This window comes from Hypanus sabinus, chromosome 6 (genome assembly GCF_030144855.1).
Source record: "Hypanus sabinus isolate sHypSab1 chromosome 6, sHypSab1.hap1, whole genome shotgun sequence".
Classification (NCBI taxonomy): domain Eukaryota; kingdom Metazoa; phylum Chordata; class Chondrichthyes; order Myliobatiformes; family Dasyatidae; genus Hypanus; species Hypanus sabinus.
In genome coordinates, this window is record NC_082711.1 from 115617564 (window position 1) to 115761742 (window position 144179).

General features: G+C 40.1%; 1 protein-coding gene across 2 annotated transcripts; it reads right to left on the bottom strand.

The window, feature by feature from the left end:
* Positions 1 to 5793: 5793 nt before the first annotated feature.
* On the bottom strand, positions 5794 to 115739 carry csde1 (cold shock domain containing E1, RNA-binding). 2 transcript variants are annotated; one of them, XM_059972782.1, is made up of 20 exons: positions 115609 to 115739; positions 106192 to 106540; positions 91297 to 91495; positions 88006 to 88115; positions 83507 to 83605; positions 74686 to 74783; positions 69883 to 69964; positions 68753 to 68881; positions 67657 to 67782; positions 65819 to 66031; positions 65430 to 65570; positions 63518 to 63682; positions 48412 to 48519; positions 45166 to 45341; positions 33244 to 33356; positions 25409 to 25528; positions 24089 to 24267; positions 19896 to 20059; positions 11472 to 11604; positions 5794 to 6787 (listed from the first exon to the last, which is right to left on the bottom strand). In XM_059972782.1, exons 3-20 carry the CDS (start codon positions 91493 to 91495, stop codon positions 6740 to 6742), a joined length of 2403 nt encoding a protein of 800 aa, XP_059828765.1. In that variant the 5' UTR covers positions 106192 to 106540; positions 115609 to 115739; the 3' UTR covers positions 5794 to 6739. The 2 variants fall into 2 exon arrangements, with proteins under 2 accessions (XP_059828765.1, XP_059828767.1); XM_059972784.1 differs by lacking the exon at positions 83507 to 83605 and having other exon boundaries at positions 115609 to 115738.
* Positions 115740 to 144179: the final 28440 nt, after the last annotated feature.

Below are 144179 nucleotides of genomic sequence, written 5' to 3' on the forward strand. Positions count from 1 at the left end.
CAGACACAGTTTAAAGAGGGTGATCACACAGCTTCCACAGAAATCAATCCCGGACGAGCCCCCACAATGTAACCCCCTGGGTCGCCTCAGGCTCGCTCAGCTCGTTCTCGTCTAGGGGGAGCAGCCTTCGGCCCCGCCAAACTGGGTAATCAGCTGGTGTGGATGCTGTGTGATGTCCCTGCCTCGCCCAAAAACAGACAGTACACCATAAGCGATTAAATGAGTACAATTTATAAAGGTTACTATAACTAAGTGATTAATAACGATACAGTATATATGAAGAGAAAATTAAAGAAAAGGCACCAAACTTATCAAAGTCCAAACCACTTCGTGCACAACCGTTGGAGCTCAATTACTGATGTCTTCTGGCCACCATTCGATCCCCTCCGAACTCCTCGACTTGCAGCTCAGGACCCTCCGAACTCCTCGACTCTCCAAACAGCTCAGGACCCTCCGAGTGGTCAACCAAGCACATCTAGCTTCATCCCCCCCCCCCCGGAGAATCTCCCGGCCTCGGACCCCCCTTTGGGGTCCGATCCTCACCCAGCTTAGAGCATTGTGTCCTCTCTCTCGACCCCCTCGCGCCGATCTGCCCAAAAGCCCGTCAACAAAAGCTTACAGACTCAGAAGAAAGAACATTAATCCCCATTTGGTTTACAAAGGAATACCATTCACATTATCAGTAAATTAGCATTCCTGCTAGTTAACAAAAAGAAGAAACCCTCTTTACACAAGTAATCTCATGTAACTTTATCTTGTCCTGAGTTTTGACAGCATCAACTCCTCACATTGTCACAATTGTTCTGAGGATGGGATTGTTGCTTTTAATTAACACAGCAGTGATGTGGTAGTTATTGTCATGTTACTTTAAGAATTGTGTGCAATTCCCATTTAGACTGCAGTTCTGGACACACTTGTATCTTCTAGGTTGCGAAGGGAACATGACTTCCCCGTATTTTCTTGTGGCTTTTTTCAGAGTGGACAGAAATGAATGGAACAACACAGGATTGACCATTTTGGAAGGAAAGAAAAAAAATAGCAAGGGAGTCTATAGTAAGCTATCAGGAAAGGAACAATGTTACAGTTTCTTCCTGGGGAACTGTATACAACATTAGGGAAAATATGCTTTAGTTAGAGAAGGCACCAGTGAATCTACATTTGGAGCACCATGTACAGTTTTGGTCTCCTTATTTAAGGATAATTTCAAAATAATTTAGAAAAATTATTTTTCTATTATGGGCTAATATTTGAAATAGCACTTAAAAAGGTCGATCAGTCTAGACTAGAATCCATAAGAATTTTGAAATGAAAAGTGGCTTGAATGAACAGCAAGAGGAGGACTTCTCTTGTGGGGATTCTGGAACCGGGGGCTAACAGGATTAAGGCAAAAATTCCCTTTTTTTTTGAGACATTAACTTCTTTCTCAAACAGATGATGCAAATAAAGTCCTTGAATCTACACAATGATTCTAGTCCATCAACCTACCACATTGACTCGCTCCAGTTCAAGGTTTTCTTCCTGGTAAATGCCATGTCTAAATGGAGAGTCCCTGTGTATTGCATGACACCATGATATTCCAGGACAGGCAAATGAGGAAGATGGTTCACAATCAGTACAGTAATTGTATAACGGTGCTCCAGGAAATGGAGTTCATGAAAGTTGCCAGACAATTATGTAACCTGCCCAGTCACATTTCTGAATGTTCTCTCTAGCACCTATATGGCTATTTTTGAAGAGGAAGTGTGAGATTGACGAGTAAGATTCTAGGCCAATGGACAATGCTGATAAGGTTAATGATGAAGTACAATCTGAGTCATTTCACTGTACTAGTGTAACAATGGATGGAAATAAGTTGGTATTTACAATGAGAGCTACTCATCACTGGGTTTTTACATGGACTGGTGATCCACTGTGCCCAGTCTGTGGCAAACAGCTTTACAGATATAGCAATGGCTCCAGCAAAATTGAACAGATACCCAACTACAAGTTGCAGCCATTTGGCACATAAAAGTGCTGATTAGTTTATACAGCTATCTGATTCTCAAACAAGAGTAAAACTTTTGTTAAAGTCACAGTCAGTAAAAAGTTTCAGGAAGCAAGTTATTTAGTAGCAGAACTTATTACCCAAAAAAGGAAAGTCACAGTTGTTGAGAACCTAATTAACACTAGCATATAAGATTATAGTGGGCAAAATGCTAGGACAAAATGCAGTATGAGAAATTGAAAAGGTTTCACATTCAAGCAGTACAGTAAGTCAACATATTGATGACATCACCTGATGGTTTTGAGGGAAATTAAAAAACATTCTCTATCCAGGTTGATGAGTCAACAGATTTCACCAATAAATGTCATTGCAGTATTTATAAGATTTGTAAACAGTGAAATTAAAGAAAAAAATTTCTGCTGCAAAGAGCTGCCTGAAACAAGCAAAGGCCAAGATATATTTAACATTTTGTCTTCATCTCTGGAAACAAGAAGTGTCTTGGAGGAACTGTGTTGGCATCTGCACTGATGGTCCCCCATCAATGAGAGGTTTAATTTCCCTAGTTTAGAAAAGAAAATCCTGATGCTGTCACAATACCGCTTTCTTTGCAGGGAGATGCCAATGTCAATAACTCACATGAAGCATTTCTGGATGATGCTACAATAATGGCTAACTTTATTAAACAAGGACCAGTTCACTCGAGAACGTTTAAAAACCTAGACAAAGAGCACGACACATATAGAAATCTGGTGGCTGAACAAGGTTAAGAGTTCTCAACAGGGTGTTTGAGCTGCAAGGCAAATTACAGTAGTTTCAAGAAAATAAGCCTACTTAGACATTTTTCATCATATGAACCCATTGAAACAACACTCTGCAAGGCCCTGGAAAAAATGTTTTGACTTCAAGTGACAAGATTCTTGGATTTAAAAGAAAATTGAATCTTTGGAAAAATCTTGAAATGTTCCCACTACTGCTTGGGCTTAAGAGCGAGGAAGAATATCAGAAAGTCTCAAATCTCATTGAAACCACCTGGAAGAACTGCTGAACAAAACTGCACAGAATTTTTCCTCCTTTCAACACAAGTGTATGACTGGGTGTGGGCCCCTTTCTCTGAATCTTTTACTCAAAGTTCTCTAAGAACTTGACTTAGAGGAAAGGAAGGACTTTGTGAGCTGCAGTCTGATCATGCACTCAAGATTTACTGATCTAACCCTGGACAAATTTTGGATTTCTGTAAAAGAATATCCTGCCTTTCACAGGAAAGCAATGCTGCAGTTTTCAATTTCTTACATGGGTGAGCAAACTTCTTAACAAGCATCAAGAGGAAGGATAGAAATAGTCTCATTTCAATTGAAAGCAAAATCTATGAGAGCTTGTCTTAAGTTCATCCCACAATTTAGTATTTGTGCAACAAAAACAAGCTCTGGCTTCACATGCTGGACTTATATTTCAACCTGATCATAGTAAGAGAATGCTTTTTTGAAGTCTTGTATAAAATTGTGCCTTAGGCTTTTTTAAAAATTCATATTGCTTTGATTTCTAGTTTTAAAAATTTTACTATTCAACATTGTCAATAAATTTTCATCTTGTAAATAACATTAAACAATCTTTATTTAAATTAAATCTACAGGGCCAACTTCAAGAAAAATTAAATCCCATTTTGATTTGAACCAGTTAGTTAACAAATTGTTTGCCTTGTGAGATTTAATTTAAGGGAAAATAAATTAATTTTAAGCTCAGCTTAACTACCCGTTTTTTCAAGAAAGGTTGGCTAAAAATTCATTCACTGCTCAAAAGAACATTGACAATTTTTGGATTATTTTATCTACAACTTACTGATCACATTAAAGTACCATGTATTAAAGTAGATACAATTTTTTCGCACAGTGTTTCTCTTGGACTTGAAAACCATTTCAAGGGTTCCTCCTGGCTAAAAAGGTTGAGAAAGGCTCCATATTTACCCAAACAAGCCAATGACTAGCTTTACTACTCATTTCTCCAGCTTTGTTACCCTCATTCCAGTAAAATCTCTGCCTCAGTTTCTCTAAAATTGCTATAGTTCATCTTCACTTGCATGAATCCAAGAGCTAAAAATGTGTTCTGTCTTGCAAAGAATGTAGTTCCAGATCTGGTTCAACAAAGCCTCATCATACCTGTATGTTTCTCTCTAAAGCTAGCAATTACTTTCAACATTTGGTTGCCACTCTGCAGCTTTCACAGTTACAACTTTCCCCAGCGTTTAATTTGGATCATGTGCTTTCCACTTACAGTTGAAATTACCAAAATATCACAGTGCAAAGCTTGGACATAAAGCTTGTGCTCCCTGGACATAAAAAAATGGCAGGTTGCATGTGTGCAGTGGCAGTTCTAATTTGCGTGTCTGCCGTCTCTAATTGTTCACTGCTTGTCAGGCTGCATATTAAAGAGAAAATAAACGGCTAGATTTCAGACCCAACCTAGTGTTTAGTCTCCAGCACAAACTCATTACTTGCCTTACAACTTCCTATCTCCCTGGCAACTGCCCAAATCAACCCTGGTGTATCATCTTGGTGTGGGCAGATGAAGTTTTGTCTATAAAATCTACTCCAACAAATACTTCCTCCTCCAACATACCAAGCCTTTCTTCCTCAGCTCCCTTGCCACAAAACCTCTCATCCACATTCTTTTTACTGTGTTCTTTCGACAAATCCTGTCCCACTAACTTGAGTTACCCTGAATTACTCCCCATACTCCAACTTGTGATTTGTGCAGCTCACCAACCACCTTAACTTGCTAACATAGTGACTTCCAACTTCACACTTCTTTTGTAAAAGATTTTCAAAACCTATTCTTTCCTCAAATTTCTGACCAAGTACTACAGGATAGGGAATGTCATTTTGATTGGCTAAAGATAAGAGTCCAGTGATGGGACAAATGAGAATATCTCTGGAATTCTTTCCCTGTCAAACTTCCCTTGCAATTTAAACTTTTGTTCACTCACATTGCCCTCAAGCAGTTTGCTGTCGAATTTTGTTTTGTTCCTGTGAAGTATTTGTCTTAAAGGCATCAAATAAAATGCAAACTGTTGAAGGGTTGAGTCCTGTGTGGTGGCCAACTTCTGTATTATTAAGTGTTTCATGATAACACTATTTGTTACCCCATTCCGTATCAGTTAAAATCACCCGTGTGCATACATCTACCAATGCTTCTGGACACATCATCAGTGATGTTCCTGGAATCATCGGGTGTTTCGGGTCTTTCAACATCATACACCCTTCTCCAGGTGACCCAGCCGGGGCTGATCAGACCCCAGCTTGTGTCCAGATGGTTAGCTACACACGTCTCCATGGCTCCCCTCTTGAGGCACAGCCACCTTGAGGTCCTCTCTGCTGCATCGGTGGTACTGCGGATGGCTCCCTCTCTCCCTCGATGCCCAAATTGCTGCAGGGTCTGGCTAAGGAACGGGCTGCGAATCACCATTCAGCTGCGATGCTGACCATGACTGTTGTCATGGCTTGCAGCTTCCTATTGACCCCTCGCTTCGCCGTCACCTCCAGAATTTGGTTGACATCTTCGTCAAACTGTTTCCACAGTGATGTCATGTTAGCTGGAGGCCATTTGATCCACCTCCTGTTAGAATTGACGTTAGGGTGGTGACAAAATATGACCTCTTTCCAGGATTTTATTGATAATCTTTAGTTTCAGCTGTCAGCTGTTGCTCAGTTTAATAGTAACAAGGACAGAACCTACACTAAATCAACCAAGTCGTATAACCAAATTGAATGATGTACAGTGATCCATGCAGACAAGATTCACTCAAGATTTCAAAATTTATGGTAAAACTTTTTATTCTAGTTTTTTTTCATGACCATTAACAGAGACACAGGAGAAAGGCAGGTGTTGTTTTCCCTTCTTGCAAGAACAAAACCTTCTCCAGTTTAGACAACCGCAAACTGTGAGCAGAGGCAAAACAGAAACAGGACCCTGCCTCTGTCCCACATCAACATCAATTAAATTCCTGATCTTATTTGGTATAGGAACACCGACCAGTTTTTTTGATTACTAATGCTTGATATCAACTAGTCTCCCTGTTTCTATGCAAAAGGCATATATATACAGTACCAACAATTAACATTTCCACATTGATGCATTAATATACTTTAAAAAAATTCAGCCACTTCCTTTTCCATTCGGCATTACACAGGGTGCCTTTTGTGGGGAAATAACAGTGATATTTGTGTTTTTTTTCCTTTAGGCACAAATCTGTTAGTTTCTGGGATTGGGAAAATGTGTTCCAAGGCTGCAGAGCTCTACAGCATCAACAAAGTTGTACTGAAAGGGTTAATGAAAGCCAGCATTCATGGCACTCAAGTTTCAGTTGTATAGCTTTCTTCACAGATTTCTCTCCTTACTAACAAAAGGCAAGTAAACTTAAATTTCAAATTAGCATTGATGTGATGCTTTTTGATTTTAAATCAAGCTCTATAAGGTTGTGAAACTAAGGCTTCCTGCTCATTCATTGCCCCGAGCCTGTGCATTACCATTTTTTTTGTTTTTTTTTTGTTTTTGCTTCATTTTGTACTTTTTTTAAGCTTTTGATAAAAGCACAGACAAGTGGTAGAACTGTAGTTTTGCTTGAAAGTAGATAAATTGTGTTCCATTTCCATTTTGGACGAGGGAACACAGAGGGTGGTGGAGGCAGATAACCTTGCGTAAACCCTCCCCTCCCCAAAGATACTGCATTGGGTAATGTGCTTGCTGGGGGAAGAAAAGAAATCAATCTATCACTCCGGCTTGACGAATCTTTCTTTCCACAGTAAATCCCTGCAAAATAAAAAAAACACAAAATGGTTAATTTCCTCAAAGGTGCCACTGAAAAACTGGATCAGTTGACAAACATGGACTTTAGAATTATTAAAAAAAATTGGTTAGACTGCCAAAATGGCCGGAAATCAGTATAATAAAACACAGGAGCCCAAGTCTTTGTACTGTAACTGCTAATTCTAGGCAAATCTGGAAGATTTTTTAGCCTTCATTTGCAAGTCAAACAAGTAACTGTTAAAAACAACACAAAGGGGGAGGGAAGGCAGATTTGCAAGTACTCAACTCCATTCGATTCAGAAATAGCAGAAGGGCTCACAGCCCATTCTCTCCCCCATTCAACTTTTTTCAACAGGTGGCAAACTGAACGTCACAAATCAACATATCTTCATTCCAGATGTCACCAGCAGGCCACTGAGGGGAACAGCATAATCCTAAACTCCCAAAAGCTCAACAGACAGAAACCAGAAATCTCAATTTTACAAAGAAAATACTTCCACGAATAAACAACTGTACCATTCCTACTACATGTCCAGCCAAAAATTAGCACCGACATTGTCAAACTCACAGTTCCACATCAAACACAAATTATTTACGGGCCTGATACGTGGGCTGAATTTTGGTTCTTCAGAACTATGAACTTACTCTTTAACAGAAAACACAAAACCCATGGGAGGATGCACGATGCTCACTAAATACAGCTCAAGTTTCATTTCCCCATGATCGGGCTCCCAACTGCTCAGATTTAACCGGGGTGAATAACCAGGAGGACAGAAAATATATCAGTGCATTTGTAGTCCACAGCACTGCACATCTGCGTCTCCATTCATTGCCTTTATTGGATATTGGAGTAACACTCCTACTGCAGCAGCTTGAGAAATCAAGACAATACCCAGGAAAGAGAAAGTGACAGAATTGATCAATAGCACATAAGGTAGCAGTAAATATAGTCACACACAAAAATATAATATAGCCCAAGTCCCTGAGAGTCACGTCCTGTAGACTGGTAGTGCCTGCCTGATGTAGGCAATCAGCCCGTCTTCCACTGGGCAAACACTGGAGAGCAGCAGCGATGGGAGGGGCCTGTCCTAACTAGCACAAACAATGCACCACACCACTGCACTGTCTGCCCTCCTGGTCAGCTGCCACAGTGACCCCGTAGCACATGGCCCAGTCCGCACTACAACCGAGGCCACGTAGCTCCCCTGCTGGTCTCAACAATAAACCAGGGAACAGGTCTTGCAATCACAAGTAAAGCTTTTAAGACAATCCTCGCCGTTAAGATTGCATACCGACTCAGCCACCTTTCTGTAGCAGGCAGCAACACCTAGCACCCCAACAAGCAACAAGCTGATGGGCTGACCCTGCAGTACTTGGAAGTTCTTAATGTCCAACAGTGTCTTGTGACTGTAAAAGAGAGGCTGTTGCATCTGAATGCGTCGCCATCTTAGATCTGAAGATCAAATGCAAATCTTCAAATTCAATATGTCTGTACATTATTAATATACTAATGACCAAATTTTAAAAATTAAGGTAAACAATGGACTCAACTGAACCTCCCCTCCAGTTTGCCACATTATGCAAATCCATAACAACTTCACTGCCTACTTTCATCCCAAAAACAATTGCTATTAAATCCAATAAAATTAAATTCCATGTGTCCTGTCCTCATTTAAACAATACATTCCTAAATTTATTTTCCACTAAATTTATTACAATTCACTGTAAGGATATTGGGTCAGCAAGCCTGTAAATCTTGATCCTTTTTAAAGATAGTATAAATATAAAACCAACAGGGTTGTTGAAAAGACAGCCTGAGTCCGAGGCCATTTTCTAATGCTTCCATTACCTGGGATACATTTCGGTCAGGACTGGTGAGATCTATCCACTTTAAGTTACTGGTCCCTTAATATTTGCACTCCATATTTTATAGACAATATGTGCAGGAGTAGGCCGTTCAGCCCTTTGAACCAGCACTGCCATTCAATGTGATCATGGCTGATCATCCGCAATCAGTAACTCGTTCCTGCCTTCTCCCCTTATCCCTCGACTCCACTATCTTTAAGAGCTCTATCCAACTCCTTCTTGAAAGCATCCAGGGAATTGGCCTCCACTGCCTTCTGAGGCAGATCATTCCGTAGATCCACAACTCTCTGGGTGAAAAAGTTTTCCCTCAACTCTGTTCTAAATGGCCTACTCCTTATTCTTAAACTGTGGCCTCTGGTTCTGGACTCCAACATTGGGAACATGTTTCCTGCCTCTAGCGTGTCCAATCCCTTAATAATCTTGTTTGTTTCAATCAGATCCCCTCTTCTAAATTCCAGTGTATACAAGCCCAGTTGCTCCAATCTTTCAACATACGACAGTCCCGCCATCCGGGGAATCAACCTCGTGAGCCTACGCTGCACTCCCTCAATAGCAAGACTGTCCTTCCTCAAATTTGGAGACCAAAACTGAACACAATACTCCAGGTGTGGTCTCACCAGGGCCCTGTACAACTGCAGAAGGACCTCTTTGCTCCTACACTCAACTCCCCTTATTATGGCCAACATGCCATTAGCTTTCTTCACTACTTTCTTACCTGCATGCTTACAGTGACTGATGAACAAGGACACCTAGATCTTGTTGTACTTCCCCTTTTCCTAACTTGACACCATTCAGATAGTAATCTGCCTTCCTGTTCTTGCCACCAAAGTGGATAACCTCACATTTATCCACATTCAACTGCATCTGCCCACTCACCCAATCTGTCCAAGTCACCCTGCATTCTCCTAACATCATTCCTCATATTTCACACTGCCACCCAGCTTTGTGTCATCTGCAAATTTGCTAATGTTACTTTTAATCCCTTCATCTAAATCATTAACGTATATTGTAAATAGCTGTGGTCCCAGCACTGAGTCTTGTGGTACCCCACTAGTCACTGCCTGCCATTCTGGAAAGGACCCGTTAATCCCTACTGTTTCCTGTCTGCCAACCAATCTTCTGTCCATGTTAGTACCCTACTCCCAATACCATGTGCTCTAATTTTGCCCACTAATCTCCTATTTGGGACCTTACCAAAGGCTTTCTGGAAGTCCAGATACACTACATCCACTGGCTCTTTTTTCCTCTTTGGAATGAACTGATCCTGCACCTTCTGTATTATTCCCAGAAATACCTGCCATTGTTGTTCCACTGTCATCCCTGTGAGGGTATCCTTCCAATCAACTTTGGCTAGTTCCTCCCTCATGGCTCCATAGTGCCCTTTGTTCAACTGTAATACTGACACTTCTGATTTTCCCTTCTCCCTCTCAGATTGTAGATTAAAACTTATCATGTAATGGTCACTGCCTCCTAATGGCTCCTTTACCTCCAGTTCCCTTATCAAATACTGTTCATTACACAACACTAGATACAGAATTGCCTTCTCCCTGGTAGGCTCCAGTACAAGCTGCTCTAAGAATCCATCTCGGAAGCACTCCACAAACTCCCTTTCTTGGGGTCCAGTATCAGCCTGACTTTCCCAGTCTACCTGCATGTTGAAATCCCTCACTACAACTGTAGCATTACCTTTGCGACATGCTAATTTTAAAAGCACATTTAGCAAGCAACCTGACCAACTTCAACGATTGCCTTTATAGTGGCGGTGAGAAGTATCCCTGACTTCTGCCACACTACACGTCCCTAACTACAGCACACACAAAATGCTGGTGGAACACAGCAGGCCAGGCAGCATCCGTAGGGAGAAGCGCTGTCGATGTTTCGGGCTGAGACCCTTCATCAGGACTAACCGAAAGGGAAGATAGTAAGAGATTTGAAAGTAGTGGGGGGAGGGGGAAATGCAAAATGATAGGAGAAGACCGGAGGGGGTGGGATGAAGCTAAGAGCTTGGCTTGGCGAAAGTGATACAGAGCCGGAGAAGGGAAAGGATCATGGGACGGGAGGCCTTGGGAGAAAGGGGGGGGGGAGGGGGGGGAGAAGAGAGAGAACACCAGAGGGAGATGTAGAACAGGCAAACAATTAAATATGTCAGGGATGGGGTAAGAAGGGGCATTAACGGAAGTTAGAGAAGTCAATGTTCATGCCATCTGGTTGGAGGCTACCCAGCTGGTACATAAGGTATTGTTCCTCCAACCTGAATTTGGATTCATTTTGATAATAGAGGAGGCCATGGATAGACACATCAGAATGGGAATGGGACGTGGAATTAAAATGTGTGGCCACTGGGAGATCCTGCTTTCCCTGGCGGACTGAGCATAGGTGTACTGCGAAACGGTCTCCCAGTCTGCGTCGGGTCTCACCAATATATAAAAAGCCACACTAGGAGCACCGGACGCAGTATACCATTCATAAACTTTTCTTTCTTGTTGGTGTGAACGTGCATGTATATAGATTTGGTAGCTTACACGTTGTATAACCCTTTCTGTTGTGGGGTAAATACCTTTAGCACTACTACTCTAAGATTTCCACCATGCAGCTTCAGCAAGTTATCAGATAAATCCTTAGATCCTTAACCCAAAAAATGCAGTACTGTTTTGAAAAGCGTGTTATCTTCACATTTTAAAAGTACGATTGACTTCTGTACTCTGCCAAATGTTCATGAACAAGTTGGTTAGGAACCTTCATTTGCAATGCTGAGATGATGTTAGGGAGAGGCAGAGTATAATCACCAGCAATAAAACGTGGGATGACTTTCAGCATTTACCTTGCTGTTATCAGGTCCCTTTGGCTGGCGAAGTACAACTAATTTTGGAGCACTTGCGTCATCCAAGGTGATGCTCTTCAGACGATGTACTAAACGATCAGGACGTGGAGCTGCCACAGGCCTGGGACCTTCACTAAAAGGGAGAAAGACACACTGTGAGGAATCTGCATTACCAGAATTCACAACTATGATAACATACATAGGTTATAGGTATATTCTGGCAATAAAGCGTAGAACCATTAGGTCAGAATTCTTCTTACTAAACTTAGATTAGCCGATTTATTTGGAGAAAAGATAGATAAAATAAACAGTAGATAAAGCAACCTTTAATAACTAATACAGTACTGGAGAAAGGAATTAAGAGGGATTTGAACTTGTGTTCTAACTCAGGAACTGATATTCTCCATTAAGGGAAATTACTGAATTCGGCAGATTCAAAGAGAGTAAAAAAGTGTGCATCTTGAATTGCTCTCATTGCATTGATGGTAAACAATCAAACAACCATTCAGAACACTGGCAAACACTTGATAAAGTTAGGACTGAAAGGTTACCATAAATCAATGGGAAAGTAAAATGCAGAGGTGAGATTACAGCCATTATTACAGTCTGCTGCTTGGAAATTCCAATGATTCAGTGCCTGGGTCCTATTTCCCAAACAATTGCACTCACCAGGATCTTGGCTCCCCCGCTCCTTTTGAACTCTTTCTGCCTACTCCTGCCCCAACTGAACTCATGTCCAAATACCTCAACTCCATTTTATCCTCTTTTGATTCAGTCCCTGCCTACCTATATCCATGACACATCACAAGCTCTCAATCTGCTCAAAAGCTTTGAATTTCCTGACCCTGACTGCCTCATTTCCAGTCCCTAAACGCTTTATTCCTCATCAAGAAGGCCTTAAAGGTCTCCATTTCCTTCTTGACAGTAGACCTGACCAGTTCCCCTCCACTACCATCACATTGTATCTGGCGGAACTGATCCTCACCCTCAATAATTTCTTCTAGATCCTCCTACTTTCCCCAAACTCAAGAGATAGGGCATGGCAACGCTCATGGGCCCAGCAACACCAGCCTTTTTGTTGACTCTATGGAACAGTCTACATTCCAAACTTTCCCTAGTAATGCTCCCCAACACTTTCTGTGCTACACTGACATTTGCACTGATTCTACTTCCTGCACTCATGCAAGCTTGTCAATTTTATCAACTTTGCTTCCAATTTCTAGCCTTCCCTTAAATTCACTTGGTCCACTTGCTTCCCTTTCTCAATCTGCTTCCACCTCTGGGGATAAACTGCCTACCAATATTTTTATACACCTACCAATTTCCATGGTTATCTTGACTAACTTTGTCCACCACATTGGATCCCAAGATGAAACTTTCCATTCCAGGACAGATATCCTTTCTTTAATGAATGGGGTTTCCCTTCCTCAGATACCCACCCTTGCACCACCTTCTCACTGACGGACAGGCATACTTTATTGATCCCGAGGGCTGCTTGTTCCTTTTGTCCTCCCCTTCACTCCATGAGCCTCTGCATACAACACATCATTCTCCACAATTTCCGCCATCTTCAACAGGACCCTTCCACCAAACATTTTTATCTCTTTTTTAAGATCACTCCTTCTATGATTCACTTGTCCAGTCAACTCTCCCTACTAATATCCTTCCTGGCACTTATCCCTGCAAGTAGAAAAGCTACAACTGCCCATTCAGGGACGTAAACAGTCTTTACAGATGAGGCAACACTTCCCCTGCAAATGCGTTACTCCTGATGTGGTCTTCTCTACATTAGTGAAACCTGACGCAGATTGCAGAAGTGCTTTGTTCAGCATCTTTTCTACATTTGCAAGGATTTCTTGGTGGCCAAGTATTTCAATCTCAATTGCCACCCCCATTCAGACATGCCTGTCCAAGACCACCTCTTCTGCCATGAAGAGGCCACTCACAGGTTGGAGGAGCAATACCTCATATTTCGCCACGATGACCTCCAAACTGATGGCATGAACATTGATTTCTCCAACTTCCAGTAATTTCCCTACTCTGACAACCCCCTTTTTTCTTTCACCTGGCTACCACCTCTCCCCGGTGCCCTCCTCCCTCCACCTCTCCCAAGGTTGACTCCTTTCCGATACCTTGTCTATCCCTTTACCTTTTCCACCAATCACCTCCCAGCTTCTTACTTCATCCCCCACCTGGCCTCACTTACCACTCACTCCTTCCCCAACATTATTGTAGAACCCCCCCCTCCTTCTCCAACTCTGATGAAGCGTCTGAGCTTGAAATGTTGACCGTTTCCATAGATGTAACTGAAAGGCATTCTGTTTAAATGCTTCAGATATTCTCTTGTTGCACCCCCCCACCTACATCAAGCGTATTTGAAAAAACAGGGTTCATTAAGTGACTTGGTGGGGAGGTAGTTTTAAAATCCAGAAGGATGGCATCAGACAATTTGTCAAACAGGTATAAGGTTCTTGCAGCCTATGCAGATGAAAGGAAACACTTCAGGGTGAAGGAGCAGCATCATCTAAAGAGAACCACTAAAGATAGGCAAATTAAAAGGAAGCAAAGTAGAGTGGACAATGGATTTAAGGAATTGATTCATTTCTCAGTAGCCATGAACTACGAAGGTCATGCTGCCACACTGGTGAGAAGTGATATCTCACTGGAGCCAGAGGAGACCTTGTGGTTCTCAAAGGAATTAACAAGCGAATTAAGTGGCCTGTACAATACAGGGAGAAAAGCAGAATCCATTTAATTAGACATGATTCATTGGAATTGGAAATAGACCCATCAGTATTCCAGCAAAATAACTGGGGCTGTAGAGGCCATTTCCAGGTAATAATCAAGTTTGTCTGAAATTTAGAAAGGTATGCAGCAGCCACTCAATAAGGTAACCACAATATTGTGATAAATTGGCACTAAAATACTCACAAAACTAACAACAATGACCAAGTGGAGAGAAGAAACTAGTTCTACCACCAACATAGGTAGGCATGTTGGACTTTGGAATTTAATGTTATGGGAGCTTGTTTATCTTACAAGCATCAATAAATTGGCCATGTGTTACCAGCAAAAGCTGGGGTACAAGTGTGGTGGGGGGGGGGGGGGGGAGAGAAAAGAAGGGGCAAGGTGGGGATGAGTTCTATTGATAAGAGCTTAGAAAGTTAAGGGAAGCAAAATATCAGTGTGCAGGGTGGCAAAAATGGGTCAAAATGAGCCCAACAGGAAGGCATGAAAGTAATCTTACTAGGCAATTAACTAACTATTTTAAGATACTGAGCTTTACTTTGAGGTGGGCAGAATGGAGAAGGAAGATGTGATTGTGAGGCTGGAGACAAAGGCTTTTGTCAGCAAACAAATGGAGCTAATATGAGTAGATCACAAAAAATTGCAGAATTAATGGAAGTTGTAAATAGTTCCCTGACAGCAGTGGTAATACAAGGCCTGGCACTATTCAGGAGATTACTGCATTTAACAATGGTAATAACCAGAGAACCAAAATTTATACATTACTGGGCTGACCAAATGAGCATAACCTAGGCTTTGCTGGACTAAGTTTTTTAAAAATTAATGAGGAACCAAGGAGAAAAAGAGCTTATTTAGAATAACTTGATGATTGGGTACTTGAAGGGTCTTTAAAGCAGCAACTGCAATATCAAAATTAATTTTAAATCAGAAACGAGTTAGTTCAATCTGAAACCAAGACAAAGGTACATGCTGGTAATGGTACTTTGGCCAACTACATTGAGTTATTGCCAACAAAACAAAAATCAGAAACTTGAGAAATTGGAAAAGTTTAGATTTCAAGGAGGGCAAACACATGGACAAAGGGAAGTAAATAAAAACAGAAGAAATTAAAAGCCAATTGCAATAATCAATAATTATTGCAAAACAGAGCAGTAAAAGTTAACATACATCTCAAATGGCAATATTTGTACAAGAAATAAATAGCAGAGGCATCAAATCTTCATGGAAGGTACAGTAAACCCAGAATACTGAATCAAGAGCTCAAATACTAGAAAACAAATATTGCAGAAATTATTGGGATTGAAAGGTAATTGAAAGCAATGAGGTCCTGAAAAGAGAATTTAGAGAATTAGGTAGAAAGCTGAGAAGCAGGACCTCCTGAGTAGTAATTTCTAAATTGCTGCGTGTACCATGTGCCAGTGAGGGTAGAAACAGGATGATCTGGCAGATAAACTTGTGGTTGAGAAGCTGATGTAAGGGGCAGGGATTCAGGATCTTGGATAATTGGGATCTCCTCTAGGGGAGGTATGACCCATTTCAAAAGCGACAGGTTGCACCTGAACCCAAGGGCCACCAATATTCTCACAGGCAGGTTTGTTAGAGCTGTTGGGGAAGGTTTAAACTAATTTGGCAGGGGGGTGGAACTGGAGTGAAGGACAATGTAAAAAAGTGAAGATAACATGCAGTCAGATTGTTAGGAAGGGCAAGCAGGTCATCAGACTTAGTTGCAGCCAACACGTTGAGTATCATGCAGAATCAGAAAGGATAGCAACAATAGTACTCGAGGTGTTGTATCTAAATGCACATAGTATAATAAATAAGGTTGTTGCAATATTACAGATTGCCAGGTATGATGTTGTGGCCATCACTGAATTGGGGCTGAAGGATGGTTATAGCTGGGAGCTGAATGTCCAAGGTTACACATTGTATTAAGGAGATAGGATGGTAAACAGAGGGGATGGTATAGTTCTACTGGTAAAGAATGGCATCAAATCTGTAGAAAGATATGACGTAAGATCGGAAGATGTTGATTCCTTGTGGGTTGAGTTACGGAATTGCAAGGGTAAAATGACATTGATGGCAGTTATATACAGGCCTTCCAACAGGGGCTGGGAGGTGGACCACAGGTTACAACAGGAAATAGAAAAGAGTGTCAAAAGGGCAACGTTATGGTAGTCCCGCGAGTGAGCTTGTTGAATACCTAAGAGATAGCTTAGAGCAGTTTGTCATTGAGCCTACTAGGGGATCAGCTATACTGAAGGGTGTTATGTAATGAACTGGAGGTGATTAGGGAGCTTAAGGTAAAAGAATCTTCAGGAACCAGTGATGACAATGTGACTGGGTTCAACTTGAAATTTGATGGGGAGAAAGTAAAGTCTGATGTAGCAATATTTCAGTGGAGTAAGGGAAATTACAGTGGTATGAGAGAGGAGTTGGCCAAAGTAAATTGGAAGGAGCTGCTGGCAGGGATGTCAGCAGAGCAGCAACGGTGTGCATTTCTGGGAAAAATGAGGAAGGTGCAAGACATGTGTATTCCAAAAAAGAAGAAATACTCAAATGGTAAAATAGCACAATCATGGCTGACAAGTCAAAGCAATTGTAAACGCAAAAGAAAGGGCAAACAACAAAGCAAAAATTGGACAGAGGATTAGGAAACTTTTAAAAACCTAGAGAGCAACTTAAAATATCATTAGAAGGGAAAAGATGAAACATGAAAGCAAGCTAGCAAATAATATCAAAGTGGATAGTAAAAGTATTTCCAAGTATGCTAAAGATAAAAATGAGAGTGGATACAGGACTGCTAGAAAATGAGGCAGGAGAAATAATAATGGGGGACAAGGAGATGGCTGATGAACTAAATGAATATTTTGCATGTCTTCGCTGTGTGAAGGAAGAGAAGTTGTTGCAGTTATTGTTATAAAAGAGAAGATGCTTAAAATGCTGTAAGACCCAAACCTACGTAAGTCACCTGGACCACAGGAACTGTACTCTAGGGTTCCAAAAGAGGTAGCACTAGAAATTGTGGTGCCATTAGAAGTTATCTTTCAAAAATCATTACACTCTGCAATTTTCCAGTCCTCTGGCACCATGCCAAATGTCACTCCATTCTAAGAAAGGAGGAAGGCAGCAGAAAGGAAATTATAGACCAGTTAGCCTGACCTCAGTGGATGGGAGTCAATGTTTAAGGATAAGGTGATGGAGTACTCGGTGACACAGGACAAGATAGGACAAAGTCAGCATGGTTTCCTTCAGGGAAAATCCTGCTTGATGAACCTGCTGGAATTCTTTGGGGAGATTATAAGTAGAATAGATAAAGTGGATGGAGTGGATGTCATATATTTGGACTTTCAGAAGGCTTTTGACAAAGTGCCACCAGGTTGGTTACCAAGTTAGAGCCCATGGTATTACAGGAAATTTACTAACATGGTTAGAGCATTGGCTGATTAGTAGGAGGCAGCAAGTGGGAATAAAAGGATCCTTTTCTAGTTGGCTGCCAGTGACTAATGGTGTTCTGCAGGGGTCGGTGTTGGGATCACTTTTTATGCTGTATATAATTTTAGATGATGGAATAGATGGTTTTCATGACAGGTTTGCAGATGAGATGAAGATTGGTAGAGGGGCAGGTAGTGTTGAAGAAACAGGTAGGATGCAGAAGTACTTAAGACAGATTAGGAGAATGGGCAGGAAAGTAGCAACTAAAATACAATGTTGGAAAATGCATGGTCATGCACTTTGGTGGTACAAATAAATGTGTGGACTATTTTCTAAACGGGGAGAAAATCCAAAAATCTGAGATACAAAGGGATTTGGAAGTCCCTGTGCAGAACACCCTAAAGGTTAACTTGCAGGTTGAGTCAGTGGTGAGGAAGGCAAATGCCATGTTAGCATTCATTTCTAGAGATCTGGGATACAAGAGTAGGGATGTGATGCTGAGGCTTTAAGGCACTGGTGAGGCCTCACCTTGAGTATTATGAACAGTTTAGGGCCCCTCATCTTAGAAAAGATGTGCTGGCATTGGAGAGGGTCCAGAGGTTCACAAGGATGATACCGAGAATGAAAGGGTTATCATATGAGGGACATTTGATGGCTTTGGGGCTTTGGGTTTGTGCTCACTGCAATTCAGAAGGATGGGGGTGGGGGGGGGGGGAAATCGCATTGAAACTTTTGAATGTTGAAAGGTAGATGTGGAAAGGACGTTTCCCATGGTGGGAGAGTCTAGGAGTCTAGGACAAGAGGCCACTGCCTCAAGATAGAGGGGTGCACTTCAAAACAGATGTGGAGGAATTTCTTTAGACAAAGGGTGGTGAATTTATGGAATTTGTTGCTATATGCAGCTGTGGAGGCCAGGTTGTTGAGTGTATTAAGGCAGAGATTGATAGGTTCTTGATTGGACATGGCATCAAAGGTTACAGGAAGAAGGCCGGGAACTGGGGTGGAGAAGAAGAAAGCAAAAAAAAGGATCAGCCATAATTGAATGGCGGAGCAGACTTGATGGGCCAGATGGCCTAATTCTGCTCCTATGTCGTATGGTAATTGAATCCTAGAAATTGACTCAAATCCTAGAATTTAAAGAAGCAGCTGCAGAGATTGTGGATGTTCAGTAAGCTCTTATTTGGTAAGTGTCCACTATTGTCATGAAGCTAGTAAATATTTGAGAAATGTCAGATGCTAGCATGCAGACACAAGGGATCCACTTAGGAAGGCTAGTAAGCTTCTATTTCTTCAGCACCCAACTGCCAAGAAATACTTCAAATGTCATTAAAGAATCCAGAACAGTGAATAAATTGCACTACTAAATCACATTTGGAATTAAGCCATTTCAGTTTAAGTGGTAACATAATATTGCTTTTATGAAAACGTACTCAGTGAATTTCAAGCGGTATGCAAAATAGTTGTAAGCAAACTAAGATATCTTACAATTATAACACAAGAACAGTTCAGCTGTGGTTTTTGATCAGTAGCAACACTTTTTTACATGACTGGCGTCAATATAGAATTAAAGTATAAACAAAATTGTTACTTCAAGGGATAAGGTGGCAAAGTTTAACGACTTAAGTTTTATACACAGCATACTAAAGGCAATGTACATTATTTTTTGAACAATCAGCATGATCTTCAGAATGTCACTGATATACCCCATGGATGGTTTGCACACATCTTCCAAAACTCCAGCTCTCGCAGATGAGGAGATAGCAATCATAATCCTGCTACTCAGGAAAGAAGCTCTTTAAATCTCCAAACAGGGAAGCATAGCCACATTCAACATCTGAATTACTGATCTTGCTCCAAGGATCTTGAATGAAATGAGACAAATCTCGATCCAATTGCCTCAGCACAAACTGATGTGAAAATTGCTGCCAGGAGGAGACAGCAGAAATGTGCAAAAACAGCAAGGTGTCCTTGCAATGTTGAGCCAGTTTATACACACAAGGGTTAGACAGATGTGCATTACAACAGACATGTTTGAGTTCATTGAGAGTTAAAACTGGATTTGATCCAGCACTGCAGAATGCCAAAACAGATTGTGAAAAACAATGCAAATGTAACTTGGTATTGAATTAAAATTACAAATGTATGTCATTTAAATCCTTAAAGGACAAACTACTGTAACACACCACCTGCAAAGAACATTTAGCAATATTTGATAACAATAATTTGGATTTACCAGATGCTTACCTGACACGGAATACATTGCAGGCACTACACTTTCCTGTACGCTGATTTAAGATGACAGAAAATTCAACTTCATCTCCAGGCTGCAACTCCACACCATCCAACACCTCATTCACACGGAAGAACAGCTTTTTACCATCACCAACTTCATAGTTAATGAATCCAAACTGGGAAAACACAAGTCACAATCATGTTCACTTCCCAAGTATTCACATGCTTAAACAACCAATTACAAAGTAAACAAACTCCAATTCAGATTCCCATGCTTGAGTAATTTTTTTTCTGTAAAAGTTTTTAGCAAAATATTGAAACCAAAAAGTACAAAAACATGGGAGTAAAAAACTGCAAGAGGCACCCAACCGTTTCCCTTCACTGTGATAAAAATGGTTATTGGAATTTCATAATTTGTGTTTTAAATGAAGTATTACATGCAAGGACAGGTTAGTATCAATTGCTATAATAGGGTGAAAGGCATCAGAAGATGGGTACTTGCTGATTGAATGGGACCGAGTAAAAGACTTGCCATTGTAGCAGCAGTACAGGCTGGAAGGCTACAATGAGCTAAAACAAATGTTGTATTGTTTCTCAAATCTGCATCACAACCAAAGGTCACAGAGGTTAAAGTAGGATGGTGAATTAAAAAGGTATGCAACTGCAGAAAATCTCACTAGAGAATGCAAAACAGACATAGCAACTGAGAGTGTGGATTGGAGTCCGTGCAAGAGGAACTGTCACTAGTTGTTGACTAGAGCAAGACCAGGAAATTAGAAACTCCAATTCATGAACCTGTGGTGAATATGTGGATCTCATTGTCTCAGACATCTGTGGAGGGCAAGTCACTGGGCTTATTTAGAGCAGTGATTGATAGGTTCTTGATTAGTCAGAGTGTCAAAGGTTATGGGGAGAAGGCAGGAGAATGAGAATCGGGTTGAGAGGTATAATACATCAGCTGTGACAGACCCAATGTGCTGAACTGTCAAAGCCTGCTCCTGTCTTGTGGTCTTCAGATGCCACTCACCGTGGAAGTGAGGATGGAATCAAGGTAGGAAGAAATGAGTTTACTATGGTGAGAGCATGCTGAAACAGTGAATTAATTTTAACAGTCCTACTCGTGGATTTGGAGATGGTAGGAAAGATGAGAGGGGATGAGGATGCATCCTTGATGTTTCTTCTGCCGGTGCAATGTTCAATGCTTCCTATGTATTGCTTTCCCCTTTACAAGATCAATTTGCTCAGCGTACCTGCCAATTTGCTTCCCCATTTTGCTTTTATGGAAGGAAGCAAACTTAAAAGTCAAGTCACTCATCGCCCAAGATATGTTTTTGTGTAGCAATTCCTTCAACTGATTCACAAGATAAAAAAATACTGCATATTTGGCACATTTTCAAGGAAATTATTAACATGCATCTTAATTAGTCAATTTTATCCTCGGACATGGTAATAGAAATTAACACTTTTACTTAACATTACACTTAAAAAGTTTAGGATTTGCTGACTGTCAGTGGGAATACAAATTCAGCAAAAGGTTCCTTTAATTTTCTGTGCTTGTTGGACAGGGAGGTGATGGAGCCAAGTTAGCAGTGCATGGACCTATTAGCACAGTTGGTGAAACCTGCACCCCTCAATACACCCTTAACAAAAATCCAGTGCAATAATCCCATGGAAACTATTCCTGCAGGGCTACACAGGATACTTTTGAGCAGCTCTTGTTAAAGTCTGATCTGTTTTTATTTTGTACGATTTATATTTTCTACAGTAAAAAGTCCCAAATGTCTTGCACTTTTCCATTGGGTCAGTAACTCTTAAGTAAAGATGTGCTGGCATTGGATTGGGTCCAGAGGCAGCTTTCAAGAATGATTGCAGGAATGAAAGTTAACTCTTGAGAAGCATTTGACGGTTCTAGGCCTGTATGTATCATTGGAGTTTAGAGGAAAGGTGGGTGGGGGGGGGGGGGGGAGAGAGAAGAGAAGAGGAAGAGAAATCTCATTAAAACTCATAGAAAATTGAAAAGTCAATTGAAAGGATAGAGAGAGGAAGTTTCAGACCAGCGGGTTTAGCCTCTGAATACAATGCTGTCCATTTAGAACAGATGAGTAAGTTCTTTAGGCAGAGGGTGTTCAATCTATGGAAGTGGCTGTGGAGGTGAAGTCACTGTATATTTTTAGAGTAGAGTTTGATAGGCCCTTGATTAGTTAGGGAATCAAAGGTTACTGGGTTGAGAATAGGCTTGAGGGGAATAATAGATCAGCCATGATGGAATGGCAGGGCAGACTAGAGGGGTTGAATAGTTAATTCTTCTATGTCTTAAGGATAGAATTCATACACACTTGGAAAAGCATGGCCTAAATACGGACGATCAGAATGGTTGTACTGGGGGGTATTGAGCTCCGACATGACGAAGTTGACTGACATAGACAGGACAGTGGTTGATGTCTTTGTGGATTTTAAGGCATTTGGGCAAGGTTCCTCTTTGTAGGCTGGTCCTGAATATTAAGATGCACTAGATCCATGGTAACTCAGGAGTTTAGGCTCAGAACTGGATTGCTTACAGAACACAAATGATAGTGGTGGGTGTCATTCTGGTTAGAGGTCTGTAACTAGTGGTGCTCTGCGGTGATCAGTGCTGGAGCCTCTTCCTTGGGATGTATATACATGACCTGGATGAAAATGTAAATGGACAGGATATTAAATTTGCAAATGAGAAAGATTGGTGGAGGTGGTTGACAAAGCATAGGGATCAGTTGGACATTGGCAAATTGGTGTTTAAATCAAATCCATTAGACATTGCTTGTTGGTTCAGTACCACATTACTACAACCAGCCTCGTCAACAAACTTCAGTACTCTAAAAAGTTGAGAACCCCTCAAGCAGCTCCCCAAACTATCAAGTCAGATCAAGTTAACATGTATTAAAGATTAGGATCAAGCAACAAACTCTCTATTGGTAAATGTGCATCAATAAAGTGTTCAACTGGTACAAATGTCCTTTTCTACAAAAATCAGAATATTCACTCAATATGGCCAGATATCTTATTCAAGTTGACATAACAACCTGTCCATACAATTTAAATCCCAGAGCAGGGATATACCTCTGTTCTTTTTGCACTAAGCATCTCGCAGAAACTTCCATCCCAAGCTACGCAGGAGATTAGTAACTCTCATCTACAAGGTGAAGATCACAACACTTTACACAAAACAAACCAGCAAATCCTACATCTGTTGTCATCCTTAAAAACTTGTACTTACATTGCACAACAATTAAAAGTCCAATATCAATGCCACATTTATGCAATAAAAGGCCACTCAAAATCCACTTCTGAACAAGCAGCTATGCCAGACTAACAAGCTTCACTCAACACTCGGAAAGATACTTGAATCATGGGTATGACCAATTCATTAGCTCATGGCCAATGCACTGCTGAATCAAATGTAAATGCAAGCAATATTTGGATAAATAATAAAACACTTATAATAACTGCACTCAAAAATCCCAGCAACAGACTGCCAATTTCCCACCTTCCATTCACTCAAGATTCTAGTCACCATGGCAACTGAATTACCAGATATGTCAACTGGAGACATGAAAGAACACGTTTATAAAAACTTTGCCACTATCACAAGTCACTCAGTTATACTCCACAAATGTTTATCTGGACAATTAGGTTTTTATTTTTACCACTAGATAACAAACAGCCATTCAACAATGGGTTATTAAGTGACAGCCTTTTATGCAATCTCAGCATTTTTAAGGATCTTGGCCTATTTTATCTATTGGCCTCAATACTTTCCTCCACCTTCTCTCCCAAAACTCGACCTAACTCTGTCTGGACACAATAAATTTCCTGTCAGTTCTATTTAACTACAAATATTAGATTGTACTAAATTAGCACCAAAGAAATTAGTCACACCAACTGTTAAAAATGAACATTTATTTTTAAATGCATATGGAGATTTCCACACCTTGTGTAATTTATTGCTGCCCTTCAGGCAACTGTGCACTTGCCCACACAAACTATTCAGGAAGTTGTTGGCCTGTCCACACCTCATCAAATAAAAAAGCACAAGTTTAAGTTGCTCTAATCGTCTGCTATTGTGGCAGAGTCTCACTGACAAACACAGGTACATATACCTGATGTAAATACAACAGATGTCAGAAATTTGACTGCCCGAGTGAAATAAACCAAACATTAATTCTCACCTGGTCTTTTACACAGTCCACGGTGCCTTTTCGCAAAGGTGTGGCATTGTAGGCCAACTTTTGTCCTGTTTGAGCCACAGTGCATAGCTGGAACTTGATAGTTTCTCCCTTCTGAAGACAATCTGTTTTGTTTGCCAAACTGATTATGCCAAAAGGATATACTTCACCTTTCATAGTCCCTGCAAAAGTACATTCATAAATAACGAGTATAAATATGACAATTTGTTGCATATCTTTATTAATATTTGTGAAAAATTCCTTGATTTTGCTGGTTCACTGTGCTTAGCTAGCTATGGTGAAGGAAAACAAAAAAGTGTAGGCATAGTTGAAGAGCAGACTTGAAGCCAGAAGTGACTGGTGCATTATGGCTACGGATGTTTAAAAAAAATGCCCTTTGCTTTTGAATGATTCTCTACATAAAATGGAAACACTGAGGGAACAGATGAGGGCTTTAGTTTACATTGAAAAATCACTGCATAGACTTGCATGTAACAAATAGCACAGCAAGACAACATTTTCAGGTTTGAAGATCAGAAAATTGAATGTGCAGCAAAAACAAACTGAAAATAACTAAACATTAATATTCTTTAGCTTTTGAATACAAAGTAGGATTAAAGAACAGAATATCTAATTGAGAAACTCTCATGAGAAGAATACCAAACTAATTTAGGTGTTTAGCCTGATTAATTTCTCAAACTGAGAAATCAGAATTTTGGAAGTTTTAATAGCAACTTGAGGAAAAAATGCTTTAGTACTGTAAACAAACACCCAATTGAAGTGGCAACCAAGTTTGTTAAGAGGTGCATTTAAAAGCAAATTGTAAAGGAATACAGGGAGATTGAGTTTAAGCACATGAAGTCACAAGCCATCAGTGGTGGTGGGGGGAAGAGGAACAAAACAGGATAATCAACTAAACTTTGGAAAAAGGGCCAGGGCTGGGAAATATTACAGGTGAAAATTAAAGTCCAGAAAAGTTTTAAACATTGAAAGTTATGAGGGGATCTGGGAACCAAATGCTAACGCAAGTTGTTAAAACTGGAGTGAAAGCTGCAAACTACTTGATGCAGGAGTATTTAAAGAAACTGAAGTTTGCACAATAAAAGATAGCTGGCTGACTAGGAACAAAACATGGATGATATTTTAAACAGTTGTTATACACTAGAGCTAGCAGTTTGAGTCTCTTCCCCCTCCACCGCATTATCATTAGTCTTGCATTCCCACCCATATCCACAATTATATGAAATGCTCATAACCTTCTTAAACACTCAAAGGATAGATTCAGCAATTTTGAAATAATGTAGCCACACAAGAAATATTCACCTTCCTCTGTAATCTCAACAAGTCCCTGATACTCTGCCTGCTGTGGATCGACACTGCGCAATGGCCTCAACACTTTCCCAGTGTAGACTGTTGGATAGACTTCATCACTGGGACCATTTACTGCAAGTAGAAAACATTTCAAAATGGAGAACGTAATAAATTGTCACAACCACCATTGAAATTGTAACAGCTGGCAGCAGAAAGAACCACTCACAGCAATATGAATTTCCCCAGATACACTTCCTCAGTTTCGAAACATGCCACACCAGTCAGACATGACAGATGCAAGGGTTCTGCAAACTTGCCACGATACTTTCAACTAAGATAAATCAAGGATACTGCGTCTATTCTTGCAGTTAATACTAATCAAGGTTAACATTTGGCATCCTAAAATGATTTTAAGACAGTGTCTTTTTGTCAGACTAAATCACTATCGAGAATGAGATAAAACCGTGAAATAACAAAACAATTTTTAAAAGTAAATGAGATTCCAATACTGCATCTCATTTCTGTAGATTAGCACTAACGAATCTTTCTACTTTCAAAACATCAAACATTGGAACTCCAAGAACACTCCAATTATGCATTAGGAATTGCAGACTTCATCTTGTAAAGGGAACTTATATAGGTTCCCAAATTTACTTGACAGCAGAAACTATTTGCTTCAAAGTTTCTAGTGCTTTAATTAAAAACTTCAATAAGCAAAACTCATCTCTGATGGTTCTGTGCAAAACATCTACCTTCTCTTTATATGAATTGTTACAAGGATAGATTGTGCCTGAATGCACTGTTTATACAAATTTCATTGAATGTTAACAGGCTACATGAACAAAGCAATCATGGAGACAACTTTTTTGTCAATCATCTTGAAAGTTTTATTGTTGATTTAACAAAGAAGGCAAGATACCAGCTATACCTCATCAGGAGTTTGAAGAGATTTGGTATGTCAACAAGTACACTCAAAAACCTCTATAGATGTACTGTGGAGAGCATTCTGACAGGCTGCATCACTGTCTGGTATTTTGGGGGGGGGGGGGAAATGCTACTGCACCGGACTGAAAGAAGTTGGCTCCATCTTGGATATGAGCCCACAAAGTACCTAGGAAATGCCCTTTTCTCACTATCACCATTAGGGAGGACGTACAGATGCCTGAAGGCACACACTCAGCAATTCAGGAAGAGCTTCTTTCTCTCTGCCATCCATTTCCTAAATGGACATTGAATCCATGAACACCACCTCACTTTTTAAATATGTAGTATTTCTGGTTTTTTTGCACAATTTTTGATCTATTCAATATACGTACAGTGTAATTGATTTACTTATTTATTATGTTTTTTTTCCTTCTACAGGCAATCCCCAAGTTAAAAACGTCCGACTTATGGACAACTCGTACTTATGAACGGAAAGAGAATGCTGTCTTCCATTTTAAGTCATCGTTAACACTGTGTTGAGTGTGTAACTTTGTACTCGACTTTGTATTTTTCTTAGCTAGATTCACCCTGACCACCCCCCCCCCTTTTCCAGTCAGCACCACCCCCACTTGTCCCATTTAACCTTTCTCAGTGCGGTTGGACTTTAGGACCCGGAGCAGCACAAGACCCACTGCCCGCAGCTGCTGCTGTACTTTTTTTTAATTAAGTGGGATCATGAACAATAGCCAGATCAGAAATGCTGATCAAGTCAACTAGTTCCTAAAGAGAACTCTGATAGGCCAATCAGACAATTCACTGCTGCTCAGCAATAGAACAAAATCTGCAGTTTTCTGTTCCATTGACGGAAAACGATCGCGATTGAAAATAAAGTGGAAATAATAAAGCATTTGGAAAGAGGTGAAACACCAGTCATTGGAAAAGTGTTAGGCTATAGTTAGTCAATGATCGGAACTTTAAAGGTTACAGGTAAAGGATAAAGTGAGAATAATGGAGCATGTGAAAGGCCCTGTGCCGATGAAATCTACAATTACCACTAAGCAACGCAGTGGTTTAATTATTGAAATACATACATTTCTTAAGTGTCTTAAATGTATAGAAAAGTTAAATATATACTATATACTAAGACAAATGTTTGACTAACTGACTTTAAATATACTGGATGTACCTGTTCCGACTTATGTACAAACCCGATTTAAAGACGGACTCAGGAACGGAACTTGTTCGTAACCCGGGGACTGTCTGTATATTATGTATTGCATTGAACTGCTGCTAAGTTAGCAAATTTCACATCACATGATGGTGATAATAAACCCGATATTGATTCTGCTGTTCCTTCATAATTTTTTTTTACTCTTAATGCCAAAAAAAACACTAACTTTTGAAAAACTCAGAACACGAAAGAGCCATCTATTTAGCATTTCCTACCGTGAAAACAAAGGAAACAAAAGCTTTGATAACTCTCAGCTGCTCCAAATACAAATTTCAATCAAATTCTCACAATTTTAAAAACATTTAGTCCCCAAGGACTAAGATGCACAAGTAGCGTCATAATCACCATACTGTGATCCTCAGTGAACCAAGTTAGACATTGAGACATTTGCACTTGAATGTTACAATCACTGATTGCAGGGCTTCCGTTTTGTTCAGGGAACGCCTAACATGTAAAGCACAAGTATTGTTCCTATACTTGCCCAAGGATATATGGTGTATCGGAAAGGTAGTTTAGTCAGCAGAGTGAGTGGTGTGGCCCTGTGTACAAGAAATAATATTAAATCATTAGAAAGGGATGACATAGGATCAGAAGGTGTGGAGTCGCTATGGGTTGAATTAAGAAATGGCAAGGGTAAAAGGACTCTAATGACAGTTATATACAGCCTCCAAATAGCAGCTGGGATGTGGATGACAAATTACAGCAGGAGACAGAAAAGGTGTGCCAGAATGGCAATGTCACGATAATCATTGGGGTTTTAAAATGAAAGTGGATTGGGAAAACCAGGCCAGTACTAGACCTCAAGAGAGAATTTGTAGAATGGCTTTTTAGAACAGCTTATTGTTGAGCCCACTAGGGGATCTGCTATGCAATGATCTGGAGATGAGAGATTAAGGTTAAGGAACCCTTGGGAAGCAATGATCACAATATGATTGAGTTCACTTTGAAATTTGAGAAGGAGAAACTAAATTCAATGTGTCAGCATTTCAATGGAATAACAGAAATTACAATGGTATGAGGGGGGAACTGGCCAAGTTTGACTGGAAAGGGGCACTAGCAGGAAGGACAGCAGAGCAGCAATGGCTGGAGTTCCTGCAAAAAAATGAGGGAAGTGCAAGACAGATATATTCCAAATAAGAAACTTTTGAACGGAAGAAGGACACTACCATGGCTGACAAGTGAAATCAGAGCCAAAGTAAAAGCAAAAGAGGGGGCATAGAAGGAAGCTAAAGCTAGTGGGAAGATAAGAGGATTGGGAAGCTTTTAAAAACTTGCAGAAGGATACTAAGAAGGTCATTAGGAAGGAAAAGATGAATTATGAAAAGAAGCTGGCGACTAATATCAAAGAAGATACTAAAACCTTTTTAAAGTATATAAAGGGTAAAAGAGTTGTGGATAGATATAGGACGAATATAAAATGACACCAGAGATATTGTATGAGAGATGCAGAGATGGCAGAGGAACTGAATGTGCATTCTGCATCAGTCTTCACAGTGGAAGACATCTACAGTATACATTCAAGAGAGTCAGGGAAGTGAAGTATGTGCAATGAAAATTACGATTGAGAAGGTGCTCAGGAAGCTTAGTCTGAGGGTGGATAAATCTCCTGGACCTGATGGAAAGCACCCTTGGGTTCTGAAGAAAGTAGCTGGAGAGATTGAGGTGGCATTAACAATGATCTTTCAAGAATCGATAGATTCTTGCATTGTGCCAGATTACTGGAAAATTGCAAATGTTACTCTGCTATTGAAGGGTGGGAGGCAACAGAAAGGAAACTATAGACCTGTTATCCTGACATCAGTGGTTGGGAAGTTGTTTGAATCGCTCATTAGGGATGAGATTACATAGTACCTGACAAGATAGACCAAATACAGCATGGTTTCCTGAAAGGAAAATCCTGCAATTTTTTGAGGAAATTACAAGCATGGTAGACAAAGGAGATGCAGTAGGTGTGGTGTACTTGGATTTTCAGAAGGCCTTTGACAAGGTGCTGCACATGAGGTTGCTTAGCAAGGTAAGACCCAATGGAATTACAGGGAAGTTACTAGTGTGGGTGGAGCATTGACTGATTGGCAGAAAACAGACAGTGGGAATAAAGGGATCCTATTCTGGCTGGCTGCTGATTACTAGTGGAGTTCCACAGGGGTCGGTGTTGGGATGTATGATGTATGACAATGATTTGGACTATGGGATTAATGGATTTGAGGCTGGATTTGAGGCTAAATTTGCTGATGATACTGTTACGTACTCGTGACACTTGACAGTGGAGCCCTTGTCATGTGACTGGGGTTGAAGCTGTACTGGACTTGAGGTGATGGTCTTGTGATGGTGGAATGACGTCATTTTCCCGGCAGTAGAGATCATGTGACGGTTTTTTTTTTAAACAGGTTATAAAAGGTAGACCCCACCCTGTGAGGAGGGGCAGTTCGTGGCTGGATTTGCCAGGTTGACTTCATGCCACTGCGTGTTTGAAGTGATGACGCAGTTTAGCTGAAGGATGAAGTTTTTATTTAATGCTAAAGTTTAAAAGGTCATTGCCAGCAGGTTCTTTATGATTCTGTTAGTTCGAAATTAGTGGAGAGTTAAAGATCGAGGAGAAACGCTTTCTACGGTGAAACGGGGGCAACCTTTTTTTGATCCTTATTCGGAAGGATTTCGTTGACTATCTTCGTGTTAATCCCTAGGTTTAACTAGAAAGGATTGAAGGTAGTGGAGAAGGAAAGGTCAGTGCCTTTAAGCCGTTCTGTTTCGTAAATTCTTCGTGGGAAGTTCGACGTCGGGGATCGAAGCAAGTGACGTGAAAGAGAACCTAAATCGTCCTATAAAGTCTCTCCTTTTAAATGGACTGTGAGCATATCGAACTTTTGGCAATACCACTTTTAAGAACTGTTTTGGAATATCACTTTAAGAACTGTTTGGGCTGCCGCTCAGCAGCTGTTTCCGGTTATGGTAGTGTTTGTTTACTTTTGGGGGGTTTGTTTTCTGTGTTTAATAAACGTGTTGTTTGTTATAAGAAACCCTTGCCGAACTCATATATTTATTGTTGCCTGAATACGTAACAATACAAAGATAGGTGGAGGAGTGGGTAGTGTTGAGGAAACAGATAGCCTGCAAAGAGACTTAGATAGTTTAGGGGAATGGGCAAAGAAGTAGAAAATGAAATACACTGTTGGGAAGTGTATGGTCATGCACTTTGGTGGAAGAAATAAATGGGTAGACTATTATTTTGACGGGGAGAGAATTCAAAATGCAGAGATGAAAAGGGACTTGAGAGTCCTTGTGCAGGATACCCTAAAGTTAAAGTTTAACCTCCAGGTTGAGTCAGTGGTGAAGGCGGTGAATGCATAGTTAGCATTCAGTTCTAGAGGTATAGAATATAAGAGCAGGGATGTGATGTTGAGGCTCTATAAGGCACTCATGAGACCACACTTGGGAGTATTGCGTGCCGTTTTGGGCTCCTTCTTTTAGAAAGCATATACTGACATTGCAGAAGGTTCAGAGAAGATTCATGAGAATGATTCCAGAATGTCTGACAGCTCTTGGGCTGTATTCCCCGAGTTCAGGAGAATGAGGGGGGGAAATCTCAGACACATTACAAATGTTAATAGGCCTAAACAGATTAGATATGGCAAAGTTATTTCCCATGGTAGGGGAGTCTAGGACAAGAGGGCATGACTTCAGGATTGAAGGCTGTCCATTTAGAACAGAGATGCGGAAAAATTACATTAAAGGGTGGTGAATCAGTGGAATTTGTTGCCACGAGTGGCAGTGGAGGCCAAGTCATTGGTTTATTTAAGGCAGAGATAGATAGGTTCTTGATTAGCCAGGGCATCAAAGGGTATGGGGAGAAGGCAGGGGAGTGGGGATGACCGGAAGAATTGGATCAGACTATGATTGAATGGAGGAGCCGACTCAAATGGGCCAAATGGCCTACTTCTGCTCTTATATCTTATGGTCTTATCTGACAAGAAAGTTCCTCAAAGTCAGGAGGCAATTGGTGAACTATTCATAGCATAGCCCATATAAATTTACATTACAGTCAAAGTACTTAAAATGTTCCATTGAAGGATTTTCCAAAGAAGTTAGTACAACTACATGCCAGAACCTTCAATACAAAGATCCCAGTTTCAAGCTACTTCAAGAACTTGATTTCTTTTTAATATCTTTGCTTATTCATGTTTTAAAGCTCAAAATCTTGATTCTACTACATTTTCCTGAAGATTAACAGATCTCTCCTAAACCTTGACCTTCCTAACATCATACTACAATACATTTCATTTAATCGAACTATCTCAATTTGGAAGATCTCCCCTCAGTCCTTAATGTAAAGACTACAGGAAATCTTGAGAAGTCAAATCTTTCAGTTGTGTTGTTTAATGACTAGCACCACGCTCATTACACTGTCCCTATTTATCCTTCTAACCCAATTGCACATTTAAAACTGTTGTAGTGAACCACATAGTTCACACATTTTACTTGTATGTCTCAAAAAACAAAGATTCTATAGCTTTACCAGCTCAATTTCCCCTCATCTTTTATATGTCCACATAACACCACCAAAATACACATTTTAAAAGGAAAGAATGGATGAATCTCCCTACTGCATGACAAAGCAGGATTGAACACTTGGCCATAATAGCCTGTTTGGTGGAATCTGACAACCATGACTTGAGGGAGATTACTGTTCAGTTTACCAAATTTCCCATAAAAAAAGGAAAAATTTCAATGAAACAAAAATAAATTGCAGATGCCAGAAACCCATAATTGACATGAAAAATACTCCTCAGATCAGACAGCATCCATGGCAGGAGAGAGATTCAATGGAACTGAGGTGCAGGGTGGGTTGGGGGAGGGAAACTGATAGGGCAAGTACAGCTTTGCAATTGGATAAATAATAGTAATGTATAGAGAGCAGAAACAAAATGCATCAACATTTCAAATGGATGAGCTATAGGAAAACTAGCCAGGCAATTCTGGTACAACCTGTAAGATTCAATGCACTGGGTTATAGAGTTCTGAGCTCAGTCTGACATCACTGACGCCATACAGAAAAAGCCACTGGATGCAAAGGCAAAGATTACAAGGATAGAACATGTAATGTTGATTTTTAGTTGAACAATGGCTATTTTAAAAATCTGAATGCAGCAAAAGGAAATGTGGATTGATTTTGGTAATGAAAACAGTAATCAGAATGTTTATTTTTTAAACTACTTTACTTGTCAGGTATAAATACAACTTTCTGATCAATACACCCAAAATATTTCCTAAAATGAAAATTTGAATATTATTTTTTAAATGGATTTAGACTAACAATGGTAAAATAAAGCATAGTTTTTAAAAGCAAGCACAATAACAGAAGATAACCAGGTCACTGATTATAGATTTTATGTATACTTTACTGTTTATGGTTCTACTGGTTTTGGGTATTAACACGAGTGTAGTTGAGATAGAAACATGAACAACTTCAAGATATAACTGGCCCGCAGATCACCTAATTGAATCTAGTTGTGACAGGTTTTGAATACAGAGAAGTAGGCCATGGAAACAAATCTGATTAGGTCAATTTTGGCCAAATTTTAAGCACTCAAAGCATATAGCTAATTAAGTCTTATTAAAATTGCTTCCTGACAAGCAATGAAATTTTATCCAACCATATTTAACCAAAAAGTGATGACATTTATCTGTTTCTTACCTGCTGTAATCTTGGCAACTTTTTCAGCACTCACTTTGTTTCCTTTCCCCTTTGACAAACTGTATTCTACAATGTCTCCAACTTCCAACTCATCAACATCACCCGAGAACTCACTAGGGATTGGAACATCAATGTACATAATGTTAGAAAAACGACAGCAATACCCAAGTGTTGAAATGGATACAACATAGACATCTATACCCATTTTGGGCCAAGACCAATATATCAATATAGTCAAATACTGCCCACAAGAATGAATTAAGCCAGCTGGCTTAAAAAACATTTAAATCATCCCACAATACTTGTATCCATGTTTACATGAACAAATGGTTATACACTGGTCTTAAAGTGACCATTACCTATCTACACTATTTTCAAAACTGCTGGTTAGAACTGACAGACAAACACTAAAATAAGCCGATTCAGAGGCAACTGAGAACACTAATCACTGTCAAAGTGCTTTCTAGGTTGTGCGCTGAGCCATTACAATTCAGACATACATTTCCTGTTTTATATACAACTATCCAGATCTATGGATTAAAAACAACAGCATTCCAAAAATTTCTTAGACTAATGCAAGAACATGCATCTTACTATATCATGCAGCCAAAAATTATTGCTGTATAGAGATTACTGAAGACAACATGCAGAAACATTTCCCCACGACAAACTGGCTAAAATAGCGAAAGAACAATGCAGTATAAACAGGGAAGAAAGTCACGATGTGATATTCTACTTCACTTACAATAATTTAGTTTGTAAAATTTTGTTGTTTGAACTGGAGTTCGGTGTTGGCAACTCAAATGAATCAACAGATGGGACAACCGAATTGAAAACCACCACGCTACCAGAGGTGCCATTGTAGTGTGACAGTTAGCAGGTTAATTGGTCAATGTAAATTGTCCTGTGATTAGGCAAGGATTAATAGGTGGGTTGCTGGGCTGCACAGCTCATTGAGCCAGAAGGCCTTGTCCCTTTCTGCATCTCTGAATAAAATTTAAAAAATAAGAGGCAGTATCTACTAGTAGATAGCCACTAGTATCGCTATGCTAGCAGCATCACAATGTTCAGTATGAAATAACTGGGCAGAAAACAACTTTGCAAATGTTGCTCAAGCACCAATGGAAAAACTTGCTACATCAGACACAGAGTGTCTCTCCCTCCACACCATCCCATCACACACTCCCGGGGTCAGACGCAGAGTGAATCTCCCTCCACACCATCCCATCACACACTCCCGGGGTCAGACGCAGAGTGAAACTCGCTCCACACTGTCCCATCACACAATCCTGGGATCAGACACAGAGTGTCTCTCCCTCCACACCATCCCATCACACACTCCCGGGGTCAGACGCAGAGTGAAACTCGCTCCACACTGTCCCATCACACAATCCCGGGATCAGACACAGAGTGAATCTCCCTCCACACCGTCCCATCACACACTCCCGGGGTCAGACACAGAGTGAATCTCCCTCCACACCGTCCATCACATACTCTCCGGGTCAGTCGCAGAGTGAAACTCGCTCCACACCGTCCCATCACACAATCCCGGGATCAGACGCAGAGTGAATTATTCAGTCCCCACAAATATTTTCACATTTTACTCTTCTGAAATTTAAAATATATTGAAGTAAAATTTTTTTGCACTAATGTACAATGGTGCAATACTGTGGATCACCTTACCAAGCCACCCAATTTGTTGATGTGGAAAACTGGAGGATCATCTTAATAATACCCCCTAAAGGATCTACAGTATGGCAGATTTTCAACAGACCAAACCAGGATGAAGACAAAAGAGCATTAAAGGCAAATCAGGGAAATAGAGAAGCTCATCTCAAAAGCACTTGATAGAGGCTACTGTGACACCAACAGTCACTGAGTGAACTGCAGAAGTCAGTGGCTGCAACTGGAGATGAAGTTCTTGCACAAAAAAGGCTAGATACTTTACTGATCCCAAAAGAAATTACACTGTCACAGTAGCATTACAAGTGCACAGATATACACATATTGGAAGGGAGGAATAAAAAATAAGTTACCTTAAAAATAAGATGTCAAGATTTACAAGTCAAAGATTAAAGATCTAAAAGACTTCCAGTTCACACTGATAAGATGGTGTTGCAGTTACTGTTTTATACAGTAACGGTGCAAATCCCATTGCCCAGATAGGAATGATGATAGTATTGCACACTGTCTGCAGCAGCAAGGTGTGGTAAATGGAGCTCTGGGAAACAGAGGTTAATAACAGTCATCAATTCCCTAGCTTTTGGCTGATTCATTATAGGGCCTAACGGCCAAGGGTAAAAATGACGGAGCAGTGTAGTTGTCTTAAGCCTATTACTGCAAGTGCTCCCCTGTTCAGCCAGGGTGGGATGCAGAGGGTGAGAAACATTATCCAGAACTGCTAGGATTTTCTGAAGGGTCCTTTGTTCTGCCACAGCCTCCACTATGTCAAGTCTTCTATAATAACAGAGCCAGCCTTTCTAATCAGTTTATTGATCCTGTTGTCATTCTCCATCTTTGCAGCATATGAAGTAGGTCGCGTTTCTAGCGGCCCTCTCTCTCCAATATATTTTATATCCCACTAACAGATCCCTTTTAGTTCTAAAGACTTACTACTTCTACTGAAGGATTTATTATTTCTACTGAAGGATTTTACGACTTAATTACAATGGCCGAAAAAAGTCGTTCTGGTATTAAGAAGCGGTAAGACTCTCCCCGAAATGGAGCAAACGGAACAAACCAAGAACCTGTTACACTAGCGGGAATATTTTCTTCAATACAAGACATGAAGTCGGAATTCGGATCACTTGATATAAAAATTGATAAGCTGACCGGTTCAAATGGGAAGCTCAAAAAAGCTATTTCTACGATTCAAGACTCGCTGAAAAACTTGGATTCTCAACTTCAAACACTTCAGCAGACCACAACCCGAATCGAGAGCGAGTGTGATTTATTCGAGCAAACTATTAAAGATCAGGGAATGAAGATCTCTTCAATGGAAAAGAAAGTCAATGAAATTACCTCAGAACTATCTAAAACAAAGAAAAGAATGGTTGATTTAGAGAGTCGGAGGAATTTGTGTATTCTGGGACTGCCTGAAAATACTGAAGCTGGCGATCTGTTAAAATTCTTTTCAGATATGCTGTATTCATTTTTCAATGGGACCCTCGAAGCTAGCCCCTTAATCGACAGAGCTCACACAATTCCATTCTCTCGGCGTTCAGCCGAATTACATCCTCGAGCAGTTGTACTTTCTTTGCATTATTACACGACTAAAGAAGCTATTCTTCGAGAAGCCAGAAAGAAACGGAAATTACTCTTTAATTCAACACACATTCGTATAGTTGAAGATTATCCCCCCTGAAATCTTTGCCGAAAAAAATAGAGAAGTTATGAGTGAAATATATAAATTAGATTGAAACCCCTCCCTTCGCTTTCCAGCAAAGCTGAAAATTTTTCCTGAAAAATCTCAACCATTGAGAATCTACTCTCCTCAGGAGGGATGGGAGTATATTAAAAACTTTAAAGTTAAGCCTACTGAATAAAATATTAAAGTTACATCAATTATTCAAAAGCCAATTTTGAAGTATCTGCTGTATGAGTTGTTTATGGAGCTTTTGAGTTAAGTACATGTTATACCTTTTCACTCTCTGGTATGGTTCGTGGTCGATTTAATTTTTTTTTTACCTTACTAATAATTAATACATATATAACTGTTTTGTAGGGAACCTTTATAGTATTGTACTTTAGTGGTCCGTGTAAGACCTGTTGTGTATTAATCTTTTTATTTGTTTCAATATAGTTTTAGGTCTGTTATATACATATTCATTTATTTTTATTTTTCAAAATAAAGAATATTCTTTGTAACATTATTTGCTCGGATTTCTTTCTTTTGATGTGTTTAAGCTACTTTAGCTGATTCTAAGATGGCTGTTGTTGATTGTTTCTACTAATATCAGACACAACATTATAATAGTTGAATTCTGTTTGTGCCTTTTATTATGGCTATTTTCCGTGGGATTTTTGCTTTTTTTAAAAAAATATATATATGGAGCTGCAAGTTGGAGAACAGGGTCAAAGGTGATTAGTTAGCATGGGACCAGCTTATTGGTTCCTTCCTTTCTATCTATTGCGCAGGGGGGGGGGGGAGTGGGGAGGGGTCTATTAGAGTAGGTTTTTCTTCTTGATTGGGCAGTTCTTTTGATGGATTTCACTTTCGTAAATGCGTCACTCCTTCTGGTTGTACCCATGCCTTTTGGTTTAATCTGTACTTGCGTAACATTTCTTTTATATAATATTAAACTCAATTTTAAACATGGATGTTAATAAAATTAATATATCTTGGAATTGGAACAGTGTCAATCATCCCATTCAGCGTAAAAAGATTTTTAAGAAATTAAAAACACAATGCTGATATTTTTGCACAAGAAAATCATATACGAAAACAGGATGGGGATAGATTTTTGCGCTTTTGGAAAGGTCCTCTTTTTCATTCACTGTCAGATAGTAAAACAAGAGACGTTTCTATATTTCTTAGTCCCAAAACCCCTTTTGTACACTTTAATACTACTACTGATTTGGTTGGAAGATATTTAATTGTTACTGGTTTATTATGCAAGCAAAAAGGTAGCTCTGGTGTGTGTATACACACCTAATGTAGATAATTCTGATTTTTCTTAAAGAAACTTTTTTCAGTTACCGAATCTCAATGAATATAAGCTGATCATGGGTGGTGACTTTAACTGTAGCTTAAATCTGGCGATTGACAGGTCATCAACCAATTCATCACTTCCTAATAAAGCGGCAGCTTGTATTAACTCTTTTATTAGAATATGGCCTTGTCGATATTTGGAGACATAAACACCCCAATGATAAAGATTTCTCCTTTTCTCCCCCACATGTCCATCACAAATATTCCCGAATTGATTACTTTTTTAAAAAGATACACGTCTGTTAAACTCCGTTGTTGAATGTACGTATGACATGATTGCACTTTCAGATCATGCGCCTTTAAAGTTAACCCTTAAGCTCCCGGATAGATTTTTGAAAATCTCAGTGGAGATTGAACCCCGTTTTGTTACAGGATCCAGCTTTTGTTAATTTTATTAAGGAGCAAATTTCTATATTTTTTGAATTTAATACAACTGAAGGAATGTCAAATCTGGTTATATGGGACACAGTGAAATCTCTTCTTAGGGGACAGATAATCTCATTCAGCAGCCTTGAGAAAGAAAACTAATGCAGAATTGTCAGTGCTTATTAATAAAATTAAACAGATAGATAAAGTGTATTCAGTTAAACCTACTGAAGACCTATATAAAGAAAGGGTCGAACTTCAATCACAGTATGATTTACTTCTGACCTTTCCCATTGAACAGCAAATTTTAAAATCTAAAAGTTTATTTTATATACATGGGGAAAAATCTGCTAAACTTTTAGTGGGTCAGTTAAAGGCTGGGATGGTAAGAAGACAAATTTTAAAAATTCGCCGACCAGATAGAACAGAAACTTTAGATCCTTATGAAATTAATAAGATATTTATAGACTTTTATTCTAATCATTATAAATCTGAATTCTCTGACAGTAATATCACTATGAATAGATTTTTGCAAAGGTTGAACATACCACAAATTTTGATTCAAGATACTGATATGTTAGATGCACCTATTAAACAAAAGGAGATAGCCAAGGCTATATCCTCTATGCAATTAGGTAAAGCTCCGGAAACTGATGGTTATACGGTAGAATTTTATAAGACCTTTCACGAAACGCTTATACCACATCTTCAGCAAACGTTCACTGATTCTACATCTTCTGGGAACCTTCCTAAAACTTTTTATGAAGCACTAATTTCATTGATTCCAAAAACAGGGAAAGACCCACTGGAATGTGTATCCTATAGACCTATTTCTTTACTGAATGTAGATTTTAAAATCCTAAGATTCTAGCAAATAGGCTTGAGAGTATCTTGCCTAATGTTATCTCAAACGATCAAACAGGATTTATTAAAAATAGGTACTCACATTTTAATATTTGAAGATGATTAAATATCATTTATTCCTCCTCAACCAAAGAATCTGAATGTATTGAATCTTTGGATGCAGAGAAAGCCTTTGATAGGGTGGAGTGGCCTTATCTATTTCAGGTTTTGAAGAGGTTCAATTTTGGTCCAGGATTTATCTCCTGGATAATCTCCTGGCTGCGGTTCTCACTAATAACCAAAAGTCTCCTTACTTTAGATTTAATAGAGATACCCGTCAGGGCTGTCCCCTTAGCCCTTTATTATTTAATTTGGCTTTAGAACCACTTGCTATTGCTCTTAGGGATTCTAATTCTGTGCAGAGTATTAGGAGAGGGGATAAATTACATAAAGTTTCGTTATACGAGGATGATTTATTAGTTTACATTTCAAATCCTAAGAAATCTATTCCTATGTTATCTATATTTATGGAATTTGGTGCTTTTTCTGGATATAAAAGTGAATTATTTCCTATTAAAAGTGAATTATTTCCTATTAATTAAGTGAATTATTTCCTATTAATAATTATTTTGATTATTAAGATCAAATACCTTTTAATATTGCCAAAAACCATTTTACTTACCTTGGCATCAAAATTACAAAAAATTTTAAAGACCTATATAGGTATAATTTCTTCCCTTTAGTTGAATATAATCAACAGGTGCTTTCTAAATGGTCACCTATGTCGATGTCATTGATAGGTCGAATAAATGCTATAAAAATGGTTATTCTACCGAAATTTTTATATATATTTCAAGCAGTTCCCTCTTTTGTTCCAAAAACATTTTTTGATAAAATAGACTCTCTGATTTTGTCTTATGTTTGGAATAATAAAAGCTCCAGAGTAAATAAACTTTTATTGCAAAAATGGAGGATTGGCTTTACCAAACTTTAGATTTTATTATTGGGCAATTAATATTACTTTTTGGATTTATGATATAGACGACCAAGATCGCCCTTCATGGTTACAGCTGGAGGAAAATTCAGTAGTGGGGTTTTCTTTAGCTTCTTTATTAGGAGCTCCTCTTCCTTTTTCGTTCTCCAGAATAGGTAAACAAGCTCTTAACCCTATTGTTAAACATACTTTAAAAATTTGGTTTCAATTTCGTAGATTTTTTGAATTAAATCATTTTTTTACTTTCTAGTAATATTTATTCTAATTTCTTTTTTAAACCATCAACTTTGGATAAGGCTTTTCTAACATGGAAAATTAAGGGAATAAAAACTTTTTTAGATTTGTTTTTACAAGGCTGTTTAATGTCTTTTTCACAGTTAATGGATAAATATGATATCTCCAATACATATTTTTTCAGCTATTTACAGGTTAGGAATTTCTTACGTGATTTTTTTTTAACCAAATTACCACTTGATCTACTCTTCAAATTTGGCTTATGTTATTTTTCAGTTTAAACCTTTATAAAAACGATTAATAGCTATCATTTATAAACAGTTAATGAATGCTTGCACATCACCTAATGATAGGTTTTCAACACTCCTGGGAAGTAGAACTTTAACATTCACTCTCAGATAACCAATGGAGTAAAATTTATTATTTAGTTAATAATTCATCTATCTGTGCACGCCATATTTTAATTCAGTTTAAGATAGTACATAGGGCCATATGTCCAAAGATAAATTGGCACATATTTTTCCTAATATATGCCCTATTTGTGATAGATGTAATGTAGAAGTGGCTACTCTAACCCATATGCTTTGGTCATGTGTAAGTTTAAATAATTTTTGGAGGAATGTGTTTGGAATATTATCTAAAGTTATAGATATGAATGTTCAACCTAATCCACAAAGCAATTTTTGGGATTTTCCCAGAGGAAGCAAGCAAAGTGTCTGCCTCCGCTCAACATGTGATAGCTTTTTCAACTTTACTGGCTAGGAGAGCTATTTTGCTACACTGGAAAGAATCTAACTCGCCCACTGTTTTCTACTGGCTCTCCTCCATCATGTCATGTTTAAGCTTGGAGAAAATTAGAAGCTGGATATTTGATACATATTTTGATTTTGAACAAGTCTGGCGACCCTTTATTCAATATTTTCACATGATTTAATTTATCTTTATTTATTTTTATTTATTCTCTTTGGAGAGTATCCTTGTCCATGATGGTTCAGAGATGACTGGAAGGAAGTGGTTTCTCTCTCTTTCTTTTTTATGTTTATCCTCATTTGAACTGCCCAATCTTTTCTTTTTCTTTCTTTTTTTTCCCTTCTCTTTTTTGTTTTAGTTTAGTTAGTGGTGTTTTTCTTTCTCTATCAATAAAATTTCCAACTTTTTTTACAATTGCTATGAGGAGTTGCAATTTCTCTCTGACCATTGTATATATAACAGCATAATATATTATCAATGAGTTTGATATTATATGCTTTTTGTCTTTAATATTGCTGTTTATATATCTTTTATATTATCTACTTGTTAAATTCCTTTCAATTTGTATTTGTATATTCTTTATTTGAAAATCAATAAAAAGATTGAAAAATGAAATGATTGTCTATTATCTATTAGGGACTGGGTATTGATAGTGAATGATCAGCCATGATCTCAGAATGGCAGTGCAGACTCGAGGGGCCGAATGGTCTACTTCAGCACCTATTGTCTATTGAATGATCCTGTTGGCAACATCGTGTTGATGCCGTTGCCCCGGCATACCACCGCATGGAAGACTGGACTGCAACGAACATGTGAAGGAGACACCTGCTTTCTCCAAAGGACCTCAGTGACTCTGGCCTTTCTTGAACACAGCTCCACTCAAGTCTGAAACAAAGACATATCCTTGCCCATAAAAACTTTGCGAAGTGTCACTTAGAAGATACAATAACGATGTTGGATCAGACTGAAGTGGAACTTTCTGGCCTCAACACTAGGTGGTACATGTGGCATGTCTAATACTGTCCACCAGCCAGGTAACACCAGCCCCAAGGCTTGATGGAGGCATTGAACTATCAATCCTGATCAGATTTACAGTCCTTGCTGCTGGAAAGCATCCCCATAGTATCATACTTTGCAGCAGTGAGGACTGTAAATCTGATCAGGATTAATAGAAAGATGAATGCTAAATATAGAGATTGTGGATAAAGGCCTGTTGACCTCTGCCAGAAGCTTAAACCGGGGAGGAAGTTAGTCCTTATGCAGGATAAGGACCCAAAGCACACTGCCTGAGAAACCATGAGTGTCTTCAAATGAAGAGAACTGAAGTCCTTGAGTGGCCCAGTATCCTGATCTTAACCCAATCGATCATCTTTGGCAAGACCTCAAAATTGTTATCCACAGCTGCTCCCCACCTAACATGGCACAGCTTGAGCAATTTTGCAAGGAGGAATGTGCAAATTATACTCGTTCACATTGTGCAAAACTAACAGAGACTCATACAAAAAGGCCACTGGCTGTAATAGGCTGAGAGATGGGCAGAGAGGGATAAATACTTTTGAACTGCTGACATTGCAGTTTTTCATGCTTCATAGTTGTCCCTGTCTTTTGGGCTCTTCCGTGAAAACGGAGCATGAGATTCACAAATAAAACTTCAGTTAAATTGATCAAAATCCCTGGTTGTAATACTAATTATTGTAGGAGTTGGGGATGAATAGTTTTAACAAGGCACTTATACCCTTTGTGGAGGATCTGCTATCATTTCTTGGAGATATTCTGAAGGGAAAAATAGTTACCCAAGTTTGAAAATGGAAACAAATAGTGGAAATAAAAAATATTGTATCAAGTAGGTCATTTTATGCTCCAGATGTGCACAAAGGGATGAAATGCCTATTTACATTTTGATTTCTATACATCTTTGGTAATCAACTGTGTGCCTTGGTTTGGTTAAAAAAAGGTTCAAAATTTATGCAGGGAAAAGAGGTTTAACATTTGCATGGGTCTAAGATAGAGTAAAACTGATTCACCAATGCTGTTGCTTTGACATTGATAGTTAAACATCCAATGTCAACTAAAACAATAAGCTCAGTATCAGCAATACCACATTTTAAATTATATGCATGTAGCTTTGACAAGGTTAACCATGCACTTTGCAACATCCTGTCCAGGAAGATTTTCACTTCTAAACAGGAAGTCATTTCAGATTTGAACACAAGTCAGATTAAGCTCAAATTAGGCTGATGTTCCAATTTACAGGTAGGATGATAAAGACCCAATTTTAAAAAAAATCTGGTTTGCTTCCAACGATACCAGTCTCAATATACTTAGCCAAGTTGTGCTTAAATCCTATAGTCTACTGTTCCTCAACAAGTACTTCATCACTGTTAAGAGCTGTCTCAAACAGGATTAGAACAAAACAAATTCAACACCCATATGAATGAGATTGTAGTTGCACAATGATATGGCAAAGTCAATGCTCCCATTTTCAAATCATGAAATAGCCAGCAATTACTTTTCAGGTGAAGCACAAACTTTCCATTTCATGTCCTGCTTGGTCACAATGTGGTCTTCAGCATTCCATATTGAAGCTTTGCTCAGAACCGACAATGCAATCCACATTTAATATTAACACATTATTTCTTTCTCCACTGGATTTTCCTTCAGGCTTTTCCCCCCAGCAACTGTTCTGATATGCATTTCACAGCTTTAACTTGTAACTGTCTTACATTCAACGAAACATTCGAATTACCTGGCCAATTATGGCCTCAGTCCTTCATAAATATTCCCCTTACCCTATTATATCCCTCTTGCAAGTAAAAACGAACTTTTATTATTCTGATGAAGAATCCACATCTGGAAGTGATAACCATTTTATTCCATTGATGCCAGTTTCTAACACAGTTTTTATTTGTATTCAATGTTGTTTGGCTTTGCTAAACAGCTTTTAAAGTAAAAAAAAGCCACCATTCCTTCCACCCCCCCACACACAGATGCATTGCTTAGAATACAAGACATCCCTGAAACTTAACCACACTGGTGTTCACTCTCAGTACACTTTTGCATTTACTTTTTGCAGTCCTGCAGGAGCAATCAAGCTGTCCCCACGCAGCCTGAGCAGTCTCACATGGGTGAACAACTCTCGTGGTAACAGAGACCTCAAACACCAAAACTCTGTCCAGGACCATCCTGATGGCCTTTATTCAGCCCACTATCATCTTTACAAGCTGCCTTAATTAGGGATTTCAAAACTGTTCAAACAGATTTGAATCAAAATGTAAATACTATTATAGTGCTTTAATTTAAGCTAAATGTAAAGACAAGGCATGCATCTTTTCTATCAAGAGCGAGCAGCCCTTTAGGCTATACTATGTACACCAGTTGCGGCTGGCATGAAATTTAAAGGTCAGGTATAAAATGAGTCTGGCACATTGGTTGAATACATCTCTACAATGCACTAAACAATGCAATCCTGTGTTACCAACAGGAGTTCTTCATTTAGTTAGATCTATCACAGTAGATCATAAGACTGCAAGATACAGAAGCAGACTTAGGCTATTTGCCCCAGAGTCTGCCCCACCATTCCATCATGCTGACTTTCCCTCTCAAGCCCATTCTCCTGCCTTTTCCCTAAGACACCTTACTAATCAAGAACTTACCAACCACTTTAAATATACCCAATAACTTGGCTTCCTTAACTTGGCAATGAATTCCACAGATTCACCACCCTGGCTAAAGATATTACTTATCTGTTGTAAAGAGACATCCTTCTAACCTAAACTCTCTCACAAGTGACCAAATCCTGGTTTCCAAATTTCCCATTAATGCAAATCTGAAAACACCCAGTTTCAAAAATAACAATAAAGTGCAACACTAGAAATATTACAAAATAAAATATGCAAATATTTTAGCAAAATACACGCCCAATGTAAACACAAGTTTGCTGAGAAAAGGTGATACTTAAAGCATTTTATGAAAAGCAAGCGTCATGGTCTGTAAATGCAGTGCAAGCGTCAAATATGTTGCTCACCTGTAGTGAAAGAAAATTTCTTGATCATGTTGAGAAGTTTCGATGAAACCAAAATTATCTTTCAATGCTGCCACATATCCTACAAGTCTCTTAGCACTGGGGTTACGATTTAGAATTTTGATTGATACTGCACTCTGTAGACCAGTTCTTTTAACTTCACAAATGCTAAATTCAATCTATGAAGGATTAGAGACAAGAACTACTTTAAGCAAGTAGTAATTAAATTGACAATCAATGCCCATTTAACAAACTATCTGTACAAATCTAGCACAGAAGGGCACAGAACTGCAATAGGTCGAAAAGAAACTTAGTGAGTTAACAATTTATTTAGCTGTTAGCTCATTTCACAAGTAATGCTAATGAATAATTGATCACTGACACTCTAGTTAAGTGAGTGAAACTACCTTTCAAGCAACACTAAATTGCAATAATACATCACTTAATCTTTTTATAACAAACATTGAGCAGCACCAGTCCACTTAAATTGGATGAGGCCTAAATTTCCCCACATCAGATGACAGTTCGACCATTTGAAGAGGATTGTGTTCCAAGTAGAGCAGACATTCCTATTCCTAATCACATATCAATTTACCATCAATTGCTAAATATATGCAGCTACTCCATACAGGAGACAATTCAAATAGTATTCAATGTTTCATTTTAACAATGCCAAGTAGGTACGTGCATATTTACAAGTGAGGGCATCCAAAGACAGAAATTCCTCAGAGGGAAGCATGCAGTGGATGAACACAAGCTTTAAGCTAAAACATAACACATGGATTCAGTTTTCAAACTTATCTTTTACTATTACCCCGTATTATAAGGTAATACATCAGCAATACCCTTCATTCAGCCAAACACTGAATACTGTGGGACTGCACTGCTCCATTCATTGAGAGAACCATAAGCTGAAAACTTCAGTTGGAACTACTGTTACAAACCCTCCAATGATAAAATGCCCCAACAATGATAAAATGGGCAGGTGTTATGTGTACTGTGCAGAGGGAAAGTATAGTCATCCTAGTCCTTGCTTTATTCCCCACCTGCCTCTACATCCAATACACCTTTTTATCATAACTGCACATAGCAACAAAAACCTTCCACCAGCCATCCATTTCTCACTACTTACCTTCCCAATTTTCCCCTAGGAACACGAGGTGTAACACTCCTTGTTACACCTCCAGCCTCACCACCACGACGCAAACAATGCTTTCAGGTGTACTGGAGATTCATGTGCACCTGCTCCAAACTGTTCATTGCATTCAGTGCTCCTGATACGGCTTCTTCTACATCAACAGGATCAAGGTCAGATAATCTGCAGAGTGCCCACACTGTCTGTAATGGACAACCCAAACTATAGGAAGAACACTTCATCTGGGTGCCTACAACCATGTGGTATGAACACTCAATTTTCCAAATTTCAGGTAAATCTTATTGCGTTCTTTGAGGGCAAGTGCAGAGCACACCAGCAGGATACAACCGAGCTTTCTTGACAATCCTGGTTGTACAGTACATGGCCTCCTCCCATGTGGGAGTGGCTAACTCAATGACATAGGAATAGCACTCAACTCTCACTCTGGTTCTCTTCGCCTACCACTCCCCCACTGCTCAGTCCTGATGCAGGGTTTCAACCTGAAATGTTGACGATTCCTTCCTCTTCACCCCTTGCTCCTTGATTATGGTTCTCTAGCAGATTGTAGCATTATGAATATCATGTCTGTCATCCAAACTCAGTTGCAGTGAATTGGATATTTGGACCTGTATTATTTATCAATGAAGAGGAATACAAATTTTCAATTTATCCTATTTTTAAGACAGACTTAAGAGAAAAGGGAATTGGAGAATAGGGCTGTCTATCTATTACATTCTCACTAGCAAGATTGTAGAAGAATGCATCAGTAATATGAGGCATAGTGGATTAGAAATTGAGATCTGCACTGCAATCAAAATCTTACTTCACTCTCCCAAAGTGCAATCAAGACAATTTCCTACATAAATATTACTGGACTCAGACTTGTAAACATACTAATTCTGCAATAACTGCATTTTCAAAAATGTGCAGGAAGGTGTGCACCAATATCTGTATTAAAGACAGAGTTTCGAAGTGTTATACATCCTGCCACAATACACAATGAGAACACCCATTAGGAACATACAACTTGCTTGTAGTAGTTACAGCTCTAGACAACATAGCCAAAGCTAAAATTGTTTTTAAATCTAATCCTACAGGACAAAAAGTTATTGACAACCAACTCTGCTGTTCTCAACTATAGCCACATGGTGGCTCTGCATCTGCTCAATTTAAATGGAGGCAAAATGAACCTGAAAATAGACAAACATCATTATCAAGAGCTTGTTAGTAGTAAAGAGCCCCCTTTTTATTAATCAGTATTATCACAATGTCTACTCAAAACAATTCTTAGAGAGGGGTGGGGGATAGGAACAATTATTCATTGACAGGAAACTGAACTCGCAACAAGTGGCAAAAGCTACTTCATGATTTGTTTCCTGATGTTGCAAAGCTCTTATCAACATGTCAAATGTGATGGGAAAGAGTGCAGCTTCAACAAGCTGAATCCAATCTAGGGAAAAGTGCACTGCCATAAAAACCTGAAGGGCAGTAAGCACATGGGAAACTTCAAAGATCACACACTGCCAACTGGCAAATAGCCAAGATTTATTGATTCTCAAAGAATGTATAAATTATACAACCTTGAGATATGCTTGCTCACAGGTAGCCACTTTCCTTGAGCATACAAATTGTGTTGGTACCTTTGCCATACTGACAGCAACTGCTCAAAGCGGTGGCAAGCCACTACTGTCAAGGACATCCAGGACTGAAGATCAGAAAATGCTAAATGAATCCCACATTTTGTAAGCTACTATTGAATATGCTTCCACACTTCTCACCAGCCCACTCCACCTCCCAATTCCCTGGATTGGCAGTTATTCCAGAGTCTTCAAACCATACAATCTCAAATCCCCATGTGCCAATTCTTAATAAGTGATTTCTCAAAATATTTTATTATAACTGTATGGAAGGAAGAATTTGTTTTATGGTTAGTTTAACTTGTAGCAAACAAATTCTACAATAAAGCACCTTTAACTCTGCATAAATATTTTCTCAGTGATGACTGGACTAAGGTATAATGAGACTAAAATCTGGTTTCCTATTAAATCTTAAGAGCTGTCATTTTAATCTGACTAGCAAAGGTAATATTAACTGTAAAAAAAAGTTTCATTTACCTTATCACCAAGCTGTGGAATTGCACACCCTTCCAGTTCCTTTATATGGTATGGTACAGTCATTCTTATCCCAGCTTCATCATATGCAATTACTCCCTCTTCACAATCCTGTAGAACGACAACAGAAAAACTTCAGCAACAATGGACAGCTCACAGATAACACATTATCCAGACTGTTAGCATTAGCCTTTATGATTAGATTCTTAAAAAATAACAACTCCCATTAAATACACCATGTCAAAAAATCCACATAAAAAAAATTATTTTGCCACTTTGACATGGTGCTGAAAAATTTCCTCAGTAACAGCACATAGGGAAAGACATGTCCTTGCTATATATGTCCTATATAGATATGTCCTTGCATACACATCTCTGAAAGTGAATATACAACAAGGAATAGTGCCAATGGCACAATGGCTTGCACTACGAAGAATTTGAACACTAGAGTACAAGATTTCTTGATCCAATTACACAGGGTCTTGCAAAAAAAGATCTTGAAATGAACAAATCTTGTATATCCCTTTTAAAGACAGACAAGTAAAGGGATGTAGGGAAAGGCTTACCAGATTGATTCCTGGGATTGCATGGGACACTGGGTCAAAATACTGACGTGGGTTGCCAACGAAGCAGAGTTTCTGTATTATACTGAATCAAGAACGAGGAGCAATTCCACTGAATTGTACAAAATTCTCACAAGGCATTTAGGAAAGATGCATGGATGTTGAAATCACTAGTGTGTAGGAAGAGTGGCAGTCCGTTTTGAAAGTGGTCAAGATGGAGATGAGACATTTCTTCTGGCAGAGGATGGTGTTTCTTTGTAATTGTCTACCCTGTATGGCTGTGAGGTCTCTGCAAAGAAATGCATTTATTTCTTGATATCAAGTGGGGGGGAATACTGGAGGAAAACAACTACAGTAGACAAATCAGCCATGACCTTGATCTGGGCCTTTGTATCTGTTCTATTTCTATTCCTAATTATGTGAATCAGGATGGGAGAAACTTATGAAGCCAGCATGGTGTGTTGCTTACCAATGCTAGGTAAAGGATGTCTCAAGAGTGGCTGGAGAATATTCTCAAGAGGGGGGATGAGCAGCCAGAGATAGTGATGCACATTGGCATCAATGACATAGGTAGAAAGGGGGAAAAGAGATTCTGCACAATGAGCATATGGAGTTAGAGAAGAGCAGGATTGCCAAAGACAATCACTGAAAATTATTCCCAGAGCCATGAATAGTCGGGGGGGGGGGGGGGTGTGGTTGGGGAGGAGTGGGCTGATATAACAGATGAATGAGTGGTTGAGGAACTGATCCAAAAATCTGAAATCCTGCACCATTGGGATCTCTTCTGGGGAAGGTATGACTTCAACAAAAAGGACTGGCTACACCTGAAACTGAGGGGAAACAACATTGTTGCTAGGTTTGCTAGAGCTCTTGGGCAGGATTTAAGATAATTTGACAGAGGAAATGGAAACCTAAGTGATAGGGCTGAGGTTGAGGCAGTTGTTATACAGTGTTGTAAGACTGAGCAAGGACAAGCAGATGATGGGGCAAAGTTTCAGTCAGTGTAAAAGGTGTCAAAATAAAAAAAGGATGATGAATACAGGACTGAAGGTTTTATATTTGAATGCACATAGTATTTAGAATAAGGCAAAATAGGGCAGTATCTGTTGCGCAGGTAGAGATTGGTAGGTATGATATTGTGGGCATCAGAATCATGAATGTTAAACTGCCAAGTATACACACTATAACAAAAGGACAGGCAGGGTAGGCAGAGGGTAAGGTGGCACTGTTAGTTTAAAAAAAACTTTACAAAGAGGTGATAAAGGATCAGAAGATGTAGAATCCATGTGGGTAGATTTAAGGAACTGTAAGGGCATAAAGACATTGTTAGGAGTAATATACAGGTTTCTGAGCAGTTACCAGGATGTGGGATAGAAATTACCATGGGAGATGGAAAAGGCAAATTAAAAAGGGCAAATTTGTGATAGCCATGGGGAAGTTGATTGGAAGGGGACACTAGTAGGCATAACGGCAAACCGCAATGGCTGGAGTTTCTGGGGGCAATTCAGAAGGCTCAGGATAGAAGCATTCAAAGTGAAGTATTCCAAAAGGAGGATGACACAACTGACTTACAAGTCAAAGGCAGCACAAGAGCATCAAGGGCATGTAACTTGCAAAAATTCATGGGAAGTTAGAAAATTGGGAAGCATTAAAAATTGCAGAAGGCAACTAGAAGCCATAATGAGAGAAGAAATTTGAAGGTAAGCTAGATAATATTAAAGGGGATACTAAAAGATTTTTCAGACATACAAACAGCAAGTGAGAGTAGATCAGGGGTCGGCAACCTTTACCACTGAAAGAGCCATATGGACCCATTTCCCACAGAAAAGAAAACACTGGGAGCCACAAAACCCGTTTGACATTTAAAATGAAATAACACTGCATACAATGGTTTTTTTGCCTTTATGCTATGTATAAACAAACTATAATGTGTTGCATTTATGAAATTGATGAACTCCTGCAGAGAAAACAAAATTACATTTCTGCATGCAACAAAAACATTTTGAACTCCGAAAAAAAGACGTTGGGTTGAAGGTTACTCCATAGTTAGCCTACCTTGGATCGAAAAATTAAAAGAAATCGCGCACTGGCGGGTGTCAGGCATTGGCAGTGGTGACGTATATTAATAGCGATAAAAAACACGTTGTAGTGGTGTGCTACACGCAGCACTAAAATAACGACACTGCAGTCAAAGATAACTTTATTCAAACTAAACAGCCTTGCTTTAAAGCCTCCCTCAACCCGCCCCCCGTGGGCGCGGATGCTCCAAAAGGCACGTACTCACAAACCCCCGTAGGCTAGCTCCCTTAGCCGGAACGGTGGCTAATTGTGAGCCGGTTCAGATGTGCCAGGAAATGGGGTCGCCACAACATTTTATTTAGATTATACAAGATCACCATAATCTTCAAATTTCGAATTACATTTCAAAACCTAACAAACCACGGGGAGCCGCAGCACAGAGATGAAAGAGCCGCATGCGGCTCCGGAGCCGCGGGTTGCCGACCCCTGGAGTAGATACGTGTCCACTAGAAAACAGCACAGGAGAGGTAGTAATGGGGAGGGGGGGGGGGGAGGAGAAGAGAGAAGAGACAAAAATGACAGACCACTTCACAAGCATTTTGCATCAGTATGCCAGAAATTTGAGAATGTTGGGGCTGAAGTGAGCGTAGTTGCTACTACCAAAGAGAAGGTGCTTGGGAAACAAAGGTCTGAAGGTAGCCAAGCCACTTGGACCAAATGGACAATATCCCAGGGTTCTGAAAGAGGAATTTGAAGAGATTATGGAGGCATTTTAGCAGTGATCTTTCAAGAATCACTAGATTCTGGAAGACTGGAAAACTCCAAACGTAGCTCTGCTCTTTAAGGGAGGGACACAGAAGAAAGGAAATTATAGGCCAGTTAGCTTGACTTCAGTGCTTGGAAAGATGTTGGGAGTCAATTATTAAGGATGAAGTTTTGGGGTGCTCAAGAGAACTCATGATAATACAGGCTGAAGTTGTCAGGAAATCTTGCCTGACAAATCTGCTGGAATTCTTTGAAGAAATATAACAAGCAGGATGGACAAAGGAAATCAGTGGATGTTCTTCTGTACTTGAATTTTCAGAAGACCTTTGGCAAGGTGCAGCACATGAGGCTGCTTAACAAGCTAAGAGCCCCTAGTATTACAGTAAGATACTAGCATGGAAGATTGGCTGACTTGGCAGGAGGCAAAGACAGAAATAAAGGGAGCTGGTGACTAGTGCTGCTCTGCAAGGTTCTGTGTTGGGACCAGTTCTTTTCATGTTATAAATCAATGAGTTGGATGACAGAATTGACATCTTTGTGCTAAGTTTGTAGACAATATGGAGATAGGTGGAGGGGCAGATTGTACTAAGGAAGCAGGGAGTCTGCAGAAGGACTTAGATCGGGAGAATGGCCAAAGTGGTGGCCAATTGAACATTATGTAAGGAATATCAAGTCATGCACTCTAATAGAAGGAATAAAAAAGGGGTACACCATTTTCTAAATGGGAAGAAAATTCAAAAAATCAGATGTGCAAAGAGACTTGGGAGTCCTTGAGCAGGATTCCCTGAAGGTTAACTTGCAGTTTGAGTTGGTGGCAAAGAAGGCATTGGTAATGGTAGCATTACCAATGAAGGCAATGGTAGCATTCATTTCAAGAGGACTAAAATACACGTGCAAGAATGTAATGCTGAGGATTTAAGGCACTATTCAGACTACATGGAGTACTGAGTAGTTTTGGGCCCCTTATCTAAAACAGTGGTCCCCAACCACTGGGCCGCAAAGCATGTGCTACCAGGCTGCGAGGAAATGATGAGTCAACATCTTTCCTCATTCCCTGTCATGCCCATTTGAACACACGCGAGGTCATCAGCCGCCTAAAGCCAAATTTTTTTCAGCCAATAGATCCTACCTAAAGGGGGGTGGGGGGGTGGGAGAGCCCTGTCGCACTCCTCGCTCGGTTGGTCACTCTCTCTGGACTGCGACCGCTGCGGCCCTGGTACGGAGTGCTGACATTGGAGAGGCTCCAGAGGTTTACGAGAATGATCCTGGGAATTAAAGTGGTAACATAAAAGGAACATTTGATGGCTCTGGTCCTGTACTCACTGGAGTTTAGAAGAACGAGGGAGGATCTCATTGAAATCTACTAAATAATGAAAGGCCTAGATAGAGTGTATGTGGAGAGAATGTTTCCTTTAATAGGAGAATCTAGGCCCAGAAGGCACAGCCACAGAATGTAGGGACATCCATTTGCAATAGAGATGAGGAGGAATTTCTTCAGCCACATTTGGGTGCAACTGTGGAATTTATTTGTCATGGATGGCTGTGAAAGCCAAGTCATTGAGAATTCTTAAAGTGGAGTTTGTTAAGTTCTTGATTAGACAGGATGTCAAAGGTTAAGATGAGAAGGTAGGGGAATGGAGTTACGAGGAATGATAAATCAGCCACGAGCTCAGAAAGGCTGAATGGTCTAATTCTGCTCCATTATCTTGGTGTCTAAGCACAAACAATGAAATCATTGCTACTCTTCAGACCACTGTCCTGAGTTCAAACCACTTTTATCAATAATATCCCATCATCTCAAGTTCTGGTGTGTGAATGCTTGATAACACCAGTGCTCAGCTGATCAACTCAAATTTGACCTTGTTCACATACCTTGGACAGCTTTCAGGCTTGATTTAATTACCTGGCACTGGCTGTGTGTTATGACCATCTGCTATGACATGGAATGTAACCCCTATCCCTTAATAAAATTGCCACTGAACTTAACTGAACCAATGCTTGCTGCTGGAGTAATGAAGAGTAGCACAAAGGCAGGGTTTTCACATACAAATTACTTACTCCCAACTCAACGCACTTCACCATAGACAATATTTTGAGAGAGCAATGTGCGGCAGGATATACCACACTTGACCAGTGAATGCAGCTGCAAAGTTAACACCATTTACAAAGCAAAGTTAATTGTCACTCAGCTGTTTGGATGCTCATGCAGATTGATCAAGGTCACTCAATTCTACCAAGATTTATGCATTTTATTAATTGCTGACTGATTTATCCATGATCCTTTCAACTTTTGATTGAAAACATTACACCCAAGGCAAAACCCTCTTAGGAGCACAAGTTTCAGTATCTAAAGTACGTAGACTCGTAATATGCAAACAACCCTTAGGCATTATACTTCGTCTTACTTTGCTTCAGCTCCAGTTTTTACTTTACTTCTGACAAGAGATTCTCCAGATGTTGGAAACTGGAGCATCAGACACAAAATGCCTGAGGAACTCAGCAGGTCAGGCAACATCCAAAGACTGAAATAAACAACTGACATTTCAGCAAGAAACATCAAATGTTTATTCTCTCCATTGATGGTGCTCGACCTGTTGAGCTTCTGCAGCATTTTGTGTTACATTTTCTTCTGTTCCTCGAGCTTATTCAGAGTACTTTTTCTAAACAATTACTTTACTCAAGTAGCTTTATAATTCTTTGGTTAACACTATTCACCCCGAATTCTTAAAACTAGTTTACCAACAAGCTGCCTGCAAGGTGTTTCAGGAAGGAAGTGTTCTTCGGTAAACTAATCCAAATACAGTTGGCCCTCCTTATCCGCAGGGGACTGGCTCCAGGACCCCCCGTGGATATCAAAAAACGCACATGCTCAAGTCCCTTATTTAACCTGTCTCGGTGCAGGTGGACTTTAGGACCTGGGGGAGCTCAGGACCCGCTGCCCGCGGCTGCTGCTGAATCCGTGGTGTTTCTGTTCTGTTGATGGAAAACAATCACAACTGAAAATAAAGTGGAAATAATAAAGCAATCGGAAAAAGGTGAAACACCATCGGTCACTGGAAAAGCGTTAGGCTACAGTCGGTCAGCGATCAGAACAATTTTAAAGGATAAAGTGAGAATAATGGATCATGTGAAAAGTCCTGCCCTGATGAAAGCGACAATTACTAAGCAAAGCAGTGGTTTAATTATTGAAATACATAGCATTTTATATGCATTGAAAGGTAAACTATATACTAAGACAAACATTTGACTAACTGACACTAAATGTACCTGTTCTGACTTGTGTTCAAATCCGAATTAAAGATGGACTCAGGAATGGAACTCGATCGTAACCCAGGGACTGCCTGTACTTTAAATCATCTCTAGATTACTTATAATACCTAATGCAATGTAAATAGTTGTTATACTGTATTGTTTAGGGAATAATGACAAGAAAAAAGTCTGTACGTGCTCAAACAACGAGTGCTGGAGAGAGAACTTCCTGGTTTTCCTGATCCGCGGCTGGTTGAATACGCACATGAGGAACCCATGGATAAGGAGGGCCGAATGTATCTTCTTTAAAAAAAAATTTTTAATGTGCAAATCACACAAACCACACACATTCAAAATTAGGTTTTTCCAGTTTTGTTCAAATCTGATCTTAGTGACATGCTTTTATAAACCCAAGTATTCTATCAATTACAGTATCTGAATAAAATATTGTTTTATAACTATTTTATAGAACTGGAATATAGCACCAGGAGATCACCATTTCACCTGAATTTCAGTGAATGCTGTTGGATGATGACTGGTCTCAATTAACCAAAACAGTCTCTACCAGGTTTTCTTAAATCTAGAAGTACTTATCAAACAATAATCAACTGGGTTTTTCAAATTTTCAGTTGATATAGCCTCAATGCAATTTTGTGGAGATTGCACTACCTAGTGTGTAAAGGCGTGCTTACATCTAGCTCATACGTTACCCTGAGGAATATTTTATTTAAATTCATGTTAAAAGCCTCATTTAGATCAATTCCTTGGAGCATAGGAGAATGAGGTGAATTCAGATACAAAATCTGAAGGGCATGGTTAAGACGGACAGTGTTTCCTCAGGGTTGCAGAGTCCAAAAGTGGAAGGCATGGATGCAAGAAGATAGTTTTAAGAGACCTGAGCTAACTTTTACACATTGAGTACCGAGTACCTAGAATGAAAGTGGTCAAGCTGTGGACAATTCTAACATTTAACAGACAGCTGGATAGGTAATGGAGGGAGAAGGCTTGGAAGGTTATATGCCAAACACAGAAATCTGGAACGAGCAGGGAGAATGTTCAATCAGCATGGACCAGTTCAGCCGAGAAGACTGTTTCCAAGCTTACTGTTGAATCAGCACCCTCAATTTAACCGTTGCGTGTGCACACGCATACTTGGACCGAGTGGAGGGTGAGGTAGCTGCTATAAAGTGGGAAGGGTGAGACAGAACCAGGTGTGCGTGGTGGTGGGGGGGGGGGGGGGGGGAGAGAGGGAGAGAGAAGAAAAGTGGTGAAGGCCAAGACAGCTGCTGGACAATGAACAGGAAAATAAAGGCTGCAGTGCTGGAATAAGGAAAATGGGACCCATTAAGGAAGAAGAGCAAATCAACCTTGTCAGTAAAATGTTTGCTGCCACATTTTACAATGTTTATAGCACGTTCATGTTCAGAATTGGAATCATGATGGAACAGACTCATAAAGGTGATGAAATGTGATTATAAAAACTTTTTTGGGCCAAATGGATGGACCTCTTCTGATGCTGCTCTCTTGCCAAACTCAGTTTTAAAATCAGACTGTACACCTCCACTGAATTACAATAAAAGCCAAACTGACTGTAGTGAGGGGGCTGGCTTCTCCCCAAATAAAGTATGTCAATCTATCACTGACAAGGTAATTTACAAACTGACATAGCAGGAGGGACATTAACTTCTGTCTTAGTTTATCCACCCACTGCAAGAGCATTGTAGGAATTTTACTGCAAGTCAAATCAACTTAATGTTAATGACCTTTTAGGAAGAACAAGCCTTCCATACTCAGCTGTGTAATCCATGACAATTAGGCAAACTATCTGTCCCATTGTTCAAGATCTGAGAACTGAATAATTTTGGTTAAAAGATTAAAATTAAAATGGGACATGTTTTAGATTCTGATATAAAACATGCTGAAAGCAAACTTTATAGTTGAGATCAACTATCACATCTTTAAAAAAAGAACACTGGTGTGAAAACAGCCTTCCCCTTTCCCAGTTTGTAACAGATTTTGACTAGAAATTATTCTCCCCCAATCCCCCCCACATTAGCAGCCTGGCCTCATAATTAAGGCCAGCTCCATGTCCACAGCATTTTAGACTGTACAAGCTCTGATAAATATTTATAAAGATTCTCAATTCAAAATAACAATTATTTCAATTTAAATTTAATCTAATTTTTCCACTGGCACCCCCTTCCTCCCAGTAGCTTTTTATTTACAAGCACAGTTTAATCACTCTGAAATACTAAAAAAAATGGGAGTGAAAAATACAATGGCATGGAAATGTTTCTGAGCAGCAAATAATATTAGAAGTGATAATGATCACTGGAGGTTTCAAATATGAAAATAAGGGACCATATCATTCTTCCCACATCCTGAACGCGAATTCTCCATGCACAGAAAATGAGTTTGCAGTATAGGTTATAAGCATTTTTACCGAAACTCAAATAAGGCAAATGCTGAGCAGTTGAATGTCATTGCCAATGAAATATTCCATATAGTACATACTGGCGGAAACAAAGTTACCAATGGAAAAATTAATTTCTGTTGAGCGGAGACCAAGGCCTGTACCATCTGGATAAATTAGAATCCGAGAGTATTCTTGAGCACATCCTAATGACTTAATGGCAGAGTAATACAAAATCATATACATTTGTCAGCTAAGAAATAAGGCTGCAGGCGCTCAGCTTCCACACCCTTCCCCTCGCTGCTTCATTTCCCATTCTTGTACATCAGCCCCAATTAGATCTGGATACACCTCCAGATAGTTTGTGGACTTGCGGGGATGGGGGATATGAAAAACACAATCAGGAGAACACAAAGCAGTCCATATCAAAAGGTCAGCAGTGAAAAGGGTGTGCAGCTGCAAGTTCATTCTAGACGATCTATTGTGGGCTCAGCATATTGATGCAAATAAGGCAGCAGGGTAATGGCAATATTTTATTAGGAGTTTGAGGAGATTTGGCGTGTCAAAGACAAGCAAATTTCTACAGATGTTCCATGGAGAGCATTGTCAAGTTGGACCAGTCAATGCACACGATTGGCAAAAGCTGCGGGGGTTGTAAATAAAACCATTTCCAATACAATCCTCTTCACCAAAGTCTTTGTCAGGCAGTGGTGTCTCACAGCAGCATGTATTACTGAAGACCATCATCTGGGACATGGCTTCTTGGTATTACTACCATCAGGGAAGAGGTACTGAAGCCCGAAGATTATGTTTTTAATGAAGAGATACTTCCCCTCCACCGGATTTCTGAATAGTCCATAAACCCATGAACACCAAGTCATTATCTGCCCTCTTTTTGCACTTTTAGACATTGTATTGCAACATAGTAATTTTTCGTCTATTGCACTGTACTGCTACCACAAAACATCTTTCACTACAATATCAAAGTTAATAAAACTGATTCAATTAACAAGTTCTTAAACGCTTCAAGATATTTCCAGGACTTTAGTTTCAAAAAACTGCAGTTTTTTTTGCTTCACAAATAATCTAATGGTCCAAGTTTAAATACAGTTGAAAGCAAAAACTTTATGCAAATTTTCATGGACGCTTTTCTCCCAAAAGAAAATCTGTACACCCTTTTGTCAGCAAGTTGAATTCTTGTCGATGTCTTATTTATCACCTTAACCCATTTTGCAAGTGTATTTGCAAGGCCAAGATTATAGTGCATATAACCACCACTACATTTTGAATATGCCAACTATTGGGACGGCCATATCTGTAAATCCTAAGGGAACTGCAGATGCAGCTTGAGGACCTTCATCTGGTCAGGGAGAGCGAGGAGGTGATAGAAATAGGCAGGGGCCACAGGAGACAGACAAGTGGGTCACAGACAGGAGGGGGAAGGGAAGGTACCCCTGTGGCTGTACCCCTTGACAATAAGTACTCCTGTTTGAGTGGGGACGGCCTACCTGGGGGAATCAACAGTGGTCGTGCCTCTGGCACAGAGTCTGGCCCTGTGGCTCAGAAGGGTGGGGAAAGGAAGAGGAAGGCAGTAGTGATAGGGGACTCTATAGTCAGGGGTTCAGACAGGTGATTCTGTGGATGCAGCAAAGAAACTCGGATGGTAGCTTGCTTCCCAGGTGCCAGGGTCCGGGATATTTCAGATAGTGTCCAAGATATCCTGCAGTGGGAGGGAGAACAACCAGAGGTTGTGGTACATATTGCTACCAATGACATGGGTAGGAAAAAGGAAGAGGTCCTGAAAACAGATTACAGGGAGTTAGGAAAGTAATTGAGGAGCAGGACCGCAAAGGCAGTAATCTCAGGATTACTGCCTGTGCCACGTGACATTGAGTATAGGAATAGAATGAGGTGGAGGATAAATGCGTGGCTGAGGGATTGGAGCAGGGGGCAGGGATTCACATTTCTGGATCATTGGGACCTCTTCTGGGGCAGGTGTGACCTGTACAAAAAGGACGGGTTGCACCTGAAACCCAGGCAGACCAATATCCTGGCAGGCAGGTTTGCTAAGGCTACTGACAAGAGTTGGAATTGTTGGGGGGTGGGAACTGAACTGAAGAGACTGGGAGGTTGGCTGACAAATTGAGAAAGCTTGTAGACAGTGCTAGAGGGAGGATAGGCATGTGATAAAGAAGGGAGGTTGTTTTGAGATGTGTCTATTTTAATGCAAGGAGTATTTATTGTGAACAAAGCGGATGAGCTTAGAGCGTGGATCAACACTTGGAGCTATGATGTGGTAGCCATTACAGAGATTTGGATGACTCAGGGACAGGAATGGTTACTTCAAGTGCCGGGTTTTAGATGTTTCAGAAAGGACAGGGAAGGAGGCAAAAGAGGTGGGGATATGGCACTGTTGATCAGAGATAGTGTCATGGCTGCAGAAAAGGAGGATGTCAATGAGGGATTGTCTACAGAGTCTCTATGAGTGGAGGTTAGGAACAGGAATGGGTCAATAAATCTACTGGGTGTTTCTTTTATAGGCCGCCAATAGTAATAGGGACAGAAGGGCAGATAGGGAAACAGATCCTGGAAAGGTATAATGATAACAGAGTTGCCATGGTGGGAGATTTTAATTTCCATTGGCATCTCCCTCAAGCAAGGGGTTTAGATGGGGTGGAGTTTGTTAAGTGTGTTCAGGAAGGTTTCTTGACACAATATTTAGATAAGCCTACAAGAGGCGAGGTTGTATTTGAGTTGGTATTGGGAAATGAACCTGGTCAGGTGTCAGATCTCTCACTGGGACAGCATTTTGGAGATAGTGATCATAATTCTATTTCCTTCACAACAGCATTGGAGAGAGATAGGAACAAACAAGTTAAGACAAGCGTTCAATTGCAGTAAGGGGAACTATGAGGCTATCAGGCAGAAACTTGGAAGCTTAAATTGGGAAAAGATGTTCTCAGGGTAAGGTACAGAAGCAATGTGGCAAACGGGATACTTGAGTGGGGTTTTGCATAGGTATGTTCCAATGAGACAGGGAAGCTATGGTAGGGTACAGGGACCATGGTGTACAAAGGCTGTAGTAAATCTAGAAGATTATAAGGCTAACAGGAAGGATCTTAAGAAGGAAATTAGTAGAGCCAGAAGGGGCCATGAGAAGGAGGCAGGATTAAGGAAAAGCCCAAGGCATTCTACAAGTATGTGAAGAGCAGGAGGATAAGATGTGAAAGAATAGGACCTATCAAATGTGACAGTGAGAAACTGTGTATGGAACTGGAGGAAATAGCAGAGGTACTTAATCAATACTTCACTTCAGTATTCACTATGGAAAAGGATCTTGGTGATTGTAGTGATGACTTGCAGCAGACTGAAAAGCTTGAGCATGTAGATGTTATGAAAGAGGATGTGCTGGAACTTTTGGAAAGCATCAAGTTGGATAAGTTGCCAGGACCGGATGAGATTTACCCCAGGCTACTGTGGGAGGCAAGGGAGGAGATTGCTGAGTCTCTGGAGATGATCTTTGCATTATCAATAGGGATGGGGGAGGTTCCGGATGTTGTTCCCTTATTCAAGAAGGGGAGTAGGAACAGCCCAGGAAATTACAGACCAGTGAGTCTTACCTCAGTGGTTGATAAGATGGAGAAGATCCTGAGAGGAAGGATTTATGGACATTTGGAGAGGTATAATATGATTAGGAGTAGTCAACATGGCTTTGTCAAGGGCAGGTCGTGCCTTACAAGCTTGATTGTATTTTTTGAGGATGTGACTAAACACATTGATGAAGGAAGAGCAGTAGATGTAGTGTATATGGCTTTCAGCAAGGCATCTGATAAGGTACTCCATGCAGGGCTTATTGAGAAAGCAAGGAGGCATGGGATCCAAGGGGACATTGCTTTGTGGATCCAGAACTAGCTTGCCCACAGAAGGCAAAGAGTGGTTGTAGATGGGTCATATTCTGCATGGAGGTTGGCGACCAGTGGTGTGCCTCAGGGATCTGTTCTGGGACTCCTACTCTGTGATTTTTATAAATGACCTGGATGAGGAAGTGGGGGGATGGGTTAGTAAGTTTGGTGATGACACAAAGGTTGGAGGTGTTGTGGATAGTGTACAGGGCTGCCAGAGGTTGCACTGGGACATTGATAGGATGCAAAACTGGGCTGCCAAGTGGCAGATGGAGTTCAACTCAGATAAGTGTGAAGTGGTTCATTGTAGTAGGTCAAATATGATGGCAGAATATAGTATTAACGGTAAGACTCTTGGCAGTGTGGAGGATCAGAGGGATTTTGGGGACGAGTCCACAGGATGCTCAAAGCAGCTGTACAGGTTGACTCTGGTTAAGGCATACGGTGTATTGGCCTTCATCAATTGTGGAATTGAATTTAGGAGCTGAGAGGTAATGTTGCAGTTATATAGGACCCTTGTCAGACACCACTTTAAGTACTGTGCTCAGTTCTGGTCACCTCACTACAGGAAGGATGTGGAAACCATAGAAAGGGTGCAGGGGTGGTTTACAAGGATGTTGCCTGGATTGGGAAGCATGCCTTATGAAAACAGGTTGAGTGAACTCGGCCTTTTCTCCTTGGAGAAATGGAGGATGAGAGGTGACCTGATAGAGATGTACAAGATGAGAGGCATCAATCATGTGGATAGCCAGAGGCTTTTTCCCAGGGCTGAAATGGCTGCCACAAGAGGACACAGGTTTAAGGTGCTTGGGAGTAGATACAGAAGAGATGTTAGGGATAAGTTTTTTTTACTCAAGAGTGGTGAGTGCGTGGAATGGGCTGCTGGCAACAGTGGAGGAGGCAGATAGGATCTTTTAAGAGACTTTTGGATAGGTACATGGAACTTAGAAAAGTAGAGGGCTATGGGTAAGCCTGGTAATTTCTGGGGTAGGGACATGTCCGGCACAGCTTTGTGGGCTGAAGGGCCTGTATTGTGCTGTTCGCTTTCTATGTTTCTATTTCTTCACTAAAGCACTTTGAGGTTTTGGGCAAAAGGAGGCTGCAATTAGGTTGGGAGAGCCACATTTCGGATTCCATCTGGGTAGTCTCCAACATGGCATGAGCACCGATTTCCCAGTTATTACTCCCCCTTCTCTTTCCATTCCCCATTCTGATTACCCTATCACCTGGTGTTTCTCACCTGCCCATCATCTCCCCAATCCTCCTTCAGATCACTGATCATCTTAGATTTCTCAGGCCCTTAACTCTTCCACCTATCACATCAGGTTCTTTCTTCATCCCATTTCACCACCCACCTTCTCCCTCACCCATAATTTTGCCAGATTGCATTCCTTCCCCTCTCCACCTTTTTATTCTGGCTTCCACCCCCTTACTTTCTAGTTCTGATTAAGGTCGTCAACCCAAAATGTCATCTGTTCATTCCCCTTCACAGAAGCTCACTTACTTGTTGAGTTCCTCCAGTATTTTGGGTGTGAATCCATTTGTGGATACCGTTGGAGGCTATAGAAGACTAGACAACTGCACACTAACAAACTCTGGGTTCCAGTAGCTATAAAAATATCATGTATTTAGATTTTGTCCCAAAATTCAAGCCTTTCAACAAGTCATTCAGACTTATCTGCAATACAGATGAACAGCATTAGATCTCTGAAGTGAAAGGCAAGCCATGTAGTTTCATACCATTGCTTTCTTATCCACAATTCAAAACTGCTCAAGTCCCCGTCCCTTGGAGAATGACATCTAGTTCCATACCATTGTTTTCTTATCCGCAATTCTAAACTGCTCAAGTCCCCGTCCCTTTGAGAATGACACGGAATTAACATCTACATTTTGAATGCTATATTACAGTTCATGGTTAAAACGCTCTCATTTCACATTCAAATCTTTTTTCAATGGTTTTAAAATATGACCTTTACCTCTATATTGACCCACGAGAAATTTTCTTTGAAAATGCAGATCAGGGTACTTACAAATATATTTCAAAGTACTGTACATTCATACTGTAATCATTTTAGGTATAGAATTAGTTCTCTTCAATTCCATAAGGCGTCTTAAATGTCCATAGACCATCATACCAAACTTGTACAAGTCCAGCCAAATAGGGCTGAATACTTGCACACTCCTTTAATTGATGTTACCTTTTCTTTACTCTTAGCAGGGCTAGTGGACTTGGATACTGAACCGGCAGCTTCTTTCTCCACAATTCCAAAGTAACGCTGCTCAGACTGTGTGTGAAATGACACGGTCCCTTTTGGAAGCTTTTTAATACGGATTGCATGGTTCCTTTGAGCTGAAAGAACATCCTTAGGAAAAATAAACATGAGAATTTCACAAATAAGACAGACACAAGGAATGTACTGCTACACAAATTTACTTTGCAATCTACAGACTAAATATTTTGAAAGTTATCTAAATTAAGAAATAATGTGAATACTAGTCTGATTAAAAGTGCCATAAATGTGAAAGCTTTCATTTTCCAGCACCATTCAAGCAGAAAGACTAAGCTTTATTTTGCAGGACTATTGCCTTCCTGTCTCTCCTACATTTAAAACTGCCTAGGATTCAAATACCATCTGTGTTAAAAGCATGATTTATAGTTTAAAAGTCCAGAATCATTTACCAATAGTCCTTAGTAACACAACTTCAAATGGTTATCTAGATCATCATTCAATGCATACCACGCCTAGGTGACCTGCCGATCAACTGACATCACCCCAAGCCCCTAATTGCTGTGAAATTAAGCCAAAACCCAGCCAAAAATAGGCCTCCCCTTTGATCTTGCACTAAAATCCTACACTTGCTCAGTTACTGGCTTATGAATTCCATGGGGATGTAGCTAGTGAAAAGCACAAATGGTTGACCTCAGGTTGAGGGGTCTTGACTCATGTCATGGATATTAAATACTGATCAATTTCTGGGTAGGTGGCTGAACTGAAGTGATACAGTTCCACAATTTATGCACATTTCCTGCAAATATGTCTGCATCTTAGTAATCACTAGCTAATTGCATTTAACCAAGTATAACTGAAACCTGTTTCCAATCTTGCACCTTCGTTCTAACAGTTGATCATCTACCCAGAGAGCCATATAAAGTCCCCAAACATACCTCTAATAATCTGAGTATTGATGCATAATCCAAGACTAGTATTTTACATTTTTAACACACATCTGACAGTCTTGGCATAATATTGTTACTTTACTGTAGGTCAGTTTTTTTGTTATCAAGGCAAATCTTACCTTTTTATTACCTTAAAACAATGAATGACCAGTGGTAAATTTAGTGAACAAGGATAAAACTATAGAAAATATCTGCCTCAAATATCTGCTATCATTAGAAATTTCAATTACAAACTTTTGTTCATTCAACACTTCATTTGCATTGAAATTAACCCCCCCCCCCAAATAAAGAAAACATCTTCACTGTATTCCCATTTCTTTCTTTAGTAACACACACAAAATGCTGGTGGAACGTAGCAGGTCAGGCAGCATCTATAGGGAGAAGCACTGTCGATGTTTCCAGCTGAGACCCTACGCCAGGTCTCAGCCCGAAACGTTGACAGTGCTTCTCCCTATAGATGCTGCCTGACCTGCTGCATTCCACTAGCATTGTGTGTGTTGCTTGAATTTCCAGCATCTGCAGATTTCCTCGGGTTTGTCTTTCTTTAGTAAATAACTTTGTGATCCCTGGGATACCATCCTTTCTGACACCCGAGATGCTCTATTGTCAGAAGCTAAATTAAGGAACCAACAATAAGTTCAGTAAATCAACAGCACCATTCCACATTTACCAGAAATAGCACTCCTCCAAATGAACCCAAAGTTAAATAGTATTGTACATAAATTACCATGTTGGTTAACACAGCAGTTAAGCTTATGGAATGTGTTATCTAACTAACCTTCAATGTTAACAGAGACAATTTCAGTGTAAGTTACCTTTACACAGTGTGTTCAACAAACCAAGGATTAGAGGACAAGGATATTGCTCCTTTATCAGCTCACAACTTCTTAGTATCTAATAAAAACACTTAATGTAAAAACTAAATCACTTACAGGGACAACAGTGAATTCAACCTCATCGGAGATGTGGAGCTGCAGACTATCCATGATCTCACTAAAATGGAAGAACATTCGAGTATCGCGATCTACACATTTAATGAAACCAAATCCATCGCGCATAGCTGCAATTACACCCTGTAAAAACAAGAGAATCTGTAACTCATCAGGGAAAGAATACACAATTATAAATACTTTCAATGCTGTTTAAGTATTTTTAGTTCTTGTCATCCTAAAGTCATCTTTACTTGTGCTCCCAATGTTATGCCCACCTCATCATTTATTTACCACCCCTTCCAAAACCACCAGTGCTTTTAAAGTCATTAGTAACTAGATGTATTCTACCAGGTTACTTGTATTAATCGTTAAAAAGATTTTAAACTTACCATTTCTCTAGTTTCTCCAGTTAACTCAAAAGAATCAGTCAGAATTTCAATATTTGTAGCACGTTCTAATTTGTCACGTCGATCAGTAGAGATATTAAACCTGACATGGTCACCTTCTAATAGAGTAACTTTAGATCTGGTATCCTTATCTCCAAAGGGAAGCTCTTTGGAAATGGTAAAGTTTACTTTGATACGTCCCGGCAAAGGATCAGTCTACAATTAAAAAAAGTTGCAATGCTTAGTAGATAAATTGAGAGATGTCTTATCATTTTACTAATTACAGAAACAGCAAACTCGTGTAATTTGAGCAAAATTATAAAGAAACATTTTTGAAGCGAAGAGTCTAGGCTATCACTAACTAGAATTGTTTATGGACCAATTACTTGCAAAAGGATGTTTATATATGTACTGGAATACTTTGTGGTTTTACTCATTTGTTTGCACTTATCTTATTAATTTTCAAATATTTTGATACTGTCACATTACCCCACAAACTAAGCAGTTCAAACCAATGATAGTATTAGCAATCACTATTAGCAGTGAGTGATTAACTGACAATGCCTTCTCAACTCTACCTAATGACATTAATTCACAATAAATTCCATTTCTCAGTTCGAAACTTCAACAGCAAGTAAGGCTACATCCACACTATGCGTTTTTGAAAATATCTCTATCCACACTGAAACGGAAATTTTGGTGAATCTCCTCCTCCTGCGCATGCGCAGACACATCAACCGAAAACAAGCGACATGTTTGGTGTCAAATCTCGCTGTAAAAGTGTGCGTTTGTGTAGTTAGACTAGAAAAACTTAAAACAACGGACAGTTATTGGCTCTCGTGCAGGAGAACTTAAAACTAAAGAAAAAACAAATACTAGAGTGTACGGCAGCAACCAACAGGGAGTTCACAGACAGATTGACACAGCTGACGACGAACAATGAAAAACTAACTGTTGCATTAATAAAGCACCTTGTTAAATGTATAAAACATGTCTGCATCAGTGTTATCTGTATTTCCATACAATGTTACATTAGGCTGTTAACACATCTATTGCCAGAGAAGTACTTGCATAAATAAGTAAACCACCTTCATACGAGCAAGGACAGAAAACAGGGCAAAGTGAGTATACTTATTTATTCAGGAAGTTTTGGGTCAAAGTATTTGGTGAGTACATTTCTAACTCTTCTGGCTTCAGTCTTGTTGCCGTCTGTCCTGACATTGTTAGGTTGCGTTCAAGAAAACAATAAAATAGCGTGCTGCCGCCTGACAATGTTTTCAAAAATATCCACCTTGGAAAGCGTTTTTGAAAAGCTCCGGTTTCAGGAGACGAAAACGCCGTTTTAGTGTGGACGGAGGGTACAAACAAAGAGAAAAGGATTCATTTTTACGGATTTATCCGGCGTAGTGTGGATATAGCCTAAGATTTTGACCAAGATTAGCCATGATTACTCCATCCCTGTTGGATAGTTTATATGATTCATTTCCTTACATTTATTTTAAGTTCCAAATGTACTGTCACTTGCTGTTGAAATTTACTGTCATTTGTTCAGCCATTACATACTGGTATACAGAATTATTATTGTACTTTTCTGCACATTTCTGACTTTCCCATCTCCAACTTTATTGAAGCAATTATTAATGTCATTTTTGTCAAAATATTTAAATAGTTTTGCCAATGACCAAATATTCAACATATGATAAACAGTGAAAAAGATATTGCATAACAGCCAATTTGCCATACTTCTGCTACTGAGATCACTTGTTACTACATCATACAACTAGGAATTTAAGAACACGTACATGAATGTTTGAAATAGAGTGAATTTGTACAAGGTTTACCTGAGTTTTACTGGATACTTTTGGAATAACTTTGGTGACAGTTCCATCAAACTGTTCAATACTAACATCTTCAAATATAACAGTTCCTTGGGGTAACAGTTTTACTTCAGTGGCAACTTCTTTTCCCTAGGGGAGGGGGAAAAACAAATCACTAGACCACTGTGTTTTTATTAAAGTTCAAGTTTCCCGATAGCACTTAATACTTTGTACTAATTCTATACTGGCAGCTGACCAAGATGATGAAAAAAATTAGAAACATTCTAATAACTAAGGCTACCTTCTGACCTGCAAGAGCATGATGAAACACATACATTTCAGGATATCTACAAATGCAAATTGCTCATGAGGAAATCATAATTATCCTACCGCTTTAAGATGGTTGTAGTAGCAAATATGAAATCTTTGTACCTGTACACCACATAACCCAGGTGGCTCTGGTTATTATTACAGAAATTAGTCACATTACTGCACCTTCAGTTGCACATGCCACATAAATTCATTATGGTAACAATGTTTTCCTATATTAATGATCAATAGACATGGCTTGAAGTGAATTACAAATAGGAAAGCAGATGTACTGCTCTCAGCTTACTTTAGAAAGAGATTTAAATACATTTTAATAAAGGGGATAATGAACGCAGGCAGAATAATCCAAGAATTCTGAAGTCTACTATTGCAATCGTGCAGAATGAATTACCAAATACTGAATGCCCAGGTTGATCATTCCAATAAAAATAAAGTGGGTCAAACCAATCTTTCTCTTGAAACACATGGAACATGGGTGGAAGCCCTTGTGCAACTTCAGCAACTTAATAGGTATACTGGGCAATCAGTTGGTTGAGCTGAAGTTCAGAAATAGTGTAATGCTTGTTCCCTTCCAGTTTCCAAAAAAGGCTTTTACCACAAGCTGTCTTACACCAATTAACTACCTTTGCATAGTCTCAGAGTAGGCACAAGTACAGGAAGGAACAGTGAAATGGCATTGTTTCTTAAAAGAGTATCTACACTGAATCCCAAAAAGTACAGCTTCTGTGGATTAATTGGCCAACTATGCAGGTACTTCATTGTTTTTGTTTGCACTTTAAGCACCACTTACATTTCTTTCTTTAATGGTAAACTCAACATCATCTCCTGGCTGCAATGTGTCCAGATTTCCTTTGAATTCACTATAATGGAAGAAGATCTCTTTCACAAGGTCACCTCTTTCAATGAATCCAAATGCTTCCTGGAATTTCAGAAAAGAATTATTGTTAGCACAATATCCTCTAACACATACAATATCTTTAGATTAAACATGTAACAATGTTTTGGTTCAATTATGTTGAATTAACAATAAATGCAATAATTATCTTTTCTTGACAAGCAGACACCTGCAATAGCCTAACCATTTATCCATACTATAAAAATTTAGCCAAATACAGAAAAGATACCTTTTGTTTGCATGCTCTCTGATATACACTAGATTTTAATTTTTAAAGTGAGAAAGAAATAAGATTGTAATGAGGTGAAATAAGGTGTAGGATAATTTTTAAAAGGCATTTTGTATCTACAGTTTTTAGATCCGATAACTTTCTTCAGGGAATTAGAGGACACACGGTGACTGGACATGATCATCTGAATGATCAAATTGACTTAAGCAAAGTAACTTGCTCCAGTGGTCTCTGGTTATAATTCAAGAATCCATCATGCACTTCCAAAACATCTTTTCAAATAAAATCAGAATTCCAGTAGGTTACTGCCAGGAACCGACAATATAGCTTCCCTCCCGCCCCCCCCCCAAAAAAAACAGGTCTTAGAATATTAAAGAAACAGCAGAATATCTTCAGTGTGTCATTTTCCCCAACCTTCCCAAACCCCAGGAAAATAGAACACTGGGACCGAATATGAAGGTGGATTCAAGGTTAAAATAAACCATGATCCAAATGACTAGGAGAACAGGTTCCACAGGTAACATCCTACCTTTTCCATTTCTTATATCCAAAACTTTACTCTATTAAATTTTTAATATTTAAGTAATTATACAACATTTAGAATATTATTTCCCCCCAGATTCTGATAAGATCAACCATTCTTGATTTTTTTCAAGAACAAATTTTGTTACTTTTGTCCCTGTAAATTTTTAGTTAGGAAAAATAAACAAATCTGCCACCTTCCTTTCAATGGAAAATTTCCAGCTTTCCATATAACATTGCATGCATCTCCTCCAAGATAAAATGGGAAACATACCTTCATCGCACAAACTACTCCTTGACATCGACCCTGTTTCTTCTTCACCAGTACAATATTGTGAGCATTTACAGCACCAGTACTGAGAAATACAATGATTTGTAGTTAGCAGAATTCGCGTATATTACTGAACTAAATTTAGTGAGAAGCTCAGTGGCCAACTTCTGTTTATTTCTTACATTCAATGATCAAAAATTGGTTCAATGTATGCAGAAAACATCCACAAGTAACCTGTACAATTTTGTACCACTTCAATTTGTGAGCAGTTGAGCAATGACAACACCTGGGCCAGAACTTGCTAAAGAAAGTTTATTACAAGAAATGGAAATCCCCTTTGTACTTGTCAAATTATATCCATACATTTAAGGAATATTAGAACTGCAACCTGTTTCTTTGAATAGTTAAACCCTCTTAATGCTGTGATAAGTATTTCAATAATGAAAATTAATTTCAACATTACTCTTCTGCAGGCAAGTTAAAGCAGTTTCTCAACCAGGGTTCTGTGTTAGACTGATTAAAACTAACATTGTCATGAGCATGTGCAGTGGTGGGTAGTGATCGAGCAGCCCCATTAGCAGTCTTGTTAGAGGTCTCTCAGCCTAGTATGACACTGTGCAGTAGGACTGTTTATTTGGTTGAGTCCATTCTCAGTTTTCAACATGAGATAGGCAAGGCTGTTGATAACTGGTGAGTGCTGTAATGCACAGAGGGAAGGATGGTAAGCTGATGAGGAGCGTGAAGTATATTTTCCGAGCAGTGAATGGCTTCACCCAACTTGGGCAGTGAACACAGCCTTTCCCTCCCAAATTATCCAGATTGATGAGTCAACATATTTCACCAATATATGCCATGTAGCATTTGCAAGATTTGTGAATGATGGTGAAATTCAAGAAAAATATATTACTGATGCAAAACCTGCCAAAAATAAAGCAAAGGCCAAGATATATTTTTATGTTTTGTCTTCCTATCTGGAAACATGTCTATCTTGGAGGAACTGTTGGCATCTGTACTGATGGTACCTCATCAATGGTGGGCTTCGTAAGAGGTTTCGTTTCTCTTGTTTAAAAAAAAATCCTGACTTTGTCACAACACACTGGTTTCTTCAGAGAGTTGGTGATATCAAATACCCTTGGAGATGAAATGCAAACAGTTCTGGATGATGCTGCAAAAAGTGGTTAACTTTATTAAACAAAGACCAAGTTCACTCGAGAATGTTTAAATACTGAAAACCTGGACAAAGAGCACACCATTCTCCTACTACATACAGAAATCCAGGAGCTTAGCAGAGGGTACTTGAGCTGAGAGGAGAGTTCAATAGTTTCAATAATAGGCCAGATTTTGCTGAAGATGGAATGGCTGCAGAAACTAACCTACTTAGCAGACAGTTTTCATCATATGTACCAGGTGAAACAACTCTCTGCAAGAAAATGTTTTGACTTCAAGTAACAAGATTCTTGGATTTAAAAAAAAATGGAATTTTTGGAAAAAAAACTTGCAATGTTCCCATTACTGCTTGGGCTCGAGAGCGAGGAAGGATATCAGAAAGTTTCAAACTTATTGAAAGCCACTGGAAGGACTGCAGAACGAAACTCTACAGTATTTTTCCTCCTTTCAATGCAAGTGTATGACTGGGTGTGGGACCCTTCCTCTGAATCTTCTGCTCAGCCTGAGAACATGACTTTGAGAGAAGAGGAAGAACTTTGTGAGCTGCAGTCTTATTGTGCACTCAAGATGAGATTTACTAACCAGCCCCGGACAAATTTTGGATTTCTACGGAAGAGTATCCTGCCATCCGTAGGAAAGCAATGAATACTTTGCCGCAGTTTTCAACTTCTTACATGTGTGAGCAAACTTTTTTGCTGAACAAGAGAGCAAGCATAGTCTTATTTCAGTTGAAGGTAAAATCTGCATATGCTTATCTCAAGTTCAACCCAGAAGTGAGTATTTGTGCAACCAAAAATCAAGCACAGGTTTCACAAGCTGGACCTATTTTTGAGCCAGATCATGTCACTTAGTACGAAAATGCTTTAAAAATTGTGCCTTGGGCTATATATTTTTATTCCTATTGCTTTAGTAAAGTTCCAAAAACCATAAACCATTCAACATTGGCAATAAATTTGTGTTGTAAATAGCATTAAAATTAATTTATAACCTTTATTTAATATAGATCTACTGAGCCTACCTTTAGAAAAATTAAATCTCATTTTGGCTTAAACAGAAACGTATTATATTAACAGAAACTGTTATTTAACAGAAACGTATTATATTTGTTTATGAGTTTTAAAAATTTATGAAAGGGAAAGAGATTTCAAGAAAGGGAAACTAAAATTCAATCTCTACTCAAGAACTTGGACAATTATTTTTGTATTATTATATCTACTGATCACACTAACTGTAGATTCAATTTATTTATTTAAAACAAGGGTTCCCCGAGACCCAAAAATTATTTCAAGGGTTCGACCAGGGTAAAAAGGTTGAGAAAGGCTGAGTTAAAGGCAGACAGAACAATACAAAATTTTTCAGTGGATCCTTACCACTTATTGTCAAAACAGTGGTTTCCAGCGCATTTGGGTTTTGTGGGTTATCATAAGCTCCAATGATATTGTTGAGATTTAATCATCAAGGTTTAGAAGTAAAAATATATTCTGCATGCCAGCTAGCTCACAGGAACAGGCTACTTTGGGTTTCATGTTAAACTGTCTCTATAGGCAGTATCTTCCGTTCCAGTTGCCTGGACTAGCAGGAAATTTTTAAAATCTGACAAAATGGCTACAACATAAAACCCAAATGCTGAATAATGCCTTATCTACAAGGAGTGTACTTAAACTCAGGGCAAACAGAGGTCATGAAATATTTGGCACACAATTATATTTGGAACAAAGCATTAGTGAGGGAAAGAGTGGGCCCTCTTATGAGCCATAGGGGAGCCAAGGGATGTGAGAAATATCTTAAATAAATACTACTTGTTATATTCACCAAGGCTGAGGATGGAACACTGTTCAAGAAGGGGTATGTTAACAATTTAGAGATACTAGACGCCTTAGGATTTATTCATCTTTACCTTCCAAGAGTTTGATAAAATCTCAGGATGGTATGGAAAACAAGAGGATATTGCTAGGGCCCTGACAATCTTCGTTATCCATAGTTGAGATACTCAAAAGTCTGGAGGATAGCTGATGCTCAAATAAGGAAAGGTAACAGAGATAAACCAACTAGAGGCCAATGAGCTTTTATCAGTGGTAGGGAAATTATTGGAGAAAGTCCATTAACAGGGTTTATGTACATTTGAAAAGGCTGGGGCTGATCAGAGATAGTTAGCATGTTTTTTTTTGCAGGTGAAATCCTGTCTCATTAATTTGATTTCTTTTTGAGGTTATGAGAAAGGAGATTGAAGATTGTGTAAAATGGAATTTTGCAAGACATTTGACAAGGTCCTGCACTGTTAGGGTGGCTGAGATCAGTGGTAGTACACTTACAGCAAATTGTAGGGCACTAAGGAACATTGATGAGAGTCCTAGGGGTTCAAGAACAGTCTCCTGAAAGCTGTAACCTGGGTCAATAGAGTGATGAACGCATATTGTATGAATGCCTTCATAGGTCAGTGCATAAAATATAACTAGGCTATTAAGTTTTAACTTAATATTAGCCAAAAGTAGGAGTATTGTGTGCATTTCTCATCACATTTTATCAAGATTTGATTCTATTGGAGGGATTGCAAAAGACATTCACCAGGATGATGCCTGGATAGGACGATTTATGGAGAGGGAATAGATGAACTGGGCTTGTTTGTTCATCCAGTGGCAAAGATGACTGACAGGTGACTAAGAAGTATATAAGACAATGAAAGGCAGAGGCAGAGAAAACAGTTTAAAATCTTTTTCCCCATGATAGGGATAAAGTAACAAAGGGACTTGAAAGGCAAAGTACATCTTTAAGAAAACAGTGGTCACCATGGGAACATGTTGCCAGAGGTGGCGGAGGAGTGAGTTATAATTACTGTTAAGTGTTTGTCTAAGCGCAAGACAGGCAGACAACACATGGAAGGATACAGTCCTAATACACACAAATAGAATTAGTGCAGATGGGCAAGGCTGGCATGGATGTGGTTGGCCCAAGACCACTGCAAGACCAATTCTTCCAAACCAAATAAGGACATCTAGCAAAATAAAAAGGAGCCTTGCAAATGACTTAGCCATCCAACTTTCTAATATTATATACAAAAATTCAAAAATTGCTTTGAGTTCTGAGAAGTCACATTTTTATAATGCATCAATGTTCTTACAAATTACATTGTATTTATTATGATGAGACGGTTTTCCAGGGAAGACGAGAGGAAATACAATTCTTTAGTTGGAGGTAGGACAGTTCATTCTAATTATTGGACCTAAATTCTGGAACAGTTTGAATTAAACCCCCTAGTGAATTTATATTTAATTAAATAAACTTGGAAAACAAAGCTATATCAGTATTAATGACCATGGAACTACCAACATGGTTGACTCCTAAATGCCTTATGAAATAACCAGCTCTGGGAGAAAAGTATGAGCACAGGAGGTTTATACAGTCATGTTGATCCTTCGGTTATATCTGACCTCTCAAATGACCAGTGAATTTTGTTGGCATACTATTGGAGATCAATGCAGCTTAATAGCAAAAATTTGAGAGGAAGCAAGCATTCATGAAACCCATACATGCTATTTAGGACATTAACAGTTTCAGAATATGGGATTATGTTTTGTTCAAATCATCAAACATGTTTAATCATAAGCGCCAAAACGGGCAAACCAAGGTAAGCATACGTACTGTTTATTTGTTTCCATGGAGAAAGAAACTTTATCTCCTGTTTCAAGTTGGACATTGCCATCAACATCTTCAGGTGTATATGTCAGATAAAACACTTCCTAAATGAAGAAGAAATTAATTAGATCTGGTAGTTTAAATACAATCACAGAACAACACAAATTAGATCGTTAAAACTGTTAAAGATAAAAATGTTAGATGTGCATGCCAAGATTTTTAACTGGCCTGTGGAAAGTACACAAGTGATGTTAGTCCATTTTTCACCTGCTGGCTTAATTTGCAATGCTTTAACCTTTTTTTGTCAATTAGATACAAATGTGCATGAGTGACAAAAGCAGTCTCAATCTCACCTGAATACAGGGCAACTCAGTCAGGTGTCAATCTATTTTTACCCAAATATCTCTGTCTAAATGTGGCCCTGGTCAGTCAGCTTTTGACTGTCCCAAATCCAGAGCACCAAGGTCAATGGGATGCTGAAACCCTGATTACAAAATGGCCAGCATATCAAATCTTGCACTTCTATAAAACCTAAACTGAAGAAACACCAGTGGAAATGCTGCTTCAACTTCTAAAGAGTCATTTACATAAAGCACCACAGTAACTGCTATTAATTCTCTCCAAACCTCCCAAGCTCCCTGCTTTTTTAAAAACACTTATCAAGAGGCTTTGCACCTTAGACTAAACAAGCTGGCAAAATGCCTGATTGACCTCTTGGATAAGTTGTGACAGTTTCACATTCCTTCACCACCTTGAGACATTTGACCAAAGACAGTAAAAATAAAATCAAGAAATTAGTATGTGGAGATAGAGAGGAGTAATATGAGCAAACAATTTTAAGGTCAATTGGTTCAAAATAAAAACTGTAGTGCAGAGGTAAGACGACACTCAAAATTTTAAAAAATCCCACTCGAATAACTGATTATGAAATTATTAGAAGGCCATAAAATGCAAAGTTCATTTTTCCCAAGTTACAGCACTAAAAAGAGCCAACAAGATACCAAGTTTACCAATCCTCTGATGCTGCAAGTAGGTTGTAGCTTTGAAATGGCACATATTATTTAACAAGAATGCTTGATAGTGCAAAAGTTTGACAGTAACATTAAGGAAAATTTCCTTCCAAAGCACTTTCGTCAAGGTGATAAAGATATTTGCTGTGTAGAAAAAGACATTGCCCACCTGTGTGACACCAGAGGTATATGAAATTTCTCAAAAGGTCAGTCTCCCATATACACACACTCTGAATTTGTGAATTAAGTTTTACTTTCTTCTGCACATAATTGCTTTCCCTATCGACATGCTTCAAATGATAACTCAATATTAAAGGAAGAAATTCCAAATTTAGCAGAGAGAAATGGGACAGAAGTTCTATAGAAAATTGTAGCTGCAGTAGTAACTCCCTGCAAGATAAAGCTGACAACTTGAGAAACTCAATTATTTAAGACTATATAACAATAGTCCTGACAGAATGCAATTTTTGATTTTTGGTATAGATATTAAGTGTTCAGTGGATGAGGGACTGAACAGCAATAATTTATAGGTATCTTGTCACCAGGTTGCCCATCTACTTGAGTGATAAAACAGTACCTGACATTAAGCAGGTACTCCTCTTCTTCTCCGTTCAAGCAAACCATGCACTGCTCCTTTAACTAAAGCGAGTTAGGGCAGCTACTAAAGCAGATGTACTCAGCAGGGAAGATTCAAGAATACAGCATTTTCTACAAGCTATCAAAAAGATCTAGGGCTAAAGAAACATTAACTGCCTTTTTTGCCTTAATCATTTTCTTTCCCATGTTGAATACATGAAAGTAGAACCTGAACAGAATAACACCAATTTAACAGAAGCAAACATGTAGTCCATAATCCCTTTGTACGAGAATCATGCATTTCATGTTCACAATATGGACTTTCCAGCAGAGAAACTAAAACTGCAATTGCTTTGTGAAGTACTGTTTCTTGTCACCTGCCACTTCATCTCACTTTAATTCTGACCTGTGGCTGCCTGCATTGTTATAACAAGGTCCAAAAACCTTTATAGATAACACTGGACAACAAGTTATTTCTAAGTGTTGCTTCCTCAGAATTTTTGTTTATGATAGACTGCTTGAAGATGAACACAAATATAATTTCAGAATACTTGTATCACGTAGGAATTTGGAGAAACAACAAATTAACTTTTATTGAATATAATGTGTTTAGTTGGATAATGGTGCTGATGAGTTGCAATAGTTCAACTAAGTTAAAAATAATTTGTTAATGATTTTCATTTGTACTCAGTGTCTGAGGCTTCTCGTTTAAGAGTTCAACAATTCGCCAGTATTGATGGATTCCAGATGCCCTGATATCTTTTTTCCATGATCGCAATGTCCTGGTGAAACTTTTCACCGTGCTCATCACTAATAGCATCAAGATTTGCAGGGAAGAAGTCTAAATGGGAATGCAGAAAATGAATCTTTAGTGACATGTTGCATTTCATGGTTTTATATGCTTGAAGCATGTTTTCAACCAACTGCACGTAGTTTGGTGCTCTGTAGATGTCCAGAAAAATTTCAACAACTTTCTTGAATGCCTTCCATGCGATTTTCTCTAGTCCCACTAGACATTCTTCAAATTGCCTGTCATTGATGACCTGCTTGATTTGGCATCAGTTATTCTGGGAAGCATGTCTCAAATATCAAAATCCTTCATAGAAATTTTTGTGCCTGGTGATAGCAAATTCCACCCTTACAGTCCTGAACCCAGTAATTATTACTAAACCTGTCCTGCCATGCAGCAGCCACACTGCCTAAGCATGCCTGGACAAGATAGGAAACTTTGCAGCTTACATTGTAGGCAACATTTTAATTGACTCGAATTATGAATTGAAATAATAAACATAAGTTTATTAAAATATGGTGTGTGATGGGGAAATTTCATGGCGATTTTCATGATCAATAGCCCAAAATTCAAAAGATACACCTAAAGGTATTCAGGAAGCAAAATCTTTGTTGTCCAGTGTAATGCCTCATCTACTATTAGGAATGCCACAGCCTTCTAGAATCAATAAAGAATTCCACAGCTTTAGGTAGCTTCTCTTCTGCGTACAAAGACAGAACTAGCCACTTCTGCTGCAAATCATCCATGATATTGGCTCAGCTGTCCTCTCCCCTTACCACAGTCTGACACGGCAAATTCTACAGCTCTATAATTACCACTACTCAATTAAGTGTAATCACTCTCTAAATGCCCATTTACCCATTGGACCTAACCAAGATGCTCAGTTTGTCTTTTCTTTCCACCACCTTTTCAACAGCCATGTTGTTGTACCAGCCTGGACAAGGCTAGTACAGTGCAGATGAGTGGTAGAGCAATGGGAATGTTGGGGAAAATTGAATACTGTGAAAATGGACTTTACAGACCTGCTTCCATGCCATCTCTATGACTGTAGAAATTAAACTTCCTTTATCTCTTTCCCATTTCTGATGGGTCTGAAATATTAAATGTTTCTTTCCATGGTTGCTGCTTTACCTGTTGAACATTTCCAGTATTTCCTGTTTTTATTTAGAGTTTAAAAAATAATACCCTTCATATTTATAAATAATGCCCTACACTGGTATCACTCCTCAACTTTTCCTGTGCTACATCAACCCAGCCCTTAAATTTACCTGGTCCTCTTCTGAGATCTCCATCCCCCTTTTCAATCTGTCTATCTCTGGATACAACTCATCTACTGATGTTTGTTATAAGCCCACTGTTTCTTACAGCTACCTGGACTATACCTCTTCCCATCATTACTTGTAGAAAAACCATCCCTTTCTCTTAATTTCCCCATCTCCGCCGCATCTGCTCCCAGGATGAGGAGTTTCATTCAAGAATCAAGATGTTCTTCTTCAAAGAAAAGGGCTTACCTTTCTCCACCATTTATGCTGCCCTCTTTCATTTCATGCACATCTGCCTTCACACCCATCTCTGGCCACTCCACCAGGGATAGGATGCCTCGTCTTCACCTGAAACCCCACCAACCTCAGTCTCCAACTTCTACCATTTCCTGCTGCATCCCACCACAAAGCGCACCCCCCCCCCCCCAATTTCTGCTTTCCACAGAGATTGCTCCCTACGTGACTCCCTTGTCCATTTGTCCCTCCTCGCTGATTTCCCTCCTGGCATTTATCCTTGGAAGCTGAACAAGTGCTATAGCTGCCCCTACACCTCCTTCCCTCACTACTATTCAGACCCCAAACAGTCCTTCCAGGTGAAGTGATACTTTATCTGCGAGTCTGTTGGGGTCATCTACTGTGCTCCCAGTGTGGCCTCCTGTATATTGATGAGACCCTGACAGACCGGGAGACTGCTTTGCCGAGCACCTATGCTCTGTCTGCCAGAAAAACTGGAATCTCACAGCGGCCACCCATTTTAGCTCCACTTCCCATTCCACACGCCAGTCCATTGCCTCCTGTATTGTTGCGATGAGGCCACATTCAGGCTGGAGGAGCAACACCTTATATTCCATCTGGGTAGTTTCCAGCCTGATGGCATGAACATTGATTTCTTGAACTTGAACTTCCAGTAATGCCCTCCCCCCAATCACCTCCATCTGGTGTTCCTCTAGAGACATGATCTGTCTCTGCTCCCATCATATTCCCCCTTCTCCAACCCTGTAATTTCACAAATCAACTTCCCAGCTCTTTCTCACCACCTCCCCCTCCTGATTTACCTATCACCTTGTGGTTCTTCCTCCCATCCCACCCATTTTTTTTTTAAAAATTCAACTCATCTTTGTTTTCCAGTCCAGATGAAGGGTCTTGGCTCCAAACATCATTATTCTTCTACAGATGCTGCCTGGCCTGCTGAGTTCCTCCAGCATTTTGTGTGTATCCCTTCATATCTGGTTATCTGCACATTGCTTTGATTAAAGATTTGAATTTTTTACAGGAGTCAAGTGCAGACATATTAAGTGCAGTGTAGACTATCTGAATCAATTGCCCCATTCATCAATAACTCTGACCTATGCACTCATCTCCCTAAAAGGAACAATCTTTACCAAATTGAAAACTCTGCTACTTTTCAGCACATGTAATACAAAGCAATTTCCAGGTGGAAATTAGTAGTCCAGAAATCTGACCAGCTACTTCACATTATAAATACTTGTATAGATTTTCCATGTCAAGAACATTAAACTTTTCATACCAATGACCGAGGGTATCGACTGCTGGTGACCCACAGATGTCCAAAATTACCCCCTCCATGTTTCCAAACACCACAAATTCCCCACTTGAAAAGCCAAATCCAATATCCTCTTACCCAACCCCACAACTCATTCATCTGCATTTCCAACAGCAGCAGACTTTCCTTCAACTCTTTTTAAACTAAGATCAACTCCTCATTCTTCCCAAATTTACTGAATTCCTTTGTGAACTCTCCACCAGGCCCTTGGGTATCTGATGGCAGACTCACTGTACACGAGCACACAGAACCAAACAGTTCAGCAGCAAATATTACACTTCTGCAGCACTTAAATTCTAGCCACTGGCTCTTCTCCATTTCTACACTGGAAAAAAAAAGTCTTTTTGCAGAACTATGTTTTAATGTATCCACTAAATACAGGATAGATCACATCCACTGTGCCCATATGCAATGCTTTATTATAACCACAACCAAAATGAATCCAAAAGATATTCTATTAAATGCAAAAACAAGTCAAATGTCCTCCTCCTGCACAAGGGACTGTTCTATGATTAGCAGATCCATAGTATAAAAGCAAATTCAACTGTCTTCCACTGATGTATTTTCTTCTTGTACTGTAATTACACAAGTGTTCAAGACCATCAGGTCCACTGGAGCTCTCCCAAACACCAATTCTATACACCTTATTCCCATCAGTGTTAACCTCTATTAATGGTAGTTTGTAGCAAACAATCTTCTATCTTTGGGCGAGGAAAGAAACTGGAAGTCAGAGAGAGAACCTGCAAACCCCTCACAGCATCCAAAACCAGGAATGAAGCCAAAGGAGCAGTAAAAACCATGGCACCCATTTTCTATCTTCCAACAAATTATGTTTAAACAAATTCCCCTTGCTTTTAAAAAAGGTGCTACATGTAATCAGCTGACATCTAATCAAAATCTTGTCTACTAAGTAAAGCCAAACAGCAAGGCAACGTAATACTACTGAATGTAATAAAGAAAAGGATCTGGAACAAAATGATTAGCATCAAATTCATTTAAGTAGAATATCATTTTACATCCAGTTTCTTAACTCCCACTGTATGCCACCTTAAAGAGTTAAAATAAAAAAAATAGATCAGCTCTTAGTATAATAATTAAAGGGCTGTGCACCCTAGCTGTTCTTGGTCATTGTGGGACATTCTCAAGAGCTAGTTCCAGCAATGTTAAAATGTCAAATGGGCTTTCAATGTTCAGATAAAGTGGCAGACATTCATTTCCCATTCCATCAATGTCTAATTGAACCACAAGAATGAAGCTTTCAAGCTAATTAGACACACCCCCCAATTAGGGAGAAATCAATTTTTAGCCAAAGCAACTTTATACTAAAACTGTGATAGTCCAGAAATGTATGAAATTAACAAACCTGGCCCTAAAAAGGAAATCACGGTTATTTCTCAAACAGAATAAAGCAGAGACCAGCAAGAAAATTTAGACTTGTACATTTGGAAAGTAGTACTTAAAGGAAAATTTCTCAAAAGCTCAGCAAAATTTAATGCAAGTTTAAACACAAACTCAGTATCTAAAGACTGTACATTTATAGCTTTCCACCATTAGCCTATACAGATTAAATTATACGGCAGTAGTGTTGCACGGTGGGTGGGGGGGGGGGGGGGGTCGGAGGTGTGATTTAAAGAAATCTTCCAAGTAGGTTTGCAGGAATCTTTCATGGTATGTAGAGGATAATTCAGACTGAACGAAAAAATTAAATTTAAAAATCTGGGGCAATTTTGCTCTTCTTCCAAAGTAATTGATTAGATGTTGAAATCCATTTGCTTTCCTCATTTCTACTTTGTGGCAACTGAGCAAAAGGCTTTCAAGGGTCTTCTGTCAGCAAATGCTGAAGCAAAGAAATCAGAAAACTTTTGCAATGATGACCCCTGTAATGCGTCAGTATAACAGTTTCAGATACTCTGCATGTGGCCATTGAAATATTTAAACCATTTTCCATAATATTGCAGTCATGTTTCAAGTTCCAGAGACCAACTTTTTACATGAGAAAATAAGTAATACATTAGGCAAAATGGAATAAGACCATAAGAGATAGGAGCAGAATGCGGCCATTTGAGTCTGCTCCACCATTCATTCCACCATGGCTGATTTATTATTCCTCACAACCCCATCAAATTAAAGAACTGAAATTAACTTTACAATTACTCTGGCTCACTGACTGCAGAAGGTTTATTTGAAATAAACAAATGATGTTGGAACAAGACTGAGAAACACTTTAAAGCAGGGGTGTCAAACTCATTTTAGGTCACAGGCCGGATTGGGCAAAATGCAGCTTCATGCGGGCCGAATCAGTCGGGCGTGTGCGATCGCAGCTTTCATTGCCTCCGTTTTTTCAGCCTGTTCTCATGTGTCTCAGTCTCTGCTATAACTACAAAGTGTTACACTTCACAAATTCCGTTTCTTATGAAGAAGACTGCTGAGCAAGCATTATTTTTATGATTGGTATTAACTTACAATCATAGGCTTCATACCGCCAGGCCATTAATAATTAAAATAATAGATCTATCTAAAATGATCTCGCAGGCTGGATATAATTGTACGCCGGGCCGGATATGGCCCGCGGGCCTTGAGTTTGACACCTATGCTTTAAAGTATACAGCTTTAAAATTTATTGAAGCCAACCACTCATCTACCTACCCCTCTCCCAACACCCCCCCCACTGGAACATTCGCCAAATGATTTGACAGTTAAAACTTTCATTTCAAAGAAAAACAGCAAAGACCAAGGGGCCAAATATAGCAAGGGTAAAATAGAACCCAGACGAACAATTGTGATTTCAATAGCACACAAACATTATTTACAGACACTTACATCTTCATTACTTGATTTTTCCACAGCTTTATTAAAGACAGCTTTGCCAAAAAAGCAAAAAAGCCCCCCAAAAAAGCAACCAAAAGACCAAACACAAAATAGTCTATAACAATCTAGTGCACTCAACTTGTACACCTGTGGGACACAGAAATTCATGACACGTGCTTATCCCTTCACACCAGCTACTCTATTTTTTAAAAAAAATATACATATAAAAGAAGATATTGTTCCCTTAAACCAGTACAGGGTGGCATCTTGGAGCTTGCTAATAAGGCATCATCTGCAGGTAAAAATACTGAAATCAACGTTGCAAATACTCCTAAAGGATCCAATGTTTCAGGGAATGAAGGTAAACCATTTCCCTTTCGTTAAAAAACATGCAGAGCATTCACTGAAGGAAGAAGCTTGAGCTGAAGTCCTGCAGTTGTAGAGCTCGATTAATACTTTAAATCCAACATTTAGGTATTTTCATGCTCAAACAACGTTTGTTGCTTAATTTTGCACATTTTTAGATTTTAGACTAATTTTGCATAGACTGAACTATTTAAAGTTAAACAAGTTCTGAAGGAACATTTTTCCATGAATTTTGTTCACATGCTATCCAAATGATTAAAACCAAAATCAGCACAAAGATAATGGGGTGTGGAATTTAATTTGAGGCAAGTGGTTACCCATTATTTATAGGAACCATCTAATTTAATAGCAATCTGGCTGACATATGCATGCATGTCTAAACTCAGGTGCCTGTATGGGCAACCTACCTGAAAGATAATTTATTACCTGGAAAGACAAAATCCAATCTTACCCCATTGCGTTCATAGCACACACTGCCTGAAGTCTGACCAGGAGATGAAGGTTTCAGCCCAGATTTGTTCTCAAGGTTAAGGGGAGCAGCACAGACAACCTGGACATACCATGACATAACAAAGAATAATGTCAGGAGTGTACATGAAGGCTTTCCAGGGGTTGAAAATGCCGCTGGTCGAAGACACCAGGTGTGTCTAGTTTTGGGTTTAGACCAGCAGAAAATATTCCTCCAATGTCTTTATGAATTGGTAGAAAAAAAATCTTGACATTATAGTACCAGATTTCTGCCACTATTCTACATTATACATATCAAGCAGCAGTAATTCGGTACTGAAACTAACAGACCCGTAAAGGTCTGACAGAATGATTAAAATTCCAGTCAGTGTCCATTTCCAAACCACTACATCTAACTTTTCAACCCCTGATTTCCAGATGATTTGTTGGCAAAAACAGTTATCTTACAAGGTTCTCTTACAACTTTGCAGACAGTCAGAATATTTGATGACAATATTCCATTAGATTCTAATGATTAGATAAAGGTAATTTGCATAGTTACATTACATAAAAGTAACTTGCATTACTATTTAGGTATAGTTTCATTGAAACATTATCCTCCACATACCATGGGGGAAGAAAAAATTATGCAATGGGGTAATCACTATTCACCTGTCCTTTTAAGAGATTTACCCTTGAGCATCCCCAACTTCAGTCAGCAACTCTGCCACTGATAGTTATGCCTTCAACTACCCAGTCACCACTTCAAAATATACTTTTCATAAGGTTTAGGTCATCCACCCCAATTCCTCCTTATGAGGCTTGGACCTACATTCCATTACATTGCTATAAAAGTGACTAGAGTATTTCACATGAAATCATGTTTATTATTGGTATCCTCTTTCAAGTTATATGGAGAACACCACTTCAAATCCACTGTTTATAATTTTGAGAAGGGTACTTGCACCAAGAAAGCCCCAGCACATCAGACTGAGCTTCCTAGAAGCAGAAACAGAGTACAACAAAATAGAAAACTAGATACAAAGGACCTGATTATTGAAGGTCTAGAACTGGTAGGTGATGATGCTAGGTTAAGTGCAACTTCAGCATAAAACTAAAGACATAACAGTAATCCTCCATACACCAAACCTCAAAACCAGTAGAAAGACTTACAGCCAAATCAGAGCATTTACAAAAATATAAATAAGGTCTTTCTGGTCAACATTAAGGTAAAACTAGAATTGAGAATATAGGAATTGTGATGTTACCACAAATCTCTAATCTCAAAACATCACGACTAGCTGGTCACTCGCCCTACTGACTGACATTCAAGCCATTAAGAATGAAACTTTCCCATTTTTATATGGTCTTAGCAAGTAAATAAAAACATACTAACACTTACTACTCTTCTCCCCCTTCATAATTTTAGGAACAGATTAACCATTCAGCCTCACAACTGGAGTACAGAATACAGTTTATAATTCTTATGCATCACAATGGAAGTGTTCTACACCATTTTTATATAAACGTTGCAGACTACAGTAGTACATTATGAACTGTATGCAAGGCAAACTCATGATGCTACCAAAACGGAGAATACCTCTTCACACTTAGTGATGTACTGGATTCCATATTCAAATCAAACACGAGGACAAGTTAAAATGCATTTTCAGTTATTGAAGGAAATAACAAGTACCTCTATTTTAGGAACAAAAGTTATTAATTCAATTCCTTTCTTCTCTAGATTGTTCAAAGATTAAAATTCTTCTTAACCCTTCTACTTAGATGACTATTTATTGATTTAGAATAGTTAGGTATTTATCTGACTTCAGCTGTTTCTTCCCTGACAAAATGGGCAAGTTTTGGTTCATCTTTATTAGAACACTTTAGTTGTGTGTCTTAATTTTGATTGCTAATAATTTCAAGTATCCCAAGGAGCTAGGCACTCAATTTAACAAAATTCAATTACCTTAATGCTGACTGACAACAGTACTAAAATTGTACCCAAATAAAGATTATTCTTTCAACTGTATCCATAAACACGATTGAATCTCATGATATGTGCCGTTTCCTTTAATGTCTGTTTGGATTACTTCCTAGGATTAGCCCATATTTGCACAAGCTACACACAAAAAGGTGAATGAGTACAAATTCCTCCCGCCCACTTTTTGGTGTAGGAATTAAAAGTCAAGCTGAAGAGGATGAAAAGCACACAATCACCTGCAAGACTGCCCTACCTACCACGCAATTACCCTCGTCACCCCAAAATTAGGACAACAGTTAAGCTACTTTATTACTCACAAGCACACTAGTCTTAAATAGGGTTACTCATAGATCAGCCTTAGTTTTAAGATTTGAGGCAGTCAGGAAATAAAAGGGAATGATAAAGACCAACTTAGAATACCTGAAAGTCAAACAAATAGAAGCTTATTTCAACTAAAGGGCAACTCCATTGGGAAAGTACATTTTTCCTCTCTTCTTGACAAACAGATATGCTCAAATATCATAACTATTCACAGCTATGCTGAAAACAAGCTGCAAAAATAAGACATCCTTAACAAAACAGGGTCTGTAATGTTAACCTATAGGCCATAATTAAGAAACCCAACTTATTTTATTAAAGAATGGGGAGAAGTGCTCAAAAGTGGTAATGAAACCCATCTGTAAACCTATAAACATGACTAACAGTAACACTGACCATGAGTGCGATAGCTATTTTCCCCCAAATGTAGCAAAAATAATGTAGTTCAACAGTATTCAGCAAGCTACTGCATGCCAAATCACTTGCACTTCTTGACACACCCACGCTTTCACAAATGAACATGGACCAGAAAAAAAAACAGGCACAATGGAGAGGAATTAATCAGCTCATACCTTTCCTCAGCCAATCATTTCACTTCAGTGAAAGTACAGCTACACAAAAACAAGAGTGCTTGCTTGAAGGAATTAGAACTTCTGTATATTCTTCCTTGAGTGACTTTCACAAGTATTGCTTTATACTGGAATTTGCAAGAAAATTTGCCAGCAATTGACCAAAATGGTTTTCTGTGGATGTTGACAAGTTCTGCAAGTTTTTAAATCAATCTGATTAAGGGCCATGGTCTTTAGTCCAAGTATCCATGTTCCAAAAGAGTAACAAGTCTGGCAGTGCTAATTAAACACTCATCCACCCACAAAATGTTTCATTTCTTAACAAGTTATTTTGTGTTGTGATTCAAACAATGAAACTGGAAACAGTGTAATGGGTTGCAATCTCAAAACGAGAATCTTTAATGAACACAAGGTGATACAAATAACCCTTTTAATGCAAGGAACAAGAGGATTTTTTTTCCAGAGTAAATCTATCTTGGTGCGCACTACAGAAGTGAAAACAAAATCACCCAAATACTAAAAGAGCTTCTACAGATATGACAGCAAAAATTAAAACTACTGACAGTCAAGAGCTGACTTTGCTTTAAGTATCAACTTTAAAAAGCCCATTCACCTTGACGAATGCAAGTACACATAGCAACTTTAGAATAAACTTTAAAAATGCAGCAAAAGGAATAAAAATGCTTGGATGTGCCTAAAAGACAAAAGCAGTATTTCACCAGAAGTTCATTGCATTAGAAGAGCACACAGATTGGGTTGGCAAGTAAAGATCATGCACAAAGAGCAGCTAAAACTGGTGGAAAGAATCCTCCCTGGAAACCACCAATGAAAGAAGTTCAGAAGGTCAGCACTTTGTGAATTTTGACTTTCCCATCAGCTCAAATTCAATCCAACTGTGGCTCCTTAAAAACAGTTAACATATTGCGAATTAGGGCCCCCAAGCAAAATAAAACAAAATCAGTAAGCATGACTTAATGGACATTGCATACACAAGTCCCATCCAGCTGAAGATTATATGGAGTTTCAAAGTTGGATCCTCAAGTCTAAGCCCAAGAGAGGACAAATTAATTCAATACCACCAGGTGGGAGATGCAGACAAGGTATTCTCTCAAAGGAGCAGGAATTCAAACATCAGCATTCCATTGAATTTATTGACTTAATGGAACTACATATGGTATGTGGAGAACAAAGAATTTAAAGTATTGACTTCTTTCACCCACTACTTATCACCAGCATTAATATTTTGAGATTCAAAAATAGACTTCTTGCATGCTGTTATGACGAGAAAAACTCATTTAAAATGGTAATTATTCCAAAAGATATCCATTTCAATTCACATTAAATCAAATTAAATTCAGAATGGAGCAGATAACGTGTTGCAAGCTTAGACTCAGAAGTGTAGCTTTAACAGAATAGTGCTCAGTGACTAAATTTGAAGAGTCACTATTACAGCACAGAAACAGGCCCTTTGGTCCTAGGGTGTCTGCACTGACGATCAAGCACCCATGCACACTAATGCAATTTTATATTCAGTCCTTGTTAGTATCTAATCTTCTCAATAAAGTTGTTGGCAACATTCTTCCCTCCTCCCCCACCACACTACAAAAGGCTGGATGCAGTGATGAGCTTTACCTGACCAGTGATCCTTTCTTCAGGCAAAATTTCAGGTTTTACTTTCAGCAATTTGACAGCAATTGGTTTTCCAGTCCGTCTATCAGAGGACACTTCGAATTCCACATCATCTGCAGGTGATTCAGATTGGTTATCAAGGCATTAAATTGTCAGACTACACCAAATGTTTTTACTGAGTTGCAGTGCTCCCTTTGCCATCTTACATTCAGTTAGTCTATCAAAGCAGGCACAAGTGGACACATGCATTGCAATTTACCAAATACAATGGGTGTTCTAATTGCCAATGCTCCACAAATTTTAGCCCAACTCAGCAGATTTGCATGGTGGGGAAGATTGTAATACACATTTCTTAGATTTCCCAACCCAACAAAACTTGGCATAGCGTCTTAACAGTTATGTAAGAGACAAAACTGATTTATCATTTGGCACCAAGCTTCCTACCAAGAGCCTGAAACTGGGCCAGAAATTCTTAAATACAAACTTCTCAAAAGGATCAAACCACAACATTCAGAAGGAGGCAGGACTCTCGTAGGAGCATTCTGGAGAGTGTAGCTCCAGAAATAACCAACCTCCCAATAATATTGATGTGGTAGGCCAGTAAAGAATACCTAGGGAGCCAGGAAGTATATTGGGCACAGTCCAAACTCCAAAATCAGAGTGTAGCTCCTTTTTTAAAATGTAGGAATACTATATTAGCAGGCAAATATGTCAGAGAAGATGGGGAAATCACAATAATGAGCACAAATCTGGGGTACTGCATTAGTGACTTTACAACTGTTTAAATATCAACCCGGCAAAAGGTGTACCATCCTTTTTATAAGAAACTGTTTAGGGCATGTACGTGAACTCAAAACAATTCCCAAACAGGACAGATGCTGCATTATATTTATGAAAATGGTTATGAGGAAATGTTTACAACATACTGGCTTTTCCTGTAGGAAATACATACCCCAGGGAAATGCATCAGCAGAGTTTTAAAATCTTAGCTTTCTTTTGAAAATTACATGGGAGCACTGCTTTCAAAACACAATAGCATGGTAAATATTTAAAAACAATTCTGCAGAAGGTGGGACATAGCAAACTTTGTGGTGGAATGAAGAGAACATCAGATCTTTAATGGGTTGTAGGGCAAAAACAGCAGTGAAACAATAGTGTGGACACAATTGAAAATACACCAATGGAAAGTTCTCATGTACAGGCAGGGCATCTTGTCTGAAGCAATGCACTATGGGGGGTTGCAGTAGCCACTGCTAGCTCAAGGTAATTCTGTTTCATTCACTTCCACCAAGTAACATTTTAGCCCATTACTCCCTTAAAGTGTGTACATCACAAACCCCAGCTCTTTCTCTAATACCCACTCTCCAAATCGTTTCCCCAAAGGAAGGGCACAAGAAGCTGTACTCCAAAACAGCTACTCGTGTGATCAGGCAGGAGAGGGAATGGCAAAAAGGGCCTGAACTGTAACTGTCAATCCAATTAATGCAATGGCATATTTAAATCATATTACCCCACAGTACCACCCGATTTAAACTAAATGTTTCTTTTGCACATCTTGTCCTCTTCACTTATGCTGTCCACAGTTGTGGGTCACTTGTAATTGACAATACAATGTTTCAAAGATGAAAAAAAATCTTATCAGAACACATTTACAGTACTTAAATCATGAGATTCAATGTAAATGTTTGTGTTACCAAATGCAGGTAACAGTGATTACCTCTATTTCCAAGAAAGCAAAGAGTGACCTCTCAGGACAATAGTTGGGTGAATGACAAGTTTTGCCCATACCAGGATCAGAAAGTTTAGACTTTTGCCCAGAACACTCACTACATTATAGGCTCAAGGAGGGCAAATAAATTCACATGGATGGGAATAAAAACCAATATGGTTACGGTCATTTAAGGGCCAGTTATATCCAGGACCTCTGAACAGCAGTGTTCTGAGGCATTTAGCTGCACAATCAATAATACCCTTCCACCATATGGTCATATGCACATCCACTGATTGCGATGCTCAGTTCCATATTCACATTTCCTCAAAGATCCCATGCCTGATGCAGCAACTGGTGTGGTCTGAATCTTCACAGTCAATGACCAATACCAACAAGAACAATAATCTCCAAATATTTTCATCAGCATTAAAATGTCAAGTTGCTTAATGACCCCAAGGATCACCTAAAGTTTAACTGGATCAATCATAAATGCCACAGCACATCGCAGGTAACATTGTTGACAGGAGATTGGCAACATTCTGCAGAAGCCTGGAGGAAGCTGGCTTCCATATGGGGAACTAAAAACCAAGGAAGGCAATTCAAATCCAATCCCCTCTATCCATTCAACACATTGCAGCTGCATTAGGTGCTAGCTGCAATCATCAAGATAAACAATCAGAAGTCACAATTCTTAAGGTGAATGAAAATCTTAAGTATTCTAATTAGATTTTAAGCAATATTTATAAAGACAAAGTCTCTATAAATAGGAAGTCCAATTTCTGACCTTTAGAAGTCCATTAGATTAAAACTTGCCTTGTGAAATAGGAAGATGGTTCTATATGCTAAAAAAAAACTATTGAATGTGAATAGACAAATACAGATGCAAATCTACCACCCAAGAAAATAAGCACATTTATGACTTGCAAAGACATTTTCCCTATGTCAATTAATGGTGAAGCTTGGAAAAGCTCTCGGATTAACCCTTCAGTTTTATAAGAAAAACAACCTACAGTTCTGTATACCCTCAGTTTATCACAGGGATACTTGAGGTTGTTTAAGGCAATGAGTTTTATTATTGTTTTCCTTCTCAGTCACCTTTTCATTATACTTAATGCATTGTCATATGTTTAGGCAGAATTCTGATTTATGGCAAAAGTCTGCCTAAACAAAGTTCTGAACTCAGGTAATACAGATTTACTGTAAAAGAGCCACATCAAACTATGCTCTGTGACCAATCCTATTCCAGAACAACTGTGGTTGATGGAGAGCTGAGCAATGAATGCCTCAGCATACTTTGCTGGGAAGAAAAACAGATGTGCTCTTAGTCCCTTGAATATACTGCCCAATGTTTAATTATGCAACATTTAAAATGGTGCTCATTTAGAAAATATCCAATATTTAACAGCAACATGACATTCACATTTCAAGATACTTGCTCATCTGATCTGAAGTAAATGATTTTGAATTATTAGTCCTGCTTATAAAATAACTCCACCTAAGAGCAAAATTATAAAACAATGTAATATTTGTAGAAGTTCCTCTAGTTGGAGCACTATACATATCAAGCAGTGACATTTTCTCACCTCCCACTTTCAGATCTTGAAGATTACCACTGTACTGTGAGCAATGGAAGAATAGCCTGGCTTGTCGTTCAGTGCACTGGATAAAACCATATGACGACAGCAGCTTCTCAATAATGCCTGTTTCACGCAGGGATCCTGAGGTACCATTAGCAAAACCAGAGTGGCCGTTGTTATGCAAGAGGTTTGGATCAAAGCTCATCTGTGACAAGAATATAAAAGATATTATTTAATTAAATAATTAATTAACGAATTATTGAAATAATGAATTTAACAGAAAGTGTACCCTATAATCACTACAAACCAAAGCAGACTGTGTAAACAGTGATAATGATTACAGACAACTAGAATCTTAAGCCATTATTAAACTTCCAGGTTTAATAAATTCAAAAATCACAAATGTAGAAATCATGAGAAAGCAATTTGTGCTGTGAGGGGAAGGCAATGAAAATACACTTTCAGCAAATATTTACTTCAGTTACTCACCATGTACAAGTTCTTAGTAAGTGGTTAGTTGTGGATACAATCAGTGTTATTTTATAATAACATTGTTAAATTTTAAGTATTTACTGATACAAAATTCAAATATTTCAGAAAGAATATTTCTTTAAAGGTAAGACAGCTGTTAAAGATGTTACTCAAGGGTGCAGAAAATGTGGATCACTCTGCATTCTAGATTTCAGCATTAAAACATTAGACACATTTCAAGTCTTAAATCTCTGGGATTAAGGATAATTTGATCTCCATGCAGACAACTGAAATGTCATCCCAACTAACAACTTGAGTGAAGATTAAAGTTTAGATGATCATAGTATCTGTGACAAGAATAAGTGAAGCAAAAACAGAGGACAATATAATCAGAAGTTTGAATTTAACATGCACTTAATTAGCAAAACAAACCTGCTTTGAGCATCAAGAACTATTACTATCCAGAAGGGCTTGCTTCTGATCAAGAAACCCAAGTTGCCCAGACTTGCTAAATTTTCTTTGAAACCACTGAGGTAATTCTAATACTTAAGAAAGCCAAAAAATAACAGGGTGCAACATTTGAATGATAGCGTTTCGAATATTCGATAAAATCTCCATTTATTCACACTAAATATGACTTGGAATTTCATTAAGTAAAAATTGCTATGATTATTTTGGCTAAGATTCATTCTTCAGCAGTAATTAGCACATTTTAATGCTGAAAATCTGTATCATAAACATTAACCTATTCCCTTCACAGCTGATGTGGATTTTGGGTACAAATATCTTTAAATATGGCGCTCATGCAAAAGGTGCAAGTCACACCAGATGTAGATATTTCTGTTTTGCTTTAAAGACCTCTGAAGTCAGCAACAGTTGGTCATGTCAAAAGATAACCACATACTCAATTCACATTTAGATTTACAAGATGAAAACCGAAGTGGCTGACGAGTTAAGTACTACAGATTACACTACCAGCTACAAATTTAATGCTGCTCATACCCCCTAAAATAGTCAAAGGCTCAGTTTAAACCAAAAGCATTGAACTTCAGTCCATGCAACTGTATTATAACTAAAATTAAACTATTGCAGTTACCACATGCTGTTAGCACACAGGATTAAATACTCAACTTTCCCCACTTACGGATCTCTGATAAAGTGGAATTCTCTTCTGTTTTTTAGCACTGATTGAGGCAGAACGTGTTGATGAAAGAGGGTGACAGAGATTATTAGAAGCTGAAGGAGGAAGATGCTCTGAAGACACAGCGTAGAGATTCTCCATTTTACAGCTGGAGTATGAAGGTAAAGTATTACAGAACAAATCTACAAAAACCTGATCACATTTTGTGATCAATACCAATAAAAAACATTAAATTCACCACAAACTAAAACTCTGTGCCATAATACCTGTACATTGTGAATAAAACCTGTAATTCCAGAAATGTTCTCTGGCTTAATCTAGCAAAGGGCAGAGCAATGCAGTTTAGGAAATACCAAGTTGCATTCTTAATTTACTAATGGTCTCAGCCAGTTGGTGTTCATGGCAAGGTAATTTAAAGATCCTTTTAAATCTTGTACCCAAGCAGGGTGAAGATCAGGTTAAAGTTCAATTCAAAACATAAATGTCACCCTAGACTACCTTAAGATTAATTTTCTTGCAGATATTCACAGTAGAACAGAAATACTATAGAATCGGTAAAAAAACTACACACAAAGACTGGCAACCAATGGGCAAAGGACAATGTGCAAATATAAACTAAATAAATACTAAAAACATGAGTTGTAGAGTTTTTGAAGTGAGTGTCCCAGATCCTAGAATCAGTTCAAAGTTGAAGTGAGTGAAGTTATCCACACTGGCTCACATAGGAGAATCAAAATCTGATTGAATGGTGCAACAACCTCTCACTTAACGTCAGCAAAACAAAACAGCTGAACTTGCTTTAAAGGGTGAATTTGTTGCTGGCTACAGTTAGAACAGGAGGGGCAGAGAGCGGAATGGAGAAGGATAGAAAAAGCTATTCCAACATTTTTGAAGCTCAGTAGCTTGTTTAAGTGGTAAGTATAGCAATTTTACCAAAAGACAAACAAATGAGATTCAGAGGCATTAAATGCTCAATATCCAAATCAGCTTCAGTTTCCAGTTTTCCCAAAGGTCAGCTGCTTCAAAAACAGTTGCATAGAAGAGCAAGCAGTTTAGAACATTTGACAACTGTCCATTAAGGTCCATCTGAGTCTCATATCTGAACAGAAATTCAACAGGAGTATTACCTACATTTCATCTACAAATACTGCAGCCACAACAGCAAGTCACTGTTGGGGTACTCATCTCCCGACACCAATATCTTTTGCCATATACAAGATACAAGTTGAGAGCAAGATTTCATATCCACTTGTTTGGGCAGGTGCTACAGCTACCATTTAAGCCTGACACTATGGAAACAGTATCCATCCCATCTACTGAAATGAGCAAGCACTGCCATTACTTTGAATTGAATGACTATTTCTCACATCCTTCATCCTTTACATGAGTAAAAATCTTTGTTATGTCTATGCCTAAATGTGCAATAATAATTTATAATAAACAGTATGTACAGCAGGTCAGTCAACATTGAAATACAGTTGTGTCAGCGTGAATTAATCCTAAATGATGGCCTAAAGAAGCTGTCCCGGAACCTGCTGGCCCTGGCTTCTATGTTGCAGTACTGTTTCCTGGATGGTAGCAGCTGGAACAGTTTGTGGTTGGGGTGACTCAGGTCCACAATGATCCTTCGGGCCCACTTTATACATCTGTCTTTATAAATGTCCTGAATCGTGGGAAGTTCACACCTACAGATGCACTGGGCTGTCTGCACCACTTTTTGCAGAGTCCTGCGATTGAAAGAAGTACAGTTCCCATACCAGGCAATGATGTAACCAGTCAGGATGCTCTCAATTGTGCCCCTATAGAAAGTTCGTAGAATTTGGGGGACCATACCAAACTTTAACTGTCTGAGGTGAAAGAGGTGCTGTTGTGCCTTTTCACCACACAGCTGATATGTACAGACCAAATGAGATCCTCAGTGATGTTTATACCGAAGAAACTTAAAGCTGTTCCCCCTCTCAACCCCAGATCCATGGACGTCAGTAGGCGACTGGTGGGTTACTTGGCTAAGCCACTTCCAACAGCACAACCCAAACTAGTGATCTCATTACAGGATTAAGGAAAACAGGCATGACTCCAGCTACAGACTTCAAGTTGCAGAACATGGCTCGGAAATCTCAACACCACATTCTCAAAAGCAGTTGAGAATGTATTAAAACCAATGAGATCAATGCCTAGAAAAGGTACTAATCAATTACATCTTTTCCCAAAGCAATACCTAGTTATAGCCAGAATTATACTAAATACAAACACCAACTATATTTGGAAACAAAGTCAACTGAATTTATCATACTTGCAAATTTGCTTTTGGTTAGTTCACTTTTCCCCACAAGTTAACCTTGACAACCAGGACATTAAATGCAAAACTTCAATCTCAAATATCTTTTTGATACTCAAATGCTTTTGGACCAATCAAGCATTTTTTTTTACTGCAGTATATTCACTCCACAAATGTTGATAACTGAGTGGGGAGACCATATATACACAAGCCAAGAATAAAACAACTCCATTCAGTAAAGTACAAATTTGTTCTCACCCACAAAGCAGCTTAATACTGCTGTCTTATTAAAACTTTTGGATGAAGCCAGCATCTCTTATCACTCCAATGGTCCAATAGAATACTGTTAATTGTTGCTTTAATTGCTGTGGACCCCAGCTACATATTAAAAAAAGCTTCCAAAGCTTTCCCAAACTTGCATTCCTTGACGAAAGGTTGAGAAAGCTTTAGACATTTGATCAAGCTCATCACCTGCCCTGCTCATACACATCAATGTCAAATCAAGATTGTTCTGTGAAGCACTCTAGGATATTAAAAAGGGGTAAATAAAGAACAAACTGCACATTTAATCACTGCTTTCCAACAGTGGATTTACTTTCCTTCCTACCATTACAATTCCTATTTGTACAGGTGACCACCATATTAAAGCCACTAAGGTTTATGGAAATTTGCCCTCAAATAAAAAATTACCCGGAAGTTTAACATACCAAATAATATATTTTTTCAGGAAAATTGTAAATAATTAACTAATTTTCTTTCTTTCAACTTGTTCCTTGACACCTGTGTAGGTAAAGGCTCTGTTTCAGAAAAGGACTGGAAAAAAGTATATTTTTCTCCAGGTGCTGCACAGGCTCTAGAAAATTTCCACCACTAATTACACTTTCAACATCACTACTTGTCTCATGGGATACAACAAATTTCTTAACAGTTCTTTTGGGATTCATTTCCTTGAAGTTAACATTTTGGCACAGTCAATGGACAGTATTAAATTATAATATAAACAGTAAAAAACTAACCATGGTACAAAGAATGCAATGAAAGATTGTTTTAAGCACAAGAGGTCACAGATCTGAAATAAAATGGGATTTTATTTTTAGGAAATAAAAATGCAGATGTTAAATTGTCATTCCCAGTAGAGAAATTAAAAGAATTGCAGTAAAATTTGCTCAAAATCAATCAGATTTTCAGAGATATACAAAGTTTTATGTTGTGGACAGTCCCTTTTAGATTACATTTAAATGTAGACTTGCTTGGTGACAACAAGCAGTTAATCCTCATCCAACCAGGTTTCCGATGTCCCACCTGATGAAGACTATCAGGGAGACAGACGATGGGGCTAGACATGCCCAGGCATTGTACTTGATGAAAATGGCAGTTTGGTATTGTAACGTCGATAATAATCAATACTTGTACCTGACTGGAAGCCCAAGAAAAGTTTATTCACCATACAAGTCAGGAAAGCATCAGACCCTTGTTTATTCAGAGATACTGTGCACAATAGGCCCTTTGAACCACATCACCCAGCAACCCTCGATTCAACCCTAACCTAATCAGAGGACAATTCACAATGATCAATTAACCTACTAATCAGTACATCTTTGGACAGGGTGGGGGGAGAGAGAAGAACCTTAGCTCCTGGAGAAAAGCCACACATTTCATGGGGAAGATGTATGGATTCCTTACAGAGTACAGAATTCCGACAAGTTGCAATTGTGTTGTGCTAACCTCTACACTACCATGGTGCCAGTTCTTCTCATGTCAGGTAATTTACAAACATAAATCGCAGGAGGAAGCATCAATTATGATAATAACTATTATTCATACAACTTCCTTACTGTTTCACAGTATTACATCCACTTTGGGTCAATAGCAAACTCCTAATACTATAGGCAAGGGGTTTGCAACCTAGGGGTCAAAGACCCATTGCTTAATGGCATTTGTCCATGGCATAAAATAGGTTAGGATTTCCTGCTATAGACTATATAGATTCAGGTGGAGGAGGGCTCAGGTGCATGCCATTCTTGATTTTTTTTTTCTGTATTCCACTTGCAACCATTCAACTATATTCTTGAGAAACCAGATTTTCAGGGAAAACATGCTGATAGTGGAGTATAAGTCTGCATTATACACTACATTTTGGTCATAAATACTATGCATATGATAATATAATTATTTGAAGTGCTTTGGCATATTTTACATAAGATACTATAAAGTTAAAGCAAAGACATGGGTTCAGAGATTCAGCTCCATAATTAGACTCAGGAAGACCAAGCAGAATGGCTGTTCAAATCACCAATTGTGAAATGCAACCAGAATACTAGATACTTGTTCTCCAGAACTGTACATCAGGAACATATTACTATTTATAATAGTAGATACAATTAATAGACAAATGCTTGTGAAGTTGGGCCTAAAAGCTGTGGGGATTTGCAGAAAATAATGGCACTGCAAACTCAAGTGTCCAATACAATGCCATACACACTTTTACTCCTGTTCTTCCCCACCAAAGTAGAACGCAATAATTTCAGAGGAGATAGCAACGTCCCTTTCATCCAACACTGGTTTACAGGTCCAAGTCAAAATGTAATCAAACTTCCAAGAAAATTATCGAAGTATTATATTATGTACAACCATGAAATCTGTCATCTTACAGGTAACCACAAAAACAAAGAAAACCCAATAGTTAAAAAGGTTTAATAGTTTAAAAATGTTAAATAGTTTAAAAAAAAGACTGTCAACCCAATGCACAAGACGACTAAAGTTCGCGTGATAAGGAAATCAAGGATTCAGTTGCATGAAGTATTGAGGTCTAGGTTTTGAAGCTTATTGATTTGTTATGAGTGATGATGGTATTGAATGCCAAGCTGTAGTCAAAGAGCATTCTACTGCCCAGATGTTCCAGGATTGAATGAAGTGCCAATGAAATGCTGTGGTCGTGTTAGATGGTAGACAAACTGGAGAAGATACAAATCATTTAATCAGGCAGTAGTTAATATGTTTCATCCCAACTTCTCTGAATACTTCATCAGTGGAAGCAAGTGCTACTGGACAATAGTCATTAGGATAATCTTCTTGGGCACAAGTATAATTGAAACAGGTGGGTAAATCAGACAGCTGAAGTGAGAGATTAAAGATATCAGTAAACACTCCAGTCAGTTGATCAGCACAGATCTTCAATAATCAGCCAGGCACCTGCCTGGGCCAGATGCTTTTCATGGGTTTGCCATCATCTAGGAGTCTCTCCCGTTGCCCTCAGAAACTGAAATCACGAGGTCATCGGGCTGGGGGAGTTCCCTGTTTTGATGGTCAAAGCAGGTATAAAAGGCATTGAGCACATCTGGAGTAAAACCTCATTGCTTGGTTTCACTCTGTAGGAAGTGATAACGTTCAAGCCCTGCCACAGCCATCAAGCATCTTTCAGTGATTCCAGTTTGGTCCAGAACTGCCATTTCGTATGCAAGATGGCTTTCCATTGTACTTGGATTTTTTTTTAGACTTAGTCCTGAGACTTGAATTCTACTATCTGGCCCTCAGCAGATTGTGAATCTCGGTTCATCCAGGGCTTCTGGGCAAGGAAGACTGAATAAAGTTGTTGGGAAGTACTTGTCTACGACTGTTTTTATAAAGTCTGTGACAACCGTGGAATATTCATTCAGATCCTCTGACAAGTCCTTGAACACGGCCCATTCCAAAGACTCGAAACAATTCTATAGCCACTCCTCTGCCACCTACAACCACCTCTTTGGTGTCCTCATCTCTGGAACATTGCTCTTTAGTGCCAGCCTGCATGCAGCTGGGAGGGGGATAGCCAAGTGATCAAGTTTCCTAAAAATGAGGTTAAGGCAATGAATGGAAGGCATTCCTAATTGTGGTATAGCAGTGGTCAAGAATGCAATATTTTCTACTGTGCCCAAGTCTCATTTATTTTTCCATCATTGTATTGCTAATACCAGCGAAAACCTAAGTCAATTCTATTTCATTCTAACCAAGAGACAGCACTAACTGAAGCCTTAGGCTGAGGATTGATATTTTAAAAATAGAATTTTTAGAAAAGTAGTTTAATCCAATTGCTTGAATTAAGCAACCCCTATACAAACCAAATGCACAACTTACAAGCATACTTAATTATTGGGTCATTTGAACACAGTGAATTTTGTAGTACAAACTGAAACAACTTACAAACCGTATATTGCTTCAGAGGCCTGGATTCTACACCCACTGAAGTTCAGTTCATCAGTGAGGCGGAGAATCCAGTCAGATGAAAGGCAGCATACGTGAGGTTTAGGAAGCAATGAGTCCATTGAGGAATATAGGGTAGCAAGAAAGGAGCTTAAGAAGGGGCTGAGGAGAGCAAGAAGGGGGCATGAAAAGACCTTGGTGAGCAGGGTAAAGGAAAACCCCAAGACATTCTTCAATTACGTGAAGGACAAAAGGTTGACAGGAGTGAAGGTAGGACCGATTAGAGATAAAGGTGGGAATATGTGCCTGGAGGCTGCGGAAGTGAGCGAGGTCCTCAATGAATACTTCTCTTCAGTATTCACCAATGAGAGGGAACTTGATGACGGGGAGGACAATATGAGTGAGGTTGATGCTCTGGAACATGTTGATAAGGGAGAAGAGGTGTTGGAGTTGTTAAAATACATTAGGATGGATAAGTCCCCGAGGCCTGATGGAATATTCTCCAGGCTGCTCCACGAAGCAGGGGAAGAGATTGCTGAGCCTCTGGCTAAGATCTTTATGTCCTCATTGTCCACGGGAATGGTACCAGAGGATTGGAGGAAGGTGAATGTTGTCCCCTTGTTCAAAAAAGGTAGTAGGGATAGTCCAGGTAATTATAGACCAGTGAGCCTTACATCTGTGTTCAGAAAGCTGCTGGAAAAGATTCTTAGAGATAGAATCTATGGGTATTTAGAGAATCATGGTCTGATCAGGGACAGTCAGCATGGCTTTGTGAAAGGCAGATCGTGTCTAACAAGCCTGATAGAGTTCTTTGAGGAGGTGACCAGGCATATAGATGAGGGCAGTGCAGTGGATGTGATCTACGTGGATTTTAGTAAGACGCTTGACAAGGTTCCACACAGTAGGCTTATTCAGAAAGTCAGAAGGCATGGGATCCAGGGAAGTTTGGCCAGGTGCTTTCAGAAATGGCTTGCCTGCAGAAAGCAGAGAGTCGTGGTAGAGGGAGTACATTCAGATTGGAGGGTTGTGACCAGTGGTGTCCCACAAGGATTGGTTCTGGGACCTCTACTTTTCGTGACTTTTATTAACGACCTGGATGTGGGGGTAGAAGAGTGGGTTGGCAAGTTTGCAGACAACACAAAAGTTGGTGGTGTTGTGGATAGTGTTGAGGATTGTCAAAGATTGCAGAGAGACATTGATAGGTTGCAGAAGTGGGCTGAGCGGTGGCAGATGAACTTCAACCCTGAGAAGTGTGAGGTGGAACACTTTGGAAGGACAAACTCCAAGGCAGAGTACAAAGTAAATGGCAGGATACTTGAATGTGGAAGAGCAGAGGGATCTGGGGGTACATGTCCACAGATCCCTGAAAGTTGCCTCACAGGTAGATAAGGTAGTTAACAAAGCCTATGAGTGTTAGCTTTCATAAGTCGAGGGATAGAGTTTAAGAGACACAATGTAATGATGTAGCTCTATAAAACTCTGGTTAGGCCACACTTGGAGTACTGTGTCCAGTTCTGATTGCCTCACTATAGGAAGGATGTGGAAGCATTGAAAAGGGTACAGAGGAGATTACCAGGATGCTGCCTGGTTTAGAGAGTAGGCATTATGATCAGAGATTAAGGTTGCTAGGGCTTTACTCTTTGGAAAGGAGGAGGATAACAGGAGACTTGATAGAGGTATACAAGATATTAAGAGGAATAGATAGAGTGGACAGCCAGCGCCTCTTCCCCAGGGCACCACTGCTCAGTGCAAGAGGACATGGCTTTAAGGTAAGAGGTGGAAAGTTCAAGGGGGATATTAGAGGAAGGTTTTTCACTCAGAGAGTGGTTGGTGCGTGGAATGCACTGCCTGAGTCAGTGGTGGAGGCACATACACTAGTGAAATTTAAGAGACTACTAGACAGGTATATGGAATAATTTAAGGTTGGGGGAGGGGTATATGGGATGCAGGGTTTAAGGGTCGGCACAACATTGTGGGCCGAAGGGCCTGTACGGTGCTGTATTATTCTATGTTCTGAAGTGTGCCTATTTCACATTTGAACACCATGTTGAATGGGATACAAGATACAAGGAGATAGCTCACCTGTGGGATTGCTAAAGTTTGATTGGAGGGAAAGTGCAACTGTAGGTTAGACCAACCTGGAATCTTATATTATGCATAGAAACTTATTTCAACAAGCATTTTCCTCTACTGCACCCACAAAGTGACAGTGGCATCATAGAAGGCCAAGGGAAATAAAATCTTCAAAATAAATATAGGATCTGCTTGCAGTATCATCCGCATCAGTCTTTAAGAACATGGGAGCAAGATGAACTATGATTTCCACCATTTTAAATCAAAAAGATTACTTTTGTGCACTGCATGTTAACTCCATTCATCTGAAATTACACTGGGAAAAAGTTACAAATTAAAAATGCTCATATTTTACTAGACATACAGAGTTTGAAACCTTGGCTTGGTAAATGTAGAAAATAGGAAACAGAAAACTTTACATGTTCTCTCATGAATAACAGAAAGCTTAAATTTGTTGAACTATAAGGACCAGATGGAGAGATCAGTGCATGGTACAAAGTTAAGTAACATTTACAAATGTACTACTCTCAAGATCAAGTTATGCAACTCCAAAAGGCCAGGAATGCTGTTGACCAATTGTTCTCCTGACTGAATAAGCCAGTTATCTCTGCCACTTCAAAGGACAAAAAATCCAAGCCTTCTCATGAACAACCTCAAGTCCTTGCACCAATGGAAAAATTCCATAGCAAAGTAATTAAAAATTCTGATGTAAAACTAACATCAGTGACAACAAGCCTCATTCTAATGTACTGAAATGTTAGAATGAGCGTTATTGTCACTAACATTTGTGAAATTTGTTTTATGGTAGTACAGAACAATAAGGTGATATGACCTTAAAGTAAATTACTACAAGTTACAATAAAAAATAATCAGTGTAAAAGGAATAGTGAGACAGTGTTCATGGATCATTCAGAAATCCTACTCAATTAACAAATAATTAAATCTGAAAGATCAAGAAACGTAGGACACCAAAAAAAATTACTAATATTCACAATGAACATAATGGTACAGAAGTGTTTAAAGCGGGGTAAAACTTAAGACACCCAATAAGTTTTTGAAAACAGAAGTAAATCTTACATTGGGCATTCCAACTACCTACACCCACTCCCTACAAGTCTTCTTTTCCCTTCAAATCTGCCAATGCTGCAAGCATCAACAGGACATGGCCAGGATATGAGCATCTAACTTGTAGTTTCAAAAGTCTGTGAACCTTTTGCAATAACGTGCTATTCTACATTAATTACTCAAATTGTGGTCCGATCATTTAAGTCACAATAATGGACAAACCCAATCTGCCTAAACTAATAACACAGTAACAAACTTGTACTTCTTGTCAATATTGAGTACACCATTTAAATAATCAGTCAAGGTTCAAAAAAAGTATATGAACCTCAGGGGTAATGCCTTCTACAAAAGCCATTTGGAGTCAGGTGTTCCAATCAATAAGATGAGATGTGGGTTGTAGAGGTGTCCTGTCCTATCCTATAAAAAAGACACAATGTCAGGTTACTGATACAGCCTGCTTTTCCAGAAACTGTTTACATGCAACATGCCTCAATCAAAACAACTTTGAGGTCCTCAGAATTGCAGAGATGCATGAAGCTGGAAAAGGCTACAAAACCTAAAGACCTGAGTACTCGTCAGTCCTTGGTGAGAAATTATCTACAAATGGAGGAAATTCAGTACTGTTGCTACTCTCCCTAGGAGTGGGCATCCTGCAAATATCATACCAAGAGTGCAACATGCAATGCTGAAGGAAGTGAAAAAGAACCCAAGGGTAACTGCAAAAAGTTCAGAAATCTTCAAGACCTGATTAAGTCTCTGTTCACGTTTCCAATAAGAAAACACTGAACAAGGTGTTCATGGAAGGACAGCATGAAGGAAACCACTGCACTCCAAAAAACACTGCAGAACATCTCAAGTTTGCAAAGATCACCTGGATGCTCCACAACACTTCTGGGACAATATTCAATAGACAGATGAGATTAAAGTTGAACTTTTTGGCAGAAATGCACACTGCTACATTTGGAGGGAAATGAGCACTGCACACCAACATCAAAATCTCACCCCCAACTGTGAAGCATGGTGGAAGGAAGATTATGGTTTGGGGCTGCTTTGCTGCCTCAGGGCCTGAGCAGGGAACAATTTGTATCAAGACATTTTACAGGAGAATGTCAGGGTACTGGTCCATCACCTGCAGCTGATTAGAAGTTGGACAATGACCCGAAACACGAGTAAATCAACAAAAGAATGGGTTACAAAGAAAGAAAGAAAGAAAACTCATGATTTGTAATGGCCAAATCAAAGTCTACACCTTAACCCAATTAGGATGCTGTGGCATGACCTGAAGAAAGTCAATATACCCCAGAAATATTGATGAACTGAAAGGGTTTAAAATTCCTCCTCAAGGTTGTACAAGTTTGATTAGCAGCTACAGAAATGTTTGGTGGAGGTTATTGCTGCCACAATAACCTCCAGTTATTGGTTTACCAGTTATTAAATGCAAGGGTTCACACACTTTTTCCAGCTTAGACTGTGAATGATTAAACAATGTGTTTAATAAAGACATGAAAAGTACAATTGTGCTATTTGTTTAGGCAGATTGTGTTTGTTCATTATTGTGACTTAGATGAAGATCAGACCACACAGTAAATAATTCAGAAAACCAGGTTACTGCAAAGGGTTCAAACCGTTTCTTGCAATTGTATGCACAGCCACACATATGCCGAGCACTTGGGAGGCAGTGGTACTGATTTGTCTTCTACCGGCATCTTATACCATCTGGAAACTCAGTTCATGGCTGTACCTCCAACTTGCAAATGACAAGTTACAAACAGAACACTGCCTTAACGTAGGGATGAAGTGCACTAGAATTTTAAACACATCACACTGCATTATTTGGAATGCAAGAGATTTAGGAATGAGAACCCCCAAAATGCAGAGGAAGCTACATATACTGCTAAAACATAGCAACATAGTTTGTAATCAATGTTACCTATTGTAATATTTATTTTGCTTTATCTTTGGCCAAATCTTAATGCCAATTGAGCAAATATGCAGGAAGACTTGGATGTTAAAAAATGCTTTTTGACACAATGGACAGAAGGATTGCCAATTTTGAAAAGTTCCCAGCTGAATGAAAATAGCTGGGAACTCTTTGCAAGAAGTAAATTTAGCTGGCAGAAACTCCTGTCATTTTACCATTTTATCTGCCATGAGATAAAAGTTCAAGAGCACTTGAATAGTACTTGAATAGCCAAAAGAATAGTACTCCAAAACTTCACTAGAATTTTTCAATATTCATATTAAATTCATATTAACTGAATCAATGGTCATGACAACAAATGCTCATAATTGCACTATTGCATGCTAGTAGCAACTGAATTTTAACATTGAATATGATTCAAACCAAAGAAAGTTTGAGTTTGTATTCAAGCTTTTCTATGCTGTGCTAGAACTAAATTTGGGGAATTATTCATGGCATTAGCAAAGCAAACTTAAAATGGTAGCCTGGTGGCTTACACAATCCGCAAACTGGTTAATGTCAAGAGTCTATGAATATCTCAAAATTTCAATAACTGCCAATCACCAATAAGATCTAAAACAGAATTAAACACTAACTGTAAAATGCAGTGAATTTGCAGTGTTAACCATCTTCACTGACCTGTTTATTGTTTCAACCCTCAGACTTGCTTCCGGATTTCATCTAAGCATAAGTGTTTTGCCAGTTAAGGTGAATGAATAAGCTTTTTGTTTACTGGTTAGCACACAATTTGCTGGAACCTTTACTAAAACCCCTGTCATGGAAATGGTAGAGGGCATATGAAAGAAATCCCAGAGTTAAGTGGGAATGACTAAGGGGAGGCAGGGCAAAGGAATGAAGTTCAATAGAGCAAGAGCATGTGGAAAACAATGTGTCTACATGGCTGTCCTGTTTGGATCTAGATTTAAGTTAACCGTTAGGTTGAGAGAATCATGAAAAGAAACTTACTCAACGTTGAATGGGATCATGGCTGCTCAAGGGTAGAGGAGCAGAAAACAGATTTAGAAAGTCTCTAAATGAAGACTTAAAAGAACAATAACCAGCAGATAGTTGGGTAATGGGATTAACTCAAAATTCATTCCAGCCATCATGAATGCAGGCTGTCTTCTCCTCTGCCTTTATTTTCTGTGACTTTTTGAGAACAGATTGCTTACAAGTTAGAAACAGATCATACAAAATGAACCAATTAACTCCGTCATTCATTCCATTGAGAATACATGTTGGACATGTGATGTCAGCAAATTAAGTTTATTGCCATTGACTTCGCATAATTGAGAATGAGTAAGCTGTGAACATCACATGGTTATTAGGTCAATGATACAAAGTTGATTAGTTTTGTCAACTAGCAAGTTCATTGATGGCAAGCTTACACAATTGGGTCTATTTTGTTGAAGATCAGTCTTTAAAAAGGGCATGTGCAGTTCAAATAAATACCCACATGAATGGACTTTCAAAACCCACTTTCAAATGATTCCACACATTTCCCTCAATTACTGGCAATATCCTTAATTCCATTAAGTGTCCACCTTTGACCCATCAATGCCTTAATTACAGGACCATAAAAATTATAGGAAAACCCAAGGTAAAATGGTCTCAGTAGAAACATGTTTCTCTATATTGTAAATTGATTTAATCAACACCCCCCCCAACCATGATACAAACATTTCAACAAACTAGACTTGCTTACTGTCAGTTTAAAATCAGTGGATAACATACCTTGAAATGTTGAATATTGCACTTTCACTGCCGTCTAATCTGTTTATCACACGCTTGAAGTTTACAAATGCTGGGTGGACAGAGACAGGATCTACTAAGCTAGCAGAGAATTCCTATTCTTGCTGCACTAGAGAGCATCCCAGGACAGCAACAAGAAGTGTAGAAGGTCTAGCAGCGGTGGGAAGTGCTCTTTGTAGGCTGTTGAGTAGGCACAAACTTCGGTTTCAGATCAAGCTTTCTTTAGCTGCAGTTTGCTCTTTGGTTGTTTCAGCTTATTTTTATTTGTCAACGTGATCTGAACTTGAAGCAGCAGTTTCAGATGGTAAATTCAGTTCTATTTCACTTCATACTAGAAAGATAAAAAAAATCAATGTTAAATTGATAAACAAAAAGCAGAAGCACTCAAGTGTTAAACAGCATCCATAAAGGAAGAATCAGATTCAACATTTTAGTTCAAGGAACCTTTGCATTTGGTTCAAAGAACCAACTGGGGACAAATAATTGTCAATAGCCAACACAGATGTTCTCATTTAGAGATACAGCGTGGAATAGGCCTTGAGCTGCACCACCAAGCAACCCTGGACAACCCCCAATTTAATCTTAATCTATCGTGGGACAATTTACAATGATCAGTAAACCTACTGAATGGCATGTCTGGTCTGTGGTGGGAAACAGGAGCACCCAGAGAAAAGCCACACATTCCAGTGAGAATGTACAAATTCCTTATGGATGACACCAGGACTGAACTCCAAGTCCCCAAGCTGTAATAGTGCCATGCTAACTATGCCACCAAGGCACCTAATCAAAAACAATGTTTGCAGACAACTGAAACTACATCTGCTGCAAAGAAGAGGAGCATTTTGAAGACTAACTGCATCTTGAACATCGGTAAGCAAAACTCAAACCTTTTGAGATTAAAATACTACATCTACTTAACCCCTATTGATTGTTCCAATCTCTTGCAATACCCAGCAGGTTTGTATGGTGGCAAAAAAAATTACAATCAGAAGTTAGCGTGATTTCTCTTCACATGTCTTAATGTCTTAATATTCATGAGACATTACATGGGTGAGGAAAGGAGGAATGGGGAAAAAGCTTATGGTCAGTGACTTCAATTGCACAGCATCTTCTTGTAGATGCTAAACAGGGACAGGATTACATGTCATTCCAATTCCTCTTCCCCCCAATTACAAATTTGCAAACACTTCTAAGGTCATTTCTGGAAATTGGTAGCTGGGTTAAAATATCATAGAGCAGTTAATACCAGTAAATGGAGAGCAACTATCATGCTCCTGATCACGAAAATAAATAAATACAGGATGAACAAAGAAACAACTAAAGCTCTTTTCCTAAAATGCAAAACATTTAAATTGAAATCACTGAAAAACCAAAATAAAAATTCTTCCAATTCAACACGATTCGAGTCCAAAAACATTGCGGAATCGATTATAATAGCAATAGCAAGGGTGTCTTGTCTGTTCTCCTAAAAGAGGATTATAGCTTAATCTTACACAGCTATACCTTTGCAGTTGCTCCCTCTCCCAAGTACTAATCCAATTTCTAAGTCATGACCCTGTTCAGATATTAACCATGTACTGCCCCACGCCCTATATAGACTTGGTTTTTACGACTAGAGCTAAAACTAAGAAAATTAGGATGTTTTTGTTTATTAACTATATTGCACTGTTTGGAATGAAATTTCATCCAGCCATAAGTCTGCCCTTTCTACCACCCTATATTCTTAAAACTAGGTACTCTGCGAAGTCTTGTGCAATTCGGTGTATAATCCAAGCCACGCCACCGTTGATCTGCCATTCAAACATGGGCTGCTCCAATTCTTCCAGTCATCCCCACTCCCGCCTTCTCCCCATACCCTTTGATGCTCTTGCTAATCAAGAACCTATCTATCTCTGCCACAGCCGCTTGTGGCAACAAATCCCATAGATTTACCACCCTCTGACTGAAGTAATTTCTTTGCATCTCTGTTCTAAATGGACATCCTTCAAACCTGAAGTCTTGCCCTCTTGTCCTAGACTCCCCTACCATGGGAAATAACTTCACCATATCTAATCTGTTCAGGCTTTTTAACATTCAGAATGACTCTGAGAACCCCCCCATTCTCCTGAACTCCAGGGAATACAGCCCAAGAGCTGCTAGACATTCCTCATATAGTAACCCTTTCATTCCTGAAATTATTCTTGTGAATCTTCTCTGAACCCTCTCCAATGTCAGTACATCATTTCTAAATTGAGTCCAAAACTGCACACCAAGTGTGGTCTCAATGCCAACATTGCATTTGCCTTCTTCCCCACTGACTCAAGCTGGAGGTTAACCTTTAGGGTATCCTGCACAAGGACTCCCAAGTCCCTTTGCATTTCTGCATTTTGAATTCTTTCACCATCTAAATAATAGTCTACCCGTTTATTTCTTCCACCAAAGTGCATGACCATACACTTTCCAACATTGCATTTCATTTACCACTTCTTTTTCCCATTCCCTTAAAGTTGCTCTGCAGGCTCTGTTTCCTTCTGTTCTTTCAAAAGATCTGTAATGCTAATATATTCCCATTCTAAGGAATTATAATTCCTTCACCACATATCAACTGCCCTTATGTTTACCAAGGTTCAATTTTTACCCGAGTTCCAGCATCTGCAAAATTGATTCAATGAACTTTATAAATTGGAATGTACAATAGAATTTCCTGAAGAACTGAGTTTGGAACATTACAATGCGATTATCACTTGACTATTCATAGTTCAACCTGAACTATTCATCGCCAAGACAGAAATGAATCAGTCAATCTTTATATTATTGAAAAAGTAAATTCACAACCTCCAGTCTAAGTGACAAAGTAAACACGATTTCCTTCCCTTCAGTTACAAAAAATGCAACAGCATGTCTAATAGAGTTTATTCCTTTACTGGTTCCATGCTTGACATATCCTGTCCACTAACTGAAAAGCAGTTTTAGTCAATACTGACTTTCTCCATAAACTAAACAAGCTATTCCACAAGTTTGATTGGGTGTCATTGGAACATGGCATGAAGGATCACTAGACTGCTGAAGCCAACAAATGGAGAGTCTCGATTTAGACTGCATCCCAGTTGAGTTCAGTCATAATAAATTAATCCTAGGCTTCCTTCTGTTCATGTTTATCAACAACCTGCCATAGATTTGCAAATATCTTAACCATACAAGGAAACAGATTGCTGTGGATATGAGAAAGGGAGGCCATGATTCACAAAAACCCATTTGGGCAGTAATTATATGCATTTTAATTCTGCAATTTAAAGTGGATAGAGAGTCAGACTGGAAAATGATCACTGACCACTCAAACAGGTTTAAATGGAGTATCAAGCAAGTAAAGCAAATGGGAGCAAGCTCCTGACCTGCAGCGCAAAGATCAGCAAGAGAAGTCAGGTGAGATTTGCTAGCAGTCAAAATTTAAGCAGTTCCACTTCTGGCCATGTCCAGATTGAAGGAATACAAGTATAACCAGGTTGTAAATCAAATATGAACTTGCAGGCAGACAGCAGTGAAGGATAATGGGAATAACCTAAAGTGCTTCAAAAAAATATTAATTCACTTGGCCTACTCATTTCAGTAAACTAATGTTCTTAGCTTTCAGTATCAAAATGGTGGTGCAAAACTTTGAGTACATGGCATAATTCCAGTGACCAGTATTATTTCATGATGGAAACCATGGTAGTAGAGAAAATGCAGCCTATTAACAAACTGCAAGAGCCAGATAATAGGTCAGGAGATTCAAAGACTATCTGTATTTTCTTAATGTAATGCAAATTAAAAATTAGTTTCAATTTTGATTCTTGGGAAAACTGCTGAGTATCAGCATCATGAATCACATTACTAGAATGAATTACCCCAGTTTATCATTGGGAGACACACTCAAGGTGCCAAGATGAGTCTCTGCACCACCCAGAATTCTATGTCAAAAAATACTAACCCAATATCCTTAAGATTGTTCTCCAGTTCATGTTCAAAATGTTATGACAACTGAGTTGGTGCATAGATTTTAATTGGCACTTGTTAAATTGAATTTCTAACAATTATGATCAAAAACAAATGAGATTGTGTGAATTCAACATCAATGCCACACCTTCAAAATTTACCCAAAGTTCCATCAAAGGATAGAACAAGCTATAACTTGAATTACTACAGACAATGACAATACTCCAGCACAAGATTAAAAACCCAGAAAGCAGGAAAAGCTTGTCAATAATCAAGGGTGACATTATAAAAGGTGGTGTGCAACAACACCAATACAAGTGAGATAAAGAATGGTACATGAAGTAAATATTCTGAAATTCAGCAATTTGTGATCTTACAAACCAGGTTAGTACTTTCTAAACAAATGGCTTTCCAAATTTGATATTAAAAGTTATTCTGCTATATTGGAAGTAGTGTGTGGAGATGGAGATGCAGAAATAGGGAGGGGCATGGCAGTGTTGGAGGATGACAATCAGGGTGAAAAGTTTTGAGAAATTGCAATAGCCTCCACACAAACTGTAATAAGACCACAGTGCCTTAATGGTCAATTCGCTGGATGATACAGATATCACCAAAACTACTAGCCTTGAATGAAGCATAAATGCATCACAGCAGCTAGCAATTTAAATTCAATTTCCAAAGAAACACTGAGTAAAAACTAGTTAGGCAATGACAATGGCAACAGTTAGCCTTTACAAAAATATACATTACTCACACTTCAACTCAAGTCATCATTGCCTTTTAACTGCTCCAAAGTGATCTCAAGCTATGAGCTCAGGGAGCCAAAGAGTAAATATATTTGATCTTTGAAGAGAAACCCTACTGTACGACTGAACAATGAAACAAAAGCTGAACTGTTACCAATGCACAAATGAACTCTACCAGAAGATTTGCTGGTTCTCAGATCTCGTTGCCTTCTCGTGAACATCTATAAATTGAGGAGAGAGAGAACCACAGATCCTCAAATCTGCCCTGCCATTCAATATGGGTGAACTATGCTGATCTCCAGTTCTTCACAATCTCAAAATGCTTGAACTTTCAAATATTTATTCCTCTCCACCTTAAATTTATCAAATGATCTGACTTCCACCACCCTTGGGGGTGTGGGAGGGGGGAATTCAGGTGGTTTACTAAACATGTCATTTTTAAATACCAAACACGAGGAAATCTGCAGATGCTGGAAATTCAAACAACAACACACACAAAATGCTGGTAGAACACAGCAGGCTAGGCAGCATCTATAGGGAGAAGCGCTGTGTCGACGTTTCGGGCCGAGACCCTTCGTCGGGACTAACCGAAAGGAAAGGTAGGAAGGGATTTGAAAGTAGTGGGGGGAAGGGGGAAATGCGAAATGATAGAAGACCGGAGGGGGTGGGATGAAGCTAAGAGATGGAAAGATGATTGGCAAAAGTGATACAGAGCTGGAGAAGGGAAAGGATCATGGGATGGGAGGCCTAGGGAGAAAGGGGGGGGGGGGAGAACACCAGAGGGAAATGGAGAACAGGCAAACAATTAAATATGTCAGGGATGGGGTAAGAAGGGGCATTAACAGAAGTTAGAGAAGTCAATGTTCATGCCATCAGGTTGGAGGCTACCCAGCTGGTATATAAGGTGTTGTTCCTCTAACCCGAGTTTGGATTCATTTTGACAATAGAGGAGGCCATGGATAGACATATCAGAATGGGAATGGGAAGTGGAATTAAAATGTGTGGCCACTGGGAGATCCTGCTTTTTCTGGCGGACTGACCATAGGTGTTCTGCGAAAAACTAGTTTTTTCTATGGGGGGGGGGGAACAAGTGCAGGATGAGGCTTTTCTTTCCAGGACGAAGGGGATGTCTTCCTTTTTTAAACAAAGGGGCTTCCCTTCGTCCACCATCAACTCTGCTCTCAAACGCATCTCTCCTATTTCCCGCACATCTGCCCTCACCCCATCCACCCACCACCACACTCGGGATAGGGTTCCCCTTGTCCTTACCTACCACCCCACCAGCCTCCAGGTCCAACATATAATTTTCCGCAACTCCAATGGGATTCCACTACCAAACACATTTCCCCCTCCCTCTGCTTTTCACAGGGATCGCTCCCTACATGACTCCCTTGTCCACTCCCCCCCCCCATCCCTTCCTACCGATCTCCCTCCCGGCACTTATCCTTGTAAACAGAACAAGTACTACACCTGCCCTTACACTTCCTCCCTCATCACCATTCAGCGCCCCAGACAGTCCTTGCAGGTGAGGCGACACTTCACCTGTGAGTCGGCTGGTGTGGTATACTGCATCCGGTGCTCCCTTTTATATATTGGTGAGACCCGACACAGACTGGGAGACCATTTCGCTGAACACCTATGCTCGATCCGCCAGAAAAAGCAGGATCTCCCAGTGGCCACACATTTTAATTCCACGTCCCATTCCCATTCTGATATGTCTATCCATGGCCTCCTCTATTGTCAAAATGAATCCAAACTCAGGTTGGAGGAACAACCCGGTTGAGTAGCCTCAAACCTGATGGCATGAACATTGACTTCTCTAACTTCCGTTAATGCCCCTTCTTACCCCATCCCTGACATATTTAATTGTTTGCCTGTTCTCCATTTCCCTCTGGTGTTCTCCCCCCACCCTTTCTCCCGAGGCCTCCCGTCCCATGATCCTTTCCCTTCTCCAGCTCTGTATCACTTTCGCCAATCACCTTTCCAGCTCTTAGCTTCATCCCGCCCCCTTCGGTCTTCTATAATTTTGCATTTCCCCCTCCCCCCACTACTTTCAAATCTCTTACTATCCTTCCTTTTGGTTAGTCCTGACGAAAGGTCTCGGCCCGAAACGTTGACAGCGCTTCTCCCAATAGATGCTGCCTGGCCTGCTGTATTCTACCAGCATTTTGTGTGTGTTGTCATTTTTAAATACCCTTACTCGGTAATTATGTCCTTTTGTTCAACACTCCACATAGTAGAAATTTATCCAGTCAAGCCCCCTTGGAATCTTGTATGCTTCAAGAATATCTCCTGTTTCCAAAGAAACAAATCCAAACTATCACTCTGATAACAGAACATAATTTAGGGCAGCCTATTTGGATAAAAGTTAGCTTAATGCTTTTACAGTGCCAGTAACAATTCTGCTTCTGTCTAAAAGGAGTTTGTACGCTCTTCCTGTGACCAGGTACGTTTCCTTCTGATGCACCAGTTTCCTCCCATATCCCAAAGATGTACAAGTCAGTAGGTTAATTGGTCACATTCGATTGGAACGGCCTATACTGTGCTGCATCAGCAAACCATAAATCCTCAGATGCCAGGAATCAGGCCAGTTAATTCCCTTAAGCAAAATGGCAATCCTACCAACACAATACCTGTTCAACCAGAGATAGGGATATTGTAAACACCTCTATCACTCAGATATACAAACCTTAATCACCATTTATAAATTCAGACAACGTTATCATTACTGGTGAAATCTCAGATGGCAATACAGGAGAGAAATCAGCTGGTTGAGTAGTGTTGTAACAAGAACCCTGCACTCCACATAAGACTCGAATTGATTGTGGACTACAAGAATGAAAGTCAGGAAAACACACTAGTCTTCCTCGAGGGATCAGCATCTTTGTCTGGGCCTAAGACATGAACAAGGTACGGCAGTAGCTCTACTTTGAAGAATGAGGGCATTTGGTATATCAAAGACATCTGTGTTTTTCTCTAAAGTGTAATGTGGAGAGCATTGGTTGCATCACAGCCTGGTACGGAGGCTCCAATGTACAGGAACATAAGGGCTGGAGACAGCTAGTTCAATCACGAGGACACCCTTCCTACTTCAAGACGATGTCTCCAGGCAGTATCATCATTAATCACCTTCAGTATATAGAACATGTCATCTTTCAATACTAGTGTCCAGGGGCTACAAGACCAACACTCAATACAAGAGCAGCTTCTTCCCCTGTACTAGTTTCTGAATGGTCAATACTTCACCTTTGACCTGTAAACCACATCATATTAGACAGTGATAATAAACCTCATTCTAATTATGCAATCTTGCCCAAGCTGTTCCATGTGTACTAAACTGCCTGCCCTTTTAAAGCTATAGTAATTGTCCATTGTTGTCTGACGGTGACAGGAAATCTGTGCGGCAGAGTTCTTAAAGTGGGGTCTTCCTTAGTTATAGAGGATGACCATGACGTCGTCTGAAACTTATCACGCCCTTCCCTTTCCACAGAGTGTTGCCGGCAAGCCTTCCTGGATCTCACCGTAGACCTCATCGCCCAGCCTTTCTAGCTGACAACATATACAGGCTCGTCCTCATCTTAGCAAGGTACGAGGCCGCCAGTTACCCTCACCGATTTAAAGGCCCCCCCCCCCCCCCCCGTCGAAGCGGTGTACCGGTACACCGACGCTTGTGACCAGCTACACAGCTCTCACCTGTGGCTCCAATTCAACGCTCATGAGCCCAACCTTCGGACGTTCGTTCGTTATGTGCTGTGTCAGCCTTTAGACACCTCAGCCATTTAAAAAAAAACCCATCCTGCTTCCATCCTAGGATGCCCGCACTCATCAACAAAAAAATTCTAAAATTTATCTTGGAAGTTATTTATAGTTACAAGATAAACCATTCATGCACGTATTTAAATATAGTCCACATTTCAACAATTAAAACTCTACGAAACGTTTCATTATCAAACACATACTGTAATACGGCTGCAACGCTACCCAAACGTTTGCTCTGTACTTATCCCGACAATGCATGACGAATAACAAATCCGATGCCAGCGGAAAAAGCAGTTTTTAGGTGAAGCACAGCACCCTGGTCTGTTTACAGCCTACTAAGAGGGTTGCGCAATACCACCTACTTGTGCACAGGATCAGTGCCGCACGAAAAGGGGAGAAAGCAAGCGCCATGCACGATGGTATTTGTAGTCTACACTCATGACCGAACGCCCACCAGCCCGGAAACAGAGACCGAGCAGCTGAGAAACAGGAAGTCCTGCCTCTTTGCCAGAACCTGATTGGTCGTTGGCTACATTTATCAACGTCAATCCATGAAAAGGGGCTCTCCACACACGTTAAGAAAATTTCATGGGGGGAGGGGTGGGGGCTTCCGACCGGACAAAATAACGCATAAAGAAGCCAAATGAGCCTTCCCGGGGGAGGGAACGGGCAGCGCCCAATGTATCCACCAGAAGCACTCGGGGAGCGCTGTCTGCCGCCAGCGCGGAGAAACATGACGAACAAAAACAGCAGGCGCTCCCCCACGGTGGCGCAGCTCCGCCGGGCCGGGCCAGGCCGTGCTGGGCCGGAAAACTCTGCCACCACCCGTCGGCCAAACATTCGCCGCTCCGGGCCGCGCATCGCCGACCTTACCGCCTTCTCGGCCAGCGGGATTGTGAGGAGGGGACGACTCGACGGGAAGCGTCTACTCGCGGCTACTCACCCCAACAGCAGAAGCACTCCAGCGCCGCCATAAGCAGCACGGCACATTACGTCGGAATAAATCAAAATCTCGCGATAGTGTCCGGGGCTCCGGCCAAGTCACGCGCGAGCCGCGGCTGGCGTGAGCGCGCGCGTGTGCATGTGTCTCGGCTGGGGGAGCTTCAGCACCCAATGACGCTGCAATTCAGGTGTAACTGCATCTAGAAACATCCAATTTATCCGTTTCATCCTGTGCAAAAACTGACAATGCTAGACAGCATGCATCTGTGGAGAGAAGCAGCGAGTTACTGCCAAGGCAGCTTATTAACTTGGTACCAGGTGGAAACAAGGTGGTCTTGCCCAAGTTTCAAGTGTTCAGTTGGAGTGTCTCGATACAGTTTAGTCGTTCTCCACAAATCGGTCAAATAGTCGTTTTGAAGCTGGAATACAAAATGACTTCACATTGTTGTCGGTGGTTTCTATATCCTGTAATGGGATGCGATGCTGAAGTTGCCTGTAAAAAAGGAAAGAGCTCCTTAGCCAGGAAATGTTCAAACCAAAGCGTCCACATATCATCAAGGATAGGTTAATGTATCAAGAAGTGAAGCCTGGCTATTGACCAATCCTCAAATTTCTAGTAGAGCTCCAAAACGGTTATGATACAGAAGATATCAGGCTCTTATGTTGGCTGTATACACTTAGAATTTGCTATTTGATCAAATAACCTCGGGACACTTCTCCATAAGGACCTAAGTCAGAATCAGGTTTATTATCACTGGCACGTGTCGTGAAATTTGTTAACTTAGCAGCAGCAGTTCAATGCAATGCATAATTACAAAAGAAATAATAATGATAAGTAAATCAATTACAGTACATGTATATTGAATACATTAAAAACCGTGTAAAAAGCAGAAATATATTAAAAAGTGAGGTAGTGTCCAAGAGTTCAATGACCATTTAGGAATCGGATAGCAAAGGGGAAGAAGCTGTTCCTGAATCGCTGAGTGTGTGCCTTCAGGCTTCTGTACCTCCTACCTGATGGTAACAGTGAAAGAAGGGCATGCCCTGGGTGCTGGAGGTCCTTAATAATGCACGCTGCCTTTCTGAGACACCGCTCCTTAAAGATGTCCTGGGCACTTTGTTGGCTAGTACCCAAAATGGAGCAGTAAATTTACACCCTCTGTAGCTTCTTTCGGTCCTGTGCGGTACCCCCTCCCTACCAGACAGTGATGCAGCCTGTCAGAATGCTCTCCATGGTACATCGATAGAAGTTTTTGAGTGTATTTGTTGACATACCAAATCCCTTCAAATTCCTAATGAGGTATAGCCTCATATAGCCTGTCTGGCCTTCTTTATGTGGAAAGAAAGTATTGGCATTATACTTGTGCTTTGAATAGCAGTCTACAGGAGAATAGTGTATATGTTTCTGAGAGTATGTTTATTTATGATGAGTTGTGAAGAACTAATGTTACAGAGCACTATTATAAGGACACTAACATTAGCATTGCTGGAAATCCTAAGGGTTTTAGGATCTAATTGCTTTCAAGATATGGCATGTCAAGGTACCAGGTTGTTAGCATAGTGGGTCTCTGTACTAGGTTTTCCACAGTTAAACCATCCAACAACACTAAGCTTCCATGTCTTCAGTGTTAGCATCCAGTTCTACTCTTCCCTCGTTCAGATTGCTGAAATGAGATGCAGTACTAGTTGAACATATTTTTTTCCAAACCTCACTGAGCTGATAACAAGATCCCTCACCTCAGTAACCTTCTGAAACGGAACCAGGTTGTTGACCTGGCTTTATCATTCGATGAAGCCACAATCATGATTAAAGTTGTTATTATTGCCAGATTTCCCCATTGCCTTATCCCCCTTGCATCTCCTCCAGCGCTGTAACTTTCAAGGCAGCAGAACAGGTTGATTTGGACCTCTGTCATCAGCAGGTACAATTACTTTAGCACTGATGGCCCTATGTTCACCGGTTCCATGGCTGACCTCTGAAACATCTTTGTGAACCTATGGCATCAGTCACAAAGCAGAACAGTACTGTACTGTACAAGCTTTTTGGTCCATGAAGTTGTGCCGGCCTCAAAGCCTACTCCAAGATCAGCCTAACCCTTCCCTTCCATATATCCCTGCAATTTACTTTTATCCATGTGCCTAACTCAACTGTCTCTGCCTATACCACCAGCCCATGCTCTCTGTGTAATAATAATCTATCTTCCCGATAGTTTTATCCAAATACCTTTGAGTAACGAGCCCTCGTATTAGACATTCCTGCACTGGGATATAGGCCTTGGCTGTACACTTTATCTCTGCCTCTTGTACACCTCTGTCAAATTGCCCATCATCCTCCTTTGCTCCAAAGAGAAAAGCCCCAGCTTGCTAAACCTATCCCCCTAAGACATGCTCCATAATCCACAAGCTGGTAAACACTCTCTGAGTCCTCGCTAAAGCTTCCACACTCTTCCTGCTATGAGGCACCATAATGAATTTGTCCACCAGAAAGAAAACAAAAGGCACAGTTTCACAGCCAGGAGAGCAGTGCCTCAGTTCCAGTGACATGACTTCAATCCTGATCTCCAATGATCTGTGTGGAGTTTGTATGCAACAACGTTTATCTGCTGTGGCTGTCCAAGGTTTCCTCTCGTATCCAAAGATGTGCAGTTGGTCAATATAAGTTTCCGCTCAGATGCAGGCGTGTGGCAGAATCTGGGAAGGGAGTTACTGTAAATGGTCAAAGTAAATTTATTATCAAAGTACATATATGTCCCCATATACAGTCCTGAGATTCATTATCTTGCAGGAATGTTCTATAAATCCATAATAGAATAATAACCATAACAGAATCAGTTAAAAACTGCACCGACATGTGCAAATTGCAAATAAATAAATAAATATCGAGAACATGAGATGAAGAGTCCTTGAAAGTCAGTCCATAGGTTGTGGGGAATATTTCAAAGATGGGGCGAATTAAGTTATTCTCTTCATTTTAAGAGCCTGATGGTTGAGGGGTAGTAACCATTCCTGAACCTGGTAGTGTGCATCCTGAGGCTGCTGTGCCTCCTTCCTGATGGCAGCAGCCAGAAGAGTGCAGGTCCTGGGGGTGGGGGTCCCTAGGGATGGATGCTGCTTTCCGGCGACAGCATTTCGTGCAGACGTTCTGAACAGTGGTGAGGGCTTTACCTATGATGGATTAGGCCATTTCCAGTACTTTTTGTAGGATTTTCCATTCAAGGGCATCAGTGTTTCCATGCCAGGCTGTGGGAAAAATAAATGCAAGGAGTGTAAGTCAGTGCTCGATGCAGTGAACCAAAGGACCTCTTTCCATGCTACATGATTCAATGACCCTTGTGTTTCTTTTCCCTTTTCTTGTTAAATTTTTGACAAAACCTTTGGTCATTATCCATAATATATGTATGTTACATTTTTTTCTTTGAAAATGTTCCTATAAATCCATGAGGATGTTCTTGTTTCTTAGGTGGCAGAGCATAAAAATCTAATCAGGATGGGGCCATATTCTTGATTCGACAACCTTAGGAGATAGCATGTGACATTTAGGAAAGGATATTCATTTGATTGCCACTGCAACTCATACCAACAGCTGTCAATGCCTTGTGATCCTTGCTGAACCCCTGTCTCCCTTTTTTCCAGGGTCTGGAGAATCCTCTCAGTGCTCCTGAATGTCAAACACTATTCTGAGTGTGCATTGGTGATAGAGAAAGGTCCAGCAAGTTAAACTGCAATTGCACCCTCCTGAATAAATGGATCTTTAATTACATGTTGCAATATGCCTGATATTGCAAATAACAGCTTCTTTAGCTTCAGCCTGACCAGATGTATATGTATTTCTGTGTCTTAAGATATCTAACAACAGATGTCCAAGTGAATGGCTTGAAAATCATTCAATGGAAGGCCCCAACTTATAATTATGCATAAAGAATCAATGAACTTGGGGCTTGTGTAAAAAAAGTAATGGAAAGGCTTGCACCTCTCGAGCATCTTTCACAATCGTGGGCACCCAGAAATGTATAACAGCCAGCAACGTATGTTTTTGAACTGGCAGTAATGTAGGATATGCTGCATTCTGCTAATGCCAAGTAGTAGTGTCATAATAACCACACAATCTGCGTTAATGATGTTGATAGAAAAATTGAAATGGTCAGAGAATTATAGAGAACACTTCGCTCTTCTTCAAAGTAGCACCAGAGAACTTCACGTGAAGGCAGGCTTAACATCTCAATGAAGACAGTGAAGAGCTCCTAACCCCTGAGCATTACATAATTAGCCTTTTATTCTCCACTCTGCAGTGGACCTTCAAATTACAATGTGTATAATCAGTAGTAACAGAGCTAAATGAGCAATAGGAGAGAAATATGATTTTGACCACTCAAATTAAACATTTGTGTGTGTGTGTGTATATCAGTTTCCTGTAGTCCTCACTACGTGCATTTGCTACACCATAATCAGCTTGATTTCTCCCTCTCCATGACAGTATGGTGGCTGGGTCCCTAAACAGCTTGTGCACACTTAGCTAAGTAATAATAACTAATCTCAGAACTCTGCATTTTCTAACCATTGCAATGACAGTCGCAGTTCACATAACGCTCGAAGGGCTTAGAAGGATGAGGGGGATCTCATTGAAACCTTTCAAATGTTGAAAGGCCTAGACAGAGTAGATGTGGAAGGGATGTTTCCCATGCTGGGAGAGTCTAGGACAAGAGGGCACAGCCTCAGGATAGAGGGATGCCCTTTCAAAACAGAGATGTGGAGAAATTTCTTTAGCCAAGGGGTGGTAAATTTATGGAATCTGTTCCCACATGCAGCTATGGAGGACAGGCTGTTTTGTGTATTTAAGGCAGAGGTTGATAGGTTCTTGATTGGACATGACATCTAAGGTTACAGGGAGAAGGCCGGGAACTGGGGTTGAGGAGGAGAAAGAAAAGGATCAGCCATGATTGAATGACGGAGCAGACTCGATGGGCCAAATGGCCTAATTCTGCTCCTATGTCTTGTGGTCTCATTTTTAGTTCATTTTCAGATGTCTGGAGTGCCTAGTTTCTGTTCCCACAAGGTTGAGGCAAATTGTACAAACAATACAAAAATGAACAAAGTTCTCCAATTCTGAGGATTTTGTTTTGAATTTGTATTTTATGTGTTAAAATATGCATGGTACTATCAATAGTATCTAGAAATCATTGCAATTTCATCACAACTTATTGAACTATGTAGTCGTGTGAACATTTAATCATGAGGAAGAATTTTGAGGTCCTGAAATTACCTTGGAGGGAAAGACACAATTGCATCTGCTCTCTACTTTGAGAATATTTGTCAATGTAAATATTTATTTTAGTAATCCAAGCATCATGGTACAAGTGTCCAGTTGAGATAATAAATATGAATATTCATAAACTCAGAAAATGAATATTGCCACGATAGCTGTTCCTTTTGGTGTACACGTTGCAAAATGCTTGTTTTGCTTGCTTGAAGCATGACCCTCATGATTGCACAATATGTATTTCCATTGCTAGGTTACCAGATTTGTGTGCAGCAGTGACATACTGTACCTCGAGTGCAGAAACATAAACATGATCTTGAAAGTATGCATTGTAAGGTCAAGCAAGGGGAAGCGAGAGAAACAAATCCAACCTTTGGTCCGGCCTTTAATTGTTCACCGGGTTCTCAATCAGAAGCCATAAGTGTAAGTAAGATATTGCTGAAAATCCTCAGTTAATGTGTCTTAGCAACAAGAGCTAATGTGTGAATGTCCTGTTGCTGTTTTACTGGAATAGTGGTCTGATTCTGTTTGGTTGGGATCATGGCAATGGCATTAGCCTCCAATCAAAGGAAGGTGCTTGTGATGTGGTTTGATATATTTAGAAGGAAGACAGCTGCTCTATAATTCAGGGACAGTAACAGTCACACGGAGATACTCGACACACTATATACTGAAGTTATGTTCCCATGTTTACTCAGTGCGGCTCACAATCTTAAATGTATTTGTCTTCCAATCTCATTTTTACATCATTTTTCACACTCATAGTTATTTTGCTGTATGATGTAAATGAATATCTATTCACAGAGATGTAGTTAAATCTAGCCATCGTTGCAATATAGCACCTTTATATGATGGCTCAGACACTTAAACGGATTCTGAAATTCATTGTCTCCGAGGACAAGATGGATGCTGGTTAGGAATAGCCTGGAAACTTACTGAAGGATTGGAGCTTTGGCATTCATGATAAAAAGACCCCGGTGTCTCCCAGGTGCCAGGATCAGGGACGTCACAGATCATGTCTGTGACTTTCTGAAGAGGAGTGGTGACTAGCCAGACATCTTGGTACTGTTACGTACCCTGTAACTGGGTGTCTGACCAGCAGAGAAAGAAGAATCCGTTGGAGTTTGGTGGTACCAAACTAAAGGTGTTTATTAGTAAACTACACAATACAATATCAAAAATGCAAATATACATATAAAACAAGTTAGCAGTAATAAACCTAAAAGTGTAGGAATAATAATAATTAATAATAAACAAGCTCTGTTGATGTCTAGGGGTAAATGAATTGTCATAGGAAAGTATAGAGTTCAGTTCATAACTGCTGAGGTGGTTATGGTTGTTGTATTGAAATCGTTGGGGAGAGAAAACGAGTGAGCAAGATGTAACAGCACCAGTTGCGGCAGGCAAACCTTTTTGTGGCTTTCTTAATCTGTCGTATCGTTGTGGTCATTCAGTTATGACACCTCTGGTCTTCAGCTAGACCGTTTTTCTGTGGTGGGCTCATCACTCTGGCATGAGTGGACACACACACAAGTCCCCACCTTTCCTGCTGTTACACTGTGAGCTTTACTGACCGATCTGGTTCGGTCTCCGAAACCCCCACCTTTCTGTGGGTTCCCAACACTCAGTCAGTGTCCACTGGTGTGTCTGAAGGGTGTCTCTCCAGACCTGTCTTTTTATCCCCACTCACGGGGTCTCAGCTATCGATCAACTCTGAATGACCGTGTCCATCAAATCAGGCCACTCCTGCTATCTCCTGAGGAATGTTAACGAGCAAAGTAAAGTCCTTGTAGTGGAAGGTATTTTAATCCAGGAAGAGTCATAATACAGTAAATCAACAGTCTCTCTCCCCCTCTTATCTGTAGCAGATGTTCTTGCCTGTGTTTCATCTCTCTCTCTCTCTCATGAGCAGTATAGCAACAGCAATAGTTCGTAGTTCTCAGGAGGGGGGTTGGGAATGGTTAACTCTGCACCCCATTGACCATCAGGTCTGTTAATCACTCATAACACCCCCATCCTTCTGGAAATTTTCACCAGGGTGAAAATTAACTAATAAAGCATATTACAGAGTTTAACAAAATACAGAAGTGGTCTTAACTACAAGAATAATAGATACACTTTCAAATTCACATCTAGATAAACAATCAGCAATTACATTGTCACTCCCCTTTACATGTTGTATTTTAATATCGAATTCCTGTAACAGACTCCAACTTAATAACCTCCTATTTTTATTTTTCATGTTAGCCAAGAATACCAAAGGGTTGTGATCAGTATAAACAATTAATGGTCTCTGTGCTGCACAGACGTAGACCTCAAAATGCTGAATTGCCAAGATTAGTGCCAACAATTCTTTCTCCACAGTGGAGTAATTTCTCTGATGCACATTGAACTTTCGAGAGAAATATGCTACTGGGTGTTCCACTCCATCCCCTGCTTTCTGCAATCGGACTGCCCCTGCAGCCTCATCACTTGCATCAGTCGCCAAGGAGAAAGGTTTCAAGAGATCAGGTGCTTTTAACACAGGGTGGTGGCACAATATGGTTTCTCAAAAGCTTCCTGACAAGGACTGCTCCACTCAAATTTTTCTTCCTTCTGTTGGAGCTTTGTAAGTGGGAGGGCAATGTCCGTAAAGTTCTTACAAAATTTTCGATATTACCCCACCATGCCCAAAAACCTTCTCAATGCCCTCTTATTTGTTGGGACAGGAGCCTCGGAAATAGCCTGTACTTTAGCCTGCACAGGAGCCAATCGCCCCTGTCCTACCACATACCCCAGGTACGTGATCATGGCATGACCAAATTCACCCTTTGCAAGGTTCACTGTGAGGTGGGCTGCAGACATTCGTTTAAACAGTTTCTCCCCAGCTTCAATGTGCTCCTCCCAAGTGTCACTCCAAACTACTACATCGTCAATGTAAGCCTTTGTGTTTGTTAACCCTTTAATCACAGCGTCAATCATTCTCTGAAATGTCCCTAGAGCGTTTTTCATTCCAAATGGCAACACATTGTATTCATAAAACCCTGATGCTGTGACAAAGGCTGAAATTTCTCAGGCCCTGTCAGTCAAAAGAACACACCAGTATCCCTTTAGCAGGTCAATCTTAGTGATGTATCTCGCTTTATCCACTTTATCAATACAATCATGCACCCTGGGGTTAGGGTAAGCATCTGTTTGTGTAATGGCATTCACCTTTCTGTAATCTTTACAGAATCTTATACTACCGTCCGGCTTCGGTACAACCACGCATGGAGATGCCCATGCAGAAGAAGATTCACGAATAATGCCAGCAGCTAGCATATGCTCAATTTCTTTTTCCACGAGCTTACTCTTTTCCAAGTTCATCCGATAAGGGGATTGCTTAATCGGCTGGGCTGAGATAACAATAACATCATGCTCTGTTACTTTGCACCTTCTGGGAACATCTGGGCATAAATCTGCATGCCGGTTAATTAGCTGTGTCAGTTGCTCTCTTTGTTCAAGCTCCAAGTGACTGACTTTATCAGCAAAGTTGGCCAAAATAACAGAGTTCTCTAGTCTGGTGGGTACTATGCTTATCTTTTCAAAATGCTCGGACCCCTCCTTATCAATCCTTTCTGCCTCATCGGTCTTTGCGACAACACCGACCACCGTGGAGGTCATGTCATGATAACCTTTGAGCATGTTAACATGAACCAACTGGCTTGACTTTCACCTATCAGGTGTTTCGATCACTTAATTCAGAGAGTTTATTTTCTTAATCACTTTGTACGGCCCTTGAAACCTCGCCTGTAGGGGTTTGGTAACTACAGAGAATAGGACCAAAACCCTATCGCCCACTTGAAATTCTTGCTCTTGGGCTCGTTTATCATACCATTGTTTCATTTTAGTCTGGGAGTCTTTAAGATTTTGCTTTGCAAACTCGCAAACTTTATGGAGCCTTTCACGGAACCTCAAAACATAGTCAATCACATTGACTTGCACATTCGGACTAGACCATTTTTCTTTGAGTAAGGTTAAAGGTCCTCTGGGCTTGTGACCAAAAACAAGCTCAAATGGACTGAACCCCAGAAATTCCTGAACCATGTCCCTCACTGCAAATAACAGAAGTGGTAATGCATCATCCCAGTCACGAGTGTTTTCCTGACAGTAAGTTTTAATCACAGTCCTTAAAGTTGTGTGGAATCTTTCCAACGCTCCTTGAGATTCCGGGTAGTATGCAGAGGCTAGAATTTGTTTAACTCCCATCCGTGTCAACATTTGCTGAAATGCACGGGACGTGAAGGTTCTCCCCTGATCTGACTGTATCTCTCTAGGTAACCTTACCATGGTGAAAAATTTAATGAGGGCCTTTACCACCGCAGGAGTCCTAATGTTCCCCAGAGGCACAACCTCTGGGAATCGAGTAGCAGCACACATCATGGTCATGACATACTGCCGCCTGCTCGCAGTTCTAGGCAAAGGACCCACAAAATCCACGATGATTCGAGAAAAAGGCTCCCCAAAGGCAGGTATCGGTCTGAGAGGTGCCTTAGGGATAACCTGATTTGGCTTTCCTACCACCTGACACGTATGGCACCTTTTACAATAGTCAACACTATCCTTCCTCATATTTGGTCATTAAAAATCTTTCATAACCCTATCTACTGTCTTCCTTACTCCCAAATGTCCACCTAGAGGTCCCTTCTGAGCCAAGTTCAAAATTTCATCCTGATAAACCTTCGGAACCACCACCTGGTGTACCACCGCCCAGTCCTCATCTACGTGCACCGTGGTCGGCCTCCACTTTCTCATTAACACTCCCTCCTTCAGATAGTATCCCCCTGGTTCCTTATCAATCTCTACTTCAGAAAGAGCTAACAAGCTCCTCATCACGACTCTGCTCCTTTATAAAATCCCTCCTTGCTAGTGGTAGATCTACCTCCTCTCCTTTACTCTCCTTAACCCCACTATCCTTTTCCTTCTCCTCCGGTAACCCCTTTTCATACAAGGTCAGCAAAAATGCCTCCGCTAAATCAACCCTGGACTCATTTAAACTGTCTCCTTTCTCAGCCGCCTTTCTAGACATGCTGTGAGTGATTGCACGTGCGGGATAAATCTTGGAATCTATGGGCAGGTCCTCAGCACTTACAGGCTTACTTGTTAATTTCACTGCTGAATACACGTCACCACCTGCCAGATCGTTACCAAGTAGGACGTCCACGCCGTCCATCGGTAGTTTCAACCGCACCCCTGTTTCGACTGGTCCAGATACCAGCTCACATTTCAGAAACATCCTGTGCAAAGGTACGGCCTCGGTCCCTTTCCCAATACCTCTTACCACAACCTCCCCAGTCTCAGTCTCAGGACAGAAGTCTAACACCTTCCTTAGAATCAATGACTGATCAGCCCCAGTATCTCTCCAGATCCGCACTGGAACTGGGGTTTCTCCTTCCTTCACAGACACTGTCCCTTCCCAGATAAACTTCTCACGCCCCTCTTGTGCTCTACCTAACTTTGCCTTCCCCATCGATCTGTTGACTGACTCAATGCAACCAGTCGGGACTGCTGTTTTCCCTTTACCTGTCTCCTTCAGAACTTAGATGCTATATGACCAGCTTTCCCACAGCTAAAACACGTAAAGCTAGGAACCTTCCTGCCTGCCTGCTTTTCCTCCTCCTTACCTTTTCCACTAGCTCCCAGCTTATTCTCTGCCTTAGCCGGTGGGCTTTCTCTGCCTTTCTGGTAGCTCTTATTTAGGGAAAACTTTGTTTTGTGGGTTAAGGCATACTCGTCTGCTAATTTGGCAGTCGCAGACAGAGTCACTGTCTCCTTCTCATCCAAGTACGTCTTCATACTCTCAGGGAAACAACCTTTGAACTGGTCCATCAGTATTAACTGTAATAGTTTATCATAGTCTCCAACGACCCCTTTTGAGGTGCACCAACACTCACAATACATTTGCATCTCACGGGCAAACTCTAAATACATGTGGTTCCACGGCTTTCTCAAGTTCTGGAACTTCTGCCGGTATCCCTCTGGCACCAACTCGTAACTCATCAATACAGCCCTTTTTACTTCCTCGTAATCCTTAGACTCATCCTTGGACAATACTGAATACGCTTGCTGAGCCTTCCCCCTAAGTACGCTCTGTAACAGAACAGCCCATTTCCCCTTTAGGCCAGTTCTGATTCACAGCCACTTTCTCAAAATGAAGGAAGAACTTATCGACATCCATCTCCTCGAATGGAGGTACCAACTGGATCTCCTGACCAATCTTGAACCCCTCATTTGGGTTTGCTGCCCGGTCTCTTCCCTGCGATGCCTTTAACCTCTCCATTTCCAGTGCAAACTACCTCTCTTTCTCTCTGTCCTCCCTCTGCCTATCAGCTTCTTCCCTCTGCCTATCAGCTTCTTCCCTCTGCCTATCAGCTTCTTCTCTCTGCCTTGCAGCTTCTTTCTCCTTTATCTGGAGCTCATGCTCCCTTTCCTCCTTCTCCGCAGCCAACCTTAATCTTTCTATCTATATCTGAAGCTCACCCTCGACTGTTATTTTCTCAGGGAACAGGTCCAATACATCCGACGTGAACACACCCTCGGATACATAATGCACAGCTATTGCTCTCTGTATATCCAACTTGCTCATAGACGATTTCACCGTCGAGAAATTTAATCATTTTGCAACACTCACCAATTCCGCCTTCTTGGCATCCTCTAATGCCCCCAAAGTTGGGTCTTTTAAAAATTTGTCAATTTCCATTTCTGCTGGTTTCCCGTCTGGTTATCCACACAACCAGATCAGATAAGGGACTTTTATCCCGATTCACTGGCCCCCCAATTTGGTAATCAAATCTCAGAGATGAGGCCCCAATTTGTTACGTACCCCGTAACTGGGTGTCTGACCAGCAGAGAAAGAAGAATCCGTTGGAGTTTGGTGGTACCAAACTAAAGGTGTTTATGAGTAAACTACACAATACAATATCAAAAATACAAATATACATATAAAACAATTTAGCAGAAATAAACCTAAAAGTGTAGGAATAATCAATAATAAACAAGCTCTATCGATGTCTAGAGGTAAATGAATTGTCATAGGAAAGTATAGAGTTCAGTTCATAAATGCTGAGGTGGTTATGGTTGTTGTATTGAAATTGTTGGAGAGAGAGAGAGAGAGAGAGAGCGAGATGTAACAGCAACAGTTGTGGCAGGCAAACCTTTTTGTGGCTTTCTTAATCTGTCGTATCGTTGTGGTCATTCAGTTATGACCCCTCTGGTCTTCAGCTAGACCGTTTTTCTGTGGTGGACTCGTCATTCTGGCATGAGTGGACACACACACAAGTCCCCACCTTTCCTGTTGTAATACTGTGAGCTTTACTGACCGATCTCCTGGTTCGGTCTCCGAAGCCCCCACTTTTCTGTGGGTTCCCGACACTCAGTCGGTGTCCACTGGTGTTTCTGAAGGGTGTCTCTCCAGACCTGTCTTTTTATCCCCACTCACGGGGTCTCAGCTATCCATCAACTCTGAATGACCGTGTCCATCAAATCAGGCCACTCCTGCTATCTCCTGAGGAATGTTAACGAGCAAAATAAAGTCCTTGTAGTGGAAGGTAAATAATCCAGGAAGAGTCATAATATAGTAAATCAACAGTCTCTCTCCCCCTCTTATCTGTAGCAAATGTTCTTGCCTGGGCTTTATCTTTCTCTCTCATGAGCAGCATAGCAACAGCAATAGTTCGTAGTTCTCAGGAGGGAGGTTGGGAATGGTTAACTCTGCACCCCATTGACCATCAGGTCTGTTCATCACTCATAACAGTACATAATGGCACCACTGACATAGGAAAGAAATGAGAAGAGGTGCTAAGGAGAGAATTTAGAGAGCTAGGCAGAAGGCTGAAAAGCAAGACAGCCAGGGTATCAGTCTCTGGATTGCTGCCTGTGCCATACACCATTGAGGGCAAGAACAGGATGATTTAGCAGATAAATGCATGGATGAGGAACTGGTGTGGGGGGGGGAGGGTTTCAGATTTATGGATCATTGGGATCTCTTCTGGGGAAGGTATGACAAAAGGAATGGGTTATACATGAAAACAAGGGACTGAAATTCTTGCTAGAGCTGTTGGGAAGAGTTTAAACCAATTAGGCAGAGGGATGGGAACTGGAGTGGCAGGGCTGAGCATAGCGATGTGGTTTACAAAAAGAGGTCGTGTATAGTGTGTGCCAGGAAGATGTTCGGGCAAAGTTGCAGTTAGTGAGATGAGGTGAAGCGTAATGGGACAAAATTGGAAAGAATGCTGGACACAGGACTTAAGGTGTATATGGAATAAGGTAGATGATTTTGCAGTGCAGTTAGAGATTGGCAGGTATGACGTTGTGGGTACCATGGCTGAAAAAATGATTGTAGTTGGGAGCTTAATATCCAAGGATGCACTATCTATTGAAAACACAGGCAGATAGGCTAAGGAGGAGGAAAGGCTCTGCTGGTAAAAAAATGAAATAAAATCTTTAGAAATCTTTAGGATCAGAAGATGTAGAATCCTTGTGGGTAGAGTTTGTCATGGTTTCAGTTGGCCGTTCCCCTTTAACACTTCTTCCTCCCTGATTTTGCCCCAGTTTCAGTCATTTGCTGCTAGTTTACCCAATACCGTACACCTGGTTCTCATCAGAGACTAGGGAATAAATACAATGGTGACACGATCACAGGTTGCCAGTTTGTTGGTCAATTCTCGTGTGATACTTCATTACCTAGTCTGATTAGAACTGTTAATTCTAAGTTCTGCACCAGTTTCTAGATAGTTCCTGTAGTTCCCGTCTCCTTGTCAAGATTCCTCCGGTTTCTTGTTCTACGTTCAGCCTCCCCATCTCAGTCGATGTGCTGATGTCCTGCACTTGGGTTCTCTTCAGTCGCCCCCCCCCCCTTGCAACAGAGTTAAGTATTTGCAATGGTAAGAAGACCCTTATGGGGGTTATAGACAGGACTCTGGAAAAGTAGTGGTCTACAGACTACAGTGTGAGATAGAAAAAGCATGTTGTAAAGGCATGGTTACATTAGTCATGGGGAATATATGCAGGTAGATTGGGAAGATCAGGTTAATGCTGGATCCCAAGAGTGAGAATTTGCAGAATGTCTCCAAGATGCCTTTATAGAGCTGCTTGTGGTTGAGCCCACATGAGGATTGGCTATTCTGGACTGGGTGTTGTGTAATGAACTGGATTTGATTAGGGAGCCTAAAGTAATGGAACAGTGATCATAATGTAATAGAATTTTCCCTGCAATTTGAGAAGAAGATAAAGTCAAATGTATTAGTATTACATTGGAGTAAAAGGAAAGAGGCCTGAGAGAGGTGCCAGCCAGAACTGATTGGCAGGGATGTGGGCAGAGCAGCAATGGCTGGAGTTTCTGCGAGCAGTTCACATGGTGCAGGATAGGTACGTTCCAAAGAAGAGGAAGTGTTCTGAAGACAGGATGACACAAACGTGGCTGACAATGATGTCAAAGTCAACATAAAATCAAAAGAGGGCATCTAATAGAGCAAAAAATTAGTCTGAAGTTAGAGAACTGGGAAATTTTTAGAAACCAACTAAAGCCAACTAAAAATCATAAGTGGGGAAAAGATGAAGGTAAGCCAGCCAATAATATCAAAAGTTTTTTTTCAGATATAAAGAATAAGAGAGGTTAGATATTGGACTGCTGGTCTGGGGCCAGAGGCCCAGCCTCAAAATGGAGGGACATCCTTTCAGAACAGAGATGAGAACGAATTTCTTTACCCAGAGGGAGGTAAATCTGTGGAATTCATTTCCACAGGCGGCCAAGTCACTGGGTGCATTTAAGGTGGAGGTTGATAGGTTCTTGATTAGTCAGGGCATGAAAGGCTTTGGGGAGAAGGCAGGAGAAGGGGGATAAGAGGGAAATGGATCAGTCATTTGGCTCAATGGGCCAAATAGCCTATTTCTGCTTCTATGCCTCATTGTCTTCAATGCCTCAATGCTGCAGTCACTATGGTCGGGTAGTCTTTGGTGGAAACTTATTGATGATTGTTCAATGTCATTATTACAGAAAAAAAGGCATTGTATGATGTCACCATTTGCTATTTCAGAAGGCAAAACCCAAAATACTGAGGTACTACAAGCAATGTTCCCTCTAACATGTGCATATGCATAAATCTTTTCTTACCAGTGCACAAAGGAATTCAAACTGTGCATAAAAGATTGTCGCGCTCCACCTCATTGGCAAGTTAAGTATATTTCACGATCCTACACAATCACATTTCCTTTTCCCGGTTTCTGACGCAGTGTTGGCAACATGGAGTTTGTGATTTATCTGCAGATTTTAAAACTGGCTTATTTATACTGTTTTTATTGAAGAAATTATTGATTCAATATTCCAAAGAAGCAAAAGATGTGAAGTTGAAAAGGACCGCTGCTTTATTTAAAGAGGAATGGCTTAATGAAACAATAGAAACTGCAACACTGGAAGCTCATGAGGTCAGGAACGTGCAGCTACAAGAAATATTAATGTACAACACCTAAGTGTATTGTCACGATGCAAATGTTGCTGGAGAATCCGGTGTAATCACCACCGGCACCTGTGCAATCACAGCCAGTGCTATGTAGATCGCAACAACAGATTCGACTACCTGATAGACTTAACTTGTAAATATACTTGTAAGAAACTTCACCCCATGGCGACTCTCTTTTAAAACAAAGGGTGGGGGGGGGGGTGAATGTGGTGAACTACATTTACCTGTCTGGACACGCCCCCCCTGCTGACTGCTCCTGTGGCTCCTCCCACAGACCCCTGTATAAAGGCGATTGAGGCCTGAGCCCAGCTCTCAGTCTCCCGGATGTAGCATGGTGGTCAATTGCTGCTTGTTCTTTCTTTCAGTCAATAATAGCCGATATTTCGCCTCAAATCTCAGAGAGTTATTGATGGTGCAACAGGTACTGAGCTGTGTATGACTCAGTACAAGAGTTATCACAGGAAACTGAGCACGTTACTGAGCTGTGTATGTCTCAGTACAAGAGTTATCACAGGAAACAGATCATGGTACTGAGCTGTGTATGTCTCAGTACAAGAGTTATCACAGGAAACAGAGCATGGTACTGAGCTGTGTATGTCTCAGTACAAGAGTTATCACAGGAAACTGAGCATGGTACTGAGCTGTGTACGTCTCAGTACAAGAGTTATCACAGGAAACTGAGCATGGTACTGAGCTGTGTATGTTTCAGTACAAGAGTTATCACAAAAAACTGAGCATATATAACATATAACCATATAACAATCACAGCACAGAAACAGGCCATCTCGGCCCTCCTAGTCCGTGCCGAACTCTTAATCTCACCTAGTCCTACCTACCCGGACTCAGCCCATAACCCTCCACTCCTTTCCTGTCCATATACCTATCCAATTTTACCTTAAATGACACAACTGAACTGGCCTTTACTACTTCTACAGGAAGCTCATTCCACACAGCTATCACTCTCTGAGTAAAGAAATACCCCCTCGTGTTTCCCTTAAACTTCTGCCCCCTAACTCACAAATCATGTCCTGAGCATGGTACTGAGCTGTGTATGTCTCAATACAAGAGTTATCACAGGAAACTCAGCATGGTACTGAGCTCTGTATGTCTCAGTACAAGAGTTATCACAGGAAACTGAGCATGTTACTGAGCTGTGTATGTCTCAGTACAAGAGTTATCACAGGAAACTGAGCATGGTACTGAGCTGTGTATGTCTCAGTACAAGAGTTATCACAGGAAACTGAGCATGGTACTGAGTTGTGTATATCTCAGTACAAGAGTTATCACAGGAAACTGAGCATGGTACTGAGCTGTTTATGTTTCAGTACAAGAGTTATCACAGGAAACTGAGCATGGTACTGAGCTGTGTATGTCTCAGTACAAGAGTTATCACAGGAAACTGAGCATGGTACTGAGCTGCATATGTCTCATGTTACGAATGCAACACAGCTTTGAGGGGCCGAAGGGGCGGGGGAGCCCCCTCCTTTGTGAGAATCGCAAGAGCATTATTGGCTTAGCTCAGAGGACCCAGGAAATGAGAGAGACCTGGCCATTGTCTCCTGGAGACAAAGTTTGTGGATTGGGGAATATGCTACGTGCAAGCCCTCGGGCAAAGTGGGCTGGTTGAGAGAGGGATTGCATCATCCCAACCTGATTGACATCTGAGACCTCGTGAGGAAGTATAAAAGAGGGTCTGGGGGGAACAACCCCTTCAGACGCACCAGAAGAAATGCTAACGATCCTGTAGTAGCGGGAAGCCATTTGAAGGAAGCCATGTGTGTTCGCCTGGGAGCCGGTGGCAGATACCACAGAAACGATTTTCTTGAACTAACAACGGGGAAACAACTTTCCCGATTCAATGGAATTGCTTCATAAAAAACCCGGGCAAGTTACTTTTCTCACAAATCTCTCTCTCTCCAACAAGTGAAAACCCAACAGTCCCCAAAGGCTGAAGCCTGCAGGAACTGAGTAACTTTTATATTTCCATCGGACAATATATTATCCCCTAAACAAACGATCGAGCTATTTCTTATTGATGATTATTATTATACCTGCGCTTTTAGATTGAGTATCGGTGATGTATATTATCTGAATGTTTGTACTAATCTCATTTTTGTGCCCCTTTATGAATAAAGACTTTTAAAAATAGTACCATCAGACATCAACGGACCTCTGTACCTTTGCTGGTAAGTGACCCAGTTACGGGGTACGTAACACTCAGGACAAGAGTTATCACAGGAAACTGAGCATGGTACAGAGCTGTGTATGTCTCAATACAAGAGTTATCACAGGAAACTGTGAATGGTACTGAGCTGTGTATGTCTCAGTACAAGAGTTATCACAGGAAACTGAGCATGGTATTGAGCTGTGTATGTCTCAATACAAGAGTTATCACAGGAAACTGAGCATGGTACTGAGCTGTGTATGTCTCAGTACAAGAGTTATCACAGGAAACTGAGCATGGTACTGAGCTGCATATGTCACAGTACAAGAGTTATCACAGGAAACTGAGCATGGTACTGAGCTGTGTATATCTCAGTACAAGAGTTATCACAGGAAACTGAGCATGGTTCTGAGCTGCATATGTCACAGTACAAGAGATATGACAGGAAACTGAGCATGGTACTGAGCTGCGTATGTCACAGTACAAGAGTTATCACGGGAAACTGAGCATGGTACTGAGCTGTGTATGTCTCAGTACAAGAGTTATCACAGGAAACTGAGCATGGTACTGAGCTGTGTATGTCTCAGTACAAGAGTTATCACAGGAAACTGAGCATGGTACTGAGCTGTGTATATCTCAGTACAAGAGTTATCACAGGAAACTGAGCATGGTACTGAGCTGTGTATGTCTCAGTACAAGAGTTATCACAGGAAACTGAGCATGGTACTGAGCTGTGTATGTCTCAGTACAAGAGTTATCACAGGAAACTGAGCATGGTACTGAGCTGTGTATGTCTCAGTACAAGAGTTATCACAGGAAACTGAGCATGGTACTGAGCTGTGTATATCTCAGTACAAGAGTTATCACAGGAAACTGAGCATGGTACTGAGCTGCATATGTCACAGTACAAGAGTTATCACAGGAAACTGAGCATGGTACTGAGCTGTGTATATCTCAGTACAAGAGTTATCACAGGAAACTGAGCATGGTACTGAGCTGCATATGTCACAGTACAAGAGATATCACAGGAAACTGAGCATGGTACTGAGCTGCGTATGTCTCAGTACAAGAGTTATCACAGGAAACTGAGCATGGTACTGAGCTGCATATGTCACAGTACAAGAGATATCACAGGAAACTGAGCATGGTACTGAGCTGCGTATGTCTCAGTACAAGAGTTATCACAGGAAACTGAGCATGGTACAGAGCTGTGTATGTCTCAGTACAAGAGTTATCACAGGAAACTCAGCATGGTACTGAGCTGCGTATGTTTCAGTACAAGAGTTATCACGGGAAACAGAGCATGGTACAGAGCTGTGTATGTCTCAGTACAAGAGTTATCACAGGAAACTCAGCATGGTACTGAGCTGCGTATGTTTCAGTACAAGAGTTATCACGGGAAACAGAGCATGGTACAGAGCTGTGTATGTCTCAGTACAAGAGTTATCACAGGAAACTGAGCATGGTACTGAGCTGTGTATATCTCAGTACAAGAGTTATCACAGGAAACTGAGCATGGTACTGAGCTGCATATGTCACAGTACAAGAGATATCACAGGAAACTGAGCATGGTACTGAGCTGCGTATGTCTCAGTACAAGAGTTATCACAGGAAACTGAGCATGGTACTGAGCTGTGTATGTCTCAGTACAAGAGTTATCACAGGAAACTCAGCATGGTACTGAGCTGCGTATGTTTCAGTACAAGAGTTATCACGGGAAACAGAGCATGGTACAGAGCTGTGTATGTCTCAGTACAAGAGTTATCACAGGAAACTCAGCATGGTACTGAGCTGCGTATGTTTCAGTACAAGAGTTATCACGGGAAACAGAGCATGGTACAGAGCTGTGTATGTCTCAGTACAAGAGTTATCACAGGAAACTCAGCATGGTACTGAGCTGCGTATGTTTCAGTACAAGAGTTATCGCAGGAAACTGAGCATGGTACTGAGCTGTGTATGTCTCAGTACAAGAGTTATCACAGGAAACTCAGCATGGTACTGAGCTGCGTATGTTTCAGTACAAGAGTTATCGCAGGAAACTGAGCATGGTACTGAGCTGTGTATGTCTCAGTACAAGAGTTATCACAGGAAACTCAGCATGGTACTGAGCTGCGTATGTTTCAGTACAAGAGTTATCACAGGAAACTGAGCATGGTACTGAGCTGTGTATGTCTCAGTACAAGAGTTATCACAGGAAACTCAGCATGGTACTGAGCTGTGTATGTCTCAGTACAAGAGTTATCACAGGAAACTGAGCATGGTACTGAGCTGTGTATGTCTCAGTACAAGAGTTATCACAAGAAACTGAGCATGGTACTGAGCTGTGTATGTCTCAGTACAAGAGTTATCACAGGAAACTGAGCATGGTACTGAGCTGTGTATGTCTCAGTACAAGAGTTATCACAGGAAACTCAGCATGGTACTGAGCTGTGTATGTCTCAGTACAAGAGTTATCACAGGAAACTGAGCATGGTACTGAGCTGTGTATGTCTCAGTACAAGAGTTATCACAGGAAACTGAGCATGTTACTGAGCTGTGTATGTTTCAGTACAAGAGTTATAACAGGAAACAGAGCACGTTACTGAGCTGTGTATGTCTCAGTACAAGAGTTATCACAGGAAACTGAGCATGGTACTGAGCTGTGTATGTTTCAGTACAAGAGTTATCACAGGAAACTGAGCATGGTACTGAGCTGTGTATGTCTCAGTACAAGAGTTATCACAGGAAACTGAGCATGGTACTGAGCTGTGTATGTCTCAGTACAAGAGTTATCACAGGAAACTGAGCATGGTACTGAGCTGCATATGTCTCATGTTACGAATGCAACACAGCTTTGAGGGGCCGAAGGGGCGGGGGAGCCCCCTCCTTTGTGAGAATCGCAAGAGCATTATTGGCTTAGCTCAGAGGACCCAGGAAATGAGAGAGACCTGGCCATTGTCTCCTGGAGACAAAGTTTGTGGATTGGGGACTATGCTACGTGCAAGCCCTCGGGCAAAGTGGGCTGGTTGAGAGAGGGATTGCATCATCCCAACCTGATTGACATCTGAGACCGCGTGAGGAAGTATAAAAGAGGGTCTGGGGGGAACAACCCCTTCAGACGCACCAGAAGAAATGCTAACTATCCTGTAGTAGCGGGAAGCCATTTGAAGGAAGCCATGTGTGTTCGCCTGGAAGCCGGTGGCAGATACCACAGAAATGATTTTCTTGAACTAACAACGGGGAAACAACTTTCCCGATTCAATGGAATTGCTTCATAAAAAACCCGGGCAAGTTACTTTTCTCACAAATCTCTCTCTCTCCAACAAGTGAAAACCCAACAGTCCCCAAAGGCTGAAGCCTGCAGGAACTGAGTAACTTTTATATTTCCATCGGACAATATATTATCCCCTAAACAAACGATCGAGCTATTTCTTATTGATGATTATTATTATACCTGCGCTTTTAGATTGAGTATCGGTGACGTATATTATCTGAATGTTTGTATTAATCTCATTTTTGTGCCCCTTTATAAATAAAGACTTTTAAAAATAGTACCATCAGACATCAACGGACCTCTGTACCTTTGCTGGTAAGTGACCCAGTTACGGGGTACGTAACACTCAGGACAAGAGTTATCACAGGAAACTGAGCATGGTACAGAGCTGTGTATGTCTCAATACAAGAGTTATCACAGGAAACTGTGAATGGTACTGAGCTGTGTATGTCTCAGTACAAGAGTTATCACAGGAAACTGAGCATGGTACAGAGCTGTGTATGTTTCAGTACAGGAGTTATCACAAGAAACTGAGCATGGTACTGAGCTGTGTATGTTTCAGTACAAGAGTTATCACAGGAAACTGAGCATGTTACTGAGCTGTGTATGTTTCAGTACAAGAGTTATCACAGGAAACTGTGAATGGTACTGAGCTGTGTATGTCTCAGTACAAGAGTTATCACAGGAAACTGAGCATGGTACTGAGCTGTGTATATCTCAGTACAAGAGTTATCACAGGAAACTGAGCATGGTACTGAGCTGTGTATGTCTCAGTACAAGAGTTATCACAGGAAACTGAGCATGGTACTGAGCTGTGTATGTCTCAGTACAAGAGTTATCACAGGAAACTGAGCATGGTACTGAGCTGTGTATGTCTCAGTACAAGAGTTATCACAAGAAACTGAGCATGGTACTGAGCTGTGTATGTCTCAGTACAAGAGTTATCACAGGAAACTCAACATGGTACTGAGCTGTGTATGTCTCAGTACAAGAGTTATCACAGGAAACTGAGCATGGTATTGAGCTGTGTATGTCTCAGTACAAGAGTTATCACAGGAAACTGAGCATGGTACTGAGCTGTGTATGTCTCAATACAAGAGTTATCACAGGAAACTAAGCATGGTACTGAGCTGTGTATGTCTCAGTACAAGAGTTATCACAAGAAACTGAGCATGGTACTGAGCTACATATGTCTCATGTTACGAATGCAACACAGCTTTGAGGGGCCGAAGGGGCGGGGGAGCCCCCTCCTTTGTGAGAATCGCAAGAGCATTATTGGCTTAGCTCAGAGGACCCAGGAAATGAGAGAGACCTGGCCATTGTCTCCTGGAGACAAAGTTTGTGGATTGGGGACTATGCTACGTGCAAGCCCTCGGTCAAAGTGGGCTGGTTGAGAGAGGGATTGCATCATCCCAACCTGATTGACATCTGAGACCGCGTGAGGAAGTATAAAAGAGGGTCTGGGGGGAACAACCCCTTCAGACGCACCAGAAGAAATGCTAACGATCCTGTAGTAGCTGGAAGCCATTTGAAGGAAGCCATGTGTGTTCGCCTGGGAGCCGGTGGCAGATACCACAGAAATGATTTTCTTGAACTAACAACGGGGAAACAACTTTCCCAATTCAATGGAATTGCTTCATAAAAGACACGGGCAAGTTACTTTTCTCACAAATCTCTCTCTCTCCAACAAGTGAAAACCCAACAGTCCCCAAAGGCTGAAGCCTGCAGGAACTGAGTAACTTTTATATTTCCATCGGACAATATATTATCCCCTAAACAAACGATCGAGCTATTTCTTATTGATGATTATTATTATACCTGCGCTTTTAGATTGAGTATCGGTGACGTATATTATCTGAATGTTTGTATTAATCTCATTTTTGTGCCCCTTTATAAATAAAGACTTTTAAAAATAGTACCATCAGACATCAACGGACCTCTGTACCTTTGCTGGTAAGTGACCCAGTTACGGGGTACGTAACACTCAGGACAAGAGTTATCACAGGAAACTGAGCATGGTACAGAGCTGTGTATGTCTCAATACAAGAGTTATCACAGGAAACTGTGAATGGTACTGAGCTGTGTATGTCTCAGTACAAGAGTTATCACAGGAAACTGAGCATGGTACAGAGCTGTGTATGTTTCAGTACAGGAGTTATCACAAGAAACTGAGCATGGTACTGAGCTGTGTATGTTTCAGTACAAGAGTTATCACAGGAAACTGAGCATGGTACTGAGCTGTGTATGTCTCAGTACAAGAGTTATCACAGGAAACTGAGCATGGTACTGAGCTGTGTATATCTCAGTACAAGAGTTATCACAGGAAACTGAGCATGGTACTGAGCTGTGTATGTCTCAGTACAAGAGTTATCACAGGAAACTGAGCATGGTACTGAGCTGTGTATGTCTCAGTACAAGAGTTATCACAAGAAACTGAGCATGGTACTGAGCTGTGCATGTCTCAGTACAAGAGTTATCACAGGAAACTGAGCATGGTACTGAGCTGTGTATGTCTCAGTACAAGAGTTATCACAGGAAACTCAACATGGTACTGAGCTGTGTATGTCTCAGTACAAGAGTTATCACAGGAAACTGAGCATGGTATTGAGCTGTGTATGTCTCAGTACAAGAGTTATCACAGGAAACTGAGCATGGTACTGAGCTGTGTATGTCTCAGTATAAGAGTTATCACAGGAAACTGAGCATGGTACTGAGCTGTGTATGTTTCAGTACAAGAGTTATCACAGGAAACTGAGCATGGTACTGAGCTGTATATGTCTCAGTACAAGAGTTATCACAAGAAACTGAGCATGGTACTGAGCTGCATATGTCTCATGTTACGAATGCAACACAGCTTTGAGGGGCCGAAGGGGCGGGGGAGCCCCCTCCTTTGTGAGAATCGCAAGAGCATTATTGGCTTAGCTCAGAGGACCCAGGAAATGAGAGAGACCTGGCCATTGTCTCCTGGAGACAAAGTTTGTGGATTGGGGACTATGCTACGTGCAAGCCCTCGGGCAAAGTGGGCTGGTTGAGAGAGGGATTGCATCATCCCAACCTGATTGACATCTGAGACCGCGTGAGGAAGTATAAAAGAGGGTCTGGGGGGAACAACCCCTTCAGACGCACCAGAAGAAATGCTAACGATCCTGTAGTAGCTGGAAGCCATTTGAAGGAAGCCATGTGAGTTCGCCTGGGAGCCGGTGGCAGATACCACAGAAATGATTTTCTTGAACTAACAACGGGGAAACAACTTTCCCAATTCAATGGAATTGCTTCATAAAAGACACGGGCAAGTTACTTTTCTCACAAATCTCTCTCTCTCCAACAAGTGAAAACCCAACAGTCCCCAAAGGCTGAAGCCTGCAGGAACTGAGTAACTTTTATATTTCCATCGGACAATATATTATCCCCTAAACAAACGATCGAGCTATTTCTTATTGATGATTATTATTATACCTGCGCTTTTAGATTGAGTATCGGTGACGTATATTATCTGAATGTTTGTATTAATCTCATTTTTGTGCCCCTTTATAAATAAAGACTTTTAAAAATAGTACCATCAGACATCATCGGACCTCTGTACCTTTGCTGGTAAGTGACCCAGTTACGGGGTACGTAACACTCAGGACAAGAGTTATCACAGGAAACTGAGCATGGTACAGAGCTGTGTATGTCTCAATACAAGAGTTATCACAGGAAACTGTGAATGGTACTGAGCTGTGTATGTCTCAGTACAAGAGTTATCACAGGAAACTGAGCATAGTATTGAGCTGTGTATGTCTCAATACAAGAGTTATCACAGGAAACTGTGAATGGTTCTGAGCTGTGTATGTCTCAGTACAAGAGTTATCACAGGAAACTGAGCATGGTACTGAGCTGTGTATGTCTCAGTACAAGAGTTATCACAGGAAACTGAGCATGGTACTGAGCTGTGTATGTCTCAGTAAAAGAGTTATCACAGGAAACTGAGCATGGTACTGAGGTGTGTATGTCTCAGTACAAGAGTTATCACAGGAAACTGAGCATGGTACTGAGCTGTGTATATCTCAGTACAAGAGTTATCACAGGAAACTGAGCATGGTACTGAGCTGCGTATGTCACAGTACAAGAGATTTCACAGGAAACTGAGCATGGTACTGAGCTGTGTATGTCTCAGTACAAGAGTTATCACAGGAAACTGAGCATGGTACAGAGCTGTGTATGTCTCAGTACAAGAGTTATCACAGGAAACTGAGCATGGTACTGAGCTGTGTATGTCTCAGTACAAGAGTGATCACAGGAAACTGAGCATGGTACTGAGCTGTGTATGTCTCAGTACAAGAGTTATCACAGGAAACTGAGCATGGTACTGAGCTGTGTATGTCTCAGTACAAGAGTTATCACAGGAAACTGAGCATGGTACTGAGCTGTGTATGTCTCAATACAAGAGTTATCACGGGAAACAGAGCATGGTACTGAGCTGTGTATGTCTCAGTACAAGAGTTATCACAGGAAACTGAGCATGGTACTGAGCTGTGTATGTCTCAGTACAAGAGTTATCACAGGAAACTGAGCATGGTACTGAGCTGTGTATGTCTCAGTACAAGAGTTATCACGGGAAACTGAGCATGGTACTGAGCTGTGTATGTTTCAGTACAAGAGTTATCACAGGAAACTGAGCATGGTATTGAGCTGTGTATGTTTCAGTACAAGAGTTATCACAGGAAACTGAGCATGGTACTGAGCTGTGTATGTTTCAGTACAAGAGTTATCACAGGAAACTGAGCATGGTACAGAGCTGTGTATGTCACAGTACAAGAGTTATCGCAGGAAACTGAGCATGGTACTGAGCTGTGTATGTCTCAGTACAAGAGTTATCACAAGAAACTGAGCATGGTACTGAGCTGCATATGTCTCATGTTACGAATGCAACACAGCTTTGAGGGGCCGAAGGGGCGGGGGAGCCCCCTCCTTTGTGAGAATCGCAAGAGCATTATTGGCTTAGCTCAGAGGACCCAGGAAATGAGAGAGACCTGGCCATTGTCTCCTGGAGACAAAGTTTGTGGATTGGGGACTATGCTACGTGCAAGCCCTCGGTCAAAGTGGGCTGGTTGAGAGAGGGATTGCATCATCCCAACCTGATTGACATCTGAGACCGCGTGCGGAAGTATAAAAGAGGGTCTGGGGGGAACAACCCCTTCAGACGCACCAGAAGAAATGCTAACGATCCTGTAGTAGCGGGAAGCCATTTGAAGGAAGCCATGTGTGTTCGCCTGGGAGCCGGTGGCAGATACCACAGAAATGATTTTCTTGAACTAACAACGGGGAAACAACTTTCCCAATTCAATGGAATTGCTTCATAAAAGACACGGGCAAGTTACTTTTCTCACAAATCTCTCTCTCTCCAACAAGTGAAAACCCAACAGTCCCCAAAGGCTGAAGCCTGCAGGAACTGAGTAACTTTTATATTTCCATCGGACAATATATTATCCCCTAAACAAACGATCGAGCTATTTCTTATTGATGATTATTATTATACCTGCGCTTTTAGATTGAGTATCGGTGACGTATATTATCTGAATGTTTGTATTAATCTCATTTTTGTGCCCCTTTATAAATAAAGACTTTTAAAAATAGTACCATCAGACATCATCGGACCTCTGTACCTTTGCTGGTAAGTGACCCAGTTACGGGGTACGTAACACTCAGGACAAGAGTTATCACAGGAAACTGAGCATGGTACAGAGCTGTGTATGTCTCAATACAAGAGTTATCACAGGAAACTGTGAATGGTACTGAGCTGTGTATGTCTCAGTACAAGAGTTATCACAGGAAACTGAGCATAGTATTGAGCTGTGTATGTCTCAATACAAGAGTTATCACAGGAAACTGTGAATGGTACAGAGCTGTGTATGTCTCAGTACAAGAGTTATCACAGGAAACTGAGCATGGTACTGAGCTGTGTATGTCTCAGTACAAGAGTGATCACAGGAAACTGAGCATGGTACTGAGCTGTGTATGTCTCAGTACAAGAGTTATCACAGGAAACTGAGCATGGTACTGAGCTGTGTATGTCTCAGTACAAGAGTTATCACAGGAAACTGAGCATGGTACTGAGCTGTGTATGTCTCAATACAAGAGTTATCACGGGAAACAGAGCATGGTACTGAGCTGTGTATGTCTCAGTACAAGAGTTATCACAGGAAACTGAGCATGGTACTGAGCTGTGTATGTCTCAGTACAAGAGTTATCACAGGAAACTGAGCATGGTACTGAGCTGTGTATGTTTCAGTACAAGAGTTATCACAGGAAACTGAGCATGGTACAGAGCTGTGTATGTCACAGTACAAGAGTTATCGCAGGAAACTGAGCATGGTACTGAGCTGTGTATGTCTCAGTACAAGAGTTATCACAAGAAACTGAGCATGGTACTGAGCTGCATATGTCTCATGTTACGAATGCAACACAGCTTTGAGGGGCCGAAGGGGCGGGGGAGCCCCCTCCTTTGTGAGAATCGCAAGAGCATTATTGGCTTAGCTCAGAGGACCCAGGAAATGAGAGAGACCTGGCCATTGTCTCCTGGAGACAAAGTTTGTGGATTGGGGACTATGCTACGTGCAAGCCCTCGGTCAAAGTGGGCTGGTTGAGAGAGGGATTGCATCATCCCAACCTGATTGACATCTGAGACCGCGTGCGGAAGTATAAAAGAGGGTCTGGGGGGAACAACCCCTTCAGACGCACCAGAAGAAATGCTAACGATCCTGTAGTAGCGGGAAGCCATTTGAAGGAAGCCATGTGTGTTCGCCTGGGAGCCGGTGGCAGATACCACAGAAATGATTTTCTTGAACTAACAACGGGGAAACAACTTTCCCAATTCAATGGAATTGCTTCATAAAAGACACGGGCAAGTTACTTTTCTCACAAATCTCTCTCTCTCCAACAAGTGAAAACCCAACAGTCCCCAAAGGCTGAAGCCTGCAGGAACTGAGTAACTTTTATATTTCCATCGGACAATATATTATCCCCTAAACAAACGATCGAGCTATTTCTTATTGATGATTATTATTATACCTGCGCTTTTAGATTGAGTATCGGTGACGTATATTATCTGAATGTTTGTATTAATCTCATTTTTGTGCCCCTTTATAAATAAAGACTTTTAAAAATAGTACCATCAGACATCATCGGACCTCTGTACCTTTGCTGGTAAGTGACCCAGTTACGGGGTACGTAACACTCAGGACAAGAGTTATCACAGGAAACTGAGCATGGTACAGAGCTGTGTATGTCTCAATACAAGAGTTATCACAGGAAACTGTGAATGGTACTGAGCTGTGTATGTCTCAGTACAAGAGTTATCACAGGAAACTGAGCATAGTATTGAGCTGTGTATGTCTCAATACAAGAGTTATCACAGGAAACTGTGAATGGTACAGAGCTGTGT

Bases quoted from the DNA above. Each gene is read 5' to 3' on its own strand.
- csde1 (XM_059972782.1), bottom strand. From the start codon at position 91,495: ATGAGCTTTGATCCAAACCTCTTGCATAACAACGGCCACTCTGGTTTT. The intron at 68,882-69,882 runs GTATGTTTCCCA...CTGAAATTCCAG, and splicing joins GAGTAGTTTGTGCGATGAAG to GAAGCATTTGGATTCATTGA. The intron at 33,357-45,165 runs GTGAGCAACATA...TCCAATCCCTAG, and splicing joins GAAATTTTCTTTCACTACAG to TGAGTTCTCGGGTGATGTTG.